Consider the following 144,179-nt stretch of genomic DNA (forward strand, 5'->3'; position numbering starts at 1 on the left):
AATCCCATAGACTTACACTGAGGCAGGGACCTGAGTTATATTTACAGACCAGAATATCATAGAGACTTGATTGTGGTCTTATTTGACTTTGGGCAACAAGCAACCACAAAGCAACCACCCAGCAACGCTCGAGCAGCCAAGAAGGACAACATAGCAACCGACTAGCAACCACACAGAACCCCCTTTAAAAAGCAACACACTGGCAAATGTCTCACAACTGACACACAAATCTTTAAACCTAGTTGTTAGGAGGGTCAGACATTAAAGAGGGCTTTGGGCAAAAATGCAACTAAAGTTCCAGTTGTATTAAAAAAAAGGCCAATTTAATCGTAACATCTGATTAAGTTCTATTATAGTCCTAGTTATACATATTATCGCACAGTGTACATTAAATTAATATATTCTCAATCTTAAGAATCTGTATTAATTAACTGATTTTTATTTTATTTATTTTTTTTTATAATATATTTATTGACTTCTCCGAGACCAACAAAAACATTAATTCGTAATAATAATAATAATAATAATAACAATAACAAAAAAATTTTTTTTTAATTAAATATTAAATTACATTTTAAAAAAGATCAATGTTCTATGGAGGAGTTAATTATTTTCAGTGGTGTTTGTTAAACAATAGACTAACATTACTATTGCATTTGTGATTTTCACCTGGCGGGCTATGAAACAAGTGAAAAATTCCCATAGACTTACATCGAAAAACAGACCTGAGACATATTAAGGCACTTCTGTGCAATCCCAGAACGCATTGTTTTGAGCACAGTGAAAAATTGGGTATGAAACAAGAGAAATGATAAATATGAATATACGTACAGTGCATCCGGAAAGTATTCACAGCGCTTCACTTTCTCCACATTTTGTTATGTTACAACCTTATTCCAAAATTTATTAAATTCATTATTTTCCTCAAAATTCTACAAACAATACCCCATAATGACAACGTGAAAGAAGTTTGTTTGAAATCTTTGCAAATTTATTAAAAATAAAAAACGAATAAAATCACATGTACATAAGTATTCACAGCCTTTGCCATGACACTCAAAATTGAGCTCAGGTGCATCCTGTTTCCACTGATCATCCTTGAGATGTTTCTACAACTTGATTGGAGTCCACCTGTGGTAAATTCAGTTGATTGGACATGATTTGGGAAGGCACACACCTGTCTATATAAGGTCCCACAGTTATCAGTGCATGTCAGAGCACAAACCAAGCCATGAAGTCCAAGGAATTGTCTGTAGACCTCCAAGACAGGATTGTATCGAGGCACAGATCTGGGGAAGGGTACAGAAACATTTCTGCAGCATTGAAGGTCCCAATGAGCACAGTGGCCTCCATCATCCGTAAATGGAAGAAGTTTGGAACCACCAGGACTCTTCCTAGAGCTGGCCGCCCGGCCAAACTGAGCGATCGGGGGAGAAGGGCCTTCGTCAGGGAGGTGACCAAGAACCCGATGGTCACTCTGACAGAGCTCCAGCATTTCTCTGTGGAGAGAGGAGAACCTTCCAGAAGAACAACCATCTCTGCAGCACTCCACCAATCAGGCCTGTATGGTAGAGTGGCCAGACGGAAGCCACTCCTCAGTAAAAGGCACATGACAGCCCACCTGGAGTTTGCCAAAAGGCACCTGAAGGACTCTCAGACCATGAGAAACACAGATTGAACTCTTTGGCCTGAATGGCAAGCATCATGTCTGGAGGAAACCAGGCACCGCTCATCACCTGGCCAATACCATCCCTACAGTGAAGCATGGTGGTGGCAGCATCATGCTGTGGGGATGTTTTGCAGTGGCAGGAACTGGGAGACTAGTCAGGATCGAGGGAAAGATGAATGCAGCAATGTACAGAGACATCCTTGATGATAACCTGCTCCAGAGCGCTCTGGACCTCAGACTGGGCCGAAGGTTCATCTTCCAACAGGACAACGACCCTAAGCACACAGCCAAGATAACAAAGGAGTGGCTCCGGGACAACTCTGTGAATGTCCTTGAGTGGCCCAGCCAGAGCCCAGACTTGAACCCGATTGAACATCTCTGGAGAGATCTGAAAATGGCTGTGCACCGACGCTCCCCATCCAACTTGATGGAGCTTGAGATGTCCTGCAAAGAAGAATGGGAGAAACTGCCCAAAAATAGGTGTGCCAAACTTGTAGCATCATACTCAAAAAGACTTGAGGCTGTAATTGGTGCCAAAGGTGCTTCAATAAAGTATTGAGCAAAGGCTGTGAATACTTATGTACATTTTTTTTTTTTTAATAAATTAGCAAATTTCAAACAAACTTCTTTCACGTTGTCATTATGGGGTATTGTTTGTAGAATTTTGAGGAAAATAATGAATTTAATAAATTTTGGAATAAGGCTGTAACATAACAAAATGTGGAAAAAGTGAAGCGCTGTGAATACTTTCTGGATGCACTGTATAATTCATTTAATACCAAAAAGTATTGGTTTAAAAAAAAAAAGTTGGGGGTTCGGGGCACTGAAAGTGACAAATGCCCCCGAAATGCAAAATGTAGGGGCAAAAAAATGCCCCATTATGAATTCCCTCTTAACATCTGATATTTTTCTAATATTTTATTTTAAGCCTGACACATTATCTCAAAATATAATTGGATGCTATTTTAAATGTATGTACCTTACTGAATTAATTAACTGATTGTATTCAAGAATTTTACATAAAAGGGCGACACAGTGCTTTTTAAAAATAATGCCTGTATAAAGGTTAAAAAAAAATCCGATCCAGTGGGCAAATATTGCACCATAATAAAAGAAGTTCATTTATGACACTAACTTTGGTTGTGTGCATAATGAAATATTCAACATAATAAACTCATAAACCGCATATGTGTGAAACAACACACTTCAAAAATATTTTCGCATTTTACACATTTTAATTTAATAGCAAAATTCCATCAAAAATAACTGTGTAATTAAATTAATAAAACTTTAAATGTTTACTTTTTATTTTATTAAAGATTTTTGTATGTGAATAATTTAAAAAACAAATTTGAATATTATTATCAAATAAAAATAATGCTCCTTCAGCCTGCATGCTTCATATGAGAAACGCTATTTGTATGATGCACTTAGTTGCTGCCTATGTAGAGCACTCCACTGTGCATCAGTTACTTATGAGGTTTAATTGTAGTTGATTAACTGCCTTAGAAGGCTGCCTATGTAGGCTGTAGGCAGCAAGGAAGCTCACTAGGTTTTGGAACAGAGCCGTTGTTGTTATGCTGAAATCCATGATAAACCAAATTAACTAATCAAATCCTGATGGTAGGCCAAACTACTCATTCAGTTCTGCAGAATCAAGAAACATGTGTGTAATTCCCAGTCGTGCCTGGCTTTCCGAGGAACCCTGTTAATCTGGGATGTTTGATGGGGGAAGAGGAGGAGGAGTTCTGCTGGACTAATAGAGGTCTTGATGGAAGTCTTGTGTTCTCCTTCACGGGTCTTATGACCGAGCCAGAAACCCATGATACAGCCATGAGGTCCAAACAGCCCTGCCTATGACTGAAGACTGAAAAGCTTTTTACAGTAAATAGAAGTGTTTTTTCCTGAAATTCCCTTGGGTACCTATCTCAGAATAAAAGGCTGGAATCATTTCAGTCAAGATCTGACTAAAGCTGCCTTCAAGTCATGTCAGAAAGATTGTATTTATGATTAAGCACACATGAAAACCACTAAATTGCTGCGTTTAACAGAAGGAAATACTGTTTCGAGGGTGTGTCAATTCAAGAAAGCTTGCGAAAGCCAGTTGGTTTTAATCATTAGAAGTTTTAATAGTGAATGTTGTCATGTGTACTGCTGATGAAGAATAGTGATAAAGCTTGCCAGAAAATAAATTGAACTGATTTTCTGTTTATGAGGTAAACCGGTTTGTGCAACCAGCATGGTCTATGGCAGCACAAAATTGATGAAATACTTCTATAAAGCATTAATGACTCTAACGCACATCCTTTGCTCTTCATTTTGTTGGACTAGTGCTAAAACGCTTCTCTATTTGTAAAAAAAGAAATTCCCATACTCCATTTAATTTCCACCAGTGGTTCTCAACCTTTTTGACGCCAAGGCCCCCATTATCCAAGACAATATGCGAAGGCCCCCCAAAACACACACAACGTTGTGATTCTTTTTTTTTTTTAGCCCAGAAGTTTCAAGAACTGTGTGTTCTTCAATGAATTGTTGCTGTATTAAAATAAGAAATACAATGTCAGTTTATATATAGTTTTTTAGCATTTGTTTTTTTATATATATTTATTACAGCAAGTCAGATTGTTATTATAGCTTATAAACTTACACCGATCAGCCACAACATTAAAACCACCTGCCTAATATTGTGTAGGTCCCCCTCGTGCCGCCAACCCGCATCTCAGAATAGCATTCAGAGATTATATTCTTCTCACCACAACTGTACAGAGTGGTTATCTGAGTTACCGTAGACTTTGTCAGTTCGAACCAGTCTGGCCATTCTCTGTTGACCTCTCTCATCAACAAGGCGTTTCCAGGGGGGCCTGGGTATCTCAGCGAGTAAAGACGCTGACTACCACACCTGGAGTCGCAAGTTCGAATCCAGGGCGTGCTGAGTGACTCCAGCCAGGTCTCCTAAGCAACCAAATTGGCCCGGTTGCTAGGGAGGGTAGAGTCACATGGGGTAACCTCCTCGTGGTCACTATAATGTGGTTCTCGCTCTCGGTGGGGCGCGTGGTGAGTTGTGTGTGGATGCCGTGGAGAATAGCGTGAAGCCACCACACGCGCTATGTCTCCATGGTAACGTGCTCAACAAGCCACGTGATAAGATGCACGGATTGACGGTCTCAGACGTGGAGGCAACTGAGATTCGTCCTCCGCCACCCGGATTGAGGCGAGTCACTACACCACCATGAGGACTTAGAGCGCATTGGGAATTGGGCATTCCAAATTGGGGAGAAAAATGGAGAAAATCCTATTCTGCTATTCTGAGATGCAGGTTGGCGCTGTTTTGGTGGCACGCGGGGGACCTACACAATATTAGGCAAGTGGTTTAAATGTTGTGGCTGATCGGTGTATTTTAAATAATTGAAGTCATCTTAAAGCCCCCTTGAAATTTCGCTGAGGCCCCTTGGGCCCCGGACCACTGAATTAGCACAAAATCACATCGGAACTTTCCAGAAGGACTTAAAGGCAGCAAAAATTAGCCTACTTTAGTAAGCATATCACATTTTTTACGAAAAAGAAAGTGAGGAAAACAGAAATAGAGATCTGTATTAGTAATCTAAATGATGATGTTTTGAAATCATGATGCTGAAATTCTAGGTTTCATGAAGCATTAACAGTTATTCAGGTTTTTTTGAGTTAAGACAGTGGCTATGGGAACATATGTGGGAGTGTGCGTTTGTGTTGTAAGAACTGTTGCTGTAATCATGAGTAATAAGATCATGTTCCCTTCTTTGCCAACGCTGTCTGACTCATGTTCACATGTCTCCAATAATCCTGTGAGTAGCACAGAGGGAGATATAGAGATGAAATGTGAGTGATATCCTGTGTGTAGACTTTCCGTTACAAAGCTAGAAACCAAAACTTTGATTCTGTGACTATGTGCACCATTTTAATCCTGTATTGCTACATGGAATCTCTTCCTGAAATGATTACTGTACAATATATCTGGCAATATAAGCATTTTTAAACTATTAGTAAGTCTGAGCAGCTCAACATTGGAAGATAAAACAGTAAACTGATAAAACCTGTTCAAACAGTAAACACTTTTTATGTCAGATAAGGGTAAATAACAGTTGCCCTTTTACTATATATTATATATTTTTACAGTATATTAAATTATTTGCTTCTTCTTTTTTTATACTCTATACACTGTAAAAAAAAGTCCGTAATTTTAACGGTAAAAGAATGCAAAAATGCTACAGTAGAAGTTATTTCTAAATACTGCGAAACATTATAATATATTTAACAAGACAATATTCATAATTTTACGTTTTATTTTTATTTTATTTTGGATGTAAAATAAATGGTAGAATGGTAAATATGAATATGATGTTTACCAAGAGAATACATGTACTTTTTATGGTAAACTACTGTTAAGTGAAAAACAATAATCGGGCGTTCCCAGAAGTCCCTGCATGACCCATTTTCTTACATTTTATGGGAATAGTTACACTATATTGCCAAAAGTACTCGCTCATATGCCTTTAGACGCATATGAACTTAAGTGACATCCCATTCTTAATCCATAGGGTTTAATATGACGTCGGCCCACCCTTTGCAGCTATAACAGCTTCAACTCTTCTGGGAAGGCTTTCCACAAGGTTTAGGAGTGTGTTTATGGGAATTTTTGACCATTCTTCCAGAAGCGCATTTGTGAGGTCAGACACTGATGTTGGACTAGAAGGCCTGGCTCGCAGTCTTCGCTCTAATTCATCCCAAAGGTGCTCTATCAGGTTGAGGTCAGGACTCTGTGCAGGCCAGTCAAGTTCTTCCACACCAAACTCGCTCATCCATGTCTTTATGGACCTTGCTTTGTGCACTGGTGTGCAGTCATGTTGGAACAGGAAGGGGCCATCCCCAAACTGTTCCCACAAAGTTGGGAGCATGGAATTGTCCAAAATCTCTTGGTATGCTGAAGCATTCAGAGTTCCTTTCACTGGAACTAAGGAGCCAAGCCCAGCTCCTGAAAAACAACCCCACACCATAATCCCCCCTCCACCAAACTTCACAGTTGGCACAATGCAGTCAGACAAGTACCGTTCTCCTGGCAACCGCCAAACCCAGACTCGTCCATCAGATTGCCAGATGGAGAAGCGTGATTCGTCACTCCAGAGAACGCGTCTCCACTGCTCTAGATTCTAGTGGTGGCGTGCTTTACACCACTGCATCCGATGCTTTGCATTGCACTTGGTGATGTATGGCTTGGATGCAGCTGCTCGGCCATGGAAACCCATTCCATGAAGCTCTCTACGCACTGTTCTTGAGCTAATCTGAAGGCCACATGAACTTTGGAGGTCTGTAGCGATTGACTCTGCAGAAAGTTGGCGACCTCTGCGCACTATACGCCTCAGCATCCGCTGACCCCGCTCTGTCATTTTACGTGGCCTACCACTTCGTGGCTGAGTTGCTGTCATTCCCAATCGCTTCCACTTTGTTATAATACCACTGACAGTTGACTGTGGAATATTTAGTAGCGAGGAAATTTCACGACTGGATTTGTTGCACAGGTGGCATCCTATCACAGTACCACGCTGGAATTCACTGAGCTCCTGAGAGCGGCCCATTCTTTCACAAATGTTTGTAGAAGCAGTCTGCATGCCTAGGTGCTTCATTTTATACACCTGTGGCCATGAAAGTGATTGGAACACCTGAATTCAATTATTTGGATGGGTGAGCGAATACTTTTGGCAATATAGTGTATGTTTCTTCTTATTTTTTATATCAGTTATGTACATTGTGGTGTTCTGCGTTGTTTTATAGTTAAGTGCATGTTTGTTGCGTTATTTTTGTGTCACATTTTTTACCTGATGGTGTTTTGACGCTGACTACCATCCCTGGAGTCGCGAGTTCGAATCCAGTGCGTGCTGAGTGACTCCAGTCAGGCTTCCTAGCAACCAAATTGGCCTGGTTGCTAGGGAGGGTAGAGTCACATGGGGTAACCTCCTCATGGTCACTATAATGTGGTTCTCGCTCTCGGTGGGGTGAGTGGTGAGTTGTGCGTGGATGCCGCGGAGAATAGCGTGAAGCCTCCACACGCGCTACGTCTCCACGGTAACGCACTCAACAAGTCACGTGATAAGATGCATGGATTGACGGTCTTAGATGCGGAGGCAACTGAGATTCATCCTCCGCCACCCGGATTGAGTCACTACGCCACCACAAGGACTTAGAGCGCACTGGGAATTGGGCATGCCAAATTGGGAAAAATAAATAAATAAATAAATAAATAAATAAATAAATAAATAAATAAATAATAATATAAACAGGCATCAAAATTACATCCTGTAAAGCCTGAAACATGGTCACCATAAGTTTTACAGTACATTTCTGGCAACCACATCTGCCAGTATTTTACCATAAATTTAACAGCATCGTTTTTACAGTGTGTGTTATAATGTTTTGATGCCTTATTTCATTTTAAGCATGAGAAATACTAAAATGAAGCATAAAAAAGAACATTCTTATCAGATATCGGCTATTGTTATCAGCCATAATATCAGTTCATCCCTACTTTTATTGTATCCTTTAGTTTCTTAGAATAAATGTATCAGCTGAATGACTAATTGCTACATTCAATCAGACTGCTAAACTAGACTGTTTGACATATATGTATATATATATATATCTGTACTTGTCATGTTGAATGTGTATTATGGCCATACGCACACACAGAGTGTTTTCAGGAACATTCTGTGGTGTGGTGCTAATGCATTGTTTGTGATATGCAAGTGTAACCTTAATGGCAAAACCAAAATGTGATATTGTGGTCTATAGTATAACATCACAGATAGCGTTCTCTCTGTACTGTTAGCAGAGCTAAATGGAGTTAAGTGACCTGAATATCTCGCTCACAGTCACAGGGGAATGAAGCATAGATAATGGGCACAACTGCCATGAATGAAGAATAACACCTCCTAACACAAATCACAACGATTGACTGAAGAGAATTGCCAGTCATTTGTAAAAAAGAATGGTCTTTAGATACAGTATGTCTTGGGTCCCTTCTTCAATAGAAATATATAGGAATTTTACATCTGTTTTATCATCACCCAGGTGAAAATTGTAAGTCTGATTGCTTAGAAAAGCAATAGCACACTTCTTCTCAACAGGACGTTCAAGTCTGTAGCACAAACAGTGTGGGATGAGTTACTTAGCATTAGGGGTTTAAAACAAACTCAAGTTTGAGCAAAAGTAATAGGGTTAGGTTAGGGTTAGGTTATACTTATCTTTAGAGTTAGTAGTGATGCTCACCATTGCATACATCACTGATTAGAAAAAAGTACTTTTGCCCCACATTTGAATACAATGGGCGAATTTGTGATGTTGACTCAGTAGTACAAACTCCCCTCCAAAACATCAGTGGTCAACAGGAAGAGCAAGTGGGTCACACTTTTGTGTTGATTCAGCACCTATCTGAATCCACAAAGATTTTCCCACTTATGTAATGTTAGCTTTTTTCCCCCCCAATCTGTGTGACAAAATGGTCAATTTGACAAATATAAACATGTTTTCATATTAGTAGTTTATTGGAAATTCACCATCATAACAAGGAAAACAGAAATCTAACCTAAAAATGGCAAAACCCCGTTCTAATGAGAGTTAATGACTGCTCTGGTGTTCTTTACAGGGGTCATGACATGAGGAGTCAAATTTTCCTTGATCTTTTGACATATAAGAGGTATTTGTACTATAAAAAATACTACAAGTTTAAGAACTCAAAATGCCTTCGTCACTGTGAAAGAGCATTTGTTGAAACCAAGCTGTCAAAACGAGTCGTTCTCTACTTCCTCCACATTGTGATGTCACACTGTGGTAAACATTTGCATTTGACCGCCTCCACATCATCACACCAATGCCTGCTTTACCGTATTACTTCTGTAGCGCCACCCCGTAGCTGTGAGCAGTGAGATGGTCAGTCAAGAGCAGAGAGCCAATCAGAACAGTGTGCATTTACTGTCAAGTCTTAAAGGAGAAGCAGCACCAAAACAGAGCGTTTATGACAGATGGTGGAAAATTATCACGTTTTACAAATGTATGACTTTTGTGTGTGTGTGTGTGTGTGTGTGCATGTAAAAAAAAAACTACTAATATTATAAGTGAACCTCAAGGAACATAAAACCAAAATTAAAAAAAAAAAGGGGGGCATGTGATGACCCCTTTCAGAGGTCTTAAAACAATACAGAGAAGTGTCAAATCAAAACTACACTATTTCTTTATTAGTGTTGGTTGCTATGGCAAGTATCATTATTGTTGTTGCTTATTTTTAGGGTTAGTGATACTGGAAACATTTTTAAAAACATTACAATGCACTAGCAATCTGCTAGAACAACCTTGCAGTCTCATGGCAACACAGTAACAACCACTGAAACCACTTGAGCAACCACAAAGCAACATGGTATCAACATCTCATGGCATCCTGGCAACAGCAAAGCCATGACAACCACAAACACCCAAGCATACTGGCAGCAGGTTTTGCAAGTACTTACATTTTTTTTCCCATTACAAATCGGTAATAATAATAATAATAATTTTTATTATAATTTGGCTGGGAATAGGTTAAATTCACAAAATGTCCAATATTGGAAATTGTTAAACAGGCAGAAATGCTTTAATACAAAAAATGTGAGTGTCATTACAATAATTACTTACAGCTACTATATTTAGCACTTTAACAATGATAAATAATTAATTCCTACATCAATTATTGACAAGTTACCTCACCCAAATGCTCTAAAATTGAAGTGCTTCTCAACTCTACCAATCTGTCTGTCTGTCCTTAAAGAGGGCGGAGCGAAGGTTTCCAAATAAGGAAAATGTGGCTTTGGTGACGTCACCCGCTGGCCAGCGCCCCTTGAGCTGGAGGTAAGCACGAAAGGGAGAAGATGACGTTTCTATAAACGCGTGTTGCTGTGGGGGAAAAAGAAGGACGAATGTATTTAATTTAAAACGCTTTTTCATCGAGCAGTTCGCAGTGTGGTTGTGTACAATCGCTCGCGACAGCTTATGTCGATTTAGAAGGCGTTTGTTGGACGTTATTGGAGTGCGAGGGGGCGGGTGTCTCGCGCTCGTCTTGCGCAGCCTCACATGCTCTCATGAAACGAACACACGGACAATTTACTTCCACATTTATCGCTTATTTTCGGGATTCTCGGGATAAACCCCACCGGAATCGATGCGAGGCCCTCTAACGGATATTCACCGCTTATAATACGTCTTTCAGTTGTAGTCGTTTCTTTGCTCCCCGGCTCAGTCCAGCGTTCGTTCGTTGGATTCGATATGAATTCCAGTCCGCTTCCGAACGGCAGACTGCTGCCGGACAGCCAGAGCTGGAACTCCTCCGGTTCCGACGAGGACCTGGACGCCGAACCGGGACTCGGACCACACGGAGGGGTGGCGGAATTCAGCGGTGTGCTCAGTAAGGTGGGTTAAGGACAAGAAAATACCTTCTGAACCGGGAAAGCTTGTGTTTATGTGTTTGTTTACACCTGATCCTATGTAAACAAACGTAATTCGAGTGAATCTCACGAAACATGTCAAGGACATGGCCAAAATGTCAACGCGAAATAATACTTCTGTAATGTATACTTTTGCGACCATTTATTTTTGCATTGCGACATTATTTACATGACAGTTATGGCAAGCCAATTTAGCTTCTAATGCATCTAGCGTTATCGTTGTAATTTTATTTGTACTAGTAATATTTCAATTAAAGACCTTTACAATTGATTTTTATTTGGTAAAATTGCAATTACAGAGTTCTGCAATTAAACATATCTTTAATGTGATTTTTTACTAGTTAAAATTCAATTAGAGAGCTCTACAATGGATTTTTACTAGTAAGAATTGCAATTACAGAGCTCTACAAATAAACATCGTTAATGTGATTTTTTTACTAGTAAAAAATACAGTTCGAAAGCTTTCTAATTTGATTTCTTACTAGTAAAAATTGAATTACAGAGCTCTGTAATTAAAAATGAATGGGAGTCAATAGAAACGTCAAGTAAACATTCAGATAGAGAGCTCTCTAACTGGTATTCTTACGAGTAAAAATTCAATTAGAGAGCTCTACAATAGAGTTTTACTAGTAAGAATTGCAATTACAGAGCTCTACAAATAAACATATCGTTAATGTGATTTTTTTACTAGTAAAAAATACAGTTCGAAAGCTTTCTAATTTGATTTCTTACTAGTAAAAATTGAATTACAGAGCTCTGTAATTAAAAATGAATGGGAGTCAATAGAAACGTCAAGTAAACATTCAGATAGAGAGTTCTCTAATTGGTATTCTTACTAGTAAAAATTCAATTAGAGAGCTCTACAATAGAGTTTTACTAGTAAGAATTGCAGTTAGAGAGCTCTGCAATTAAACATATTTTAATGTGATTTTTTACTAGTAAAAATTCAATTAGAGAGCTCTACAATGGATTTTTACTAGTAAGAATTGCAGTTACAGAGCTCTGCAATTAAACATATTTTTAATGTGATTTTTTACTAGTAAAAATTCAATTAGAGAGCTCTACAATGGATTTTTACTAGTAAGAATTGCAATTACAGAGCTCTACAAATAAACATCATTAATGTGATTTTTTTTTACTAGTAAAAAATACAGTTCGAAAGCTTTCTAATTTGATTTCTTACTAGTAAAAATGGAATTACAGAGCTCTCTAATTGGTGGTATTACTAGTAAAAATTCAATTAGAGAGCTCTACAATTGATTTTTACTAGATAGAATTGCAATTACAGAGCTCTGCAATTAAACATATCTTTAATGTGATTTGTTTTACTAGTAAAAATTCAATTAGAGAGCTCTGAAATTATTTAAAATTTAAAATTTAATTGGAGAGCTCTGTAATTGAAAATCTTACTAGTAAAAATTCAATTCGGAGCTCTTTAATAGGAATTCTTGCTAGTAAATTGCAATTGAGACGAGTAACGCTGGGAACATTAAAAGATAATTTGGCTTTCCATACATGTCCCCCCATTTGTCATTACCATAATGCACCCAATGTTTTAACTGTGAGTTTTTCTTCATAATTCTCAGTGGTGACACTCATTATATGCCCATTACTGTCTGTACACAATTATTTTGAAATTATGACCATATGCTGCTTTTTAGACAAGCCCCATTTTCGATTAATACTCAATGTATTTCTGCATACATGTTATTCTTTATGCATGCATAATTGTTTAGAAAGCATACGTGAGGGGCTGACGGGGTTAGTGGCGGTTACTAGAGTTCATCTCCTCGTCTTCCTGATGGGATTACAAGAGAAACCTCTCTTCATGACTCAGACAGCTGATCATCTGTGTTTGTGATGAGAGGAGCATATTCCATTAGAGCTTACTGATTAAATACATCTGCGATGACCCCTGACCCATATGGAAATCAGTGTGTAAGAGAGAGTTTATTGGCAATTAGTCATTATATTTCTATGTATGCATCAGGTTTACATAAGATGCCTTTAATTACAGGTACTGTGGATTGTAGTCATAAATAAACAATATGGCTTTGTTTCTGTTTGTTCATTGTGGGTTACGGCCTCTGTTTCCTTGTAACAGTCGTGTTTAATCATTCATGTTCCCTCTACAGTGGACAAACTACATTCACGGCTGGCAGGACCGCTGGGTCGTCCTGAAGAACAACACTTTGAGTTACTACAAATCCCAGCACGAGCGGGAATATGGCTGCCGTGGTTCCCTTTGCCTCAGCAAGGCTGTCATCACAGTGAGTATCCTGGGGAAAGATCCCTTCAGACAGCCGTGGGAATTTCAGAGCCGGGCCAAAATTAGAGTGATGGTGTGCTATCTTAACAACAGACTATATCACTGACGTTTAAATGGAAATTTTGTAGTTTAAATGTCAAAAAACGTGTATGTTTGATCCATTTGAATTGCTTAATCCATTGTTCCAACAACCAAATCTGATACTAAATCGTGCTTGAAAATAGTGCTTGCCTTGCATTATTATCATTGTACATTAAACATAAAAGGCACTCACTGAATCAATGTTAGGCATATTTAATTAAAGCAATTGAATAAATAGGCAGTGCAGGACCAAGAGCAAAACTAATAGCCTGTTTTAAACAGAATTTAATAAGTAAAATCTACTGAAAATAACATATGCGCAACATTTCAGCGCATATTTTCCGTAGACCTGTGGATTATTTTCAACAATGCTCAGACCATTATAACCATTAACTAAAGAAAAAATATATAGCTTGGATTGAAAAAATAGGCTTATGAGAAAAGTAAACCTGTTTTTTTGTCCTTAAACATGACATATACTCGGAATAAAAGATAGTTTAACCATTTTAGCAGTCAGCACTTCACTGAAAACTAGAACTGGCAGGGTAAAAAAGAATGTGGAAAAAATAGGCATACCTGTCTAGCGTACAATAGTCATTTACTGTTTACTTAGACAATACGTATTTTTGAGTGAATTTAACATGTTAACATAGTCCGGTGAAAGACCGGACCCGAGGCGATCCATCCTTGCACTTGAAAAAAAGCCTGCTCCGCTGGAACAAAAGTTGTAAGCACACAAATACCGACTTGCAAGCCGGTAGAGCTCGAGTAAGTGTCTGGCCTTACCGCACCATCACAGAAGTGTATGTATTCCCATATAAAGTACATACATATATACTTTGCTCGTTTTGCTGGCCAGTATTAATACTCTGTAAATTATAATAATCCAGTGAATGAAATACTTTACAAATGATAGGTACTTCATCTCATTTGATTATTTGATTTCTTAAACCCCAGCCCTATTGTGAATTGGATTTGTTTAAAAACGAAAGATTGAAAAGATTTATATCGGCCATCATATCGGTTATTGGCTATCAATATTAGCCAAAATGTCTATACTGGTGCATCCCTAGAAATTAGATGTGGTGTGATGCTTGTGCTTCAGCTAAAATGATTGTCAATGAGGTAGTAGACATGCTCAGAGGGATGAGAGGAGTAAAGAGATTGAAAGAGGACAGACACGATCCTTTGCCAAAGGCGACTGGCCAGACATAGACAGACTGTGGCCTGTTTTCCCCAATTCATGCTAAAATCACAATTGCACTCATGCACCTGCAAAACCAGAGAGCTGCTGTGTCCTTTGTTTTTATGTTTGCATCCTTAGTCTTCTTAACAATACTGGAAACATTGCTGAATATATTTGGTAGCTATTTAGGGCATATAAAGTAGGGATGGGCACGAGTACTCGGGTACTTGGACGTGGCAGCAATGATCGATCATGAAAATTGTGATCGATGGTGATCATGCATGGTGACATTTCGCAAATTCGAAATTCAGTGGCGATTACCTGACAACTAAAAACAAACGTGTCAAAGAGGGAGCTTATTTTTAGACTTGAGTTTTGAGATTGATTACGTTGTGATTTTGAGGGGTACATTGATTGTCAGAGACGTCTCATAGCAACCAAACTGATATACGACGCTGCAGTACTATCGTTATGATTATCAAAAGAGACTGTAATTAACCGTATTTTGAACAGCTGTCTCTGCAAAACGTTTGCTAAATCATTTCATGGAAGAACTTTGACTTGTTAATGGATATTATCTAATAAAAGTGAATGTTTGTCACCGACTGTAAACCTCCCTGCCCTGGGAGCCGACATGTTTGCGTGACGTAACACACACCTGCATCTCGACGAAATGGGAGTTGAAGATTTCCGCACGAGTTTCCAAGTTAGAAGTCTGACATAAAGTGTCGTTCCGTTGCACTTTCCCCAGTTGAAAGGTGGAAATTCCGACTCTCTGAGTTGAAGGGAACACTGCATGAATCATCACAGCAACAACAATACGGAGCATCACGGTTTCCCCACAGGAGCGAACACTTGGGGAGACACACACACCAGGTGTGTGGCAGTGGACTCAACGTACTGAAGCAGCGCATATACAGCAGGCGAGTGTTTCAAACAGCTAGACAGAGCGCAGCTAAATGGAAGAGATTGCAGCGTCTTCAAAACTGAACTTCAACTTAACCCGCATATTAAAAACACGATGGTTATGGCATCTCCTGTCAAGCCAACTGCAATTTGAAAATAGACGGTTCAGACAGTCACCAAAAAACTTGTGCGCGCTTACTAAGATTACTACGGTAACCTGAAGGAAGAACAGACAGACGCACTTTGTGCACATTCTGTCATTGAGTTTGGCAGCGAATCTTCACAATGACAAAGTATGATGCATTATATTTTGATTATACAATCTTTTGTACATTTTGTAACAGATTATTTCATAACAGCCTATAATAATGAATAGACGATACACTGGAACAACAAGACGCAATGCAGCATAATTATATTATTTATATATACAATTATGTACATGTCATTGCCCCTCGAGTACTTGAGTAGACAAAATGACCAAAATACCCATCTCTAATATAAAGTTGAGTTGTATGCTTAGTTTCAGAATTTGTTTCAGTTGCTTGATTAATGATATGATTTATGCCCAATTGTCAGACATACAGAATGCAACGTGAATCCCCTGCATTGCATTGAATTTTAACTCATGACCACACACAGATTTTGACATGTGCTACAGCAATCCATGCACACACTCTGCCTGTATTATCTTGCGTCACTGCTCAAAATGAGGAAACAGGGCGAAGGTTGTGTCGTTATGGAGACAGATTGAGAGGGAGAAGTCCTCGTGGTGACCCTGTTACCTCCAGCCCTTCAATGATTAAAACAAAACTCACACTGAATATATATTAGAAAGAACACACATGTCTGGTCTGAGGAAATCAAAATGCTTTTGTCATGAAATAGTTGTTAAGATGCAGTAAACACCCTGAATAGAAAAAGTGAAGTCTGAAAAGGTCATAAATGGGGATTGAATGCTTTTATTTGCACTGTAGGTAGTGTATGTTTAAAGCTGCAGGTAGCTGCTGTGTGTTCGACATTCTAATTTGATGTTTTGCATTTTGGTTTTGAGAGAGTGAAAAATGGCTCCTTTGTTTGAAGTCCCAGTGTGACTCGAGTGACCTTTTTTTTTTTTAGCCGTGCATATGTTGAACTTTAACCATTCTGGTTAGTTGTAAATATCAATGCTGGCATTAAACAAATGCATGCACAGTTATAGATGAAAATATGACAGAAAGGGTCCAAAATGCACTTTTTGCCACACCTGCCAATGGCAAGAGAATCGAGAAAATTTACGGACCACAAATATTGCTGTCTTTTGCATTAGCTTTAATTAATAATATTTGTTTTTGTCTTTTGTTAGTTGGATTATTTCGCTTTTTTCCTTGGATATTAGTGACAAACTAGTGCATCATATTTGAGCCTGTCTCTTGGTAAAACTGCATCACAAAAACATGAGCATACATCATGATTATACTCCTAATATTTGACATTTTGTTGGCTTAATGCGAGGAATAGTCCACGTATCCTGTGTTGTCACATGGAGTTCTTCCTAGATAAACTTATGATGGTAAATTTTCCACTGTCGAAAGACATTGGCGTTGATCAAATGATCATTTTAACCATTCAGCATAACCCATACATTATGTTGCAGAGCTAGGCCTAATTTTTACTCATATTTGGCGCTTTTATTAGCCTAATTTTGGAGCCTGGACTCTGGATAAGGATTGGCTTCTGTGTAATCTTAAAAGCAAAGAGGACATTAACAAAAATACATTTTACAGTTCATTTAGCCAATTTTCATTCCTTCTCTGCTGCTGTAGATCTGTTTCTTTCGGAATATTGTTCTAGAATATGAAGCAGCTTTATCCTGATGTCTGTGCACACACATGGCAGCAAAGCTATTCTCGTAAATCCCCACCAAAAACAGGTTGTTGTGTCATACCTCTTTTCTAGCCTCTGATTACCCTGTCCTCGCATGGCTCATGCATGTACACACCTATTGTGCTGTTGTGTGTGTTGCAAGTGCATTTGGCACATTTTCGTGCTTCAAGAGAACCACCCCAAAAAACAGACAGGATTAACCCATGCAGACACAACAGGATTACATTGCCCACATGAAGATCTCACTCAAATCCAAAATGCCTCATTGTGTGTCCCTATAAAAATGTGTGTTGCTGCATCAGTGTTCAGATCAGCACAGGGGCTGGAAACGGTGTTAATTGTTCTCTGAGACGCTCGGGCTGTTGAATTGGACTTGATTAGATTTATGAATGTCAGACCTCAGGAGATGGAGATGGATCATGAAAGATCAATCTTTGTGATGACAAAAACAATTTCACAGCCACTCAGGCTGATTTTATCGGTCTGACATCACTTAACGAATCCAACATGCTCTTTAAAGGCAAGCATCGCTTTAACTATTGCTCATGCTTAGGGTTAGAGGACAAATCCCTATTTACGGTTGGGGACCAATAACGTAACTTTTGGTTCTGTTAACGATGTGCATTCTTACACCCATGCAGATGCTACATTGCAACATTACTACCTGCTAGCACGAAATGTACAGCACGACCAGTGTAGCATGATTCCTGAGCAAATGACTCCTATGAGCCGATTCTTTTGAATCTACTGTGCGAAACATACATCGTGACCAGTGTAGCGATTCCCGAACTTATGTTGTAACGGTTCAAATTTCTCACAGTTCGGTTTGTATCACGGTTTTAGGGTCACAGTTTCGGTATGGTTCGGTATTTGCAATATACAGAAAAAAATGTATGTTACTGCCAAATCCAAAGTAAAAATATTCTGTTTGGTAACAAACACTTCAACAGGTTTGCCCTTAATAAAAATCACTGTTTTACAGTAACCATAGTTTAACTATGGTATTTGTAGTAAAAACATAGTAACCACAAAATCAACATGGTTACTGTCATGTTTACAATATATAGTATAATCATGGTTACTATATGGAAACTATATGGAACATGGTTAATTGTAAAAAACCATGATTTCTGCAAAGAAAACCATGGTGACAGCAGTCATGGTTACTACAATATTACTATAGTAAATCCATGGTTAATTTTCGCTGGGTCTTTAACTAAAAAAAGCAATTTTCTCTAATAAATCAACATTTTAACACAATACCTGCACTATTATGCTACATGCATCGACATAAAATGCATTTCAAACTCTACTGCACATATATTCAATATTCAGAAGCTGTGCATCACTATAGAAGGAACTTTGCTATTAAAATGGATATGAGGGATGTTGTGACGCGGCTCGAGTGTTTTAATCATACGCGGAAATCTCACACATCTTCGTCAGTGGAGTAGGGGAACATATCGTTGGCACTGAACACCCCAATCGCTTAAGTAATTGTTTTATGCCTGTCCGAATCAGCACTGAGTGCCTGCTTAAAAACAGAAAGGAGTTTGTGCAGTTTCGGCTTCATCTTTCCCCGGTGATTTTGCCGTAAATGATCATATGCAGATGTATTACCATAATACTGCACTCGTGTCGAGCGATGTCTGCAAACAGTGCTTGTTTTATAAACGTTTTTTGAACATCGCTGTTGTAATTGACTGCAAAAAGAAAATGCTTCTAGACAGGAGACCTGAATAACGCAGGGAGCTTCTCTATCAGCGGCTCATTTTCTCCACTTGCCATTTTCAACTACACACAACATTTGCAGAACAGTGATGTCATCAAGATGACCCACGTGAAACACAGGTGGAGCGTATACATCTACAGATCCATTCAGGTGCATTAGCGGAGGTTGTAACTGTGCGTGTCTGTTTGATGCTTTATTTTCTTCACAAGACCTTGTGCTCCAGATGAGCTTGAGGTGAACCGCGGTGTCAATGCTTCCCGAATCGTGGGTGGCGAACCGTACGGTATTTACCAAGAACCGTTACACCCCTAGTAAACACACCATTCAAGTCTTTTCTGTTAAAATAGGAAATTAACCAGAATTTTTAAATTACTTAAGATATCCATCCCTACTGATTATAGAATGACTAAGCTACACAAGGTGGATTTTGGTAGTTGTTTCCTGCAGATTTGTCTTGTAGGTTTGGGCTTTGAGCTGATATCAAGTACAGCATTCAGCACAAGGAAAAACAACATCAATAAACCATCCACACCACATGGCTTTCAGCGCTCACAGTGCATTAAACCTAAACTATGCTTTGCTGCCTGCCAAGTTTTAACCTCACGTGAGCTGGATGTTGTCAACACCACCCGCCCCCCCCCCAAGGTCTCCTAAAGCACTGCTTGTAAATGTGATTTTTCTTTGAGTTAGGCTGGACCTAGACTATACCATGATCTGATGGAAGCAGAGGGCCTCTCTTTCTCTGTGAGGAAAGCAGGTAGTCGGGTGGATCAGTGAAATAGGGAGAGACAGTTACACACAGGTTTTGCTGGTGCAGGCAGGTCATTGCAAATGCTGCTGTAGGTTCTAAAGTGCAGCGTATGGCATGTGTCGGGACAGGCAAAGTTCTCAATGGAGCTGAGTTTACTTTAACCCTAGTGTGACCTTAGGGACATTTTTGTCTTTTTTCGATCATTTTGGCTGTGTTAATGCCAACTGCATAAATTTTGCCAAAGGTGTGTATTTTTGGGGGAATTTTGATATTTCAACCTCAGTTCCTATAATGCATCTATAATACACTATGTACACAAAAGAGTTACACTCAGGACCTTCAGGACAAAAATGTCCCCATTGAAATACTTGATCCCAGTGCCATTAAAGCATAAAATCATATGATATTATGCTTTCATTCCGGAGCCCTGGCTTCAGAATTTAAATGTTTAATATTTTCCAACAGATGGCGCCATTTTTCTCATGTTTAGCCTATGGAGCAAATACATGCTTTTTTCCTATTTTCTGTTTGCTGTATTATAGAGCACTGCAGGCCGATTGGGGTGGAATTATAGGGTTCAAAACAGTGTTACTATTAATGCAAACTTTAATAGAGTGAAAAAGACACTCTTAGCATAACATATATAAATAAATAAAGATTTCCAACATTATTTTGAATGTCCATGTACTAAAATAAAATATTTCATGCCATGAGAGTACCTTCCTTTACTATTACTATTATTTTGAATGGCCATGGAAAATAAAGCAATGTGATAATTTTACCTGGTCGCAAAACGTAGTCCGTTACCTGATGAACTTTCACCTTTTGCTGACCCTTTATGCTTCGCAGAGCTAACGTGTGCTTCTAAATCACTTGCACCTTTATTAGCAGTTGACACATAAGTGCCAGCTTTACATGTCATACATTCTGCTTCCCACGGATCTCGACCTGGACGAAAGCATGGGAATTTTTTGTGCAAATCTTCTGTTAATTTGCACTTTCGTTTGGGCATTATTTCCACTCAGCTGTCATTTGCTGCTACTGTCAAGCAACTGTTTGATGCCGAACACAACAGCGCTTTGCGCGTTCGCGGAGAGATTGACAGGCAGCAATTTGGCCAATAGTTTTTTTTCAAGCCTCTTATAATCTACCAATTGTTGTGCGAGAAGGCGGGACTTACAAAGAGGGGTTAAAGCAATGCAAATATGCGCGCACACACAGTGAAGTATTAGACCAGATGCACATCATAATGCAACTAAAGCCGAATCTCGGACATTTTCGCAAATTTAGAAATCCCGGCCGGACGCTTTTTTTAAGGTCCGAAAAAGAGGACATTTCTGGGAAAAAGAGGATATATGGTCACCCTAATTTTATTGTAGTGTGTGTAAAGAGCTCAAGGGGCTGCATCTGTAACTGATGGCAGGCTGCTGGGGTTGGAGAGGGGCGTGACCGAACCGCGACACGGGATCGTGGATGCTTGTATCGCGATTTCGGTTGCGGTTCGCGTATCGTTACAGCCCTACATAAAATTAATATATAATATTATTATGGCAGACATTTTTGTCCTCTAAGGACCTCTGAGTAACTTATTTAAATTGACGCACAAGGGTTAACCAGAGCAAAGAAGGGGGAAGGGTGAACAGATAAGTGTAGAGAAAGAAGGAGAGGTAGGATGAGAAGTAAAAGAGTGAACCAATTGTAAATGTTGAAATAAAGAAGGAAAGGCATACACTGCAAAAGCAATTGAAACTTGGAAACAATGTGTATCAAGTTACTCTTTACAAACATAACCCTGTTTTGACCTGCTGGTTCCTCTTTCTTTTTTCTGGTTTGATTGAATGTAAAAGTGATCAAACTTTGGGCTTCCTGTACACCCGTGTGTATTCTTTGGTGTCCAAACGCTGGAAGCCCTCAATGTATTCTCTGGCTTTTTGCAGATCATTCGTGTGGGTTTGAGTTTCAAATACCCAAGTCTGTTAACCAAGCGAACCTGATCAAAACTGTTACCAGATGGGTAACTGCACCTCCATTCTTCTGTAAACACAACACTCTTGATCCGAATGTATCCATACACACCTAAATGGCTCTGTTGCAACCAAATGAGAAAATGATTATATGATCGCCGCAACATTTTCGTGGCACCTTTTTATTGTAAATCAATCAGAAATGGAACGACTCGTAGAACATAGAACGTAGAAGAATTGATAAGTGATTTATCATGCAGCGTGACGAATTTACATGTTTCCATTGATCATGGTATAAATATTGTGGGGGTTGTACTTGCTCCTGGTGACATACCTTTTTAAGTAAATACATTTTAATGAACTGATACATTTGTGTTTATCTAACAAAGGTTTTGTAGTTATGCTAACCTAAAATGGGCATAAGTTGAATTTAATTGAAAAAGCATGATGCAAAAAACCAACACATCATTTTTTTCAGTGATAGGTACGTAGTGCCCCAAGTCAAAAAAGCCCACCCTCATGTCACTGATATTTTAGAACCCAGATAGGGTTCTGGTCATTCCTCAGTGTAAGTGTAGGAATACAAATTGTGTCTGATTGCTTAGAAAAGGACCTCTCCTCGCCTCTCTAATACAGTTAGCTGCTCAATTTAACATTCATGTCTGTAGCACAAACATTTAGAACAAACCCTTAATCCTAAGTATGAGCAATAGATGCCTTAGCAAATACCATAAGATGTACGTGAATTAATTTGTCTGAAATTCTAGTGTCCACAGAGGCAACCAATGCGTTCAGTTATAACTGCGAGTTTTAGTTTGGCTGTTCAGGATTTAACGTGCATTTCACCGTATTAATGGCCAGCAAAGCAACACTTTGTGAAATTCGAGTAGTATTTATACTTTTCGAATAATTATTGCAGAACAAATACTCGAGTATTCGACTACTCGTGCACATCCCTAATTGTTACCGTTTTCACCAAGCAGGTCAGAACCTTTAACGCATACAGAAATCACCAAGGAACCACATTGTATAGTGTTTAAATTAGGGATGTTCGGAACGACTAATTTCACTGACGTTTAATTGGAAATTTTGGAGTCGACTAGTTTAAAAAGAAACCTACCTTCGGAAAACAGTAAAAAAAAAAATCGTTTATGCAACCCATTTAAAATACTTAATGTATTCCCAATCCAAAGCTAAATTCCGCTGATGCTCGTCTTGCATTATCATCATTGTACATTAAATATTGGACATGACACGCATTCACCTTTAGCGAATATTGAAAACAATTGAATGAACAGTGCAGGACCGATAGCGCAACCCTAACAGCCTGTTCTAAATGGAATTCACCAAGGAAAAGTTACTTAAAATATTAAAACAATCAGAACATTGTTGAAAATAATTAACAGGTAGGCTAAGCCAAATCTAAGAGAGAGAAAAAAAATGCGCTGAAAAGTTGCGCGTATTTCACGACGTACAGTCGTGCATTAACCATTGATCTAATATGACTGTTCAGTACAGAACATTACCCAATAGCTACGATGTAAAAAAAAAAAAAAAAAAATTAATAAATTAAAAATAGCTATAGGATAGCAAAAATAGGCCTGTGATGTAGCCTACAATAAACCTAAAGTATTCTAAACATAACGTGTACACAGAATAAAAGATACTTTAACCAGTTAAGCAGTCAGCACCTCGTTGAAAATAGCCTTCTGAATCAGCAGATTAAAAAATAGCATTCCTTGCCTAAAACTGTAATTTTCTAGGCTTCTTACTCAAAAGCATACATTTTTTGATGAGCAAAATTAACACGTCGACATGGTCCATTGAAAGACAGGACTTGACTGACCTGAGGCGGCTATCCTGCTTTGAAAAAACCCCTCGTTGGGACAATAACTTAGAAGCACGCACAGATTTGCAGAAGACTCAAATGTGAAAACATCCGTCTTTCAAGCCAACGTTTCGGAAATCTGCTTCCCGCACAACCACTAAAGTGAGTTCTATAGCTACTTTGCTGAGCTTTCTTGTCTAGCTAGAGGACATTTCCTCCTCACATGGGGTAACCTCCTCGTGGTCACGATTAGTGGTTCTCGCTCTCAATGGGGCGCGTGGTAAGTTGTGTGTGGATCGTGGAGAGTAGCACGAGCCTCCACGTGCTGCGAGTCTCCGCGGTGTCATGCACAACGAGCCATGTGATAAGATGCACGGATTGATGGTCTCGGAAGCGGAGGCAACTGAGACTTGTCTCACTTTACTAAAGTGATATTTGGTGTTGTCTAACACACATCTGCCTCTTATTATGAATGATTTTTTAAACAAAGCTTATAAATATCAGTATCACTGCGCACACGCCATGCCCAACTGTTTTACCATCTTTGCACAAACGCACACAAACACACACTTGTAATGGCCTGCTGAATATTTGATAAAGGCAAGGCCGTTTGTAGTTACAGCTGCTGAACAGAGAGTGAGGGAGTCAAGTGCTTTTTAAAATGTCAATGACTTTGTGTGTGTGTTTGCATTTGTATTTTCGATTAGTGTGCTCTTCTAAACCCCAGAGGAGTGATATCAACCGACTCGTTCTCGTTGACAGAGGCATTGTGTGCATGTCCTCACTATCTTTTACATGGTAAACTCTGGGCTTGAGTCACCATCCGAAGCTGTGGTTGTGACTGGTCTTTAGACACAGAGCAATGTATTTACACAAAGTGTGTTTGCTTGCATTAGCACCGACAACACAAGCTGCTTTCTATGTCTGGAATAGACGGCTGGACCTGTCTTCCTTGTCTCGCTCTGTTCTGGCCAAAAATTAATAATCATTTCAGACACAGAAGCCTCAAGCAAGTATCAAATCTTCCACATACTTAGGAAAGGGTGAAGCGAATCATTAGGACTATTGCATGTCTTATTGATTAAGATTGGTGCCCTTGTGATGATTGGTGCGTTGATGCATCAGGAATTTGTTTTCATAATTGCATCATGACTGCCTGAGACAAATTAAATTGAATCGTTAGGTGCCTAAAATTCCCACCTCCACAAATTGTTATAAACACCTTGACCACATCAGTGGGTCTGGTCATGTCATTCAGTATGTTTGCATGCACAGTTAAAAATCAAGCTACAATGAGTTTTTGCATAGTCGAGTTACAGTGTTCATCTGTCTGTCAAAGTATGCATGACTCAATGTGTTATATTTTAAGGGATAGTTAACCCAAACATGAAAAACTCTCTCATCATTTACTCATCCTCCTGCCATCCCAGATGTGTATACATTTCTTCTGCAGAACACAAATTAAGATTTTTAGAAGAACATTTCTGCTCTGTAGGCCATCACAATGCAAGTGAATGGTGGCCAGGCCTTTGAAGCACCACAAATGATGTAAAGGCAGCATAAAGGTAATCCATAAGACACCAGTGGTTTAATCAATGTCTTCGGAATCGATCCAGATGGTTTTGGGTGAGAACAGACCAAAATATAACTCCTTTTTCACTGAATCTGCCCGAGACACTGTGGCTTTAAGGCCTCTCCAGGTCTCCGTCTAATCATTAGACGACCAGGTGGAGGATCGGTGATGATCTGGGGGTGCTTCAGCAAGACTGGAATCAGCAGATTCGTCTTTGTGAAGGATGCATGAATTAAGCCACATACAAGATTATCCTGGAAGAAAACTTGCTTCCTTCTGCTCTGACAATGTTCCCCAACTCTGAGGATTGTTTTTTTTCCAGCAGGACAATGCTCCATGCCACACAGCCAGGTCGATCAAGGTGTAGATGGAGGACCACCGGATCAAGACCCTGCTGTCATGGCCAGCCCAATCTCCAGACCTGAACCCCATTGAAAACCTCTGTGATCAAGAGGAAGATGGTTGGCCACACGCCATCAAACAAAGCCGAGATGCTTGAATTTTTGCGCCAGGAGTGGCATAAAGTCACCCAACAGCAATGTGAAAGACTGGTAGAGAGCATGCCAAGACACATGAAAGCTGTGATTGATAATCAGGGTTATTCCACCAAATATTGATTCCTGAACTCTGTTAAAACATTAGTATTGTGTTGTTTATAAATGAATATGAACTTGTTTTCTTTGCATTAGTCGAGGTCTGAAAACACTGCATCTTTTTTTGTTATTCTGACCAGTTGTCATTTTCTGCAAATAAATGCTCTAAATGACAATACTTTTATTTGGAATTTGGGTGAATTTTTGTCAGTATTTTATAGAATAAAACAAAAATGTTCATTTTACTCAAACACATACCTATAAATAGTAAATCCAGAGAAACTGATCATTTTGCAGTGGTCTCTTTAATTTTTTCCAGAGCTGTATATATTTTTATTTTTTGTTGATGTCTGTTGTCATTCAAATTATCTTTCACATTAGGGCTGAAACAACTAATCAATAAAATAAATTATTATTGATTATGGAAATTATCGACAATGACTTTCATAATTGATTAGTTGGAGACATGCCGCGAGCACGGAGAAGCTCCGTCAGTGTTGTCACTTTACAGCCCGGTGAAAAATGTGTTGCATGACGAAACTCATTTAGAAAAACGAAGGAAAAAACACGACCCAAGTTGTCCAGTGCACGAGAGCACTTCATAAACACTTGATAGAAGATCATAATAATCGTATAGTTTCATGTGAAGCGATTGCTGCATCAGATGTGTTGACTGAGTGATTGTGCTGCTTGATGAAGAGTTGTTTCTCTCCAGCACATGATTTACATTTTACTGCTGTTTTCTGTTTTATAATATATACATTATGAATTCAAAATCAGGCGTGTATTTCATAAAACTGTTTGTTTTTACCACATGCGAGTCTCCGTTAATCTTCACTGAGCAAGCGAGCACGTGCATCCTTGTCAATCAAAACGATTGCAATGGAGAAAGTGAGCGCAATCATTTTGATTAAATTTGTGCAACATCTCAGTTTCAATGTAAACAATTGTGCAGTTTTCTTGGATATCATACTGATGTCTTGGAGGTCAAAGTGTGCCGGTTTAAAGTGTTTTAGATCATCATGTAAGCGAGACTTTTCAGCGTGAGAGTGAATCTGCACTGCGTTTACAGATGATTGTACTATATTAAACTGTATATAATGCTGAATATAATGTATAATAATGCAGAGTCATGATATTTGATCATACTGATAATGCCAAATGTAATGTCTGATTCCACCAGTGAATTTATACTATGGCAAACATTATTTTACTGGATAAACACACATATTTTAGAAATCAATGACAATACTATTTTAAAACCTACAATACTCATTTAAAATACTTAATGTATGTAATCAGTGACAGCACAAACATTTGTATCTAACATAATTATGTATTTTTCAGCCGAGCAGAATTGTCAATATTTCTGTTCTGGTGTCACCATTGCCCTCTGCTGGGCTGATTTGCCTATGTCCTGAAAGTAATAATAATAATAAATTCAAACTTAACTTTTCATGATTCAGGCTTTTTTCAAAGTTTTGTGAGAGTATCATGAATTCAGAACTGCAAATCGAACCAAATCCTTACGCCTTTAATCATTTCTGTTTTTGTTTTTATTATATTTTAATAAAATACAGAAGTACAATTTTATTTTTTATCCGATTAATCGAAGAAATAATCGAAGATTAATTGATTATCAAAATCGTTTGTTGCAGCCTTATTCCACATTAATCCTTGGAACATGTAAGTCATATATGATTTCTTTTTAGGCTTTTTAAGATAATGCTCAGGGCAACGTGACATAAAAAATATATTAAAAATGCAAAGCAGGTTTGATGCTGGTATCTCAGCCATATTGAAAGTAGGGCTGCAACTAACGATCATTTTGATAATCGATTAATCTAACGATTATGAGAACGATAATTTGACTATTCGGCGATTATTGCAACGATTAATCATTAGCTCTTGACCGATTATTCGGCTTGTGCCCCGACTTAAAAGGTTGTATTAAACATGCTTACAATAAAATCATCTTTTAAAAATACCTCTAAATGACATTCGCTGAATTAAAGTGAAAAAAAATAAAAATAGTTTAATTCAGTAAAGAAATTTACTGCAAACAATCCTATTGTTATCAAGTGTTTTTGTCTTGTTTTCCATTTAAAATTGTCTAAAAATCCTTAAAATAAGATACATTTACTTGAAGCAACATATAAGGTATTTAGACTTTAAGAGAATGTATCTTAAATATAAGTGTATTTTGTATAAGTGTAAGATACTTCTGCGAGTGCAGTAAAGACAAAATATACTTATATTCAAGATCTATTTTCTAAAAGCAAGTCTGAATATCTTATATGCTGCTTCTCAGGTCAATGCATCTTTTTTTAAATGAGTTTTAGATATTTATATTGGAAAACAAACCAATATATACCTCTGTCACCTTTCTGTTCACTTCAATCCATCTTTAACTCACAAACAAACTCTTATTAATAAAGCTGCGTATTGACAATTTTCTTCAGGATAAGAAATGCACAGTGACACACATTATGATTCAATAAGTCACGAGTCATCACGTTATAATCTAGCTGCATTAAGCGTGCGCGCTCGAGGGATGAGCGTCCCGTGACAGAGTGTGCATCAGCCGGTGCAGTTTCAATCTCTCCCCCTTAGATCGGGACATTCACACGACTCATAGAAGAGGCGCTGACCGCACAGAGAAATGACCGTTTCAGAGTTTGTAGTTTTTTCATCAACAATTTTTTATTGTTGACGTTGTCGATAATGTCGTTTAATCGTTTCAGCCTTAATGGAAAGACCACATTGCTTTGGCTATAAACTTTCTACAACTGTGTGCTATTTGGCATGGTCATATTTATAATTATGCATTTAGTTGATGGGAAGGGCTGTGATTGTGTAGTTCACCAAGAGCAGCATATTTGATGGGGTTTTATTTTTTGGTTTTTGTGATATTAGTACCTTTCACTACCATTTTCATCATGCAAAAGTCATTCTGATAATCATTTTGATTGGGTGGTTATGTAAATGGCTATAATAGACAACAGACTGTAGATGAACCTGCCTTTTTATTCTTTTGTAAATAATAATTTATTTGCTGTTTTTTTATAACCTTTGATGTAGAGCTTGTAGTTTGGCTCCCGCTGTGTACAGTAGATCATATCTATAGCATATTGCATAGAGCATGTTGTCTGGAGCTATACAAAAGACATACAACTGTTGTATATTTGTGTGTTGTGTGGTGATTTACTCTCTGGACATGGTATATAATGAATCATTTGTTGGCTGTCCCACAAGACATGTGGATTATTGTCCTATTACTGGGCTTCTGTAAATGCGACATTTAATTTAGTTGTTGACACAGTGTTGTAAATTTCACATGCTCTCTCACTCTCGCTTGTTCTCTCTCCTTACAGCGTTGTGACTTTACACATGTAGGCCTGTGTGTGGGCTGGGAAGTTGATCTTTAAGGAGAATGAATGTGTCCACCCAGAGTGTTTGAAGATCACTTTACATGTAGAAGGAAGAAACATTTCCAATAATACACTAAGAAAGAAAGTTCTTCACATTTCCACTTAGCTCGCTCACACTTTCTTTCATCCATAATAAAATGTTTTAGTTTGTGTGCTTCATTACTGACATTAAGTTTTATTGCACCTTATATAATGATTTTACTCATTTTTGTGAGGACAGGACATGATTGCAAAGATTTATCACATTATGGTTTACAACGTTACCTTAGCACTGCACGTGTGTATGTACAATGCAGTGCTACCCGAGATGGAAAAAATGACCAACAACCAACAACCGTCAGGTGAAAAACAAGTCTGATTGTTTAGAAAAGTAATTGCACATCTTTCCTAAACACACCACACAATTTGAGGTATAATTCATGTCCATAGCACAAACAATGTTGACAAGTTGCATCCCAATGCTTTATTCTTAGTGTTTGGGGTTTGTTCGGATCCCTAACCCTAAATGTGAGCAAATGGAATAGTGATGCTTGCCTTTGCCAACACCACTAACAATCAACAGATACCTGTTTAACATCTGTGGGATGCATACTATCTGTGTGACATGTTGTGATATGTGTGTTTGAAGTTGTGTACATTGTTGGTGGATTGATGGTGTCACTGGTGTTTTTGAGATTAAGCCAGTGCAATAGAGACGACCCATGTGTTTATTTTAGTGTCTTTTCTCAGTACCCACGGTGACCCCCTGAGGTCCCTTGGATTGCCCACTGCAACCCTGTGTCTTGATTTTCCATTCCCAGAACCCCCTCAATGCTTTTCCCATGCAAGGACCAGAGTGTTCCAGCACCAAATGGTAGCTTCAGGGTTCCACACTTAAATTGAAATGCTCTTAAATCTCAGCTGTTGACGCTACACTGTCATTCTAAATGCACAACAGTTTCAACTGCTGAGAACATCTCAGATCTGCGTCTTCCAGGGTTTGAGGGATTCTCATGTCAAAAAATCTCAACCCTGTCTCTCTCTTTGGTTTATTTTCAAACCCTAACCTTTGCCTTGCTGTCTTAATACCAACATACAAAGTGCACAAGACTCCAGTTACAGTTGATTCCAATGGAAATTGACATTAGAATCTTTCTAAACTAACAAAGCAATACTTCAGTAAGCATAAAAATACTTATAGTAGCACACAGAAATACTGGGTAAAATAGTATGCTTTTTATTATATAGTGTTTGTCTATTCTTTGCCATTTTGGATTATTTTATATAGCTCATCACAACGGATTCTTGGATTGTTTCCATTAAAGAATAGATGAAGTTACAGTTTACAAACAAACATTTCGCGGCAGCACTTGCTGAAGAGCTGCTTTCAGTGGACGCTTCACACAAATTAAGCTAATTGTAAGGGGGTTCAGTGGAAAGGAGATGGCAAGAACTGGCTTAAGAATGTAAATAATAATTTAATAAACAACTTAAACAAAAACACACAGTACAGCTGCCTGTCATTCTCTCCCTCGCGAACTGTCGTCCCCGGCCGCCTTGATCCCTCGCGCGCCCCATCAGGCTGATTGGGGACCGGGTGTGCGTCATTCCAGCCCGGCCCCCGCCCTCCTCGGCTCTACACTCCTCCCGGCGTTGCCTCAGGCCGGGGAGACATACATCCCCCCCCTTCCTCTCCGGGGGGGGCGTGCCTTGTGCCCCGACTGCTGGCGGGTCATCCCCGCCTTCCTCGACCTGGGAGGAGACAGGAGGGGAAAAACAACAAAACAAAATGGCGAGGGAAAGGCCAACACGGAGCGACAGAGAGAGAGAGAGGAGAGAGAGAAAAAGAAACTCACCGGTTCTCTGATGTGCCGTCGCGTGGTCCTCGATCACTACTCCACCCTCTCAGGCGGACGGCAGCCGCTCCTCCCCGGGCGTGCTGGAGTCAGACCTCTGACCCCCAGCGGACAGAACGCCCCTCCGCGTTCCCGGCGTCCCGTGGGGACACTCTTCCACCCCTGGCAGCGGCCCTACCACTCCAGGCGGTCGGGGAGTCGCTTCCCTCCTCCCCCCGCGGACGGCGGTCTTCTCTCGATCCCTCCGTGTTCCCGGGGGACGGCAGGGCATTCCTCCGCCCCCGGCAGCGGCTCCCTCGCTCCAGGCGGTCGGGGAGTCCCGTCCCCACTCGCCTCGCGGACGGCGGCTGTTCCCCGCGTCCGGATGGTCGGGCTACTCTGTCCCCCATCGGATGGCAGCGGCGCTCCCCTGGGTGGACGGCAGTGTCGAGGACCCTGCGACAGGAATCCCTCCTCCTTCCCGGGTTTCGGCACCAGTGTAAGGGGGTTCAGTGGAAAGGAGGCGTCGAGAACCGGCTTAAGAATATAAATAATAATTTAATAAACAACTTAAACAAAAACACACAGTACAGCTGCCTGTCATTCTCTCTCTCACGAACTGATCAGGCGTGCGTCATTCCAGCCCGGCCCCGCCCTCCTCGGCTCTACACTAATAATGCCCCAAAAGTGCTATGTGTGGGGTTAAAACACCCCGCTTCCAAAACATTTTGAGATTTGGGTTTATTTATATTAGGGAGCTGCACGAGTAATCAAGTACTCATTCTGCACCAACTACTCGAGCATTAAAAACACTACTCGAATATTGCAAATTCATTTTCGTTTCCGCATTTGCCTTCCGTGAGCCGTGCTGAATTGCACAGTTTTTTTCCTTCTGAATCTCTCACCAAATCTCACAGTTACAATTGAGGCCACTGGGGGGTGCTGTGGATGTGTGTGTTCGAGGTGTTGGATGAGAGAAGATGATATCATGGCATCTGGGCTTTTGAAAGCCAAATCTGTAAAGTGTGGCAATAATTGTAATTTTGTGATTCTTATTGAATTCTACTTTATTTGTATTCGGTTCACATTGGAGTCATGCTCAATGGATGATGATCTGCTTTTATGGTGGAAAGATGACTTGGCTTACTAGGCTTATCAGACCAGCATATGTGTGTGTACGCTAAATCTAATCACCGCCAGAGCACATTTTATAAAAGGCCAATATTAACTATTTCCTATTCTGAATAATAAAACACAAAATGCTAAAAATGTGGTAGCCTTTATGTAGACTCAGAATTTGTATCTGTCCATTACTCTAATGCCGTCACAGGGTTCGTACGGTCATGGAAATCCTGGAAAAGTCATGGACTTTAGAAATTGTGTTTTCCAGGCCTGGGAATGTCATGGAAAAACAAGTTAACACTGAATGTTTTGGAAAAGTCATGGAATTTACTAACAAAAATATTTTCAGCAGTATAAGTGCGCTAAGAATTCTTCAAGTTTGGCGCGTTCGCGGAGCAACGCGAATAAGCGCTTCTCAGAGCCCACACAGAGCAGTACACAAAATGCATTGTTGCGTAAACTGAGTAGTGTGTGAATAGACGTAGCGCCATGCGCTGGCGCATTTGACACTTCATTAACCGCTAGAGAAGTTGAGAAGTTCGCTCATGATTGCTCAAGTTCATATGGATAGTGTAATAAATAAAGGAATGAGAACTTTCCATATTTACATTATTGTTTGAATATATTAAGGCTTTCAATGTTTGTATGTAATAACTCATCATATTAATTAAGCTTATGGTGATGTATGAGTCATGAGCGGTGTTAATTGTCCACAGCTTGATGAGCGATCATTAAAAGTCTCAGTATCGCCATTCTCCTGTTTTTAACGGAAAACATGAGAGAAGACATGCGCTGATTGTCATTGATGTCCCTTGATTTTTTTTTTTTGGACTGTTATATACACGATGCTGAATTAAATTTTTCACAAATGGGTAGAAACTAGGGCAGTCAATAGATTATTATTATATGGATTTAGAATTAATTACCTTGTGCGAACCCTGTAAACAGTGTAGAAATCGCAGTAGGGGTAAAATCAAGCGATAGACATGGTCCACATATTAATAATGACATTTTATGGCAATGGTGTTTATCTTAGTAACGCTGATCGTGTTAGTCACTATGAATTAGGCGCCTCCCACTGTTGTTTTGAATGAGTAAGACTAGTAAGAAATGTTCAAGGAGCAAAGTCGCCACTTCCTTAAACCGACGAATAGTAAGGTTTGACTCCTCATCTGGATTTCATAGAGCAGTGAGGTCTGCAGTCACCAACATCTGGCAATAATACCAAATACATACACACACATGCTGTTGATGTTTTGTTTTTTCAAAGGGGAAATATTTCCCAGATGGCTCTGTGGGTCAAGGCTATCTCTCTCTTCTTTTTTCTCTCCTCTCCCCTCTCTCTCTCTCTCTCTCTCTCTCCTCTTCTCTCTCTCTCTCTCTCTCTCCTCTCCTCTCCTCTCTCTCTCCTCTCTCTCTTTCCTCTCTCTCTCCTCTACCCTCCTCTCTCTCTCTCTCTCTCTCTCTCTCTCTCTCTCTGGTCTTGACTGTGTTTATTTCATGAGTTCTATTCATCAACAACAGACTGAAATTCTCGGACTCGTTCCTCACTCAAAAGCCCGTGTTTACAAATAAACATCACAACTATTTGTCATATTTATAAAACATAATGGTTTTTAATGATTAGGTCAAAACGATTTAAAAAGTATTCTCTCCCTCTCCCTCTCTCTCTCTTTCTAGCCTCATGAGTTTGACGAGTGTCGGTTGGACATCAGTGTCAATGACAGTGTGTGGTATCTCCGGGCTCAGGACCCAGAACATCGGAACCAGTGGATCGATTCCATCGAGCTGCACAGGGTGAGCTCTCCTAAAACACCTGCCTTTACCCAGCATGCAGCTGTCTCTGCTCAGCTAGTCTCGCCAAGCCAAACTCACGTCTATCTCTGTATATCCCCCGTTTCCAGCTTGTTCTGCACTAGGCTCAGAGTGGGTAAGATGCACATCCTTAGGCCTCTTGCTGAGTCACAGATGTGAATAATAATGTGTGAGAGCAGTGAGAAATCTAAGAGAAAAGACTTTACTGTGATATTATGAATGTGATTCAGTGTGTTTGCATCATTTGAGTGACAGAGCCCTGAAGTGACACACACACACACAAAGGCATTATGAAGAATTCAGCTTAGCTCACATAAACTACTGGAGTAACGCAAGGTTAATCATGCACACTACAACAAATACACTGTACATTTAACATGGGCATGTGCAAACACACACACAGCACCGTAGTGCTAACAGACATGAGTGTACATAGCAATCACATAGCAATAATAAAAATACCTTCGAAAGTGAGGATGTGGCCAGGTATAGACAGCACAGAGGGTGGGGTTGCTGACAGAAACCGCTGTAGTGGAAATGGAACTCAAGAACGGAGAGAATAAAATCAAAGGTAGACGAGAGGAACAGACAAAAACTGATGGAGACCAGTGTGGTTTGTATAAGGGCTGGGTGACTTGTGTTTCTGTGAGCGATTTCACTGTTCTATATCATTTGTCTGTAACTAATAAAAATGATGCGTGGAAAACGGTGCAGCCCATCAATAACATTAAAGCGACAGCAGTAGGAACGCCAACCAGCGACAACAATCGCAGAGTCTAGCGACCCGTGGGAACAGGGCTTCAGAGATTTAAATCAAATATTTTTATAGCCTTCTCTCTGATTCAAACTTCAGTTGCGAAAGCTGAGTTTGAGAGGTGGTTGGTTCTATTCATTCTGTGATTCAGTTCAAGCTGTTCATTCCAATGAATTGATTCTGATTCTAAAGTTTTGGTTCAGTGAATTGATTTTGTCATCATTCAAAAATGTGTGAATGTGTGCATTTGTATACACATTAAACTGTTTTAGTAAAAGCGTATTTTAGGTATGGGACAATATATCGAATTTCGCTAATTTGATGATCGCAAACCAAAAAAATGAACTACAGTACTGTGCAAAAGTTTTAGGCACTTGTGAAAAATATTGCATAGCAAAAATAATGACATAAATAGTTTTCATTTATCACTTAATGTCATACATAGTCCAGTAAACATATTAAAAAGCTAAATCAGTATTTGGGGTGACCACCTTTGCCTTTAAAACAGCACCAATTCTCCTAGTTACACCTGGACACAGTTTTTCCTGGTTGTTGGCAGATAGGATGTTTCAAGCTTCTTGGAGAATTCTCCACAGTTCTTCTATCTGTTTCGGCTGTCTCAATTGCTTCTGTCTCTTCATGTAATCTCAGACTGACACGATGTTCAGTGGGGTACTTTGTAGGGACCATGCCATCTGTTGCAGGGCTCCCTGTTCTTCTATCTATTTCGACTGTCTCAATTGCTTCTGTCTATTCATGTAATCTCAGACTGACACGATGTTCAGTGGGGTACTTTGTAGGGATCATGCCATCTGTTGCAGGGCTCCCTGTTCTTCTATCTATTTCGGCTGTCTCAATTGCTTCTGTCTATTCATGTAATCTCAGACTGACACGATGTTCAGTGGGGTACTTTGTAGGGACCATGCCATCTGTTGCAGGGCTCCCTGTTCTTCTATCTATTTCGGCTGTCTCAATTGCTTCTGTCTATTCATGTAATCTCAGACTGACACGATGTTCAGTGGGGTACTTTGTAGGGATCATGCCATCTGTTGCAGGGCTCCCTGTTCTTCTATCTATTTCGGCTGTCTCAATTGCTTCTGTCTCTTCATGTAATCTCAGACTGACACGATGTTCAGTGGGGTACTTTGTAGGGATCATGCCATCTGTTGCAGGGCTCCCTGTTCTTCTATCTATTTCGGCTGTCTCAATTGCTTCTGTCTCTTCATGTAATCTCAGACTGACACGATGTTCAGTGGGGTACTTTGTGGGGGCCATGACATCTGTTGCAGGGCTCCCTGTTCTTCTATTCTAATCTTCTCTATTTGCAAAAGTAATATTTGGGAGTCTAACATTTATATTTCCTACTGACACACTAAAGCTGAAGATATAAATAACCATCTTAAGACAAATGCTTTTGTGAAACATCTTATGTGCCTAAGACTTTTGCACAGTACTGTATATCGAGGCAAAGCTCAATATTTCGAAATGTGAAACATTGTTTTCTGTCCATGTGATCATAAATTAAATGACCCGTCAAACATCATAATCTCTCTATCGCTTGATTTTACCCCTACTGCACTTTTTTTTCTACAACATTTACAGGGTTCACACAAGGTCCTTAAAGTGCCTGAATTTAGCTTTTAGAAATGTAAGAACTAGATCACCTGGAAAATTGCCTTGTTTTGTTGAAAAGTGCTTTAGAGTCAAACGGACCATTTCTTCTGTGAACGGTAATATGTATGAGTTCCCACAGTCCACTTTGATTGAATAACGTGTCTCTTAATATCCTCTCTGCTCTTTACAGTCAGATAAAAAAGTAAAAAGAACTATTAATTTGAACAACAAATAGAACGTATGCACTAAAAAAAACCAAGGGCGAATTCCAGTCGAAAGTGATCATCCTTATGCCCTACTCACTACGAAGGACAGAGCTCCATTTTCACATATTTTTCAGTTTTTTGTTCAGTTCTGTTAGTTGTTCTGCACCTGATCAGCCTGAATGTAGCTCACTATTTTTGAAGGCTTATTTGTTTGTGATCTTTTCTTGTAGTGAAAGGTAGATGAGAAACTCTATTTAAACTTTTGAGCATTTAATTGTGTATTAAAGAACTGTTATTTTGATGAGAAAAAATAAACACAACTTTCTGCCATACTTTGTCATTTAATTGTTATCATATTGAATCAAGATAATATCTAATCGTGAACCTCATATTACAATATACTGTATATCGAACCGAATCGTGAGATAATCATATCGCCCCCTCCCTAGTATATGTATATACATTATATAAGGGTGTTTTTTTCAACTTCTGGTCATTTCATGTCCCATGGGTTGTTTCTTTATCAAACCGAACAGATTTTGAGGACAGATTTGATATATGAAGGTCATATTAAAACTGACTTAAACTTTTTACCAGACCTTTATCATTTATTTTTGGTACTTTTCAAATGCCTTGAATGTATAGATTTTACTGTTTGCCTGCTCCCAGACTTTCAATATTAAACTATGAAAATCCATTATAAAAAGAAAGATTATTACATATTTAAAACTACGATTTTCTAAAGAAAAAATGAAATAAACCATTTCAGTACTTTTCCCACAGTTGTGGCATCTTTTCCACCACACTAAACAATTTTGCCCCTATTAAAGTTTTTTCAAATGTTAGTGTACTTGGTAACCAAGTGGAGAAAAGTGTCATTGTAGAGCATGCTTGAGATGAAATAAGAAAAATCAAGGGAAATATCACTTAAGAGCAGAATATTTTTATTGGGCGTCATTTCCAGTCAAGCTGTAATTTTGCAAAATTATGCAAATAGTGTGCAAACATTATTTAAATGTGTGTATTTATGATACATAAAATGTTAGCGATTAAATTAGCCTTAGCAAGACAAAGGAGTTTGCCGTTTTATTTCAAAAACTTAAAAATGCAATTTCAATCTGTGTCATTTCCAGCACAGAATTCAGTTTTCACACAATACAGAATTTGAGATGTGCTAGAAATGACACCGTAGTGGGAAATTACAGAAATAAATGACAGAAATGACATAAATCTCAGATGATGCATGTACATATACAGTTGGACATTGTTAAAGACAATTGAAATAAACTAGTGAGATTGTGAAAAAAAAAAAAAAAAATTTAAAGGTCATTTTCTTTCTAGAGATTCACAGGGCTAAAAGTGCCTAAAGTTGAAGAAACACCAATAAACGAAAATGATTAAATATCTTCACTTCTAACTATTTTTGTAATTACTTTTTTTTAATCTAATTGTAATATTGCAATATTGGCAGTGTGATTTGAAATGAGGGTTCCTTTTGGGGAAAAAAAGCCAGAGCATCAATACAGGGCTCCAGACTGCGACTAAAATGGTCGCAAATGTGACCAAAAATAGTTGATTGCGACAATTTAAAATATAGTCGCCATTGGCGACAGTCGGGATGTGTGCCTTCGTATGCGGTTTCATGCGTCTTGTGAGTTATTGAATACATTTTTAGAGTGCCAGTGTGTCTCGTGCCACTTTTCACCCGTTCTGTTTCTGAAGAGCTCGCTGTACCGCACACAACGAAAACCCAGCGCGAGAGAGTCGAACAAATGACTCTTTTGAACCGGGTCTTTTTCATGAAAAAGAACTGAGGGTTTGAACTCTGGAGCTCAGATTAGCAGTTTGAATCAGATTCACTTTCTCGGCGAATCTGCCGTCAGTGAACTCAACTGGGAGCGCAGACATTTCAAAATAAGAGTCCCATGTGTATTTTGGGCTTCTTTATAATTAAGTCAAGTATCGTATACCAGTTTTTTTTCTTCTTCTGGTAATTATTGATTGGGATTGGAGTAGCACAATAAACTGCATTTGGGATTTCATTCAATTTGCACTCATGGTAGTCTCTGTGTCTAGGCCATCTAGTCACAGTAAAGAAAGACTAAGGCAATACTGTAAAACAGTTTATAAATATATGCTCAAGAAGACAACACACTACTATATGCATACTATACTTTCTGTAAATATCTGTAATGTAGATTCTGAAGAGCAGTACTAAATAAAACAAATCTTATCTCTTATAGTTGTATAAACTATGAAAGGGGTTTGAACATTTGAGACAAAAGGGAATGCAAACTTATCTTCTCAACTATATATACTGTTTATTAAACCTCCAATTAATGGGTTATCAGCTGTCTTCCTTTTCTTCGGCTTTCTATCTTTTTTTTTTTAATTACTGTTTAATTGGAATGCCCAATTCCCAATGCGCTCTTAAATCCTCGTGGTGGCGTAGTGACTCGCCTCAATCCGGGTGGCGGAGGACGAATCTCAGTTGCCTCCGCGTCTGAGACCGTCAGTCCGCGCATCTTATCACGTGGCTTGTTGAGCGCGTTACCGCGGAGAACTAGCATGTGTGGAGGCTTCACACTATTCTCCGTGGAATCCACGCACAACTCACCACACGCCCCACCGAGAGTGAGAACCACATTATAGCGACCACGAGGAGGTTACCCCATGTGACTGTACCTACCCTAGCAACCGAGCCAATTGGTTGCTTAGGAAGCCTGACTGGAGTCACTCAGCACACCCTGGATTTGTGGTAGTCAGCATCTTTACTTAATGAGCTACCCAGGCCCCATTTCTATCTAGTTTCTGAACAGCTATCTAAAAGCCAATGGCTCCTAAGTCATTTTTTTTTTCTGGAGCCCTGCAATATAAAGATATATGTTGAATATTGTGAAAATACTGAAAAGTCAAGAATTTTTTTTTTTTTTTTGCTAATTCACTCTAGTGTGTATGCGTGTGTATTTATTGCCTCTTTTTGTGACTGCTGATTTTCACCAGTACTTGTTGTGAAGCCACATTCTGACCCACACACGTGCTGCTGATTTCTGCTGTCTGGGAAGAGGAATCTCTCTCTCTCTCTCTCACACACACACACACACACACACACACACACACACACACACACACACACACACACACCCCTCCACTCATCACTCTCTTGCCTGTAGAATTACCCCTCTACGATGACTCAAACACACATGTGGCTTTTCTTAGAAAATAGGCCTCATGGTCTGAATCACTTCTTCCTATCACTGTCACTCACTCTCTGGTCAGGGTTCAAAGAGAATAGTCTAGAACCACAGAGACACTTAAGGCTAATTTATAGTGGGAGAACAGGCTTCACTTAATTCGCCTACAAATGATTACAAAATGCAGTGATGTTTTTGTTCTACTAATGTGTTCGTTTGGTGGTAATTCTCCTGTTTGTGCTTGTCTCTGAAATTCTTGACTTAGGATAACTCGGCTGGTCGAAGAGCGTTGATGATTGGTTAAAACTAATTGTGGATAGGGTTTGGATGTAACATCAGCTCAGGAGTTGTTACCTAGGTCACTGTCATTAGAATGGATAACTTTGAAGCCCGTCTCAGAGATTGTGCAGAGGTATACTTTTTTCTTCAAACTCCACAAAGACAGCGTGGCCACGACAAATGAGTGGAGAGAGGTTGGAGTTTTTAAAAGTGGAAGGGACTCTGTGACAAGTTTAATTAAAAAAAAAAGCGATGCAGCGCTAAAAGCGGCGATCCATGGAGAGAGAAAAAAATAAAATGCATAATTGGCATTACTTCCATGTCTGGAACATTACGTTAAACACGTGACATCAGCCTAGACAAAATCATTTTAAAACGACGTGGTGCATAGTATAAACGCCAGCTTCGTTCACCTAGGGTGCTTTAGTTCGTCTAGTAGAAAAAAGTTAGGCTTCTTCCATAGTATATATCAGGCTTTAAACTGCAGTAAGATGTCAGAGGTGCACGCAGTCATTTTTTCCGCTTAATTAAACTTTTGCCCCTCAAACCCATACATAAATGAATGGAAATTGTAACAAATCTGTTTAAAATGATGTACACTCACATTTGATGAAGACTGATGGGGCAGCTGAGAGTCTGTTGCTGTTGCATCGGTTGTAAAGCTAAGCAAAGACGAGTGAAATACGTTAGGGATGATGTACAATCAGCCGGTTGTTATCGCACAGTAAACCCCGACAGGGTGATCAGGACCCTGACGTGAAGCAGACGACTCTTGTATCACCCTGAAGGGGTTTATTTTGCGATAACAACCGGCTGATTGTACATTATTTTTATTTAATTTATTTATCACACATTATACATTTGCACATATACAGTGAAAATATTTTTTTTCACATATCCCAGCTAAGCTGGGGTCAGAGTGCAGGGTCAGCAAAGATACAATCAACTTCCGGTTTGCGTCGGGTGTTCTGTTGGTGTGAAAATGACCGTATGACTCCTCATTATCCAGTTTATTACAGGACTGCTTGCCAAATAAACAAATAAATGGACATGAAACATTGATTTGGGGGGGGTTTCTCCCCAATTTGGAATGCCCAATTCCTCCGTGTCTGAGACCGTCAATCCGTGCATCTTATCACGTGGCTTGTTGAGCGTTACCGCGGAGACATAGCACGTGTGGAGGCTTCACGCTATTCTCCACGGCATTCACGCACAACTCGCCACGTGCCCCACTGAGAGCGAGAACCACATTATAGCGATCACGAGGAGGTTACCCTATGTGACTCTACCCTCCCTAGCAACCGGGCCAATTTGGTTGCTTAGGAGACCTGGCTGGAGTCACTCAGCACGCCCTGGATTCGAACTCGCGACTCCAGGGATGGTAGTCCACGCCTTTACTCGCTGAGCTACCCAGGCCCCCTAAACATTGATTTTAGTTGAAATTATTTTGTTAGCTTAATTGAGGAGATCGCACAGTGATCGGAGAACAGGCGAGATGGCTCGCAGAACTCAGATTTGCGGTTTGATACGTGGATGTGCGGTTGTTACTGAGCAGTACTGACCAATCAGAATAAAGTATTCCAGAGAGCCGTGTAATAAAAGCATATAACTATCTTGTTCATCTTTAATAACAAATCTATGGCTTGAGTTAAATTGAATATATGAAACAGGCCTGTATGTGTAGTGCTGTCTGGATCTGCCTGTTGTTGCAGTTGCTAATCTCTAAACTCAGTTTGTAAATCTAATCAGTGCTGCATTGTGTTAACCCATTCACTGTGTCAAATCTAATAGACGACGCCGCACACTCTCAGGAAAGCTACTGGAAATGAGATGTGCGGTTTTGTATGTACAAGTCATGTTTTATTTAATCTTGTATAATCTCTTCTATATGGAGAGTTTGATAACACACTCATACTCACTCTCCACAACATAAGCACACATTCAGTTCAAATGAATGCTAATAGTTAACGTGTCTGCCTTCTGTTTCTGCAGTAATTAAACATTACACTGATCGTAATTCACCCCTTTCTCTCTCTCTCTCCCTTATGTAACCTGTACATTGGGTTTATTGATTTTCTGTGTTTGTGCTCTGTGATATGGCATCATTGGATGTTATCGTTCTGAAGTTTATCATCTGCGCACCTGCCACTGGGCCCATTGATTTTATATATCTGACACACTCAGGTATTCCTGACCTCTGATTGGTTGTTGTTGGCGTTGTAGTTGTCATAGTCACAGTAACAGTGTTTGATTGGCTGGAATGCAGTGCTGACCCATCCTTGGCAGAGACACTGAATGGTTATTCTCTGCTTTTACCCGATAGTAACCTCAGATTCTGCCTGCTCAACCGTGCACAGAGCTCACTGTTGCCATCTAGTGGTGGGGAATGCTTATTTCTCACTAAAAACTAAAATAAGTGTATTATACAGAGATAACTGGACAGCACTTGCTGATAGTGAAATCATGTGACAATGTAGCATACTTCTGTTTGAAATCGCAGCATACTGTTTTTAACAAAAAATAGTAGGCATGATTCTACATAACCCATGGAAGTATCTAGATAAGACAGATGAGCTGAAACATTGATTTATTCCGGCCAGGACAGCAGCTTTCATGGGAGGTTGCGTTTTGACTCTTATCTACAAAGACAGTTGTAACTTAATGTAAAAATAGGCTGATGTGACTGAAAGGAGGTAGGCGATGTTTACAGGCAGGTCTTATCTACAGGATAAGCGTATTTGTGTGCGAGTTCTTATTTCTGTCTGGGCTTTGTGTTCATTGTGTGTTGATGCACACCTTTTCTAGACAGCTTGGACTGAGATTAGCTCATTCTTATTTTTATAAATTTATTTCAGTATGTGGAGCATGAGAAGGAAAGTAGGTGAGTTTAAATATTACTTCCAGAGTAAGTTTCATTCCACCTTTCAGATTGACTGGATTTGAGCAGAAGTTAATGAAATTATGCAGAGCTCTGATACCAGGGCGTATTAAACCTCTCAATATCTGTGTGTGTGTGACGACTAAGGGTGCAACTACCGATTATCTTGATAATCGATTAATCTAATGATTATTCGGCGATTATTGTAACGATTAATCATTAGCTCTTAACCGATTATTCAGCTTGTGCCTGACTTAAGCGGACAAAATCATCTTTTAAAAATACCTCTAAATGACATTCATTGAATTAAAGGGTTTTAATAAGTTTAATTCAGTAAAGAAATTCACTGCAAAAAATCCTATTGTTATCAAGTGTTTTTGTCTTGTTTTCAATTCAAAATTGTCTAAAAATCCTTAAAACAATCCTTACTTGAAGCAACATATTTAGACTTGATTTAAGAGAATGTATCTTTTTGGGGGGGGGGGGGGATTTTTCACCTTTTTCACCCAATTTGGAATGCCCAATTCCCAATGCGCTCTAAGTCCTCATGGTCGCGTAGTGATTCGCTTCAATCCGGGAGGTGGAGGACGAATCTCAGTTGCCTCCGCGTCTGAGACCGTCAATCCGCGCATCTTATCATGTGGCTTGTTGAGCATGTTGCCACGGAGACAGCGCGTGTGGAGGCAACCACACTCAACTCGCCACGTGCCCCACTGAGAACAAACCACATTATAGCAACCACGAGGAGGTTACCCCATGTGACTCTAACCTCCCTAGCAACTGGGCCAATTTGGTTGCTTAGGAGACCTGGCTGGAGTCACTCAGCACGCCCTGGATTCGAACTCGCGAATTAGCGAACTTCAGGGTTGGTAGCCAACATCTTTACCACTGAGCTACCCAGGCCCCCTTTTGTCTTTACTGCACTTCTGCGAGTGCAGTAAAGACAAAATATACTTATATTCAAGATCTATTTTCTAAAAGCAAGTCTGAATATCTTATATGCTGCTTCTCAGGTGAATGCATCTTTTTTTAAATGATTTTTAGGTATTTTAAAATATTTGTATTTTTATTATTATATTCAACATTCTCTGATAACAGTTTTTTCTTCTGCAGTATAGCTGCTAAAATAAATGCATGTTCTTTTAAAGGAGTTTTAGATATTAATATTGGAAAACAAGCCAATATATACCTCTCATCACGTTATTATCTAGCTGCATTAAGCGTGTGCGCTCGAGGGATAAGCGTCCCGTGACAGAGCGTGCATCAGCCGGTGCAGTTTCAATCTCTCCCCCTTGGATCGGGACATTCACACGACTCATAGAAGAGGCGCTGACCGCACAGCGAAATGACCGTTTCAGAGTTTGTAGTTATTTACATGATCTGCTTCTGTATTATTTGAACTTTAATAAAGCTATAACACATTAAATATAACTGCATTAAAGATGTAACGCCGGGGTGTTTCCTTTAAAGAGCTCCGGCTCCGCTTGTTCCACAATGAGAGTGTTTCTGTATTTACTTATTTGGTATTTTTGTATAATTCCCTCATACTTTGCGATCTACATCAGCTGAAGCTGTGTAAGTTGTGAGCTGTGTTTTCTTCCTCAATCATGTACTTGAGCTGCAGTGCTGCTCTCACGCTTCATCATTAGAGTTTGTGATCTCGTATTACGTTAAATTAGATCAAACGACTATTCGACTACGAACATTTTTGTCGACAGTTTTTTTATTTTTATTTTTATTTTATTTTTTTTTATTGTCGACGTTGTCGATAACGTCGACTAATCATTTCAGCCCTAGTGATGACCAAGAAAAGATACAGTAACTGGACTTGTGTTGTCATGTCGAGAGTTGTCATTGGGGTACACTTTGTTACTGTGTGTGTGTGTGTGTGTGTGTGTGTGTTTATGCTTCTGAATAAACTCCGACCCTGTTTTCTCTGGCTGTTACTCATGAAATGAGCCACAGGAGAATCACGGATTTATGGAAAGTGACTCTTGACTTTCTGTGTGTGCGCGCTGGTGTGAGGGTGTGTGTGTACCCTGAATATTTAGAGTGGAAATTTTACAGGTCAACCTGATGTTATGGTTCAAGTGCTACTATATTTAAGCTGGGGTGTGTAAATCACTGGTTGTGACCTTTTTTGTTGCATTTGTGCATCATTGGACCATGCACGGAGGACTGTACTAGAGCTGTCACAGAAACTGACTGGTAACATATCTCATGACAGCTATTTCATTAATATCTTTAAGGGAGTAGGACAATTTTTTGCATACTTTTCCATTCAAAAATTGCTTACCGCACATTTAAATATTACCAAAATTCAAATTGTATTCAAATTTTAAAGATGTTATTTCAGTTAGGTGTAGTGGTCGACCGATATGGGTTTTTTAATGGCCAATGCCGAAAACTTTAACTTGGTAAAAAAGAATCTAAAAAATAATATTGTATTTTAAATGGTAGATAGCATTTTCTTCTTTCTGTTTAGTCATCAAATTTTAGTAATTTATTTGCACATGAAGAAATTGTTAATATATTAGGAAGAAGGTAGTGTTTTCACGGTACCAAAATGTCAGTAGTCGGTACCGATACCAGTGAAATTTCACAGTTCTCGATACCAGTTTCGGTACCACAGCATAAATATGCTAATATGACCATGTGCTATTATTGAACACACCCGTTTAGCCTGTTTAAAAAGTTACATTTCAATGTAAATAATAGATTAAAAGAAATGCATGTTTCCTTCAAGTGTTTCTCAATCAACGATGCATTGCTTAAGTGTTTTTAAGTAGTGCCCTTCTGAAATCTGTTTTATTTTTACCAAACCTTGTTTTCCTTTATTATTTTTCAGAACTCATAAGTTCAAATCAATGGCATAATGTTGATTAGCACATATAATATTTTTGACTCGTCCCTCGTTTATTAAAAAAAGTAAATAATGTGGTTACAGTGAGGCGCTAACAGTGGAAGTGAATGGGGCACAGTCCATGAACGTTACAGTACACACCATTTCAAAAGCAGAGCCATAAGACGTAAACAATATGTGTGTTAACATCATTTTAATCGCTAATAAAATTACTTCATGACCTTCTCTGTGTAAAGATACATTATATCTAATATTAGAACTTTGTTGCCTTGACGACGTGACAAACGCAACAGAGGCCACGTTCACACAGCAGCAGAATACGGTTGTCAGACCCGTTTTGAGTGCTTAATACGGTTACGTTCACACACAGTACGGTTATTTACGAGAGTGATAACCGCATTCTATAACCGAACTGACACTCGCAAATTTTCAGTTCTTGCAACCGCATTCTCGGCAAACCTGCGCTGTGTGAACCGAAACGGACTGGACAACTAGTTGTTAGTTACGTCACAGTGAGAGCCACGCTGCACTGTACACAAGTGTGTCTCATGCGTTTACGGAGATGTAGAAATGTAGAGCTGCGTGTCACCCGAATATCCATCCGCTGTTTTCCACCGGCTGACGGGCATGAGCCGCGCAACACAAATGCTGTCCTCTGCACGCAGTTAAAAAGCAGTCAGTGCCGCTGTCAGTTAATTATGATCTGATGGATGAACTCACGCCTCGATTGGACTTAACGCGGCTTCAGTTGTGATAAGACATATCATTATAGATGTCGCCATCTTTTAGTCACTGTCACTATGGTTACAGCTGTTAGAATACGGTTGTAACTTTGGTTGTTCTTTCATGTAGACAGTATTCGAACTGCTACTGTGAGCTGTTGTATGAACGGGACATTTCAAAACTCACACCTGTAAGTAAATACAGTTGTCAATCCCAAACACTGACTGTGTGAATGTAGCCAGACTGGAACAGAACACGTGCTGGAATCTCGAGACGCGCTTTTCCAAATTGAACTCCTTTCCTGACACAGCGTCTTATTCTGCAAGACGCAATGGCTAAAGACCACCTGAGTTATCTTAAATTTAAATGTGAAATTCAAATGCAAAAACTGCATTCAAATGTGCATTTTTATCTTAAACTTGACGACCCACTGCATCTGTTTATAATGCTGATGAACCGCCGTAGAACTTTAACACAACTTTGACATACATTATGCACTTATGTTCTATGCAAGAATATGAACGCCGGTGGTTGTAGGTACACAAGCTCAAGTTTATGCACATGGACTGCTTTGCCCAATGTGTCAGAACGTAATATAGTGAACATTGGTGTTGGCCAAAACTTTGCATCTGTACTGTACTTTGCTGCATGAAATATGTTTCTGTCTTTAGAATGACAATATTCTTCAATCTTGTTTCTCTCTCTAGGCTGAATCTGGTTATGGTTCTGAGTCCAGTTTGAGGAGACATGGCTCCATGCTCTCCCTCACATCTGCCACCAGCGGATACTCTGCCACCTCTACTTCCTCCTTTAAGGTGAGAAAATGTACACACACACACACACACACACACACACACACAAACACACGTTTGCACCTTCAGGTATAAATTTGTGATACTCAAATAAGTGCATGTGCGTGGTCCACAGAAGGGTCACAGTCTGCGGGAGAAGCTGGCAGAGATGGAGACGTTTCGTGACATCCTGTGCAGGCAGGTGGACACACTGCAGAAATACTTTGATGGCTGCGCTGATGCAGTGACTAAAGATGAGCTCCAGAGAGACAAGAGTGAGTACAAACGCACACTCGCACTCAGATAATTGAGATCAGGAAACTGAATATGAGTCAGAACAGAGCGATTCTGCTGACAAATATGTTTGAACACTAAACCGTATTCAGACTGCAGCAACATCCACATTCCTCTGAATGCTGGCCATTACTCATGTGGTCTGTCTGTCTGTCTAACTTTTCATTTTCAACCTTTTCTGTCTCGCTCACTCTCTTTGGATGCATCTCTTGTTGCAGCACAAGGGCCTGTTGATTCACACAAATGATCAACTGCTTCTTTTGTTCGTCTTAGTCCTTCCCCTCCATCTCTCTTTCTGTCTCTCTTGGCCTGTGGAACAGTTCAGTGCCTACAGTATGTTTCTACAGTTGACTCTCAGTATGCGAGTGGGCCGACTTCAGCACCAGCTACCGCAAGGCCCTGAGTTCAAACTGACGTGTGTGCGTGTGTGTGTGTGTGTGTGTGTTCTCTGCTCAGTTGTGGAAGATGATGAAGATGACTTCCCTACCACTCGCTCCGATGGAGAATTCCTGCATAACAACAACGGCAGCAAAGAGAAATGTGAGTGTGAGCACCTTATCACAGATCTGAACGTGTGTAGTGTCTTGTCAAAGTTTGTGTGTGCAAACTTCAACAAGTTCATGCTCAATGAATTCTCTGATTCAACTTTAGGAGACTGGTGCTGGTGAGGCTCTGAGAATTTGAATAGTTTTTCCTCTAATTTACTTCAGTGCTCAAGTAATTTGAGTCTGTTGTAATGAATTGTGTGGAAAAAAAAATATTACAGGAATTCAGCATTTTTCCGGTGGAGTTGTGTTTGAGGTGCTTTTACAGAGTTATGGGTTTCTGCACTTATTTAGTGGAAATACTGTAAATCTGTATTTGGTCATCAAATCTATGTAAATTATACTCATTATAGGTTGCACTTCATTCACAAAAATTACCTGGCGCAAATTAGATCATATTGCCGCGAAATGAAAGTAGGCGGTAAAATGAATTTTATTTAAAAGAGATGTTTGTGTACAATTTTATCTAGCTAATCAGCAGTAATTCATTATTTAATGTTATAACCTGGCATAGGTCCATATGTGTGGTTTGGACAAGCGCTCTTTCGGCATGTTTCAGGTGTCTGGATTAAAGTGATGCATTACAGTCAGGGTGTGTCAAATAACGGTGGTCTGCTGCATCCTCCGCTTTATAGTGCTGAGAATCGGCCCGCAAGCTCAGAATTGTGCATGCAAATTGTATTAAGCAGTGATTTTTGTGGGTGTGCTTGTACTGTTGCCTGATCTGCATAATTGCTTTAGTGAATTGGTCGCTAAACCAGTGCAGACAGCGCATGCAAAAAAACTTTTACCGGCCGCAATTCATTCTTTGGGAATTCTCCCCCAAATGTTTTAGTGTGCAAAGCATGAAAACACGTTCATCATAACTGAATGTACAACCCCAATTCCAAAGAAGTTGGGACAGTATGAAAAATGCTAATAAAACAAAAAGGAGTGATTTGTAAATTATATTCGACCCTTTGCTATATTGAAAGCACTACAACTAAACATTATATGATGTTTTACCTTGTGAATTTCATTGTTTTATTGAAAATGTACCGTAATTTCAAATCAGATGATTGCAACATGCTCCAAAAAAATTGAGACAGGGGCAATTTAAGACTAATAACAATTTGATGAGTTGAAATAACAAGGTGATGTGAAACAGGAGATGTTAAACAGGTGAGGCAATTGTGTCATATTACTGTATACTGTATAAGGAGCCTCCAAAAACAGCCTAGTTTTTCAAGAGCAAGGATCATTCAAGACTTGTCAATTTGCCAACAGATGCTTAAGCAAATATTCCAGCTGTTTGAGAACAATATTCCCCAAAGACAAATTGGAAGGATTTTGGGCATTTCACCCTCTACAGTGCACAATATAGTTAAAAGATGGTCAAATCTCAGTGCGTAAAGGGCAAGACGAAAACCACTTCAGAATGCGCTTTATCTCTGATCCCCTGTCTTAAAAAACATCATTCATCTGTAATGGATATCATAAACATGGGCTTGGGATTATTTCAGTAACCCTTTGTTAGTCAACACCATTTGCCGCTGCATCCACAGATGCAAGTTAAGACTTTACTCTGCAAAGGAGAAGCCATACATCATCACTGTTCAGAAGCGCTGCCGACTTCTCTGTACTAGGTCTCATCTTAGATGGAAAGTAGAACAGTGGAACTGTGTTTTTTGGTCTGAAGAGTCCACATTTCAAAAAGTGTTTGAAAAACACAGCCGTTGTGTTATCCAGGCCTAAGAGGAAAAGAGCCATCCAAGCTGTTATTAGTGTCAAGTGCAAAAGCCAGTGTCTGTATGGGCCAGGGGTGTGTCAGTGCCCATGGCATGAGTAACTCGGACATCTGTGAGAACACCATGAATGCAGACAGATATGTACAAATTTTGGAACAACATATACTGCCATCCAGCACCGTCTTTTCCTGGGACATCCCTGCATTTTCCAGTAGGACAACTTCAAACCACATACTGCCCGGATTTCAAGTGCATGACTGTGTAAGCAGAGAGTGCGTGTGCTAGATTGGCGTGCTTGCAGTCCTGACCATCTCCAATTGAGAATGTGTGGCGCATTATGAAATGCATCATACGGCAATGAAGACCCCGTACAACTGTGCATCTAAACACCTACATAATGGATGAATGGGGGAAAATTATTTTTAAACTTAACAAACTTGTGTCTTCAGCGCCCAAATGCTTAAGTGTTATTAGAAGAAATGATGTTTCACAGTGGTAAACACTGGACTGTCCCAACTTTTTAGGAGCATGTTGCAATCATCTGATTTGAAATTACATTTTTTTAAAATCAGTAAATAAAAATGAAATTCACGGTGTAAAACATCATATAACGTGTAGTTGTAGTGCTTTCAATATAGCAAAGGGTGAATATAATTAACAAATCACTCCTTGTTTTATTAGCATTTTTCATACTGTCCAAACTTTTTCGGAATTGGGGTTGTATGATGCAGTGACAGCAGAGCACTGGCCCATTTGGGCAAATGACAGTTCCATCAACTGCCAGCGGGCCATCCTTATTGTTAAACCCTGCTATAGATGGCAACACAACACAACATAAGACGTCTTGTGTACGAAACTCAAATTAACATGGAAGATATGTTGCTAAAATATTACACGGTGTAATACTAACTGTCAAAACAACAACCTTATCGTTTACGTCTCTTTAATGAGTTTGGATCTGCTCTCTGTCTCTTTCAGTGTTCCAGTGTCTGAGTCATAAAGGTATTAATGGGATCGACTTTAAAGGAGAGGCCATCACATTCAAGGCGACCACTGCAGGGATCTTGGCCACTCTCTCTCACTGCATCGACCTGATGGTGAAGAGAGAGGACAGCTGGCAGAAGAGACTGGATAAGGTATGACAGACGGGCCTCTAGAGCTCATGTTAAAGCTGTTGAATTCAGAGAGGGATGGTGTGCTGTTAACCCAGAGGCACATTGCTGTTGTGATGTGTTGTGATTGTGTCTCTGACAGAGCGAAACAATTTGCTCAGTGCTGACTGAGAAAATAACATGCATTTCTCATAGTGCCCAGCAAAACAACACCCACAGACTTCAATAGAAATATCGTTCTCTTTAAAATTATGGAAGATTAAACAATAAAGGTTAGAACTAGCAACCACTAGTACAAGGTAAGCATGCTCTGACCACTTATTTCAGTAGTAACTTCATTTTAGTTTTGATGTATGAAGAGTTGCAATATGTATGAAACATACAAATCCATTGCTAGTGTGAAAAAAGGTGTGGTACCTTAAACTCTGTTGACCTGCCGGCGGGTCCACAGGGGGGCGCTATATCGCGAAAACTATTTTCACTTAAAACGTCCCTGTATACATAAAATAGGTCAGGCATATGAGGTATCGTTTGAAAGCTTAGAATCTAACCTTTTCAGAGAATATGATCACTTTTGCATTTGTTACACAAATGAACAAAATAAGGCCGGAAAATATTTGCGTCGCAAATTAGAGGTAATGGGGTAAAAATATTAATTTGAATATAAAAGTCTTTCACATGGCTCTTAAATGGACAAGCCATATATCCAATGAAAGCTCTCAGGAATGTGACTGTACAGTTTATTTTGTTGCCCTAATACCACAGTTTGAAAGATTTTCAAAAGAATCACAAAATTAAATATGATTTCTGTAAGTCATCAAATACATATGTGTCATTTATGCACTGATCATTGCTGCTGTAAGCCCCTAATGGCTAAAGATTTTATATCTGCTTTTACCTTAGGCAGTTGTTCTTTTTTTATTATTATTATTATTGTCTGTGAGCTTGTTTGGCTGAATAATCCAATGTTACATCTTAGATGTCCAGAACAAAATATGCCATCCAGCAGGAAAAGCATACTAAACAAATCATCATAAAAATATGTTTTTGACTATTGATGATGAAATGTTATATATCATCATAAAGATGAGCTTTCTAATGACACCTAGATTGAGCTTCTAGTCCACTCAGAGGCCGAGATATTCAATGAAACGAAGAGGGTGGTGCATAAACTGAAAATTAGACTGAATGTCTATGGACGAGCAAATCTGTGAGGGCTAAAATGCGTTAGAGCGCCACCTACATTTCAGATCTGTATATTGTGATGGAATGTGATACAGAACAAATAATTTTTTCTAGTACTTGCTGCCATCTAGTGGAACAAAATAAGACTTTTCAAAGTGAGATTGAGTGAACAGAACCAGAATTACATGCTTACAAATTTGGGACAGTCAAAAAAAAAAAAAGATTTAAAAAAATTCTGTTTATCATAAGAATATAAATATAATATACACACAGATTTGGTGCATTTAGTCCATCGTGTGTGTGAATGGTGAGCTTTTAAATGTGAGTGAAAAATTGCAGGCGGCAGCCCAAAAATGCATCCGAGTTTAACAAGTTAACCAGAAGGTTAATCGAATGATTTAATAGGTTTTGTGTTTGAAAGTAAATAGTGTATGTTACACACAGGTGGTTTGAGGTGGAGATGACTATCTGCTGATGTGTCGCATTCAGCACAATTCTGACAGATACAATCAAAATGAGAATTAGAACACAGCTGCTCCACTTCTGTCCGAACAATAGAGCACTTCAGGACAATTCTGCACTGACTCTCTCTCTCAATCTGCCCACACCACACTGAGACGAGATCTGCTCATGCGAAGACATTCAAATTTAAAACAGCATAGTGTTGAGTCAGCTCAATTCTCTCTGTCTCTCTCTCTCTCTCTCTCTCACTCTTGGTGTCTACAGGAGATGGAGAAGAGGAGGAGGGTGGAGGAAGCATATAAATCAGCCCTGTCTGAACTCAAGAAGAAGTCACATTTCGGAGGACCAGATTATGAGGTGGGTTCTGCTAACAACGCCTGCAGAAGTTTAGTAACTAGTAATTGTACTTCACTTTTTGCCCTGTTCTCTCTCTTGTTGTTTCCATCAGGAGGGTCCAAACAGTCTGATCAATGAGGATGAGTTCTTTGATGCAGTGGAGGCCGCTCTGGACAGACAAGACAAAATAGAAGAACAGGTGTGTTACTGCATCAAAAATCCGGGTTCCAGTGAGGCACTTACAATGGAAGTCAATGGGGCCAATCTTGAAACATTAAAATACTCACTGTTTCAACAGTATAGCCACAAGATGTAAACAATATGTGTTTTAACATGATTTTAGGGTGATAAACTTTGTCTGTGTAGTTATTTCCAATTTTACAACTTTGTTGCCATGACGACGTGATGCTGTAAACCTTAAAACTCTTAAATAAATCAGGGCTGAAGACTGCAAATAAATGGTCGCATTTTGTGGCCATTTTTCCTCCCGGTGCCGCTAAGTTTTGTTGGAGGTCGCATCGGTGCAACTAAACAGTATGCCAACTCTCGTCTATGGAGCGCAACAGTCTGTTTCCGGAAGTAAAAATTCCAATAATTTCTTCCATAGACGAATTGATTTTCAGTGCTAACTTATAAACCTTTAAAGATAGACCTGCTGTCAACTGAGCTTGCATTGAACCCAGAGTGTTCCTTTAAAACAATCAAATATCTATTTTTAATTTTTTTTGTTTTTTTATTAAAAACTGTAAAAAACTAAACATAACAGTAGGTGACACTCTGAACTGCATCACAACAACAGTTTTGGAGATTATTTGTTTATTTACCCATTGACTGACATTGTTTGGTAAAATCACACAAAATTCATCCCAAAACAAATATGCTTTAAAATCTAGATTTGTATAATTAGCGGCTTCCGAAAAGCACTTTCAATGAGTAAAAAAAAAAAAGACAAGCATCATATATGTCAATGCTGGACTCTATGAGGGTTAAATCTTGCCCTAATTTATTTCTAAATATTCTGTTTCCCTTGGCACAAGTTCAATGTGTTGTGAATGCCGTGTCATATTATCTTTACATAAACATTTATATCCTGAATGCTGATTGTCAATAAAGTGTTCAAGCCATGTTATAAGACACAATATGATGTGATACACAACACCTTCACCAGCTGCTGTGTAAATCACTGCATTTAAAATGTACTGCAACCTCTCGTACCTTATTGCGTAATAAGCAAATTTGGTATTGAAAGAATGATAAATCTTGTGTGTGTGTGTATGTGTGTTCTCAGTGTGATAAGAGCAGGCTACAGAGAAGCAACTCATTGCCTTCAGGAGATGCCTACTCCACGGTGGGCTCTCACCGATTCGCCGAAAAAGTGAGTACATTCCTCAGTGATCTTTTAAGTAACTCATCAACTGATCTTTTCCTGTGTCCCCATCATGCTCTCTGTCCTTCTGTGTCTTCTTCTTTCACTTGTGACATTTCTCAAAATCTAAACCCCTGATGAAGCTGCATTTTCTCTCCTCCTCACCTCTGTAGCCCCCCTCTCCTCCCTCCTCTCCCTCATCTTCTGCTGTTATCTTCACTCCCTCCCTCCATGAGCACAGATTCAGTGCTGAGGTAACAGCACCCCCAGCACACTCATCCGTTACAAGCTTATTTTGGCATGGTCATAATTATTACTCATATATATATATATGCAAAATAGAAGTATCAACAGGGTTTTTCCTGGGACAAAAATGGTCTTCGGTGGTGGCTGCTGTACACGTTCATCGCGATGCTTTTTTTTTTTTTTACTCCAGGGGTGGTAGTCAGCGTCAATACTCGCTGAGCTACCCAGGCGCCCTGCACGAGAGATTCTTGGTGGGTTGCGCAACACGCAAGTGATACCAGTCTTGAATCACCCCGCGCACATCCGCGTACCACATGAGCAGCATATTTAGCACTTATTCATCTTGCGTTATGCGCTTTATGTCATCAAATTTAGCTTCGGCGGCCACCGAAAAATTCTCAATACAGGAAAAACTCTGATCAATGTTATTTTCAATATCAGGCTAAAGGGATAGTTCACCCAAAAATGAAAGTCTGTCAACATTTACCCAAACCCATATGATGTCATTTTTTCTCTCTGTGGAACATAAAAGTAGGTTTTTTAAATGAACTTAAAAGATTTCTCTTCCATAGAACAACAGCTTATAGTCTGTCAAGGCCAAAAAAACACCAAAATGCACCATTAAAAAGTATTCTTATGACTTGTGCGCTATATTCCAAGTCTTCTGAAGCCCTGCTATATTGCTTTGTGTGAGGAACACACTCAGCATTAAGCCATCTTCTTGGAGCTTGATCAGCTGGTCACTATGAGTTGCCGTACAATCTTTTAAATAGCAATTTAAAGTTTTACTTTGGTCTTCTATTGGGAATAAAATTAATAACCACATACAGGTTTGGTGAGTGAGTGAGTAAATGATCATATTTCATTTTGGGGTGAAATACCATTAATTCTGTGTAAATAAGTGGCTGTGTTTTAAAGCCTAGTGAAAGGCATACCTAGACAGCATGTTTAGGCATCTTTTGAACTATGATAAGCATATGATTTTGAAGCATACGCATAACATTTTGGTCAAATTATTGGCAAGTCAGGATGATGCTTTATACCAGACTAAAATAGACTGCATTAACAGCATGTCAGTATCTCACTGTCTGCCTTTAGCTGTTGTTTGAAGAGATATAATGAATGTTATCAGTACAGTTTTCTCTGATGTCTATATGATAATCAGAGCAGCATTATACTTGAGGATTGCATCATTTTAAATGAGAGGAAATTGACTTGTTTTGATGTGGACAGGTGGAGGAGATGGTTCAGAGTCACATGACCTACTCCCTGCAGGATGTGGGTGGAGATGCTAACTGGCAGCTTGTGGTGGAGGAGGGAGAGATGAAGGTGAGTTTACTGCCAGAATTATAGAATTCAACAATCAAAGCTGACCAGTCTGCTACTGAGTTCTAAACTTCTGGACTGATCATTTTAGTGTTGAGAAGTCCTAAATCAGTTCATCTGAATCATTTGTGTTTCGATGAATCGAATCGTTGGGGTCATCGCTCAAGAGCTCCCAAAAGTCCCCGTGCGGTTTGTTACGTTGTCTTTTTGTAGTGAAATAAACTTAAACAGCAGCTGTTAATTACTCTAATTTTTTTAATACTTGATTAAGATGTTCTGTTTTCAGTCTTACTTTCAAAGAAAGCTCTTAAAGGAATATTCTGGAGTTAATATAAGTTAAGCTCAATTGACAGCATTTGTGGCATAATGTTGATTAAAACAAAAATGTATTGACTCATCCCTCCTTTTTTAAAAAACAAAAAGCAAAAATCAAGGTTACAGTGAGGCACTTACAATGGAAGTGAATGGGGGCCAATTTTTGGAGGGTTTAAAAGCAGAAATGTGAAGCTTATAATTTTATAAAAGCACTTACATTAAATCTTCTGTATTATTTGAGCTGTAAAGTTTTTTAAATTGTAATTTTTACAGTCAGTTTAGGGTTTATGGCGTTACGTCGTCATGGCAACGAAGTTGTAAAATTGGCTATAACTTTACACAGATGTGGTTAGTAAGTGATTTAATCACAGTAAAATCATGTTAACACTCATATTGTTTATGTCTTGTGTCTATACTTTTGAAACAGTGAGTTTTTTAACGTTTACAGTTTGGCCCCATTGACTTCCATTGTAAGTGTCTCACTGGAACCTTGTTTTTTGTTTTTTAAAGAAAAGGAGGGACCAGTCAAAAACCAATTTTTGTGGTAATCAACATTATGCCTCAAATGTTGTCGATTGAGCTTACAGTAAGTTGTACTGAACCCAGAATATTCCTTTAAAGGTGATGTATTAGTGTGAACGTGTATCGATTTGACCGAATCCTTTGAAAAGGAGTGTTTCATTAGAATGATTCATTTTTTAATCGGATCTCAAGTCTGCCAGTAGCCTGCAGCCCAAAAAACATCCTCAAACAGAGCGTCACTCACCATAGATGCATCTCAAATGATGTATTATAAACTTTGTACTTACACAATGTACATGGACATCTAGTGCCATCAACCATCCATGTGAAATGAAGTTTCAAATGCAAGATTCAAACTGATTTTAGCTTCAGCGCTTCAGGTAACCTGAGTCCGAGTTTAATGTGAGTGCCTAAAAATGGCTTTTACACATTTCAAGGACTCACACAACGTGGGGAGATGGTTAAAAAATGCCATCTTGACAATTTTTAGCTTTTCTATGTATGGAAAACCCTGACTGTTTAGTGCATAAAGTGCCCACTGTTCTGTACGTTCTGTACGTGTGTCTTGTTGCATTTTTCAGTGTGAATGCAATACTCGCACTACTCATAATGCTGCATTAATCTAAACCATTTTGTAGTACATGAAATGCGACAGACCTTGTGTGTTTGTTGCTCTGGGTGTCTCAGGTGTACAGGAGAGAGGTGGAGGAGAACGGAATCGTGCTGGACCCTCTGAAGGCCACGCACTCTGTCAAAGGGGTCACGGGTCATGAAGTCTGCCACTACTTCTGGGACACGGACGTCCGTAACGACTGGGAGAGTGAGTTCCCTGTGTTGTAGACATCACCCTCAAGTGAGGCACTGGGCTGATCAGATGACAGCACACACCTACATATAATCCAATTAGGCCGTGCCGCTGTATATTATCTTTAATGTAATAGTGGTGCAGTTAGATGACTGCTCACAGTTCGGGCTGTGTAAGAGCCATAAACTCTTACCACACTCTTACATACTTTCATACACTCATCAGGAAGTACTCTGACCGGTAATATCCTTTAATTCTGACATTCACCGGCCAAATAATGTACTTAAATATCTCTTAATGTCTGATCAAAAGTTCAGCTGTACCTCTAATGGTCACCGTCTCAGTCAGTAGTGATGTTACAGAGCGTAATTGTGTAATTGCTTTTTTAACTTGTCTGTCTCTCACTCTGTCTCCAGCTACCGTTGAAAACTTCAACACTGTGGAAACGTTGTCTGATAACGCTATTGTCATCTACCAGACTCACAAGGTGAGGACCGTGTGAGAATTATACAGTGACATTTAGTAGGGCATACCTTTTATTTAAAGGAATTTCTATTGTTAATTTTTTGGTGGAATCTGTTGAGGTTTGTCTCACAGCACACTAATCGTATTTTGGCGCCCTTAGCATAGGTTGCCAAATGTCTCAAAGACTAGCTAAACTATCTAAAAGACTTTAAAACACTAGTTGTTTTTGATGTACTTACGATGTGTATATCTATAACAAAGAGTCTATATTAAAGATTCTGTAAATAATAATAAAAGTGTTTTGTCATTTTACCGTATGCTCTATATGTTTAACAAAAGTAACTATTCCTATGTTTACTAATGCTACTTTTTGTTCCAATTACTTGGTGGTAACATTTAACCCTTGTGCTGTGTTCATTTTGTGTTCCCGGTCAAAAATGACCAGCCCACTAAGATTGTTTATAAATCTTTAATATTGCATATATTATCATAAGATATTGCATTCGCGAAGGCTAGCCCGTCTGGTTCGATCCCACAGAAAAGCTATTGTAGCACAAATTGCTGAAAAACGTAATGCTGGCCATGATAGAAAGGTGTCAGAACACACAGAGTATCGCAGCTTGCTGCGTATGAGGCTGCGGAGCCGCAGACCGGTCAGAGTGCCCGTGCTGACCCCTGTCCACTGCCAAAAGCGCCTACTGTGGGCACGTGAGCGTCAGAACTGGACCATGGAGCAATGGAAGAATCACGTTTTCTTTTAGATCATGTGGATGGCTGGGTGCGTGTGCATCATTTATCTGGGGAAGAGATGGCAGCAGGATGCACTATGGGAAGAAGGCTGTACAGTGTGATCCTCTGGGCAATGTTCTGATGGGAAACCTTGGGTCCTGGCATTCATGTGGATGTTACTTTGACACGTACCACTTACCTAAAGATTGTTGCAGACCACGTACATCCCTTCATGGCAATGGTATTCCCTGATGACAGTGGCCTCTCTCAGCAGGATAATGCGCCTTGCCACACTGCAAAAATTGTTCAGGAATGGTTTGAGGAACATGACAAAGAGTTCAAGGTGTTGACTTGGCCTCCAAATTCCCCAGATCTCAATCCGATTGAGCATCTATGGGATGTGCTGGACCACCAAGTCTGATCCATGGAGGCCCCACCTCACAACTTACAGGACTTAAAGGATCTGCTGCTAACATCTTGGTCCCAGATACCACAGGTCACCTTCAGAGGTCTTGTCGAGTCCATGCCTCGATGGGTTAGAGCTGTTTTGGCGGCATGAGGGGGACCTACACCATATTAGGCAGATGGTTTTAATGTTGCGGCTGATCGGTGTATATGCTCATCTAAGGATTGGGCTGCTCTTGAACGCTTAATATTTCTGTATTTTGTATTCTAATCCATTCATTTTCCAGTGGCCGGTCATTTTTGACCGGGAACACAACAAGTTTAACAAAGTGAAATAAAACCAATAAAATGTAAAGAAAATGGTCTAATTTTTTGTTTTGTTTTCAGATACCATATGTGAACAAAGTCAAGGAATTTTATTCAAATTGGATTAAAATGACCAGAACACAACATAAGGGTTAAAAAATGCTAAAACATTTGTCCATGGTTCGCACCCTGAGGGAGAGCATCTTGGCAGATGCACTTTTGTATTGAACAGTGTGGTTTTGTTTTTTGTTTACTGAACTCTTAACTTATACGTTTTTATGTGAAAGATTTTGTTGTGTTTTTTGTCTTGCAGAGGGTGTGGCCAGCGTCTCAGAGAGATGTCTTGTATTTGTCTGCCATTCGTAAGATAATTGCCAATAACGAAAACGATCCCGATACATGGATCGTCTGCAACTTCTCTGTTGACCATGAAAATGCCCAGGTGAGCCTGGTCTCCATAGCAACCCCAGAGTCACTTTGTTTATTGTTTCCGCTGTTTAATAAAGCAGAATTTCTTTAGATCCCATGGCTCCATTCAGTGATTCATGAAAAAAGTTTGTAGCAGACATATTGTTAAAAATGAAACATGTTTGAGGTCTCAGTTTGAGTCATTACAATTCCATTGTTTCATGATTATTTTTGTCCTCATGTAGCCAAACAACAGGTGTGTTCGTGCTAAAATCAACATTGCGATGATCTGTCAGACGCTGGTCAGTCCACCAGAGGGAGACAAAGACATCAGCAGAGACAACATCCTGTGCAAAATCACATACGTTGCCAACGGTACTTAGAACCACACATTATATAAAAATATGTTTAAGATAAATAAAATAAAATATGAACATATGACTGTCTACCAAAACTGGTTATATAAATGTTGAATGAACGTTGACTGGATGTTTGTTGTGGGTTGCAGTGAATCCTGGTGGCTGGGCTCCTGCATCTGTCCTAAGAGCCGTCGCAAAGAGAGAATATCCCAAATTCCTCAAGCGCTTCACTTCCTACGTCCAGGAGAAAACTGCCGGAAAGCCCATCCTCTTCTGAGCAGCAGGTACCCCAGGCTACATCTGATGAATGTCAGTACTGTTGAACAAAGCCTAATTTATAATATGGAAGAAGCCTAGACGAACTAAAGCACCGCAGGCGAACGAAGCCAACCTTTATACTACGCACGTCGTCGTTTTAGAATTATTTTGTTGAGGGTGACATCCAACCACGGAAGTAATGCCACTAATGCGAATTAAAATAACCTTGTTTGAATAAATTAGTATACGTATAAATTTAAAGGTACAAATTGGCCTTTATGGTTTTCACACAGCAGATGATCAAAAATCTTAAAAATCCCATAAACGTTTCGAAGGCTGCATGCTAGGTAGGACGCGTCTTTTGAAGGCTGCAGTATACCGAGCGTCCTCCTTAAACAAGTCTCGTTTAAACAAGACGGCCTTCGTAGGACAAACGGAAACAGAACGTAACATGGTTGCTATGACAACACGCCACTCTTTAACAAGTGCGAGCGATTTGAGTGAGAAGGGAACAAAGTCCCTTTGGAAGGGAATGCATGAGGTACATTTTAGGAGAGTTATAATGATATAGAGAGAAAGAAAATAGATTTTACAGGTGTACTTTTAGTCTGTAATACTTTATTTTAATTATATATTAATATAATTAAACATATTATATACTCTGCACCCGTCTACTGAGGTACTTCAACTTGGGAATTAACATTACTTTCATTTGAACGTCATATTTCTTGCAAATTGGCATCATTTTCTTTAGACGAATGATGTTCATTTCCGTTGAAGCAAAGAATTGTGGTATAACCTGCCTCAGCTACTTTGAACTAAGGTGTTACAAAAGAGATAAGGGGGGACTCATTATTGCTATTATCCAGAGGTTATGTAGTGTATGATTGTAAGCAACTAGAGCAACAGTGTCATTCTTTCCATACATGTATTCAAAATGATAAAGTATAATTATAACACAAGGATTCCATAAAGTAAATCAACCACACCATTTCTTGGAATAAAACATTCAAAGAGAGAAAAAATAATATGGCAAAAACAATACCAAATATGAACATATTTGAACAATGATGAAAGAGATTCAAATCTGAAACAGTCCTATTTGATGATCAGATGGTCACAAAGATGGTCTAGATGACTAGTTAGTTGTAGTTATTCCTGAACAGTCTCTTAGCAGTTGCAAAGATGCACCGAGGATCACAGTGTTGAACAAAGGTAACAGCTTTCTAAGTTTCTCAGTCTAGCTGTGGAACCATCATACACCATGTGGAATACAAACTGATCTTCCTCTTCTACTTCCTCTTTATATACAATACTCACCCAGGGTACTAACAGTGACTCCTGGTGGCAGGGATGAATACAACACCGAGAGATAAATATGAACATACCCTGTTACAGTGGGTTGTGAGTGACCGGAGGATACACCTCATGCATCCTCCGAATTCCCGTGAAAGAAGGTCGCATTGAAGGCTGCATTCGGAGTGTCCTATTTACTCGCTTTTCTGAAATGAGACAGCCTCGATGACGTATGCGGCTGACAAATGCGACCTCCGGAGGATGCAGCCTTCCAAACAAGAGACAGCCATTGACAGAATGTTTAAACTGGCCAATGGAATGCTTGTTAATTCAAACTCCAACTTTCAAAAATTCAAATGTAAACAAACCCCAAAAATGCCTTTTGATCTGCTTTAAGTTGCTCTGTCTGTCTGTCTCTCTCTCTGTCTGTCTCTCTGTCTCTCTGTCTGTCTGACTATCTAGTAAGCTAGCTGTTTGTCATACTGTAATGCGTGTAACCATCAAACTTTACATTCAACATCAAAGTTATTCTCGACAAACATTCCATATCTAGTTAATATTATTATTGTTATTGAATGCAGTGTTATTTATTTGTTTTGGTTTTTTTGTTCTTTGCAGTTCCCCAGTTCTGCCATCAGTGTGCCTACAGTTCCCGCACACTCCTCTAACTACAGCACCCTCTAGTGACACAGACGTCTCGTTGCGTCCCCTTTTCCAGACTGTTCTGAACGCAGCTGCCACCGAAAACATTCGTAGCGGCTCACATCTTTAGACGCTTGATGCAGTTCTGTAGCGCCACATTAGCTCACACCAGCAGAGGACTAGAGATGCCTAACGTCAATGTCTGTTCCATATTTTCTGGTAGATATATACATATATATGTGTGTGTGTGTGTGTATATGTAAGTATGTATGTAAGTGAGAGAGGAAGTTTATATAATGGAGAATATTGAAGCTCATAAAATGAGACTGGAACTATTCAACTCCTGATTAGCGTTTCATTTTCTTTTTGAACGAACATTTCAGCTCTGCTTTGTTTCTTTTCATATGATTATAAAAATAAGTTCAGCGTCACCCTATTCTAAGATCGATATGGTCGCTTTTTTTTTGTTCTGAAATCGAAGGCATTTTTGTTCATGAACTTAAGGGCTTCCGTTGGCCTGTGACGTATAAACTTGCCTTTCGTCTCAGTTTGTCTCTTTTATGAAGCCCAACGTCTGGCGCTGACAAAGAGATGATATGAAAGTACATTTTTTGCTTAGAATTTCTCAATTCGTCAAATCTAATTCGTTGTATCCGTGTCTCATCAACTGACATAATGTAGCACAATTCAAGATTGATTGTAACGGGAATTTTAAAATGCGTCAGGCTAACGTGATTATTTGTACATAATTTCAGTGCTGTTGCTTCACATATGTCATGTACGTCAGTCGATGCTTTTACCTGACTAATCCAGCTCCATATGCCTTAGAGAGGGTGAGATTGGCGTGAGTGTGTGTTTGTGTCAGACAAAAAAAGAGGTGTGTATTCTACTTAAAAAAAACAATTTCGAGAAAAGTGCCTCATTGATCTGGTACATCCAAAAACTTGCTGATCCGTGTTCATTTTTCCAAACTACAGACTGAAACACATCCGCAGTCCTTTAATGTTTATACAATGATCAGATTGATTTCTTACCTCTTATTATTATTTAAATGTCATTTTGCAATCAGCAAAGGAGAGATTGTGTCATCAGTAAATAGTTTTCTCATTGGAGAAGCCGGATACCAATCAAAATTTTTGTCCAATAGAGAGACAAGGTTCAAAGTCGGGGCGAGATCATAGGTGGTTGTAGATGGGGTAGAAATAGTTGCGTTTATTTATTTTTCTTGATCGAATTTATTCTTCCAAAGTAAAAGAAATCGTTGATGTTCACAAACACTCTTACAAGGCACAAACTAAACTGTACACTATTGTATCGTACAAAACGACAAGAGCTTTTAACAGTGCTGAATTTAATTTTATTTTTTTTGCTGAACTTTACAAATTGAAAAAGCCCAAGAGATTTTGTCCCTGGCTTTTTCCTCATTATAGACTGTTAAAAACCATATAGTGGATGACAGCGACCCTCACGGTAGCCAAGCGTAGCAGAGGTGCACAACTGCAAGATCTGATTATTTACGGTTGAGATTTTTCCGTCAAAACTTTAAACATTCCAAACACTCTGACTGAACAGAATGTATGAATTCACCGACGTGAAACCGTCAAACTAATCCAAATGTCTTAAGTAAAAACGAAAAAGATTTCCCCCCACCAGTGTAGTCGTTTGCTCATTGGAGGGTTTCTCTGTGAAAACGGGCAATCAGGAAAGGAGTTTTGCACCTCTGAACTGCTAGAGTGAGTGAGTGAGCTTGTGTGTGTGTTGCTCTTATACAGTCGTGTGTGTTATTAGTTGCGTTTGCACTGAATGTAATGTCATTAAGGTTCAAATGTTTTATGTACATTAAGTGTCACACTATAAAGGTGTCTGGATGAAAGTGTACTGTAAATAGAGGGCACAGCTACAGCCCTGTTTAGAGAGTAATAAAATGATTGACATCTTTCTGCATCTCTGACTGTTTCTTTTACAAAACTTCAATTTAGTCAATTTGTTTATGCAGTTATAGATTGTCTTCATATTTGATGTATCCAGTTACTCTCACAATTTCTGCATTATAAATTTTGTATTTTTGTGCATACAGTATTATGTATGCATGGAACACCCAGTAGAGGTCAACCAGTTTGTTTTTGCCGATTAATCGGCGCCGATAGTTTCTTTTTGGAACTGTTCGTTATCATCAAACATCAATTAATAGTTTGCCCATATTTTTCCAGTGTGCGGTGAGGGAGGGTTCTGGAGTACGATTGCAACCTCTGGAAATTACATATAAACAATTACAGACACCTCATTGGTATTTGCTGTATACATTAGGAATAGACCGATATATCGGCCGGGCCGATTAGTCGGCTCATATTTGGCCGTTTTGTGTTCGCATGGCCAATTAACAGAAGTGTTAACTTTCCCTAGTGTCTGTTCCAATAGATTTGTCAGTGGATCGTCAACACTTTCTATTTTCAAGTTTATAAAAATTTCAGTAAATATTGCATAAAATAAGTGTTTTTTGCGGTTGTTAAATTGTATTGTTTGTCGGCATTTGTATCAGCCATCCTGCTCTCTAGATATCGGTATTGGCTATTGAAGAACCCATATCGGTCAAGCACTAGTATATACAGTTTTTTTATCTATCGTAATTGACAATATTTATATACAGCACATATATACACATCCATGTATATATTTTTTTTCCAATATTTTGTTTAGTATTTATATTGTAATGCAAGTACAGTACCAGGTGTACTTTGGGCTTGTTTTTGGTTATCGGTTCTTCCAACACCTTAGTTGTAGTTTGGCCAAATCCAGTATCGGTAGACCTCTAAACCCAGATGATCGAATCGGACACATTAACCATGATTTCTAACGTCTCATTATTTGATTGGACCAAAAGTTGACGTTTCTAGGCAAAATCAGGTGAACAACGTGGCATACTGTTTTTTTTTTTTTTCTTTATTTTATTTTTTTAATGGCAACAGCTTATATATAAAACCGTCAATTAAATAGTTTATTTTTTTATTGTGTATTTTGTAGAAAAGTGCATTTTAAAACACGTCATTTCTATTGCTCACAAAATAGACACTTTGTAATTATTATTATTATTTTTTTTAGGTTTGGAGCATTTATTAATGCATTCATTCATTCTCTAACAAACATACTGTGGACATTTTAAAAATGTGCTCAGCTGAACATTAATTTATGGGCCTGTTTAGCAGTAAGCACAAATGAGAAACATTAAAAGACATTTTGTCATAGATATGGCTTTATCAGCACTTTCAGTCAAAAAGTGACAAAGATTTGCTTTTATTGAGAAAAGCCAAAGCACTTTACCATCATGAACTCATTAAGCGTTGTGAGGGTACAGTGTGGCAAAACAAAGACACAAACATCATCAGACATCATTCATTAATAACATAAGCACACAAAATACACTGTTCAGACATTCACACACATCCATAAATTTAAATAACATTTTGTAAATTAAAGCAGCATCTTGTTAACAAGATTTATTTTCTTTAAACATGTCAGCTTGTCACAGTGAATTTGGCATGAGTGATTGTATTAAATACATTCATTCCTAATCTGTGATGTTCTTGTAAGTCCAAACTGCAAATTCAAACTCTGATCTGATTCATTAGTCTAAAACTATTTGCCAAAGTGCAAAAATACTTTAAGATCCCAAACTCTCTCTTTATTCTTTGTCTGGTTGTACAAAATATGTTCAGATCTGATTTTTGTGTTGGTTCTTTATATCAAATTTGCTCAAACTGTACCAAGTTATGCTCGTTGCGATACACGTTTTCAAACCGTGAACAAGTAACAGTTTGTGTATACTTCACCATGGCCTTTAGTGCAAAACTACAGCTATATGTAGTTCCAGTAAAATGAGCAATGAGTGCTCTTTCACAAATGCCGCAGCCAATCACTGCATTTGATTTACTTGCGTAAGTGGGCACAAAGCAAATGTAAAGCATTAATATTTCCCTCAATTCATTAGTGTCCTCACAGAGAAAACTGTTAGTTTATTTGCCATCTCTAGATGTTTCCATTATGTCTAAAGGCAGTTTGTCTTCAGACGCCCAGAGAATAAACATGAGCTGTGGTTGCTCGAGACTCCAGTTCCCAGAGTGCAGTGGGGTCCTCTCTCTTGCTCTCTCTCTGGGAGTTGTAGTTATCATGAAGTTTCCTTCGGCTGTAATTCAGTCTCTGTGATATTGACTTTTGACCTGTTAAGGGAGAACAGAAGACCTGTCAGATTGCATTTGGCAATTATTTCCTAAAAAAAAAAAAAAAAACTGGTTCTTAGCGGCAATAAAATGAAATCAAAACAAACTAAAATTGAGTGTAGAATATATAAATGTTTTAAAACACATCTTTCGTTTGTAATTATAGAGAGATGATGCTCAGAATGAAATACTAGCTTTCTACTTACCGACTGCTTAATTGCTATACTTTAGTATGTGAAACGGAACAATTTTGCTTTGAAAAACATTTCAAAAACAGTAGTATGCTATAATGTCCCACAGTGTTAAACGAGATTACTGTAACACCATATCCTAAACGTGAGGAATTCACAACAAGAGTCAACAAAATCAGATAATACTTCAGTATATTTATTATATGCTATTATTTCAGGAGCAGTTTTCTCATGTTGTTAAATCTTACATTTAAAATAACTGCAAGTAGTTTAACCAAATATTCAATAAATGTATAAAGTTTGGTCCGTAAGAATTTGATACATTGTCCTTTTGCATATTATTGACAACTAAAATATGCTATTTTTGTCGACTGAAATAATACGCTATTTCAGTCAGAGTAAAATGGACTAAACAAATATGATGAAGTCAGTCACATTATAATGCATGTTGTTTTGTTTTTTTATCTCCTTTTCTCCCCAATTTGGAATGCCCAATTCCCACTACTTAGTAGGTCCTCGTGATGGTGCTGTTGCTCACCTCAATCCGGGTGGCGGTGGACGAGTCTCAGTTGCCTCCGCTTCTGAGACCGTCAATCTGCGCATCTTATCACGTGACTCGTTGTGCATGACGCCGCGGAGACTCACAGCATGTGGAGGCTCATGCTACTCTCCGCGATCCACGCACAACTTACCACACGCCCCACTGAGAGCGAGAACCTTAATCACGACCACAAGGAGGTTACCCCATGTGACTCTACCCTCCCTAGCAACCGGGCCAATTTGGTTGCTTAGAAGACCTGGCTGGAGTCACTCAGCACGCCCTGGATTCAAACTCGCGACTCCAGGGGTGGTAGTCAGCGTCAATACTCACAAAAATATATAATGCACGTTTTATCCCACAAATGGCATCTAGTTATCTCGGGCACACTTTACAATAAGGTTCCACTTGTAGAAAATTAGTAAATGCATTAAGAATCATAACCTAACAATGGACAATATATTTTTTACACTATTTACAGCCCTCTACATAGAGTAAATCCTCGCATATGTGACCAAAATATGTATTTTATTAGCCACTGATAGTTGATCAAAAAGATAATCAGAAACATTATTTCTAATCATACATTGCACGGATGAGGGAAAAACCACCGTGCAACTTCTCTCTCATTAATGTGTTTTGCGCTCATTCAACCGTAAACACTTCTCTTAAAGAGACAGTACAAATTTAGCACTTGTTATATCAATGTAAATCGCACAAGTGCATGTAAATGTAGTAATGTAGTAAGTGAAATAAATGTGCAAATACATCAATATTTAAAAGGCACAATCATACATTGTGAAATATTTTAACTTCAGAAAACACTGTAGATATTGAAGATTTTAACAAATACAAATCTATGCAGTTTTTTTTTTTTTTTGCATAGTAGTTTTGATATAGTAGCACTTAAATTATAATTTTTATATTAATTATATTTTCATTAGGTTCCAACCTTGTGAATATTTTGTAAAAAAAATGGAAAATTATGTAAATATTGTAAAAAAATAAAAAAAGGGCAATTTCAAACAGTGACAGCAGCTTGTATTATTATTAAAAATGCAATTTCATGACATATAAATTGACAGAATGTGAATCTGTACATTTGTACACAAGCTAAAATGTGATTAAAATGATCAAAAGCATAATGTACAATCTCGCATCCTATATTGCGTGAAATCATATACAGTTGTGCTCAAACGTTTGCATACCCTGGCAGAAATTGTGAAATTTTGGCATTGATTTTGAAAATATGACTGATAATGTAAAAAAACTGTCTTTTATTTAAGGATAGTGATCATATGAAGCCATTTATTATCACATAGTTGTTTGGCTCCTTTTTAAATCATAATGATAACAGAAATCACCCAAATGGCCCTGATCAAAAGTTTACACACCCTTGAATGTTTGGCCTTGTTACAGACACACAAGGTGACACACACAGGTTTAAATGGCAATTAAAGGTTAATTTCCCACACCTGTGGCTTTTTAAATTGCAATTAGTGTGTGTGTATAAATAGTCAATGAGTTTGTTAGCTCTCACGTGGATGCACTGAGCAGGCTAGATACTGAGCCATGGGAAGCAGAAAAGAACTGTCAAAAGACCTGCGTAACAAGGTAATGGAACTTTATAAAGATGGAAAAGGATATAAAAAGATGTCCAAAGCCTTGAAAATGCCAGTCAGTACTGTTCAATCACTTATTAAGAAGGGGAAAATTCAGGGATCTCTTGATACCAAGCCAAGGTCAGGTAGACCAAGAAAGATTTCAGCCACAACTGCCAGAAGAATTGTTCGGGATACAAAGAAAAACCCACAGGTAACCTCAGGAGAGAATACAGACTGCTCTGGAAAAAGACGGTGTGGTTGTTTCAAGGAGCACAATACGACGATACTTGAACAAAAATGAGCTGCATGGTCGAGTTGCCAGAAAGAAGCCTTTACTGCACCAATGCCACAAAAAAGCCCGGTTACAATATGCCCAACAACACCTTGACACGCCTCACAGCTTCTGGCACACTGTAATTTGGAGTGACGAGACCAAAATAGAGCTTTATGATCACAACCATAAGCGCTATATTTGGAGAGGGGTCAACAAAGCCTATAGTGAAAAGAATACCATCCCCACTGTGAAGCATGGTGGTGGCTCAGTGATGTTTTGGGGGTGTGCGAGCTCTAAAGGCACGGGGAATCTTGTGAAAATTGATGGCAAGATGAATGCAGCATGTTATCAGAAAATACTGGCAGACAATTTGCATTCTTCTGCACGAAAGCTGCGCATGGGACACTCTTGGACTTTCCAGCACGACAGTGACCCTAAGCACAAGGCCAAGTTGACCCTCCAGTGGTTACAGCAGAAAAAGGTGAAGGTTCTGGAGTGGCCATCACAGTCTCCTGACCTTAATATCATCAAGCCACTCTGGGGAGATCTCAAACATGCGGTTCATGCAAGACGACCAAAGACTTTGCATGACCTGGAGGCATTTTGCCAAGACGAATGGGCAGCTATACCACCTGCAAGAATTTGGGGCCTCATAGACAACTATTACAAAAGACTGCACGCTGTCATTGATGCTAAAGGGGGCAATACACAGTATTAAGAACTAAAGGTATGCAGACTTTTGAACAGGGGTCATTTCATTTTTTCCTTTGTTGCCATGTTTTGTTTTATGATTGTGCCATTCTGTTATAACCTACAGTTGAATATGAATCCCATAAGAAATAAAAGAAATGTGTTTTGCCTGCTCACTCATGTTTTCTTTAAAAATGGTACATATATTACCAATTCTCCAAGGATATGCAAACTTTTGAGCACAACTGTATATGAAAACTAATATATATATTATATATGATGCCCCCTTCTCGGTTTTGTTAATATCTGCATTATGCTTGCATGTCATCAAAAGTCTGGCGAGTAAAAACAAAAATGAACTAGCCAATAGCAATTAATTCTCCAACGTGTCCGCAGAAGGATGATTTATTAGTTGGTTAATGTAAGCTGACAAAAAACACAATTGTTCCATTTTAGTTCATGGTGCATTAACAAATGTTACAACTTTTAACCCTAAAAAGGTTTTTGTAGGAAAGGGGTTGGGGAGAGGAGCAATGACCGAGTCTGTCATTTGTGTGAAAAATATTGAAAAGGGGGTCTGGCATCAACTCACGATCTTTATATAAAAGTAAAAAGCCAGCATTTTTTGAGAAGTCAGCTGAACTTGAGGTAAAAGCTCTTATCTTTACAATGTTGTTTTCAGGATTTCTACAAGCTATAAAATTGAAAATAAAAGCAATATTTTAGAGAAATCAAACAAACATGGAAATGTATTAGTGGGTCCTAACATGTTGGAAAATATCCAAACAGATCCAAAGTCTTCTCCTATGATTATGTACAATGTCTATTATTCTGCAAACCTTATGAAATATTGACTAAATACGTTTAATTTACCTGTTGTGTGTCATGTGACTCTTGACGAGGTGTCCTGCAGTGAGAGCGGCCATCAGCGAGAGTTCTCCTGCCAACACTGTAGCACACACGACCCGTGCCAGTGTCCGAGAGTTCTCGCCGGGACACTGTTCTCTCGCACCGTGTACATCCAACATCTGATGAACAGAGATGAAATCATCATTTCGGCTTTTACAAAGAGGACTCATTTATGACCACAGTATGCTGTATCAGGTGTGTGTGTGTTACCTGTAAACAGGCGTGCTGTGCGGGCAGACTGGTTCCTCCGCCCACTGTGCCCAGCTCTATTGATGGCATAGTGCAGGAGATGTACAGATCCTCTCCGTTTGTGCCAACGCACTCCATCAGTGTTATACAGTTACTGCTGCCCACCGTCTGCGCCGGATCCTACAGACAGGAAACAAAACATCACATCTGTTTTAGAGAGGATTTTGAATATCTAGAGTAACTAGAGTCTTGACTTTTGATGTGCTGTTGTTTTAAAGGTTGTAAATGACGCACCTGTCCGCAGGCGATGTAGATGGCCACTACGATGTTTGCCGCGTGAGCGTTGAATCCCCCGACACTCCCGGCCATCGCTGAGCCCACCAGATTCTTACTGATGTTCAACTCCACCAGAGCGCCTGTGCTCGTCTTTAAAACCTACAAACACAAATAGGATGTAAAGCGTTGAGTGGGAATTTCAATCATAGCAATGAATGACATTGTATACACAGGTCACACTGTGTTAACAGTCAAAGTATTTAGACAACAAATCAAGACACGGATCCAAACTGAACCAGCGCATCTCTCTCTCATTCTCTAACCTCTTTGACCACTCGTGCTGGTATAAGAGCTTCACACACTGTGGATTTTCCTCTGCCGTTGATCCAGTTGACCGCAGATGGTTTTTTATCCGTGCAGTAATTTCCGCTGACAGCTAAAACACGCATGTCAGGATACTGTTCCTGAACTCGACACAGAGCCTGTTCCGTACCCTGTTGAAAGATAGAGAGAGATATTATGAAGACCACAAAAATAAACTCTGCAAGCATAAATAGCACAAACAAATGAAACCTGCAATACAAGCTTATTATAAACAGAGAGAAAGTATCAGTAACTCAAGTCTCTCTCTCACACACACACACACACACCTTCGACAGCATGTTCATGCCCATGGCGTCTCCGGTTTGAGACTGAAAGCGGATGTACAGATTCCTCCCTGCGAGACTGACCTGCAGTCTGTCCAGACGAGCAAACCTACAACACAAACACATACCATCAGGAACAGCAGTGTGATTTAGCACCTGATCAGTGCAGGACTAAAGTTAACCTGAGCACTGGAAACTATTCCGAAGTGGTGCTATATAACTGTGCAGTTTACGCTGTGTTTGACCTTTGCCCTCTGACCTGCTGGTGTGATCAAAGGCCTGTTTGATGGTTCTGAACCCCTCTGAACTCTCCAGCCAGCCCTTGACCTCCGCCGCCCTGCACGCTGACGGCAGCTGCACCACCGGACCTCGAGTCATACCGTCTGCCAGAACACGACTGCGCACACCACCTGATAACTACAAGACAGAGAATATCACATTTGCAAAGCTACTGAGGATGCAGTGGATATTTAGATAAGGCAGACAGTTTAGAAAGAAAGAAAACTAAAAAGAAACATAACAACAAAAAGTATTAAAGATCGAAACAAAGAACAAACAAAATAAAAGAACACAAATGAAAAAGAAACTTACAAAATAAATGAGTGAAAGAACAAATCAAAAATTAAAAGAATGAAAGAAAAAACAAAAATGAAAATGACTAATAAAATAAAGAACAAAAAATTAAAGAACAAAATAAATTACGAAAAAAAGGAATGAACGAATCAACAAAAAATACAAAAGAAAGAGCAAAAGATATAAAAAGGGAAGGACAATAAACTAATTATTATTAAATAATAATAAAACAAATAAAACAAAACAAAAAAAGGAAGGAACAAAATGTAAAAAAAAATGTAAAGGAAAAACAAACAAAAAAGAATGAAAGAACAAAAGAAAAAAGAAAAAACAAATCTAAAAATACAATTAAGAACAAACAAAATAAATAACAAAAAGAAACGAACAAACTAAATGAAAGAAAAAATTATGAATAAAAGAAAAAAATTACAATGAAAGAAAAAAAGTTTTTTTCTTCTTTTTATTTAGTTATTTCTACTTTCATTGTCATTGTCAAGAAAGGATTAAAGAACAAAAAAAATAAAAATGAATAATAAAAGAACGAATGAAAGAAGCATAAAACTTATGACAGAAAGAACAAAAGACAGACAGATAGAAAAAGGAAAGGAAAACAAACAAATTAAAGAATAAATGAAGAAAACAAAAGAAAGAATGAACCAGAGAAACACAGAATGAAACAAAAAGAACAAAGAAACAAACACTGGAAAGAATGAACGAACAAATGACTCACTGTGACTGCTCGGCATCCTCGGTTGGTGCTGGCTACTAAACAGCCTTCTGTTGTTGCCATGGGGACGTGATATTCTTTCCCATCCAACAGCAATGGTCCGGCCACGCCCACTGGCACTGGTACGTAGCCAATCACATTCTCACAGTTAGAGCCAATCACCTAAGAACAAATAAACACAACATTAAAACATCCCTCCATTCATCCAAACACTTTAAATCAACTTTACTAGAGTCACACATGAAAGTATGTTCCTGCAGGTCACCAGCTGACCACCTTAGAGTAGTCGTAGTTTCTGTAAGGGAGGTTCTCCAGTGCGGACGGGTCAGGGAGTCTGGTGGAGAGCATTTCTCTACGTATGGCCACGCCTCTCTCTGGACTCCCCATTACCGCCTCCAAACGATATCCCAGAATGCCTCTGCACTCCACCAGAGCTATGACCTCAGCATTACTCAGGTAACCAGCTCCCCTCTGGACAAGAGAAAGAGAGAGAGAGGAATATTCATGTACAGCATCTCCTTTTTTTATTCCTCATAAGAAAGTCGTAGGGGTTTGGAACAACATGAATGTCAGTAAATTATTTCATTTTTGGGTGAACTACCCCTTTAATGGAGCATGTGGTTTAGGTCAGTCGATATGTGGGTGAGACAGTGTTGTGATGAATTACTTTGGGGTCTTTAAGAATGGCGAGACACTCGTCTACAGGGCGGCGCTGGTGAGTCTGGGGTTCATGGCACTCGTTCTCTCTCTTCTCTTCTTGGTGTACATCACTATCTCTTGGGATCAGAGGACAAATCTGCCCCGCTGTCGACCTGGTCTCCTCACCTGTAAAAAATATCTGAACTTCTTTAGAGCTGAATGCACAATGTTAACATTCATACAGTCGCTTGTGACGTCACATCGTTGAATCTTTATGAACAAACTCCAAATGATATGAACAAACAATTCACCTGTCTGCTCTCTGTGAGAGGGGTTTGGAGTGTTTGGATCAGTCTGGACTCCCCTCAGGGCTTTGGGAGGGGCTGACTCCCTCTGACAGCAGTCATCTCTTATCCTATTGGTCAGGGAGGCAAGGGGCGTGGCCATAGGGGCTCTGATAGACAGGGAGGATTCTGTCTCAGCCTGCTCGAAAAACACGTACTTCACAGCCAATAACAGAGTGAGAGAGAGTGTAATGACCTGCTCCAAATCCACACTGAGGAGAGAGAAAATGATTTAAAAAATGAATGAAGAATAAATAAATGAATGAATCTCTGTGTTTCTTAGCTGGTACCTGGACATGGTTCTGTTGGACTCCATGCTGGGTGGAGGCAAAACCACGTCTGAGCTGCTCATGTTGAGAGTCGGAGATTCAGCCACCAGACGACTGTGAGCATGAACCAGCGCCAAACCCAAAGACTGACGCAAACACACAAACCAGCACTGTCAAAACACTTGTTAAATAAAAAATACATCTGTTTTTATACTTTGAGTTCCTAATACTTCACATAATACATTACATTATTACACAGCTCTCTGGAATACTTGACTCTGACTGGTCAAACACTGCATTCTGTGTTGAAATAGTATTTTTTTATATAATGTCTCCTAAACATTGAAATATTTTCTCAAATAATTGTAACTTATTTCAATGTTTTCTTCATTAATTTACTTAGTACATAGCCATGTAATAAGCAGTATAATGTACAGTCAGCATGTCATTATCACTAAATAAAACGAAGGAATTAAAGAGAGGAAGAATGAACAAAAGAAACAAAGAACAAAACAGAACAAATGGAAAACAATGAATGAAAGAACAATCAAATGTAATTTAAGAGAAACAAAAAATTAAAGAACAAACGAATGACAGAAAGAGAAACAGAATGAAACAAAGAACAAATAAATTAAATCAAAGAAACAAAGACAAAGAACGAAACAGGTTAAATGAACGAACGAAACAAAAAATGAAACAGAACAAAATGAACAAATGGAAGGAAACAGAACATAGAACAAGAAAGAACAAACGAATGAAGGATTAGGACAAAAAAACAAATGGAAGAACTAAACAGAACAAACAAGAGAAACAAAAACAGAAGCAGAACATACAGAAAAAGAAAAACAATAAACGAAAGAACAATTAAATGCAATTTAAAAAGAGAAACAAAACATGTATTAAAAGAACAAACGAATGACAGAAAGAGAAACAGAATGAAACAAAGAACAAACAAATTAACAAAAGAATGAAACAATGAACAAATGAAAGATAAACAAAGAGAACCAAACAAACAAAGATCAAAACAGATTAAATGAAGGAACAAGAGAAACAAAAAACGAAACAGAACAAAAAAACAAAAAAATCGAACAAAAGAAAGAACAAATGTAACAAAACAAATTAATGAAAAAAAGAACAAAAGAACAAATTAATGAGAAACAAAAGCTAAACATAAAAAATAAAGAAAACAATGAACAAAAGAACGAACGAGAGAAACAAAAACCGAAACAGAACAAACAAACAAAAGAAACAAACAGAACAAATGAAGGAGAGAAACAAAAAACAGAAAAAAGAAGGGATGAAACAGAACAAAGGAACAAGTGAGAGAAACAAAAAACGAGGCAGAACAAACAGAAAAAGAAAAGCAATGAACGAAAGAACAAACAAATGCAATTTAAAAAGAGAAACAAAAATGAATTAAAGAACAAACGAATGACAGAAAGAGAAACAGAATGAAACAGAACAAACAAATTAACAAAAGAATGAAATGAACAAATGAAAGATAAACAAAGATCAAAACAGATTAAATGACGAACAAGAGAAACAAAAAATGAAACAGAACAAATAATCGAACAAAAGAAAGAACAAATGTAACAAAACAAATGAATGAAAAAAGAACTAATTTATGAGAAACAAAAGACAGAACAAAGAGAAAAAGAAAAACAATGAACGAAAGAACAAATGAATGACAGAAAGAGAAACAGAATGAAACAAAGAAAAAAATAAAGAAAATCAAATAAACAAATGAAGAGAACCAAACAAATGAACAAGAGAAACAAAAAAAACTAAACAGAACAAATAATCAAACAAAAGAAAGAACAAATGAAACAGAACAAATTAATGAACGAAAAAGAACAAATAAATGAAAAACAAAAACTAAACATAAAATGAATAACCAAAGAAAACAATGAGCAAAAGAACAAACAAATCCATTAAAGAGAAACAACATAAAAATGAAAGAACAAATGAATGACAGAAAGAGAAACAGAATGAAATAAAAGTGAAAAATTCAAGATAAAGAAAGAAAGAAATAGAACCAACAAGCCAACAGCGAAACAGGAAAAAAGTAAAAAAAAAAAAAGAAAGAAAATAGTGATTGGACGACTGATTTGAACTGTTTGGCATCCTCGATGTGCAGAATACAGCATTAATTTTGTCTAAATAACTGGCTGACTGTACATTTTCTCTTATTTTACATGGGTAAAACCAATATATCCAGAGCTCACCATGATCATTTTGACTCTCTGTGTGACAGGATTTGGTTTGTTCCCCTCCTCTTCCTCCAGAACACGAGCAAAATGACTGAGCTGCCAGATGGGTCGACCCTCACGACTCTCCCGAGACAACTGGAGGAGAGAGGGCACAAGGTCAGGGGTCAATATCAACTCAAATGTGTGTTTTCACTCGCTATGTGATTAAAGAGAAGTGACCTCTCACCTCTAACACCAGTGACACACAGGCAGGAAAGAAGGTCATGAAGACGAAGTAATTGGCCAGAACTGACATACAGCCGAAACAACACATCACCTCCAGCTGACGTACACCTAAAACACACAGGAAGTGATGCTCAGTTAGGACAGGATGTATTGGTACCATGAGAGCTGTGTAACAGTTTAAAAGACAATTTAAAGAGATCCCAAATCACATTTTACAGGGTTCTCACACCTTATGACCAATGACCTTCCATGAGTTCTTCAGTTAAGAGTTCATTTAAAAAGACCAATTAAATATTTTAGAACTGAGCGTAATGCATATTCACTATAGAAATTTCCATGACGTTTTACGAATTGCATGAATTTCCATGACTATTCCAGACCTCGAAATCACAATTCTAAAATTCCTTGATATTTCCAAGTTTTTCTTGTGTTAAACTAGAATAATAATGAGGAAGAGAGACATATTGATGAATTGTACCAGATATGGTGCCCACTCCAATGACCAGACACTCCACCAGCGCATCCAGGGTGAATGTGGGTCCCAAGATGGCCATTCCCTGAGCGATGTTCTCCCTCACCTCCTCCTGTGGGTCAACACACCGATCAGCACCAGCACAAGTCAAACACATCATTCTAACAATGACCTTTTTAAGACAATACCAAGTAACTGCAGTAGAATTATTATATCAGTTCATGTCGTGCTTAATAACTAAGAACGTAAAATAAAAAACCTTTCATGCATCTGTCAGGTCAAACCCTGGTTTGTATCCCCAGCAGTGAATGTGAGAGGTGAGCTACTGTACCTGTGAGTTGGAGCTGAGAGCGAACTTGGCCAGTGTGCATGCTTTAGACAGGTCAATCAACAACAGGAAGAACGGCAGAGCTTCACTGAAAGAAAAAAAGTGTTTAAAGAGGCAAACTGAAGACAGAGGAGCTACTGCATCAAGTAGAATTTAATTCATACTTCAGTCCTGTGAGCTCTTTGCCCAGGAAGTGAACGACCACAGTACTGAACACAAAACTGGAGAAAATGGTGAACAGTCCAGCGATACCTGGAATAAAAATCAAAACAAAATGTAAAAAGAGATTTTTACTTATTTAATATTTTATGTCAAAAATATGTAAAGAAACAATGTATATATGAACATGAAACCCATTGTACTTCCATAATGTGACATAGTGAAACAGGATATTATATCCATATTAGTGGTCAACCGATATGGGTTTTTTAATGGCCGATGCCGATATCCAGAGAGCAGGGTGGCCGATAGGCCGATACAATGCTGATATATCACACAATTTAATAGAGTAAATAACATAAACATAAAATTGCTAAAAAATTATAAACTCTTATTTAGCACTATATTTACTCAATTTCACACTAAACTTTAATTTTGTAAAAAATAATCTAAAAAATAATATTGTATTTTAAATGGTAGATAGCATTTTCTTTCATCAAATTTTAGTAATTTATTTGCGCATGAAGAAATTGTTAATATATTAGAAAGAAGGAAATATCAGTACACACAGTAGTCCAGTAACCATAGATAGCATGTCCACGTTAGCAATCGCATTTACTCAAAAAATACCAAATCAAACCAATTACACATACAGTGCATAGTGAATAAGACATTTACTTATAGCACACGTGAAGTGCTTTTACTTTGAAGTTGCACTCGCACGCTTGTGCGGATCCATGGCGAGCAGCAATCTCCTGACAGTTTAAACGGCCTGGATCAGCTGCTTAGATTATCACGGACTGACCATCATGATTTGTGAATCAGATGAACATTTGATCCTGATCCTGAAGTTTTTAATTCTGGCTGATGGAATATGCACTTCAGAGGAAGATATTATATGAGCGCTCGACGGGAAGAAAACGCTAGATTTTTATGAAGTTTGTGAATTACATCTGTTTAAACAAGACATCTGCATATTTGCTGACTGTATATAATAGAAGTTTTATTGATATTTGCCTTTTATCATTAGAAAAGTTACAGGGAACTGCTGAAGAGTGACCATTAGAATATGTGCTTTAAAGGTAAATAAATGAGTGTTCCACAGGATGCTGGATCTGTTGAAGTTTTGTGAGGTTGGTTTATTACATCTGTTTAAACGAGATATGTGCATATTTGCAGATGGTATATGATATTAGTTGTATTGATATTTGCCTTTTTATCATTAGACAAGACAGTTAAAAGTTACAGGGAACTGTTGAGGAGAGAGAGGGAGAATGAAACAGGCGAGCACTTTAACATTAGGAGCTCAAACGCGTCTGCCTATTCTAAATTCTCTGATATGCGGACTGTGTCGCACACCGGTCTATTATTGTAGTAACACAATGGCATGTAACAACAAAACCAGCTGTGACTGGTCATTTACATATCTCAGTGGCTTCACATGCAACCAGGCGATTTTCAGTGCCCTCAAGAAAAAAAAAATCGGCCAAACAGGAACATTTATCGGCCAATGCTGATAATTAAAAAAAGTCAGAATATCGGCCTCTGTGATATATCGGTCGACCATTAATCCATATGGAATTTTTTTTTTAGAATAGCGTGCACTGATGAATCGTCCACCATAAGACCAGGAATGTATATTAAGAACGTAAAACGGGTCAACTTTGATTTTGTCAACTTCAACCGTAATGTTTAAGAGCAAGTAACTCACCCAGTATGTACTTCGAGCCGAGCTGTCGAAGGTTTTTGAACTGAACGTAGATGTAAATGATGGCTATACATCTTGTGATAGTTAAAATGATCATGTCACCACTTAGAATTTTCTGTAAATGAGAAATAAAAAGGATATGCATGCTAACATTCATTCTAACATAATAACTTTCATAATATGCTCCTGTAATGATCATATTTCAAAACCATACAGTTTACTGCACACTGGAATGTATAAACTGAACTGGACACCAGTAGGTGATAAAACAGTTCAAACAGGAACTAAGTAGGGCTGGGCGATACGTAAAAAATATTTTAGCAATAATCGCCTTAAATAATATTGTTTCATTTTAATTTATTGAAACATGAAAAATATAAACATGTTTTATGAACATAAATTCAAATTGCACTTTAAACTAAATGAAAAAAGCAATAAAATAACAAAGTGCTCAAATAATCGTATTTAACCACCTCCACTAATCCAAACATTTACAGTCTCCGATCGGCTCCATTTGCCATCACGCAAGTATCCGACAACAGGTGGGAAATTATTAATAGCCTACAGATTAAGAACTAAAGACAACTATACATGTAAAGATAATAATAATCAAAATAAATAACCCTAATAAATTTCCAAAATAATGCTACCAAATGTGTTCTCATCGAATTTGTGTTTATGCTGCCTAAAGAAAGAAAACTCAATTTTAGATTCAAGGTGAATGTGTCTTGCATTAATTTATGATTTAATCACTTTCGTCTTTGTTTCTTTACTACAGAGATATATATTACTGAATCTGCAGAGTTGCGTTTACAATGCATGCCAACCGAGTGGAAATAAAGCGAATTAAACTCACAGCACCTCCCGAGATGATCGGAGATAATTTGCAGCATTCTCATAGACGACATTATTCTTGCAAACAGTTTTCAGACGAATGAAACAAGAGAATAAAGAGTGAAAACTCTTTACATGCGCTTGTTCCACATGACAGGCTTGTGCTGCATGCCTCTGAACAAACAGCGAATCAGACACAAGCACTGACGGCTTTTGTCTGTTCTTAAAAATATAATAAAGTGTGTTTCTTCAAGCGTGTGTCTTTGTGACTAACAGCATTTCTTGTCATGTGTCACTCAGAGACGTCTTACAGGTGGCCCGCCTGTTACGGGTAGATGAGCAAAATTACCCGCGCGTGAAATACATTTTGATGAGGAGCTCATCACGTTTTGCAGGTGGCGGGTGCTAGTTTCACACCCTGGGCTACTGTTTAATATATTTGGCGACTTCCCAGATCCATGGTTTTGCCATTTCCCGATATTGTCGACCATCGTCTGTTCGCAATCAGCATCAGGATCTTTGTAAGACATCGTTGATATCCGATTACATCGTCCTATCGCCCAGCCCTAGAACAAAGCTATAAACTCTGAGTGTAAATACACAGAAAGTGCTTCAGATCATTTCGGAACTGAATGAATTTCCACAGGAATAGAGGAGCAACTCTGCATTATGCAAGTTCAAATGTGTACTCTGATGTAGTGAAACGCTTCTGAAGACATCTGTACCTCCTGCACCTTAGGACACTGATGGTTCCAGCCACACATCTGGTCATTGGTAGCAAAAGCATTCATAGACATCAGACACATCGTCACGGCAACCGTTCCCACGATCACCTCCCAGGGATGGGAGGCCACGATCAGGCCGTGCAGCCTGAAGAGACGAGACAGCATCATCACGGGCTTCAGTGGGTCACCTGCCAACACAACACACAAACAGATCAAACTATCTTTAGTTGCTGAAAACATCAAAGATGTCATTTCAAACTTACTGTTAATATCCAGATGTTGAATAATAAATGTTCAGTTGCAAAACTACATCAATTATTTACAGCAATCTAATAATACCTAATTGTCACTACATAGGAGTAAAAAAATCTTTATTCTTACAGATTTAATATAGATTAAAATAACTAATGTCAGCTCTTAATAAGACAGGTGCGAAGAATTAAAATAGAGGAATTATCTCTGGCATTACAAGAGGTCAGCTGCTTTGATTCATACACAAAGCATATTAATGAGAAATGAGTTCAAATTAAAACAGTATGTTTTTAATAATAAACATGTCTGTTTAAGGTGACACACAGACACACACACACAGACAGACAGACAGACACACAGACAGACACAAACACACACACACACACTCACACACACACATAAACACAGACACACAGACGCGCACACTCTCTCTCTCTCTCACACACACACACACACACACACACACACACACACACACTCACACACACACATAAACACAGACACACAGACGCGCACACTCTCTCTCTCTCTCACACACACACACACACACACACACACACACTCTCTCACACACACACACACACACGCACACTCTCTCTCACACACAAACACTCACACACACATAAACAAACAGACAAACAGACAGACACACACTCTCTCTCTCTCTCACACACACACCCTCTCTCTCTCTCACATACACACACATACACACTCGCACACTCTCTCTCTCACACACAAACACACACAGACAGACAGACACATACACACTCACATAACACAGATGCACACTCTCTCTCACACACACACACACACACACACACACACACACACACAGACAGACACACACACGCACACTCTCTCTCACACACAAACACTCACACACACATAAACAAACAGACAGACAGACAGACACATTCACTCTCTCTCTCTCTCTCTCTCTCTCTCTCACACACACACACACACACACACACACACCCTCTCTCTCTCTCACATACACACACACACACACACTCTCTCTCTCTCTCTCTCTCTCTCACACACACACACACACACACACACACACACACACACACACACACACACACACACACACACACACACACACACGCATCAATTCACATTTACAGCACATTAAAAGAAAACGTATTAACGTCTTGTGTCATGAATAAGATTGTGAAAATAAAGATGAGACGAGAGAGTGCTAAGCTAATTTAGCATGAGCTACAGGAGTCACAGCTGTCATTATTTATCTTCATATTCTGTGTTCATATTTCGCTGAAGTCACAAAAAACCAAACCAAACCAAATAACACTACAACTCTCATTATTCTCCCTGAACTAAGAGATTTAATTGATATTCTCGTTCATTTCCTCTACATACCCTCATCTGTTTTCCTCAGAGTCCGTGTTTCAGGGCGACTGAAGTAATACACGTAATCCACCCTCAACGGGCGCGAGCACGTACCGCCCACTGCCGTGACGTCACTAGTGACGAGACTTCAAGTGTTTCGCGAAAATAATAATGATGCATTAAATAATTCACTGCGGTGTTTTGGATTGACTTTTCAAATTTTATAAAAAGGAATATATACCCAATCTCCCGTATTAGCCAAAATAAATACATACATAAATAAATAAATAAATATATATATATATATATATATATATATATATATATATATATATATATATATATATATATATATATACATCACAGAGTGCTGTATCCAAGCATGTTAACAGAGAGTTGAGTGGAAGGAAAAAATGTGGAAGAAAAAGATGCACAACCAACCAAGAGAACCTCAACCTTATGATTGTCAAGCAAAATCGATTCAAGAATTTGGGTGAACTTCACAAGGAATGGACTGAGGCTGGGGTCAAGGTATCAAGAGCCACCACACACAGACACTACAGTTGTTGTATTCCTCTTGTTAAGCCACTCCTGAACCACAGACAACGTCAGAGGCGTCTTACCTGGGCTAAGGAGAAGAACTGGACTGTTGCCCAGTGGTCCAAAGTCCTCTTTTCAGATGAGAGCGAGTTTTGTATTTCATTTGGAAACCAAGGTCCTAGAGTCTGGAGGAAGGGTGGAGAAGCTCATAACCCAAGTTACTTGAAGTCCAGTGTTAAGTTTCCACAGTCTGTGATGATTTGGGGTGCAATGTCATCTGCTGGTGTTGGTCCATTGTGTTGTTTGAAAACCAAAGTCACTGCACCCGTTTACCAAGAAATTTTGGAGCACTTCATGCTTCCTTCTGCTGACCAGCTTTTTAAAGATGCTGATTTCATTTTCCAGCAGGATTTGGCACCTGCCCACACTGCCAAAAGCACCAAAAGTTGGTTAAATGACCATGGTGTTGGTGTGCTTGACTGGCCAGCAAACTCACCAGACCTGAACCCCATAGAGAATCTATGGGGTATTGTCAAGAAGGAAAATGAGAAACAAGAGACCAAAAAATGCAGATGAGCTGAAGGCCACTGTCAAAGAAACCTGGGCTTCCATACCACCTCAGCAGTGCCACAAACTGATCACCTCCATGCCACGCCGAATTGAGGCAGTAATTAAAGCAAAAGGAGCCCCTACCAAGTATTGAGTACATATACAGTAAATGAACATACTTTCCAGAAGGCCAACAATTCACTAAAAATGTTTTTTTTTATTGGTCTTATGATGTATTCTAATTTTTTGAGATAGTGAATTGGTGGGTTTTTGTTAAACACACACACACACACACACACACACACTGGCAGCCAAACGTTTGGAATAATGTACAGATTTTGCTGTTTCGGAAGGAAATTGGTACTTTAATTCACCAAAGTGGCATTCAACTGATCACAAAGTATAGTCAGGACATTACTGATGTAAAAAACAGCACCATCACTATTTGAAAAAAAAAACATTTTTGATCAAATCTAGACAGCAATCATCACTCCAACACCTTATCCTTGAGTAATCATGCTAAATTGATCATTTGGTGCTAGAAAAATCACTTGCCATTATATCAGCTAGACTGTAAGGTGCATTAGAAGTGCCCGATTTTTTTTTAAATTAATTTTGGATGAATTAGACCCTCTTTACATTCATTTTACAATTAATTTATAATTGTCAGTTCTCAAAGAAAATGTCTGCTTTTTATTTTCAGGAAAGAAGTTGAAAAATATTTAAATTCTTTAAAGAACTACTCTTTTCTTTTATGGCGTTCCTCTCATAAGATACAGTAATATAAGGTGCTTTTTCTTTTTTGTAGCTCTCCTGGAATATTTTGCATATTGCTATTTGTTTGTAAATGTTATGTTTGGTATTGCATAATAATTAAAAATAAATAAATTATGTATTAAACAATTAAAGTGATTTTCTATAAAAGATAGACCACAAGGTACTGTATACTAAATAAACTTTACATTTGACTTGTAATTTCATGGGGGAAAAAAGCTTTTATCTGCATTTGATCTAAATGTTTATGGACATTACTTAAAATAAATAAATAAATAAATAAATAAATAAATAAATAAAAGGCTATTTGAACACATTACAATTTCAGATACAGCCCTCCTGGACTTTAACTTGTGTAATTATGCGGAAGTTTGTTTTGGGATCAAAGTGCATTTAGTTTTCCGTTGCTGTTAAAGCTTATTTTATGTATGCAGAATGGCAAGATACAGAGGTCAGTAACTACTGCAGTATTATTATTTATTTCCTCTCACGTTTTAACTTTGTTTAAAAAGTGTCCATCATGTGGATTACATGTGAAAACAATGTTGCCGTTGAAAACCCATGAGTGAGAACAGTTTTAAATAAAGATCGTATTTGTTTATTTTACAGGACACGACGAGGAAAAAAGTAAGTTAAATCTGAAACCTTATTTAAATCTATATATTCTTCACAGATCCAACACTTCCTATTACATGATCGGTCACATGACTCTCAGATTAATAAAATGACTGTTTACTGTTATTTGAATGTTCACTTGTCTGACTCGCTGTCTCATGTGCTTCTCTTACAGATCCGCTACTGAACGATAGTAAGTCTTTGTCTCTAAACCTGAATTTCCAGATTTGAATCTTTAATAATACACTGTATTTGAGAAGAGACCTATTATGTATTTGAAACGGGCCACTTCTATTCAAATGAATAGGAGAAATTGGAACGCCCAACGGTCAACGGATGTAGAAAAGAAGTCCCGCCTTATAGTTAAAAGAGCCAATCACCTTTTAGATACAAACAACGCCTGTCAATCAACTCTAGAACACGCATGCGCATTAGCTATACAAGCCGGGAAAATTACGTTTTTTAGCGTAATATGAGGTAAAGAAGCAAAATTTATGATACCAGTTTTGTCAGATTTTACTGCTGATTTAAAATATGCTCTTTGATCATAATCTTGACCAAACGTTTTTGAGATTTCGGTGTTCCCCCATTCAAGTAGATAGGAGATGCACTTTCATGACTGGAAATAGCCTCCCGAGAGCGTTCCAAAGATGGCGGACAGTGGACTGACATGCTAGAAAGACTTATATTTGGGTCATTTTCAAAATATGGTGACAAACATGTCCCTCAACTTTTTATTCAAGACAAGAATTTCAAATAGTTAAAAAAAAAATTTTTTTTTTTTTAAAGTAATCATTCTATAACCTACCCTTTAAACAAATTAAACGAAATGGTTTGACTGCATTTGTATATAGATATATAAATACATAAATACATCATATCAGTGAAGCCACTGCGCCCTTATTGATTTAATAGGAAATCATCTCATTTTAGTGAGTAAACATCAGTCATTCAATCACCAATTTTATATCTGAAATCTGCATGTACATCCTACAACGCCAACATCCTACACATGTAATTATTTATTTATTTAAAGTCGGGAATTTTCCTGTTTCTTGAAAGCCAGAGCGAGTTATGTGTATCTATATCTACAGTATCCACCTCTAACAAACTTCATCAGCAAACAGATCAGCTGAATGTAGACAAGTTCACTGAAACTGAGTTAAGATACATTTTCAGACTTATTTATCATGATAATCGAAGTGTTTGTTTAGAGTTACTTGTTTTATGTTTTCATCAAAAAGTGTCTTGTTCTCACAGTCACTTGAATAAGAGCGCGCGCTCTCGCTTCCTCTATCACACACGTTAATGTTGTGTCTGCGATCCAGTTCTATATATATATATCAGTGACCATTCCCTTTATGTGGTACAGCACTTCTATGACATTTTCAGTTATTTATGTGTTTATTTTTTTTTACTCATTTTGTTTTCTCAGGTCAAGCATTCGTGCAAGACCAAACAAGTGTGCAAAATAGCAAAACGAAATAAGATATTAATAAATTTGAATAATAGTAAAAAATAATGTTTGTCCCTTGATTCCATGTCATGTTAAAAACTTGTATTTTGTACCAGTTACAAAAACTGTAATTTTATCACTTGGTTCATTTAACCCTTGTGTGATATTCGGGACATTTTTGTCTATTTCATTTTTGTTTTTTGATCATTTTGGCTGTGTTAATGCCAACGGCATAAATTCTGCCAAAGGTGTGTTTTTTTGGGGAATTTTGATATTTAAAGCTCAGTTCCTATAATACATCTATAATACACTGTGTACACAAAATAGTTACACTCAGGACCTTCAGGACAAAAATGTCCCCACTGAAACCCATTAAAACTGAAATATTTGATCCCAGTGTCATTAAAGCATAAAATCACGAATTCTATGATGTTATGCTTTCATTCCGGAGCCCTGGCATTTTTAATATTTTCCACCAGATGGCGCCATTTTTCTCATGTTTAGCCTATGGAGCAAATACATGCTTTTCCCCTATTTTCTGTTTGCTGTATTATAGAGCACTGCAGGACAATTGAATAAATGATGCAGCTAAAATTGTGTGTGTGTGTTGGTATGGATGTCAGAGTGTGTTTTTAATGTGTGTATTGAGAAATGTGTGTGTGTGTGTGTGTGTGTGTGTGTGTGTGTGTGTGTGTGTGTGTGTGTGTGTGTGTGTGTAAAAAAACAACAGTGGCATTATGTGAACAAACTGGCATTTAAAGGGTTAAAATCCTGAAAATGAATGAATATTTGGTAGTTATGATCAGGACTGATGTTGGATAAAAAAATTAACTCACTAAAAGTGGAAAAAATAATATTAATATTTTGACACAGACATTTTTGTCCTCTAAGGACCTCTGAGTAACTTTTTTAAATTGATGCACAAGAGTTAAATATGTCATTGTTGTTACATTGTTTAATGTTCATGTGAAATATTTTTATCGATATTTAATTGATTTAATGGTATGATTTATTGATTTTGGACTGATAACTGGTGTATTATGAGATGCTTTTGACACCAGCTTAGAAAATTAATCTTTTAAGATAATTTGTTATTGTTGTTATGGTTACTGGTGTTACAACCCTTGCTTCATTTGTGAAACAAAATTAAATAATAAAATAAAGAACAAAGGACAGTCAAGTTGTCCTTTATGATTACAAATAATGTCAAGATGTTAAAAACGTTTACCCTCAGCTTTTATTGGTGAAAACTGAACTGAACTGAATTGAAAATTTCAATATTTGAAAGTCAGAATGTCAAATTTATTTTTGAAATTGACCCCAAAACAACTACCAGACAATAAGAAATTAATGTTTTTCCCATTCTGCCCAGAAACCATCTGTGATTCTAAGATACATTGTGCTATAGAAGTATTAAAATGTGTATAACAACTCGTTTGTTTGTGCTCAACTCTCCTGAAGTTGAGTTGAAATGTGAATGAATGGTGAGATAAGGGGATATTAGTGTACACTTTAAAAAAAAAACACTCCTGATCTGATTATTATTTTATGTCAGTGTCTGGAAGCTGATTTTGGTCACTACATAACTATGAGTTTATGGAGTTTAGACAGTTTCCAAAAAATAAATAAATAACTAAATAAAATTCAGATTATATGCCTACTACTAATGCAAATTTTACTAGTAGGTTTAGTTACTTTGGACCAAAATGCATTGCATGACTTCATATAGTCCTGGAGCATATTAAGGTAAATGGATTTGTATGGAGCCAGATGTGTGCCAAAACTAAACAAACAAAGAGTTTCTCAAACAAACACAATCCGCTTCGCAATTTTCTCCCCAATTTGGAATGCCCAATTCCCAATGCGCTCTAACTCCTCGTGGTGGCGTAGTGACTCGTCTCAATCCGGGTGGTGGAGGACGAATCTCAGTTGCCTCCACGTCTGAGACCGTCAATCCGCGCATCTTACCACGTGGCTTGTTGAGCATGTTACCGCGGAGACGTAGCGCGTGTGGAGGCTTCACGCTATTCTCCGCAGTATCCACGCACAACTCACCACGCGCCCCACCGAGAGCGAGAACCACATTATAGCGACCACGAGGAGGTTACCCCATGTAACTCTACCCTCCCTAGCAACCGGGCCAGTTGGTTGCTTAGGAAGCCTGACTGGAGTCACTCAGCATGCCCTGGATTCGCTTTGTCATTAAAACTTGATGAATTTGACGTGACAATTAATTGACAGCTTATTTACAGTATGTGCTTCATTCACTTATGTCCATAGTACACTTGCTGCTCAGTATGGAATAACCATACATTTAATCAACCTACACAAGAAGCGTTTGTAGTCATCATCAATGAGCCTGTAGAATTTTTGGATTCTAGATAATAGAATTAGATTCTATTTATGTAGTATGATGTAGACTCAAATGAAACACATTTTTATATTTGTAAAACAGCACATTTGTTTGTTATGCCAGTGGTACATGATAACTACCCTTCATTTTCTCTCAAATGACTCCAAATCATTTTTGTTTGAGAAGCGGATTGTGTTTGCTTGGAAAAACTATTCTGTATTTGTCTTATTTGGGAAGGAGCCACTTATTCTTGGGGTCTGGGTAGCTCAGTGAGTATTGACGCTGACTACCACCCCTGGAGTCGTGAGTTCAAATCCAGGTCATGCTGAGTGACTCCAGCCAGGTCTCCTAAGCAACCAAATTGGCCCAGTTGCTAGGGAGGGTAGAGTCACATGGGGTAACCTCCTCGTGGTCGTGATTAGTGGTTCTCGCTCTCAATGGGGCGTGTGGTAAGTTGTGTGTGGATCGTGGAGAGTAGCATGAGCCTCCACATGCTGTGAGTCCGTGGTGTCATGCACAACGAGTCACGTGATAAGATACGCGGATTGACGGTCTCAGAAGCGGAGGCAACTGAGACTCATCCTCCGCCACCCGGATTGAGGTGAGTAACGGCGACACCACGAGGACCTACTAAGTAGTGGGAATTGGGCATGCCAAATTGGGAGAAAAGGGGATAAAAAAATAATTACAAAAAAGGAGCCGCTTATTCTTGGGATATGATCGGCAGGCGTTTGGAACATCAATTTTATTTAATGAGAAGAAGTTCTAGCATATGTAATATACTGTAGTGAAATTTGTTATCTGATTTGGTTTATGCTCTTTTTAACAGGTGGAACATTCCAACATGAAGCCAGGCAATCCAAAGAATCCATTAAAAAGTTTAGATTTATGGTGCTGGGAAGTGATAATACTTTAATGAATGAAGCTTGTGGGATCATCCTTGGTTTAACCCAAAGAGGGGTAACCAGTAATATTGGAGCATGCATACTTAAGGATGGTCAGGTTAGTGGACGGCAAGTCTCTGTGTTGAAAACTCCATCCTATTGGCTGGAACACTTGAAATCACATTTGTTTTTTCGCAGTGGAGTCAAATCTATGAAAAATGACATGCAGTTCTGTGACTCGATGGTCTTTCCTGGGCCACATGCCTTTCTGCTTGTGCTTAGAGATCCCCAAAACTCAAGGAAAGAGCATTACCTTTTACGAGCCCTCAGTCAGGTGTTTGGAAAGGAGGCTATTGACTACTGTATGGTCTTATTTATGCGTGAACACAGGGAGAGAGATATAGAGAGGAACCAATGTGTCAAAAACTGCAGGCAAAGATACCACGTTTTAAAAAACACGGAGGAGAGTATTCTGAATCTGCTGGGAGACATTGAGACAATGATACAACAGAGAAAAAACGCCTATTTCACGAATGATTTTGAGTTACTGGAAAAAGCTAAAACACATTTTCAGATGGAATTTGATGCAGAGTACGCGGACAGGGAAAGCATGTTGAGAAGAGAATTGGAAAACACTGTGGAAGATCTCAAAAAAGAAATAACAGAATTAGAAAAATGCAATAGATTGAAAGTTCGAGAACTGAAAGATGAACTAAATAAAGAGTTGGATGCTTCCAGAGACAGAGAGAATCGGCTGAGACACGAGTTGGATGCTTCCAGAGACAGAGAGAATCGGCTGAGACACGAGTTGGATGCTTCCAGAGACAGAGAGAATCAGCTAAAGCTCGATTTTAAGAAACTTCAGAGAGAAATACAGCAGCTCAAAGCCACTGAGAAAGAGCTAGAAAATAATCTGAGAGAAGCAAAAGATAAAGAAGCATTGCTGCTCACGAAACTACAGTTAGAATGCAGCATAATACAACAAGAAGAAGAACTGCAAGCCAAAGAAAAGGAACTGCATGCGAGACAGAGAGATCTGGAGAAAAGAAAGATGGAACTGGAGGCCCACAAGAGAGACACTCGGTCTAGTGGATCACAACAACATGAGCATCAGAGCAGCACAGCAGTCACACCTGCTGGTGAGTATTTTCACATATGTTATAAGCTTGTACAGTCATTACTCTCAATTAAACAAATTAAGAGCAGGTATTACCAGTAGATATTTATATACAATATCAGAAAAATAATGTACTATCTAAGGTACAACGGTCATCACGAGGGGGCAACCTTGTTTTGGGTACACATTTCTACCTTTAAGGAGAATAAAAGGTATGTTTTTTGTTCTGTGTTCACACACGGGGCTCATGATACGCTGTTTACAGTTCAAGTGCATTGTGAAGGCAAAGCGCTGCAGTTTCACCCATTCACTCAATTCCAAACAATTGAAGCCGCTTAGTGTTCCTCAAAATAAATGCTCCAGGTAAATATGTAAAGTAAATATGAATCCTCAAATATAATAATGAAGAGTCAATTTCATATTGTAATAATAAACTTGACTGGACAATAATAAATCATATTAAACTTGTTTTCGTGAAGTATTTTTGCACATCCTGGTCCTGCTTATTCACAATTGTGTGTGTGTGTGTGTGTGTGTGTGTAAAAGTATTTTTTAGTTGTTTTTTTTCCTGTATTGTTGTATTGGTCCACATAAATTATATGTATTATATATATATATTTTTATCCCTTTTTATCCCCAATTTGGAATGCCCAATTCCCACTACTTAGTAGGTCCTTGTGGTGGTGCAGTTACTCACCTCAATCCAGGTGGCAGAGGACAAGTCTCAGTTGCCTCAGCTTCTGAGACCGTCAGTCCACGCATCTTATCACGTGACTCGTTGTGCATGACACCTCAGAGATTCACAGCATGTGGAGGCTCATGCTACTCTCCACGATCCACACACAACTTACCACACGCCCCATTGAGAGTGAGAACCACTAATCGTGACCACAAGGAGGTTACCCCATGTGACTCTTCCCTCCCTAGCAACCGGGCCAATTCGGTTGCTTAGGGGACCTGGCTGGAGTCACTCAGCACGCCCTAATTATATTTAATATATTTGAAATATTTCTGTATTGTTGTATTGGTCCACATAAATTATATTTATTATATTTGAAACTAAATACCATTCTTCTTTGTTTCCATTTAGTGAAAAAGATGCCTTTGCTATATTTAACTAGATTTTAATTTGTATTTACCATTTTTAATCTACTTGTCTACAATTGACATTAAGATGAATTATAAAAATGATGATTTAAAATTAATTTTATGTTATTTCTGAGCAAATAAACAATTATTGAGATATATATTGAATATCGTCAACAGGCTTAAAGAGATAGTTAATCCAAAAATGAAAATTCTCTCATCATTTACTCACCCTCATGCCATCCCAGATGTGTATGACTTTCTTTCTTCTGCAGAACACAAATGAAAACTTTTTAGAAGAATATTTCAGCTCTGTAGGTCCATACAATGCAAGTGAATGGTGACCAGAAATTTGGAGGTCCAAAAAGCATATAAAGCCAGCATAAAAGTAATCCAAACAGCTCCAGTGGTTTAATCCATGTCTTCAGAAGCTAAATGATAGATGTGGGTGAGAAAGAGATAAATATTTAAGTCCTTTTTTTACTATGAATGTCCACGTTTGACCAGCCCTGATCAGTAGGTGGCTGAATGGGAAAGTGAAAGTGTACATTTACAGTAAAAAAGGACATAAACATTGAGCTGTTTCTTACCCACACTTATATCGCTTCAGAAGATATAGATTTAAACACTGGAGTCATATGGATTACGTTTATGCTGCCTTGATGTGCTTTTTGGAGCTTCAAAATTCTGATCACCATTCAGTTGCATTGTATGGACCTACAGAGCTGAAATATTGTTCTAAAAATCTTAATTTGTATTCAGTAGAAGAAAGAAAGTCATACACGTCTGAGATGGCATGAGGGTGAGTAAATGATTTTTGGGTGAACTATCCCTTTAAAAATATTGCGATATAATTGATGGAGCCATATAGCCCCGCCCTAGTCAGATGGTAAAGCACTCAAGGGGGGCGCCCCTGTTCGGATGGTTACTTGGGACCTTGGAAATTATAACCCCGCCCCTGAGTATGTACCCAGAACTAGAGGTACAGAAAAGGTCCTCTTTAGGTACAACCCCAGTGATGTCCCTTGTACCTCAAACAGTACCATTTTTTTTTTCTAGGAGTGTACCAGAAAGTGTCCTGTAAAACTGTAACCCAGTAGTTTTCAAAAAGTAATAAATTACAAATTCCTTTCTCTAAAATGTAATCAGATTACTTTACTGATTACTTAATAAAAAATGACTCAAAATACTAATTAGTTTACTTTTAAAACAACTTTTACAAAAGTTTTTGTTTTGCCACTCAACCAATTCATAACAATGTCGATATTTTCTCCTTGCTCATTGTCGCATTCAAGTCACACACTTGTTTCTCCCATACAGTGAATCGTTAGTGACTCTTCAATTGTCACAGATGCAAACAGATGTACATGTGAACATAATGATTGAAATATTCTCCATAAATCATATTTTAGAAATATGTTACCCAAGTAAATGTACTTAAAGTAATTAACTTAACTGAAAGTCAGTAACTATAATCTGATTACAAGAATTTAAAACGTTACACATTTACACTACTTTTTTACTTTAGATGTAATTACATTACAGTAACCAGTTACTTTAATCAGATTACACACAACAATGTCTGTTATTTGCTAGAAGCTAGACAAATTAGACATGGACAGGTTGCTTAAAAACCTTGAACAAAACTACACAGTGTAAAAGAAAATACAACTCAGACTACATTAAATACAGATTCTCTTGAAATGAGGGTAAACATGGTTTGTGTCGACCACAATGTGTTTTGTGCTGTGAATTTCTGGATTTGAAATTGAGAGACATTTAAAAAACAAAACCTCAAACTAATGTTAATACATTTCAGTGATGGATTTTAAGGACTTTTTGTTTTCTTTTGTACAATAAACAGTTGAGTCTGAGTCACCACTTCATGTCCAAAGTAAAACCAGTAGAGAACCACTGCTTTAACACTTTGAAATATAGAAGTTCATATTACATACAGTAGATGCCCAGTGACCTAAATTTTGTTTTTTGCCTCTAGATGAAGGAGAGGCAGATAGAGAAGATTCACAAGCCAGTGGATCAGATGAGTTTGAAGGATTGAAAGCTGTGAGACGGAACAGCAAGCAATTAGAGCCACCAAAAAGTAAAAAAGCATGTATATTTGAAATATAATATACTATTACAACTATACTGAATGAATCTTTCACTGAACATTATAGTGATTTAACCTTAATGAGATATTACAGAAGTGGGGATAAAATCTTGTACAATCAGGCCAGGAACACACTGAATAAGGAAATCAGAGTGGTTAAAAGAAGCTACTCAGATAAGCTGAAAAACAAGTTTTCCGCTAACGACCCTGCATCAGTGTGGAGAGGCCTAAAAGTCTTTACTAACTTTAAGACACCATCCCCCGACACTGGAGGGAACCAATAACTGGCTGACAACTTATATGTGTTCTATTGTAGATTTGAAAGGCCCAGTCTCACACCCCACACCCGCTCTGACCTTCAGAGCACACAAACACCAACACCTCCTGCAACCCCCCTCCTCCCCCCTCCTGCTACTCAACCTGCACTTAAGATCTGTGAAGAGGAGGTGTCAAATCAAATCAAATCACTTTTATCAAATCACTTTTATTGTCACACAACCATATACACAAATGCAATAGTGTGTGAAATTCTTGGGTGCAGTTCCGAGCAACACAGTAGTCATGACAGTGATAAAGACATATACCAATTTACAATAAACATCAGATTTACAACACAATTTAAAATCTAATATACACATAATTACACACAACACAATATACAAATAATAACATACAATGTACAGTATACAATACACACAATATAGAATACACATTATACAATAAAAAAGTATATATAGTATATATAGAATGTACAGTAGTTTGTATTGTACTGTATTGACATTCAGGCTGTCGGTTGATAGTCAGTTGCCAGTGTGTTGTTAAGAGAGAATATAATATAATAATAATATAATTTATGACAGTCCGGTGTGAGATATAAGAGTAATAAAGTGCAGTGCTGATGTATTTGATTGTGGGAGATCAAGAGTTCAAAAGTCTGATTGCTTGGGGGAAGAAGCTGTCATGAAGTCGGCTGGTGTGGGTCCTGATGCTGCGATACCGCCTGCCTGATGGTAGCAGTGAGAACAGCCCATGGCTCGGGTGGCTGGAGTCTCTGATGATCCTCCAGCTTTTTTCACACACCGCCTGGTATATATGTCCTGGAGGGAGGGAAGCTCACCTCTGATGATGTGTCTGACAGTTCGCACCACCCTTTGCAGGGCTTTGCGGTTGTGGTCTGTGCTATTGCCATACCAGGCGGAGATGCAGCCAGTCAGGATGCTCTGTACTGTGCAGGTGTAGAACCGTGTGAGGATGTGGCAGTTCATTCCAAACTTCCTCAGCCATCTCAGGAAGAAGAGGCGCTGATGAGCCTTCTTCACAACGGCTTCAGTGTGGATGGACCATGTTAGTTCCTCAGTGATGTGGACACCCAGGAACTTGAAGCTGCTGACTCTCTCCACTGGTTCTCCATTGATGGTGATGGGACTGTGTTCTCTGTCTCTTCTCCTGAAGTCCACCACAAGCTCCTTTGTCTTACTGACGTTGAGGGAGAGGTTGTGCTCCTGACACCAGTGTGTCAGAGTGTGCACCTCCTCTCTGTAGGCTGTTTCATCATTGTCAGTGATCAGACCTACCACCATCGTATCATCAGCAAACTTAATGATGGCATTGGAGCTGTGTGTTGCCAGTCATGTGTGTACAGGGAATACAGGAGTGGGCTGAGAACACAGCCCTGCGGGGCTCCAGTGTTGAGGGTCAGTGATGAGGAGATGTTGCTGCCTATTCTAACCACCTGGCGTCTGCTTGACAGGAAGTCCAGGATCCAGCTGCACAGCGAGCTGTTTAAGCCCAGATCCCAGAGTTTCTCATCAAGCTTGGAGGGCACTATGGTGTTGAATGCTGAGCTGTAGTCTACAAACAGCAATTCTCACATAAGTGTTCTTTTTTCCAGGTGGGAGAGAGCAGTGTGTATTGTAGATGCAATGGCATCATCAGTGGAGCGGTTGTTGCGGTAAGCAAACTGCAATGGGTCAAGTGAGGAAGGCAGCACAGAGCAGATGTAATCTCTGATTAGTCTCTCAAAGCATTTGCTGATGATGGGGGTCAGAGCAACAGGACGCCAGTCATTTAAGCAAGTTATTTTGGATTGCTTTGGAACAGGCACAATGGTGGACGTTTTAAAGCATGTGGGGACTACAGACAAAGAGAGAGAAAGGTTGAAAATGTCCGTAAAAACACCAGCCAGTTGTTTCGCGCACGCTCTGATGACACAGCCCGGAATGCCGTCTGGACCCGTGGCTTTGTGGATATTCACCCGTTGGAAGGATCGGGTTACATCCGCTACAGAGACGGAGAGTGAACTAACCTCTGTAGCTTCGGCCGCGAGAGCTCTCTCTGCGAGGGCGGTGTTATTTCCCTCAAAATGAGCATAAAAAGTATTTAGCTCATCCGGGAGAGAGGCAGCGGTGTTCGCGGCAGAGTTTTTATTCCCTTTAAAGTCCGTGATGTTGTTAATTCCCTGCCACATGCCTTCACTTTTGTTCCTGTACTGATGTTTTGCTGATCTGATCTTTTTGGAGGGCATAACTGGCTTGTTTATGCTCCTCTGCATTCCCGGAATTCTGGTCGGAACGACGTCCTCTACGCACTTTCTGATGAAACACGTTACACTATCAGCGTAAAGCTCGATGTCGTCATCAGAGGCAGACCGGAACATCTCCCAGTCCGCGTGATCAAAACAGTCTTGTAGCATAGAGTCTGATTGGTCCGATTGGTTCAGTTTCTACCTGTGAGCGGGCAGAAGCAGAATGGAAGAGTGGTCCGATTTGCCAAATGGTGGGCGGGGGAGGGATTTGTAGCCGTCCCGGAAGGGAGAGTAGCAATGGTCCAAAACCCGGTCCCCTCGTGTGTTAAAACTAATATGTTGGTGGTATTTTGGTGCGACTGATTTGAAACTGGCTTTATTAAAGTCCCCGTTCACAATGAACGTGGCCTCAGGGTGCGCGGTTTCATGCTTGCTTATAATCCCGTACAGTTCCTTGAATGCCCGGTCTGTGTCGGCTTGTGGCGGTATGTACACAGCTGTGATAATGACCGCTGTGAATTCCCTCGGTAGCCAGAATGGTCGACACAGAAGCATGAGAAATTCCAGATCAGGAGAGCAGAAAGACTTGATAGGATGTATGTTCCTCTGATCACACCAGGATTTGTTGATCATAAAACATACACCACCCCCTCTGCTTTTACATGAGAGGTCTTTCGCTCTGTCCGCTCGGTGCACGGAGAATCCCGCGGGTTCAATGGCTGAATCTGGAATCTCAGCAGACATCCAAGTTTCTGTTAGGCAGATAATGCAGCAGTCCCTCATCTCTCGTTGGAAAGAGATCCGCGCTTTCAGCTCACAGAGCTTGTTATCCAGAGACTGAACATTTGCCAGTAGAATACTGGGTAGCGGGGGTCGATTTGCGCGGCATCTTACTCTGATGAGAACGCCGGCTCTGTTTCCCCTTTTCCTCCTGTGTTTCCGCAGCCGGGCAGCCCATACAAAGGGCTCCGCTGGTGTGTTTGTAAACAGCGGGTCAGCATTGAGGAATTTGAAGTCCGGTTTGCGGTGTGTAATTGCTGAACCAATGTCCAAATGTGTTTGTCTGTCATAGACAATAAGGCAGACAACATCCAGTACAAAAAACATAAGAATTGTAAACAAAACAAACAAAACACTACAGTGTTGTGTCGGAGCTCGCAACATAGCAGCCATACTCGGCGCCATCTTGAGTCTAGGTGTGCCGTGTCTTCCGGAAACAAAAGTCAAGGAAAGCACAGGGCCCAGATGGTGTTTCACCCACTTGTCTAAAATCCTGTGCTGACCAGCTGGCCCCCATCTTCACACTGATCTTCAATAGTTCACTGGAGCAGTGTGAAGTTCCCTGCTGCTTCAAATGTACCACCATCATTCCCGTCCCAAAGAAACCCAAAATCAGAGGACTTAATGACTGCAGACCTGTCACTCTGACGTCTGTGGTCATGAAGTCATTTTAGAGACTGGTGTTGGCCTACCTGAAGGACATCACTGGACCCTTTCTAGATCCCCTTCAATTTGCTTATCGAGCAAACAGGTCTGTGGAGGATGCAGTGAACATGGGATTGCATCATATTCTGCAACATCTGGACAGACTAAGGACATATGCAAGGATCCTTTTTGTGGACTTCAGTTCGGCTTTCAACTAGGGCTGGGCAAAAAAAAAATATTTTTCGATTAATTGCTTTTTTTATTTTGCCGAATCGATATCGATTCTGAAAAACAGTCTTTGTGTACTCGGTCTGATTAACGTGAATCCTGCAGCTCAGGGGTCCACAACTCCCAGGCATTTGCGAGTGGAGCTTTTGCAGGTGAAGCGCATCTAAAATGTACAATGGGAGAAGCGGATGTAAACACGGAGATAGTGTGCAACAGCTAAATCCGTCCATGTAGCACACGTTGACAGAGTACAATTATTCCTCGGCTCTATAGCCAGCAGTTATGTGTGTGTGTGTGTGTGTGTGTGTGTTCCAAGAGTGCTCACGATGTGGATTCACACAAGAATGCTCAAAAAGCTTAAAGTCTGTCAAAATACCCATCTGGTGACTTGTGAATCGAAATTGAATCGAATCAGGTCATCTTTGCCGATACCCAGCCCTACTCTGAACACCATCATCCCAGCTCTTCTCCGGACTAAATTATACCAACTGTCCATTCTCACGTCTTTCTGTCAGTGGATCACCAGCTTTCTGATGGACAAGCAGCAGTTAGTGAGACTGGGGAAATTCACTTCTAGCACATGTACGATCAGCACTGGTGCCCCCCCAGGGATGTGTGCTCTCCCCACTACTCTTTTCCCTGTATACCAATGACTGTACTGCCAAGGACCCCTCTGTCAAGCTCCTGAAGTTCGCAGACGACACTACAGTTATCGGCCTCATTCAGGATGACGATGAGTCTGCATACAGAAGGGAATTTGAACAGCTGGCTCACTGGTGCAGTCAAAACAACTTGGAGCTGAACACACTCAAAACAGTAGAGATGATAGTGGACTTTAGGAGGAACACCCCAACATTAACCCCCCTCACCATTCTGAACAGCACTGTGGCAGCAGTGGAGTCATTCAGGTTCCTGGGCACTACCATCTCACAGGACCTGAAGTGGGAGACACACATTGACTCCATTGTGGAAAAAGGCCCAGCAGAGGTTGTAATTCACCAGTTGAGGAAGTTCAACCTGCCACAGGCGCTGCTGATTCAGTTCTACTCAGCAGTCATTGAGTCTGTCCTCTGCACTTCAGTAACTGTCTGGTTTGGTTCAGCTATGAAATCAGATATCAGAAGACTACAAAGGACTGCTGAGAGGATTATTGGTTGCCCCCTGCCCTCCCTTCAAGAGCTATACACTTCCAGAGTGAGGAAAAAGTCTGGAAAAATCACTCTGAACCTCACTCACCTTGCCCACTACCTTTTTGAACTGTTGCCTTCTGGCCAACGCTTCAGAGCTCTGAGCACCAGAACCGTCAGGCACAGGAACAGTTTTTCCATCTCATGAACAGTTCAAACCACCCCATTGAGCAATAATTATGTGCAAAACACAGCTTAGTCTATTAATATTCATCCAACATATCCTTCCTCTTCTGCCATTACGTTCCCTTGCTTCTGTATATAACAGATTTGTATTTGTACATATGTGTATATATATATATATATATATATATATATATATATATATATATATATATATATGTGTATGTCTTATTGTGTATTTCTATATATACTTATATTTTCTATTAGCTTTTTATTTGATTATTATCTCTGTCTTGTTGCTGTATTGTTTGTGCACTGGAAGCTTCTGTCACCAAGACAAATTCCTTGTATGTGTAAGCATAATTAGCAGTAACGCTCATTCTGATTCTGATTTCTGATTCTGATTTCTGATTCTGATATTGGCCCTTAAATAATAACAAATAATTTGTTTATTTCTTTGTCTTAGTGTCTGAAAGTGAACACAGACCACTACATACTCTGTGAATAGACTGTGATTCATTGAACTGAGGTGAGTTCCAGTTAAAGGAATAATTCACCCAGAAATGAACCTTCTGTCATCATTTACTCACCTTCATGTCATTCTAAAACTGTATGAGTTTCTTTCCTCTGTGGAAGACAAAAGGAGAAATTTAAAAAAATGTTCATGCTGCAGTGACAGTTCAAAGTGACTATAGCTGTCAAGTATTCCAAGTCTTTAAAAACCATAAAAAGTTTTATATGAGGAACATAACAAAATTTACAGCATTTCAGCTGACACAAAGTTCAAAAGTCACAAAGTAAGACACTCCTGACTCTAATGAGACTCAAACAGGTTCTTTGAAGGGAAGAAATAATGCCACTGAGACACTGAAGTACAATGAAGTTTAAGAAGATTAACTGAGGAAACACTTTATTATTCTGCAGATCAGGTTTAGCATCAGCCCCCTTTGACCTATTCACTGTCTGTGCAGCTTTCTGATTGGTCAACAGGATGTGGGAGCATCCCTCAAACACAGTCCACATTGTATTTCATTACTGACTGAGAAATAAACTATAGTTCAAAGCCATAACAACAACAACAATGATAATACATTTTATTTTATGCTGTGATTGTTTTTTCTTCTTCTTTTTCAGTTTCCTGGACTGAAATGAAAATCCCAAGTACTCAAAAACGGAGTTCTGTAAGACTTGCGCTTTAGTAACATCACACCACATCACAAAGTATTTGTCTCTAAATGTCAGCCAAAGCTGATGTTTGTACTGTAGCTGATTTGTTTTCTGTGCTAATATTTGGTTGTTATAGCTTTATATAGTGTTTGTATGTAATCTGTCAAGAATGTTCTTTGTTTTATTTATTTTTTATTTCTACAAAGAAGTCATATTTCTGTGAAATATAATGTCAACAGTTATGATGATCACAACAATGTGCTTTACATTAAAGCTTTTTAGAAATCTTCCTTCTGCCATAAAGGAATAATTAAGTGGTTTCCAGCAGATTCAACACAATAACTGAGATTCAGTGCATGTTTTAGAGTGGCTCCATGCTGACTTACAGAGCAAAATAATCAAACCTGTAAACCTGAGCTCATGTCTGTCTGTGTTTGTAACAGTGTCAGTGAACTGTATGGTAAGAACAACTCAACATGTGTGCTGATTATGAGGCAAATATACATATATTTAAATGATGGTTAAAACATCAAAAATATTTTCGATGAAAATATGGGCAATATAGATATTACATTAAAGTAGTCTTGAAAGTTGCTATATTGGATATTTACAGTATAATCACTTATTAACTCATAGTACCAAAATCTGCCTAGGAAGCCAGATATACCAGACAATAAAGATATTGACATGGAGCCATGGAACATGGTGACATCTTGGTAACACTTAAAGATACAGTTGTGCTCAAAAGTTTGCATCCCCTTGGAGAATTGGTAATATATGTACCATTTTTAAAGAAAATGTGTGAGCAGGCAAAACACATTTCTTTTATTTCTTATGGGATTCATATTCAACTGTAGGTTATAACAGAATGGCACAATCATAAAACAAAACATGGCAACAAAGAAAAAAATGAAATGACCCCTGTTCAAAAGTCTGCATACTTTAGTTCTTAATACTGTGTATTGCCCCCTTTAGCATCAATGACAGTGTGCAGTCTTTTGTAATAGTTGTCTATGAGGCCCCAAATTCTTGCAGGTGGTATAGCTGCCCATTCGTCTTGGCAAAATGCCTCCAGGTCATGCAAATTCTTTGGTCGTCTTGCATGAACCGCACGTTTGAGATCTCCCCAGAGTGGCTCGATGATATTAAGGTCAGGAGACTGTGATGGCCACTCCAGAACCTTCACCTTTTTTCTGCTGTAACCACTGGAGGGTCGACTTGGCCTTGTGCTTAGGGTCATTGTCGTGCTGGAAAGTCCAAGAGCATCCCATGCGCAGCTTTCAGTGCAGAAGAATGCAAATTGTCTGCCAGTATTTTCTGATAACATGCTGCATTCATCTTGCCATCAATTTTCACAAGATTCCCCGTGCCTTTAGAGCTCACACACCCCCAAAACATCAGTGAGCCACCACCATGCTTCACAGTGGGGATGGTATTCTTTTCACTATAGGCCTTGTTGACCCCTCTCCAAACATAGCGCTTATGGTTGTGACCATAAAGCTCTATTTTAGTCTTATCACTCCAAATTACAGTGTGTCAGAAGCTGTGAGGTGTGTCAAGGTGTTGTCGGGTATATTGTAACCGGGCTTTTTTGTGGCATTGGTGCAGTAAAGGCTTCTTTCTGGCAACTCGACCATGCAGCTCATTTTTGTTCAAGTATCGTCGTATTGTGCTCCTTGAAACAACCACACCATCTTTTTCCAGAGCAGCCTGTATTTCTCCTGAGGTTACCTGTGGGTTTTTCTTTGTATCCCGAACAATTCTTCTGGCAGTTGTGGCTGAAATCTTTCTTGGTCATATTTATATTTAAATTTACAGAAATTATTGAATTTCTACCAAACAGTGATTTAGTTAGAACAATGTTTCTCAAACTCCAATGCCTACCCTTTGACCAAGACAATATGTACAGGCCTCCTCCCTCCTTGAGAAGGCTGCAGTGATTAAAATTGTGCATTTTTAACAAAGTGAGAATGATATTGTCAGTTTATATGCAGTAATCTTGATTTTATTTATTTATTTATAAAAGCATTTTCTAAAGATTTTTTATACAGTATATAGTTTTCAGATACTGTAAGTTTTTGTCTTTTGTTGCAGCTACAGTATATCCTCGTTCACACGCATGTATCTTTAAAATACCTTCCCTATAACATAATTAGATTGTTTATTGATACAAACTGAGGTTTACTATACTTTACTAAAACAATATATTTTATATTTAATTTCAATACTGTCTGACATTTGTTGATGAATGCAAGCCACCAATGATATTCTATGTATCATTGAGATTGTACTTTGATTTTATATTATGTTTAAATGAAATAAGAACTTATGTTCATAATGTTCCATTTAAACGTTACTAATCTGACATATAATAACTGTTTATAAAAAATTATATCCATGTTTATGTATAATCCTCTTAGAGCTCAACTTACACACAGTGGACTAACTGCAAAGCATTGGTCTCGTTTTACATAAAACCCACAAAATAAAATAAATAAGTACATTAAAATTATTCCAAAATAATGTATATATATTGTTACGACCCTGTCGAGGGTGAGGTGGCAACATAAAACACAAAATGTCTTTTTACAATATTATTTTTATAAAGCAACAACTTCAGGGTTGAACCAAAACAACAAATTCCCAAACAAACTCCTGACAAATAACTAAATAAACTAACAAAGAAAAGAGAAATAAAATACAGTAAACACCCTTACTCCCTGACTAACACTAAACAAGAGAAAAAGGATGTATACAAAAGAAAACAGCACATTTATAAGTGTGTCATTCTGGTTCTGTTTGCTCTGTCTTCCTGCATAAAGTCTTATTTCATTACACTACATGGCAGTAAGTACTATAGGGAAAATCATTTTTCCTCTTGTCACCTTCCATCACAAACAATAACAGATCTGAAATGTAGGTGGTGCTCTAACACAGCTGAGCACTCACACAGAAAGTGATTTGCACATGCAAAGGGCCATCTGAGAGAAAATGAAGGGTAGTTGTCATGTACCATTGGCTTAACAAACAAATGCACGGTTTTACAAATATAAAAATGTCCTTCATAGGAATTAACCAAAATCATATTCCACAAATAAATACAATTTATTCCACAAATTCTACAAAATAATTGAACAAAAACACAATCCAATGTGATTTTCAAAATGACTCAACCACATTGATTTGCTCACATATGCATCAATTCAGATTTTACCACACATGGGCTGAACAACCTCCTCTTTCAAAACAGATTGTGTAGTGGTAGCCAAGGGTGGGCCGGGGTGGACCTGGACCCTCCCAAATTAGACCCAGACTTCAAATATACACTGGCGGCCAAAAGTTTGGAATAATGTACAGATTTTGTTCTTATGGAAAGGAATTGGTACTTTTATTCACCAAAGTGGCATTCAGCTGATCACAATGTATAGCCAGGACATTAATAATGTAAAAAATTACTATTACAATTTCACTTAAACTACTTCAAAGAGTTCTCATCAAAAAATCCTCCACGTGCAGCAATGACAGCTTTGCAGATCCTTGTTATTCTAGCTGTCAGTTTGTCCAGATACTCAGGTGACATTTCACCCCACACTTCCTGTAGCACTTGCCATAGATGTGTCTGTCTTGTCGGGCACTTCTCACGCACCTTACAGTCTAGCTGATCCAACAAAAGCTCAATGGGGTTAAGATCCATAACACTCTTTTCCAATTATCTGTTGTCCAATGTCTGTGTTTCTTTGCCCACTCGAACCTTTTCAAAAGTGGCTTTTTCTTTGCAATTCTTCCCATAAGGCCTGCACCCCTGAGTCTTCTCTTTACTGTTGTACATGAAACTGGTGTTGAGCGGGTAGAATTCAATGAAGCTGTCAGCTGAGGACATGTGAGGTGTCTATTTCTCGAACTAGAGACTCTGATGTACTTATCCTCTTGTTTAGTTGTACATCTGGTCTTCCACATCTCTTTCTGTCCTTGTTAGAGTCAGTTGTCCTTTGTCTTTGAAGACTGTAGTGTACACCTTTGTATGAAATCTCAAGCATTGTATAGCCTTCATTCCTCAACAATGATTGACTGATGAGTTTCTAGAGAAAGCTGTTTCTTTTTTGCCATTTTTGTCCTAATATTGACTTTAAGACATGCCAGTCTATTGCATACTGTGACAACTCAAAAACAAACACAAAGACAATGTTAAGCTTCATTTAATGAAACAAATATCTTTCAGCTGTGTTTGATATAATGGCAAGTGATTTTCTAGTACCAGATGATCAATTTAGCATGATTACTCAAGGATAAGGTGTTGGAGTGATGGCTGCTGTCTAGATTTGATCAAAAATGACTTTTTTCAAATAGTGATGGTGCTGTTTTTTACATCAGTAATGTCCTGACTATACTTTGTGATCAGTTGAATGCCACTTTGGTGAATTAAAGTACCAATTTCCTTCCGAAACAGCAAAATCTGTACATTATTCCAAACTTTTGGCCGCCAGTGTATATTTATAAAATAGCTGCATAACTTGCATGAAGTCTGATTTCTGAAAGTGTGAAAGAGCTTTTGAATGTGGCGCCTCTCTGTAATTAAGGAAAATTTGAAAAAAAAACAAAAAAAAAAAAACAAATGTGGGCGAAAACTTGGCCCATGCATTTTTATTGCGGCCTACCCAAAAGTAATTTCCTGGCTACGGCCTTGGCTGCAACACACTTCATATTTTTTTAACTCAGTTATTTTGTTATTATTACATTGTAAGGGGGTTCGGTGGAAAGGAGGAGATGAGAACCGGCTTAATAATATAAATAATAATTTAATGAACAACTTAAACACAACACACAACAAAAAAAAACACACAGTACAGCTGTCTGTAATTCTCTGTCGTCCCCGGTCGCCTTTATCCCTCGCTCGCCCCATCAGGCTGATTGGGAACCGGGTGTGTCTCATTCCAGCCCGGCCCCGCCCTCCTCGGCTCTACACTCCTCCCGGCGTTGCCTCAGGCCGGGGAGCCCCCGGCATGACGTACATCCCCCCCACCTTCCCCCCACCCTTCCTCACCGGTTCTTTGATGTGCCGTCGCGTGGTCCTCGATCACTACTCCACCCTCTCAGGCGGACTGCAGCCGCTCCTCCCCGGGCGGACCGGAGTCAGACCTCCGACCCCCAGCGGACAGAACGCCCCTCCACGTTCCCGGCGTCCCGTGGGGACTCTCCTCCGCCCCTGGCAGCGGCCCTACCACTCCAGGTGGTCGGGGATTCGCTTCCCTCCTCCCCCCGCGGACGGCGGTCTTCTCTCAACCCCTCCGCGTTCCCGGGGGACGGCAGGGCACTCCTCCGCCCCCGGCAGCGGCTCCCTCGCTCCAGGCGGTCGGGGAGTCCCATCCCCACTCGCCTCGCGGACGGCGGCCGTTCCCCGCGTCCAGGTGGTCGGGCTACTCCGTCCCCCGTCGGACGGCAGCGGCGCGCCCCTGGGTGGACGGCAGTGTTGAGGACCCTGCGACGGGAATCCCTCCTCCTTCCCGGGTTTCGGCACCAGTGTAAGGGGGTTCAGTGGAAAGGAGGAGGCGAGAACCGGCTTAATAATATAAATAATAATTTAATGAACAACTTAAACACAACACACAACCAAAAACACACAGTGCAGCTGTCTGTAATTCTCTCTCTCTCTCGAGCTGTCGTCCCCGGTCGCCTTTATCCCTCGTGCGCCCCATCAGGCTGATTGGGGACCGGGTGTGTCTCATTCCAGCCCGGCCCCGCCCTCCTCGGCTCTACATACATATTATGTGGTAAAAATGACTTATTTTCTAATCAAAAAATTAGATTCTCTCTGGTAATATGTCATGAACAATTACATTTTCTAGTAAAAAAAAAAAAAAAGATAGTTTGTTATAAAAATGACATCTGCTCTTGTAAAAAAACGAGAAATTTTACAGTAATAACGAGATAAAAACAAAATAATTGTGTTGTAAAAATAACAAATTTTCATTTTAACGTGATGATTTTGACATGACAATTAATTTACAACTTATTAATGTGCTTCATTCACTTATGTCCATAGTACACTTGCTGTTTGTAGTCATCATCCATGATTCTGTATAATTTGTGGAATAGATTGTATTTATTTGTGGAATTTAACGTGAAACACATTTTTATATTTGTAAAACGCAACACATATGTTTAAGCCTGTGGTACATGATAACTACCCTTCATTATCTCCTAAATGACCCTTTGTATTTGCAAATCACTTTCTGTTTCTTTGAGAATCGAGTTTCAATTTTGGCACAGATATGGCTCCATAGACGTGTTCTTGCATTTCAAAGCAGCTGGATAGTTTGCATAAGAATGCAGAGTTCTCAAAATATGTCTTTAAAATGCACTGCTCTATCCTCTTGGTGTAAGAAAACCAAGGAGATCTTAAAGACCTGGAGAAAGCTATCTGTTAGCATCCCCATTCATTTCCAACCTGGTATCATAGTGAAAACTTGACTCTATATACATTTTTGCAAAACTTGTTATATTTGTCTCCAGGTACAATTCCTTGCACTTTTCATGTGAAATGAACACTAGAGGCGCTACAGCAACTGTGTGTTTAAAGTCATGACTTTAATGGCTGATTATGACTTTCTAAATACTCATTTTTCTCTCTATTACTCAGACCCTGCTATTTTATGATACTGACACACTTTTACTTAGAGTTGAAGGACCGCGGTTCAACTCCAGCCTTGAACTCGTGCTGGCACGTGACATTTCAGAGTCATAAAAGCTGCATGAAATGAGGTGGTTGCTTCAGAAAATTTGTTTTTTCATATAGCTTTTGCATTTTAAAATACTGATGGTTAGGTTTGGGCATTAATAAGGTAAGGATGTCTTTTTTAACATCTCATATACACTCACCGGCCACTTTAATATCTACATATTCATGCGATTATCTAATCAGCCAATCGTCTGGCAGCAGTGCAATGCATAAATTCATGCAGATATGGTTCAGGAGCTTTGGTTAATGTTCACATCAACCATCAGAATGGGGAAAAATGTGTTCTCAGTTATACGATTTATTTATTTTATTTTTTTTACGTCTTTACTTTTTTTTCTTCCCTTAAATAGTTTTGATATAGAACAGATATAAAAGGAAGAATTACAAACAGCAAACAAAAATAAATCAATCCCCTTACGGGCTAGCAAAGCACACAAAACAACATATCAAACCTATACATGCAAACACAATACATAAAAAGAATACAAAGAGACAAACAACCACAACAATAAAAAATAAAATATAAAAAATAAAAAAAACAATACTTACATCAGTTATGTATAAACTAATTGACAGTGTTCTTTAAAAAATCCAAATTGGTTAATTAAGGTTCCCACATCTCATTAAAGACGTCTACTCGGCCCTGTCTGTAGGCAATTCTTTGTTCTAATGATATAGTTCCTCAGATCTGAATTATCCAAGATTGCATGGTTAATTTTATTTCATATTTCCAGAATTGGAGAATGGTTCTTTTCACTATGACAAAACAGAACAGCAGCGGAACAACATACTTCAAGGAGATGTTCAATAATGAAATGTCACCTAAAATATATAATTATGTTAAAGGAATAGAACTTTTTAAACATGAACTTAGTTCGTCCGTAACTGACTTTCAGAGAGATTGAACAGGAGTACAGTTCTGGATAGCATGAAAATAATCATCTGGGACATCAGAATCACAGTGTTGAGTAAAATCGAATCTATGAATAACCTTACATTGAATATACCTAATTCGAGGACTAAATTAACTTTTTTGAATATGATTGAAAATAGATATCCAGAAAGAATGATTCATTTCAATCTTAACTGTGGGACAGAAGGACATTTATCGCCACCAGTAAGCAGTTTATAAATCTTACTAAACAGAGATGTTCTAGATTGTAATTATTGTAATTCATCAATCACAGGCGATGTTGCTCAAACACATTCTGCACTCTTCAACACATGTCTAAGTTGAAGATATTGATAATATGAAGTGTCCTTTAAATTATGTTTATTTTTAAGTTCTGAAAAGTCAATAAAGGTGTCATTGTATAGATGATAAACATGAGTTATTTCTTTTGCTTTCCACAAATTAAACAAAATAATTTTTTTATTAATCAAAAAGTCAGGGTTAAACCAAATAGGTGAATATTTATTTGGCACAAGAGGGCAATTTAAATATTTATGTATCCTCCACCATGCTTGCAATGTGATAGAAGTCAAATAACACTGGTGTTTTTTTTAAGGATTCAGTCATATATGGTAAATCAGCCAAGGAAAGTCCTTGGCAGAACATACTCTCAATGTTTAACCAGGTGCATTGATTAGATTTCGACTGGAGCCAATTATTAATTACCTGCAGTTGAGCTGCTAATAAATAATTAAAAAAATGGGGGGCATTAAGTCCTCCAAGATGAGTTGGCTTTTGAAGAGTTTCTAATTTAATCTTAGGGGTTTTGGCTTTCCAATAAAATGTTATTATTAGTGAATCTAATGATGAAAACCAATCAGTGGTTGGATAAGCAGGAGCCATTGTAAATAAATAAATCACCTTTGGCAGTATACACATTTTAATAGATGAGATTCTATCAGGTAGAGATATTGGTAAATTCATCCATCTCTTCAAATCTTCTTCAACTTTCTTTAAAAGAGGTATATAATTTAATGCAAATAAATCTTTAAGATTTGCTGATACATCAGTACCCACATACACTATATTGCCAAAAGTATTCGCTCACCCATCCAAATAATTGAATTCAGGTGTTCCAATCACTTCCATGGCCACAGGTGTATAAAATGAAGCACCTAGGCATGCAGACTGCTTCCACAAACATTTGTGAAAGAATGGGCCGCTCTCAGGAGCTCAGTGAATTCCAGCGTGGTACTGTGATAGGATGCCACCTGTGCAACAAGTCCAGTCGTGAAATTTCCTCGCTACTAAATATTCCACAGTCAACTGTCAGTGGTATTATAACAAAGTGGAAGCGATTGGGAATGACAGCAACTCAGCCACGAAGTTGTAGACCACGTAAAATGACAGAGCGGGGTCAGTGGATGCTGAGGCACATAGTGCGCAGAGGTCGCCAACTTTCTGCAGAGTCAATCGTTACAGACTTCCAAAGTTCATGTGGCCTTCAGATTAGCTCAAGAACAGTGCGTAGAGAGCTTCATGGAATGGGTTTCCATGGCCGAGCAGCTGCATCCAAGCCATACATCACCAAGTGCAATGCAAAGCGTCGGATGCAGTGGTGTAAAGCACGCCGCCACTGGACTCTAGAGCAGTGGAGACGCGTTCTCTGGAGTGACGAATCATGCTTCTCCATCTGGCAATCTGATGGACGAGTCTGGGTTTGGCGGTTGCCAGGAGAACGGTACTTGTCTGACTGCATTGTGCCAACTGTGAAGTTTGGTGGAGGGGGATTATGGTGTGGGGTTGTTTTTCAGGAGCTGGGCTTGGCCCCTTAGTTCCAGTGAAAGGAACTCTGAATGCTTCAGCATACCAAGAGATTTTGGACAATTCCATGCTCCCAACTTTGTGGGAACAGTTTGGGGATGGCCCCTTCCTGTTCCAACATGACTGCACACCAGTGCACAAAGCAAGGTCCATAAAGACATGGATGAGCGAGTTTGGTGTGGAAGAACTTGACTGGCCTGCACAGAGTCCTGACCTCAACCCGATAGAGCACCTTTGGGATGAATTAGAGTGAAGACTGCGAGCCAGGCCTTCTTGTCCAACATCAGTGTCTGACCTCACAAATGCGCTTCTGGAAGAATGGTCAAAAATTCCCATAAACACACTCCTAAACCTTGTGGAAAGCCTTCCCAGAAGAGTTGAAGCTGTTATAGCTGCAAAGGGTGGGCCGACATCATATTAAACCCTATGGATTAAGAATGGGATGTCACTTAAGTTCATATGCGTCTAAAGGCAGATGAGCGAATACTTTTGGCAATATAGTGTATCTAACTTTATTAGTCCATTTGATGGGAATAATTGCTGGCAAAGAAATTTTATTGAAATGGTTCAAAGGAAGAATTTCAGATTTGGACCAATTTACAGTATAATCAGATATTCTCAGTGATTCGACCGTGGCATGATTGTTGGTGCCAGACGGGCTGGTTCGAGTATTTCTGTTACTGCTGATCTCCTGGGATTTTCACGCACCACAGTCTCTACTCAGAAAAGTGTATGTGTCTATTGCTAGTCACTGAAGGTGAACATGGACCTCTCAAGTCTCCACACTTTCTGATGGACAGACCTCAGTTTCAGGATTTTGCAGGGTTCCAGAGACATTTTATTGCAGTTCATGAATATTCAACAGATGCCCAAATTTTATATAAAGTGGCAGAGGTAAAAAACAAAACAAAAAAACACCTGCATGTGTGAAGCACCCTATAGAGTGCATACTGCTGCAAAAGCATGGACAACAATATGACCATTTAAATCTTCTGTGCTTTCTGTACAGATGAACATAAAGGATGTGTTGACCAACCCTGACTAAAGTGAGTGTCACACAACAGTGTGCAAGTTTGAACCTGTCTACAATGGAATTTAGATAAGGCTTTTGACTGAATCCAACAACATTCGTTTTATCCGTTTCAGTCATAGATTGCTCATACTGAATTAAGTGGGATTCTAGAAGTCTTTGTGTTTCTGTTGTTTTGTTTTTGCCTGAAACATGGCACGGAGACATCGGAGAAGAGGTAACAACATTCTCTCTCTTTAAACACAATCTGCTTGTTCCTTTTCATTATTGTGGAGGAAACATTTCCATAAATATAGCTAAAGAGATTTTGATCATAGCACTAGGGTTTTCATTGCTTTCTTTTTATATGCAAGTAGCATATAAAAGCTGTTCACTCAAGCCTTTTAGACATTTAAGACACTACAGTAATCTATAAAGCAGCTTTAAACAGATGTGTGTTGTGGAAAGCATTATACAAACAAAAATGACTTGACTGTAGACCAGATACCAAATAATAACAAGATGTTTTTTCATTTTTACCCCCAAATTTTTCAGGTTCTTTTGAAAAAGAAACTGAATTGTGTAAGTTATCTTAGATGTTTTTGACCACTGTGCAGGTCAGACATATATGTTAATCATTAAACGTAAAGTATTGTGATTCTTTTTCTCAGATGATAAACTGATTTCATTCAGAACAATGCCTAAGCAATTTCTTTAAGTCAATAATTTCTTCTTCTTCTTCTTTTCCATTTACTTTCACATGGTCTTTTCACAGGTCCACTCTTGTTTCAGAGAGGTGAGTAATTTTCTGCACATTTGTGGACTGGGTTTCAGGAACAGATCTAGCGATATATATCTATATATTTAATTCATGTTTTTCTTTTCATGAAAATTTAAAGATCTTGAAAAATGCTTTAGGGCTAAGGTTTGTGGAAGACAGGTCTCAGTTCTGAAAACAAACCATGACTGGATGAAACACTTGACAAATTACTTCCTGTTCTTTTCAAGAGTGAAACCCATCAAGAAACAGATGGAAAAGTGTATATCAGAGGTCTTCCCAGGGTCTCAAGCCTTTCTATTTGTAATTGACAGTAAACAAAAGAATGGGAAGGAAAATTATTATGTTTAAATTTAACAAAAAAGTTCAAAACAATCATTTAAGTTTTTAAAGAACGAAAAAAGTTATAAAATTTTGCCTCTTAAATTAATTGCTTAATCAAACATGAAACGTATTGATGTATTTTATACTTTTTCTCATCAGTAGTGCAAACGAACAGTCCAAATCCAAATAAAAAGTACTGCCATTTATTTTTAGTTTTATGTGTTTGGTATTACGTTGTGTATTTATGTATTTCAATGTATTGAAAGGATCAATGTCTATATATATTTTCCTTGAATGTACCCTGAAAAGTTTATTGTATTTTACCTTGCTTGTGATATTTTACCATTTACGCATTAAGTTTGATGCAGTTAGCAATTTAAAATGATTCAATATAGTACCTCTGATACACCATAAGATGGCATCAATATATTAGCTTTGGTAATTATGCTGAAAAGCTTTTGAACTGCTTTAAACTGGCTATAAATGTTAACATACAGTACTGTGTAAAACATTTTGGAACTTCTAAAAAATGCTGTAAAGTTTTCAAAAATAATGCATAAATAGTTTTTAATTTATCAACTAACTTCATACAAAGTGAAGTAAACATGAAAAAACTCAATCAATATTTGATGTGACCACACTTTACCTTTAAAACCGCATTAATTCTCCTATACTTGCACAAAGTTTTTCAACATTGTTGGCCAGTAGGCTGTTCCAAGCATCATGAAGAATTTGATAGTTCCTCAGTGGTTTTAGGTTGCTTCAGTTGCTTCTGTCTCTTCATGTAATCCCAGAATGACTCTATGATGTTGAGATCAGGGCTCTGTGAGGGCCATACCATCTGTTGTAGGGCCCCTTGTACTACTTCTAAACAATTCTATGAGCAAAAGATGTTAAAACCTAAAATTCATATTTCCTTCAGATACACTAAAGCAGACCATATAAAATAACTTCCTTAAGACAAATGTTTTTTCAGATCCTTCAAATTCCAAGGTCCATGATTTTGATGTGTGTTTTGGATCATTGTCCTGCTGGAAGATCCAACCACGGCCCATTTTAAGCTTTCTGGCAGAGGCAGTCAGGTTTTGATTTAGTATCTGTTGGTATTTGTTAGAGTCCATGATGCCATGTATTCGAACAAGATGTCCAAGACCTCTGATAAAAACAGCCCCACAATGTAAAGGTCCACCACCATATTTAACCATGGGCATGAGGTACTTTTCCATGTGTGTACCAAACCCATCTCTGGTGTTTGCTGCCAAAAAGCTCTATTTTTGTTTCATCTGACTACAGAACCCGGTCCCATTTGAAGTTCCGGTAGAGTCTGGCAAACTGAAGACATTTGAGTTTGTTGTTGGATGAGAGCAGAGGCTTTTTTTGTAACCGTCCCAAACAACTTGTTGTGATATCAGTGACATTTGATTGTAGTTTTGGAGACTTTCTGACTCCAAGACCCAACTAATATCTGCAATTCTCCAGCTGTGATCCTTGGAGATTCTTTGGCCACTCGAACCATCCTCCTCACCCTGCGTGGAGATAATATAGACACACATTCTCTTCCAGGCCGATTCGTAATATTTCCAGTTGTTTGGAACTTCTGAATTATTGGCCTGATGGTGCAAACGGGCATTTTCAATGCTTTAGCTATTTTCTTATAGCCACTTCCCATTTTGTGAAGCTCAACAACCTTTTGCCGCACATCAGAACTATATTCTTCAGTCTTACTTATTGTGATGGATGAATTTGACCTGTGTGTTATCTCATATTTATACCCCTGAGAAACAGGAAGTCATGGCTGAACAATTTAACGTTTGTAGTCAACCAGGTGTACTAAAAAAAATTTGAAATATGAATGGAAATATACTTCAGATATATTTTACTCATAAGAATTTCTAGGGGTGCCAATAATTGTGGCAAAAACAATTTGGATAATTTTTTTTACATTTAATTATGAGATTTTTCCGCCCTTTCAATTGTTTTACTTCAATTAAAGATTATTTTGAATGAAAGATCAAAAACATGAACATTAACGATTTTTTTTTTCAAAGCCTTCTTTTGCTCATATTTACAAAGGGTGGCAAAATTAGTGGAGGGCACTGAATATGAATATGTTTTGCAGGCAAAAGGCTCTGAAGAAAGAGATCCAGAAGAAGGAAAGGTCATCTGGCCAAGAAACTGCGAAAAAGGGGTCTAATGGCTGTCTTAAACCTGCAAGCAACATCATCCGGAGATTCTCTAGATTTCCTGGAAGGAGGGATAAAGAGACTGTCCACATAAAGACTGATGGATTGATAGAACATCAGATTTGGCATCAATTTGTGCTGTAGAATTATCAATCTGAGAACTTTATTTGTGTGGTACAGTAGGCAAAATTCATAATCTTCCCCCAAATCTATACTGTGGAATCCTTCTAAAGCCTTTCCCAAAATGTTTGCTTTATTTATATCTGTTATAGCTACAATATCATCTTCTACTAAAACTGGTATGTGAATCGACATTCGACCTTTCCCACTCATATTCCTTATCATATTCCATATCTTATCCACATGCCTTTCCTTATCTATAGTAGAGCAAAAATTCCTCCATCCTGTTCTCTTAGCAGACTTAATAATTCTCCTTGCTTTTTTATATATCAGCCAATTATTCATGTTTAAATTGTTCCTGAGTTGTTTAAATGCTGTGTTCCTTTCTCTAATTGCTCTGTTACACTCTTCTGTCCACCATGGCATTTTCCTCACTTTTTGACCTGTTGTTCTTTGAGGTATATATAATGTTGCTACTTCTAATATCATATTAGAAAGAGATCTACAGAAGGTTTCCACAGAGGCTTTTATCACTCTCTTTATTTATCTCACAATAATTTTTAAATGAAGACCAGTCCACTTTATCATACAGTACATCCATTTTCATTGCAGGTAATGCCCTGTTTTATAGCTATTAATATTTAGTTCACATAGTACTGGAAAATGATCACTTCCAGTGGTTGTTTCACTAACTACGTTCCATTCACATATCTCAGCAATTTCAATTGAGATTAATGTCAAATCTATACATGATGTTGTATTCCTTGTTATGTGTAAATCTAGTGTCTTGCCCTGTATTTAAACAAACTAAAGACCTATCTTCAATGAACTCTTCCAACTATTTCCCCATTGGAATCTATTTTTGTACTACCCCATAACCAATTGTGTGCACTAAAATCTCTGCACCATAACTCCTTTTTTTCCCCTGTTCTCTCCAACCTTCTCAAGCAAACATTGTGCCATTTTTGAACATGCATTATAAAAATTATATACAATAAGTGATCCACCATGATAATACATTTCTACCATAACACATTCTGCTTCTATAACTTCATGAATTGCTCTATATGCTATTCCTTCTCGTATAAATGTAACTACTCCTCCACCTTGTGTTCCCAATCTATCCTTTCATACAGAGTTATATCCTGGCAAAATAAATTGCAGGTTTGGCTTCAACCATGATTCTTGTATGCATACTATATTTGGTTTAAGATCTAACTCTAATACACATTTTTTTAACTCTTGACCATTCACTATCCGATTTCTTGCATTCCATTGCAATACACTAATTACCATCAAACTAGTCCGAAAACTGAGAGGTTTCATGCAAAGTTGATCGAGTAAATATATCATGAATCATGTTGGCTGAAATTCCTAAAAATTCCAATGCAGCTTCCAAAATTGTTTTAATCTTTGCTGATCTGCTTGACAGCATTGCTGTAAAATTAATAACCTTGACAATAAATGCCAAAAAGTTCTCTTTTGTCATTACCAATGAATTCTCTTTTAGTGAATATTGGTGATTACAATTTTCCTTCATTTGAATTTCTGTCTCCATGGTCAGCGATTCGAATGGTTTATTCTTATATACCATCTCCTTTTCTCTGCGTTCCCTATTCCCACAAGTCACTTTATGTTCAGCTTTATATCTTTGAACTTCTCTGGCTTTTATTTGCACCTCACACCCTCCATATGCTGCACTGTGAGGACCTCCACAATTTCAACATTTTAAAGTATCCATTTCAGGACTACTCATGCTCCTCTCCGCATTTTCACATGTCATTTTTCCCTGGCAAACTGTTGCCACATGTCCTATACACTGACATTTGAAGCATCTCACAGGTCTAGGCACATATTCTCTAACTGGGTAACTGATATATCCCATTTGCACTTTATCCGGAATTCTTCCTTCAAATGCCAACAATATACTCAAGCTCTCTTGCCGCTGTCCCACTTTTCATGATTTAAGACGCCGTCGCGATTATATGTGACGTCACGAAAAATTATGTTTTATTATAAGTGATATAAACCACACAATGTGGGCCTACTTAAGGCCTATTATTTGACAGGCATCAACCTATAAACTCAATAATTAAATAAATATTAATACAGTTAATTTTAAATGCACAAATGTAACTACAATGCAGTATGACCTTAGTCCTTTCAGTTTCAAAAGTGATTGCGGAAGTTTATTCCTCCAACCATTGCATGTTTTTATCAGTTACCCTTCTTTTTTATTTTGTCCCAACATTATCCCACCAAAATGAAGCGGAGATGCAAAGGTCAGTAAAGTAAAACTATTCATACAGAATTCTGTCACGTCTGATAAAAAATTAGGAAGGTGAATAATTCGTGCCAACAGCTAGTTATGATCACTGCTTTTATTGTTCATAAATATGAATAATATTAATGTTTATGAACAAAGCTGACTTATTTTGTATTTTACAGGACCAACTGATGAAGCTGAAATGCGTAAGTTAATATACGCTATAGTAGTCAATTCAGCTGCATACACAACAGAATAATGTTGGATCTCTTTCTGCAGGCCATTTTTTGTTTATATAGTTCTTTTCACAATACATAGCGTTTTAAAACAGCTTTACATAAGCTCATGCCTTGATGTCTTAATGTCCACAATGAACTGCTTTATAGAAAATCATACCTTAATGTCTTTAAGCCTCTGTAGAATTTGTAAATAAATATATGAGAACTATCACAGAGCTTTCTAATTTATTTTCTCAAATTCTTTATACAGTTATACTCAGGAATGATGGTAAGTAATTTGGCTCATACATACATTTCCAAATTTGCTTGAGGGCTTTATTTGATCTACATAATGTATAATCATTGTTTGGAATTGTATTATGAAATGTTGATTGATTGTGCTGAAGTTAAGGCGTTATTACAGAGCAGAGGTATAAATACAAGGGTCAGCAAGAATGTAAGGTTGTTGTTAAGGCTGAGAATAATGGTATGATGATGGTAGCTAACAGAGCATCAAGGTTATTGATAGAACCTATAACATTAAGAAAGTGTTATACAATAGATTCATGTACATGCATGCATATGTAACATTGTATTTTGAAACATTTATTGATCACTTGTTCTTATAAGAGAGGGGTAATCTGTAGATAAACTTTCCCACTTCACTGGGAATCAAAAGTAGAGTACTGCTAAACTGAATCATAAGAGGTACTTACCTTTATTTTCACCTACAGGAGAAGATGACAATACAGAAAATGGTAAGTCATCCTTACTCATCTCTGTTTAAAAAACAGATTTGCTCGATGTTGTTTCAAAAATAGAGTTGCTAAAAATAAAATGTATATACAGAAAATTCTCACTGTTATTGTATTGTTATATTTAAAACACTGTGGGACGAGGACAGTTTTATAATGATTCTTCAAACTGTGTCACTAGTGTTCCACAGACTATATTTACATATAGTGACACTTTACAATAAGGTTCCTTTTTTTAAACATGAACTAACAATGAACAATACTTTTACAGCATATATTAATCTTTGTTAATGTTAATTTCAACATATACTAACAAATTTTTAAAAGTTGTATTTTTAATATTAGTTAATATACTATGAACCAGGGATTAAAAACGGTTCAAGGAACAAAAACGAAAACCAAAAACGAACAACATTTTTAGCTGAACGTAACCAAAAAAACCAAAAAAATTGTTTCGGGGTAAAAACGTTATTTTTAAATGCTGGTAACCGGTTATAGCCAGTTAATTTTGTTCCACTAATTGTTTCATGACACTAATGGCCAAAGGTTTTATCACAGTAAATGTTTTGAACTGCACCACTTCATGTTCCCCCCAAATATGAAACGTGCTTTGATGAAGGAAAAAGCAGCATCACACATTTATTTGCCTAATTGCCCATTGTGGATGTCCCATTCTCTGTATGAATCAACTATGATACTTTTTATCAACTATATATCATTACTACATACTGTATGCATGCATGGCTGTACAAGGAAAACATTATTACAGCTGAAAAGTTAATTTCCCTATCTGTCACTCACTCGACATTGTGTAGATGTAGTGACACTAGGGGTCACTCTTGGGAGCCCGAGACACCTCTGGTCTTTGCTAAAAGGCCAATGAAAATTGGCGAGTGGTATTTGCATGCCACTCCCCCGGACATACAGGTATAAAAGGAGCTGGTATGCAACCACTCATTCAGATTTTCTCTTCGGAGCCGAACAGTCATGCTCATTGAGCTGAATACTACTGTTCATTCACCTCTGCTGGATCTGACGGCGCATTTCAGCGGCTTCTCCCTCCTCTGCACTGGTGCACTGCAGAGAACGCCCCTGGGCGCTTCAGCAGAAAAACTAGAGAGTATATTTTCTGAAAGAGCATTTTTCCCCTCTAAAAGAGTATATATTTCTCTAAAAGAGTGCACACACGGAACGTCTTTTTAAAGACGCGTCTTTTCAAAGATGCCTTTCCGATTGTGTGTTATTCCTGGTTGCGGTCGTTATCTCTCAACTTCGGATGGTCATGGTCGCTGTATTTCATGTCTGGGCGCGATCCACATGGAAGCAGCATTTGTGAATGGTTCATGTTCTCACTGCGAGAATGACCATGGCAACGTTGTGGTCGCGGCTTGCTTTTGTAAGGTCCTTCTACCTACAAGTATGAGGCCAGCGCAGCTAGCACTGGGGGCGATTTGGGGACCCCAATGGGATCGTCTCCGCTGGGTATCCCCCGCGGACCTCCCATTCCCCAGCATGCTCGTCTGCCCCAATCGGGATTCCAGATGAGTTCACTGGCTCGTCTCACGAGTCTGGCTTCTTGTTTGGAGGTCGCGAAGATGATGAGCTCTCGAGCGCAGCATCGGAGAGCGGGCTTGTCCAGTCAGATGCAGAAGTCACAGGACAATGCCAAAATGATGGACATGCTTTCCTGGGCGGCTGCGTGCGTCGGGTTAGACTGGAACCCTCCGCTCTCCCCTGAACCCTTGCGGCTTGATGATTGGTTTCTGGGCTCGTAGTGCCGCTCAAAGCAGCCACGCCCTGCTCCAGTGCCATTCTTCACGGAAGTACATGAGGAGCTGACGAAGTCGTGGGAGGCACCTTTCACTTCCCGGCCCCGACTCCGCAGTTCCCCCGCTCTCACTACCCTCGATGGCAGGGCGGCCAAGGGCTATATACGGCGATTCCCCCGGTGGATAAGGCGCTCACGGTGCACCTATGCCCGCAGAGCACCGCCACCTGGCGTGGATGCCCTAAGCTCCCGTCCAAGCCCTGTAGGCTCACATCGTCCCTGACGGCTAAAGCCTACAGTGCTGCTGGACAAGCCGCCTCTGCCCTGCACGCCATGGCTCTCCTGCAGGTCCACCAAGCCAAGGCGCTGAAAGAACTGCACGAGGGTAGTTCTGCCCCAGATTTGATGCAGGAACTGCGCTCGGCGAAAGTCACAGCACGGTCTCTCGGGCAGACGACGGCCGCACTAGTGGTCCAGGAGCACCACCTTTGGCTCAACCTGGTCGAGATGGGCGAGGCAGACAAGACACGGTTCCTTGCTGCCCCCATTTCCCAGGCGGGCCTATTCGGCGACACCGTCGAGGACTTTGCCCAGCAGTTCTTGACGGTGAAGCAGCAGATGGAGGCAATCCAGCACATCCTGCCCCGGCGTGGCTCAAGATCCCACACCCCGCCTGCTCATCACCAAGGGTGTCCCCCTGTGGTGACTGCACTGGCTCCGCCGCAGCCCGGCCCTTCGGCCCGGCCCCAGCGTGGAGCCCACCGCAGGAAGCCGACGCCACCCGTCTCACAGCCGGCGCCGAAGAACCGATGGAGGTCCTTGAAGTGCCCCTGAGACGGGCAACCCAGGGGCCAGGGAACCCACTCACGTAGAGCTGGTAGGAAGACCACTCCATCCCCCGGTGGAGGGCCGTGTGGAAAATCTTTTGTTGCCTTTTTGTTTGATTTCGCCGCATGCCCAAGTGGCTGTGGTACCCAACAGTTCAGCAAAAGAGTGGCTTCCTTCCTCCCTTGGTCACATATCCGGTGCATACGGTCGTCACCACGACTAACTTCCACTGACTTTTTCTTGCAGGATTGGCGCTCCAGCGGTGCCCTTTCCGCCCCTGAGCACCCAGCTGTGGCACACAGCTGCCCCCGATGTGGCAGCCTCCACGGGTTACGAGGACAGGCCTCTTCCTCCCCCATCCCAGGCTGTTCCGGGGGTGGTCACAAGGAGCCAGGTAAGTGCTTCAATGTCCCTAGACTCAGCACGGCCACAACGTGCCTGTCTCTGCCTCCTCGCATCTTTACGAAAATCGCAGAGGCTGCCCTTGCCCCGCTAAGGGAGGTGGGCATTCGCATTCTCAACTATCTCGACGACTGGCTAATCCTAGCTCACTCTCGAGACATGTTGTGTGCACACAGGGACCTGGTGCTCTCACACCTCAGCCGACTAGGGCTTCGGGTCAACTGGGAAAAGAGCAAGCTCCTCCCGGTTCAGAGCATCTCTTTTCTCGGTTTGGAGTTGGACTCAGTCATCTTTGACGGCGCGCCTTAAGAACAAGCGCGCCCAGTCGGTGCTGGCCTGTTTGAAGGCGTTCAAACAGGGAACAGCGGTTCCACTGAAACTTTTTCAGAGGCTCCTGGGGCATATGGTGTCCTCGGTGGTGGCCACCCCACTCGGGTTGATGCATATGAGGCCGCTTCAGCACTGGCTCTAGACTCGAGTCCCGAGACGGGCATGGCGCCACGGGACACACCGCGTGGCCATTACATCGGTCTGTCACTGTCTTTTCAGCCCTTGGACCGACCTCTCGTTTCTACGAGCAGGTGTTCCTCTAGAACTGGTCTCCAGGCGCGTCGTGGTCACAACAGATGCCTCCAAAACGGGCTGGGGCGCTGTTTGCAATGGGCACGCAGCTGTCGGCCTCTGGACGGGCCCGCGACTGCATTGGCACATCAACTGCCTCGAGTTATTGGCAATTCTGCTCGCCCTGCGGTGGTTCCGGCCATTGATCCAGGGCAAGCACGTGTTAGTTTGGACGGACAGCACGGCAGCGGTAGCATATGTCAACCACCAAGACGGTCTGCGCTCTCATTGTATGTCACAACTCGCCCGCCGTCTCCTCCTCCGGAATCAGCAGCACTTCAAGTCGCTGTGAGCCACTCACATCCCGGGCAACCTCAACACTACAGTGGACATGCTGTCACGGCAGGTTTCCCTCAGGGGAGAGTGGAGACTCAACCCTCAGGTGATCCAGCTGATTTGGAGTCGATTCGGATGGGCACAGGTGGACCTGTTCGCCTCCCAAGAATCCTCACACTGCCAACACTGGTACACCCTCACCGAGGCTCCCCTCGGCATAGATGCGCTGGCACACAGCTGGCCCCCTGGCCTAAGCAAATATGCATTTCCCCCAGTGAGCCTGCTTGCACAGACCCTGTGCAAGGTCAGGGAGGACGAGGAGCAGGTCGTCCTGGTAGCACCCTACTGGCCCACCCAGATGTGGTTCTCGGACCTCATGCTCCTCGTGACAGCTCCCCCCTGGTGAATTCCCCTGAGGAAGGACCTTCTTTCTCAGGGACAGGGCACCCCCTGGCACCCGCGCCCAGACCTCTGGAATCTCCATGTCTGGTCCCTGGATGGGACGCGGAAGACCTAAGCGGTCTACCACCCGTGGTGGTAGACACGATCACTCAGGCTAGGGCCCCCTCTATGAGGCGCCTCTATACCTTTAAGTGGCATCTATTCGCTAAGTGGTGTTCTTCCCGACGCGAAGACCCCCGGAGATGTGCAGTCAGATCAGTGCTTTCCTTCCTGCAGGAGAGGTTGGAAGGGAGGCTGTACCCTTCCATCTTGAAGGTGTATGTTGCCGCCATAGCAGCACACCACGACGTAGTCGACGGTAAGTCCTTAGGGAAGCACGACCTGATCATCAGGTTCCTAAGAGGCACCAGGAGGCTGAATCCCTCCAGACCGCGCCTCATTACCTCATGGGATCTCTCCGTAGTTCTTCAGGGTCAACAGAGAGCCCCCTTTGAGCCTTTGCTGTCAGCCGAGCTTAAGGCACTCTCCTTGAAGACTGCCCTTCTGACTGCGCTCACTTCCATCAAGAGGGTAGGTGACCTGCAAGCGTTCTCTGTCAGTGAAACATGCCTGGAGTTCGGTCTGGGTTACTCTCACATGATCCTGAGACCCTGACCGGGCTATGTGCCCAAGGTTCCCACCACCCCTTTTAGGGACCAGGTGGTGAACCTGCAAATGCTGCCCCAGGAGGAGGCAGACCCAGCCCTGTTGTTGCTGTGTCCGGTGCGTGCTTTACGCATCTATTTGGATCACATGCAGAGATTTAGAATCTCTGAGCAGCTTTTTGTCTGCTTTGGTGCACAGCGGAAAGGAAGCACTGTCTCCAAGCAGAGGATCACCCACTGGCTCGTTGACACCATAACTATGGCATATCTCACCCAGAACATGCCGCCCCGGGTAGGGATACGAGCCCATTCTACCTGAGGTGTAGTGGCTTCCTGGGCCCTGGCCAGGGCTGCCTCTCTAACAGACATTTGCAGAGCAGCGGGCTGGGCAACACCCAACACCTTTGCAAGGTTCTACATCCTCTGGGTGGAACCGGTTTCATCCCAGGTAGTGGCACGCAACACAAGCGGATAAGCCCGGGATAGCCGGCCAGGTGTATCGCTTGCACATAGCGCCTTCCACCTCCCTTGGAGCTGAAGACGTGCACCGTTAATTCCCAGTAATGTTCACAAATTTTGTTCCCTGGTTGACTTCCTCCGAGCCCTGTGACAGTCGAGTTTTCGGAAAGACTTGCTGCCGGCCCAGTACACGCACTAACTAAGGACACTGTTCTGGGGTAGGTGCTCCGCATGTGGCGGTTCCCTGTAAGGCTAACCCCATGTGATATATATCCTCTGCTAGTTCGTTTCCCTGCTGGCAAACTGCATCTTCCTTGGCAGAGCCCCTCTGCCCCAGTCTCCATGCTTGTAGTAACTCCTCTCCCATTGGGCAGGATCTACCTTGAAGGCTCTCCACATGGTTGGAAAGACTATGTGACGTATTCTTCCACTTAAATACCCCCCCCCCCCCTTTGGGCGAGGTGTGGTCTCCGTGGTGTCTTCCCCTTGGGAGGGACACCCCCTGACTAGACCTGATGGCCCAGTCGAATAATTCCCCTTCTTTTTTAGGGAGTGGAAAAAGAGAAGGGGAAAAGAGGCCACGACTGGGTTAAGCCTGTCTCTATCTTTGGGTAGTCGACTTGTCCCCAAAAAGGGCCGTTCGACACTCATAACTATGTTGGGGGAGGTTACTGGTGCGCTGGCTATGAGGCACACAGCAGTCTGCCCACCACACAATGCCAGTTCACATAACACAGTTCAGCCAGTTGTGGCATTTCGTATAAGGACCCCTAGTGTCACTACATCGACACAACGTCGAGTGAGTGACAGACAGGGAATGTCATGCTTACTGGTGTAACCTCCATTCCCTGATGGAGGAAACCAGACGTTGTGTCCCTCCTGCCACAATGCTGAACTACCTGCTGAAATGGCCGGACCTTATATCAGCTCCTCAGCATAAAACCGAATGAGTGGTTGCATATCAGCTCCTTTTATACCCGTATGTCCGGGGGAGTGGCATGCAAATACCACTCGCCAATTTTCATTGGCCTTTTATCAAAGACCAGAGGTGTCTCGGGCTCCCAAGAGTGACCCCTAGTGTCACTACATCGACACAACATCTCGTTTCCTCCATCAGGGAATGGAGGTTACACCAGTAACCATGACGTTCTCAGTTGTTTCTAAGTCTTCACTGATTTATTGTTAGATATGTTGCAGTAATACAGATTTGATGCTGCTGGGTTTTGACTAAGAAGCAGATCTGGAAATAAAATGATACTTAACTGTTAATTAACTGCTTGTTATGATTTCTATGCTGATAAATCCATCACACAGGGGAAAAAATGATTGCTTATTTTCTCTTATTTTGGTGAGGCAAGTGGCTGATTTTGGTGAGGCAAGTGGCTTATTTTGGTGAGGCAAGTGACTTATTTATTTTGGTGAGGCAAGTGACTTATTTATTTTGGTGAGGCAAGTGGCTTATTTATTTTGGTGAGGCAAGTGGCTTATTTTGGGCTGGTTTTTCCAGACCAGGTTGTTTGTTTCTCTTGCGAGATCTGACAACACTACAATTGGTATTTCACCCACCCCTTAGCACAGAGTACTGTAATTTTTATAAAAACGTTATTAACCGTTCTCTTATTTTGTTCGAACCAGTAACCATTTGGAAAGGAGACTGTGGAACTTCTGAACGGAAAGAAAAAATAAAGTTTTTGCTCAGAGCAAACCAAAATGAAAAACATATGGTTTTTAGTCCCTGCTATGAACTAACATGAACTAACAATGAACAATTGTATTTTTATTGACTAATATTAACAAAGATTAACAAATACTGTTAAAAATATTTTGTTAATTGTTTGTTCATGATACCTAATGCATTAACTTATGTTAACGAATGGAACCATATTGTAAAGTGTTAAGGTAACAACTATATTTAAGCAGTAAGGTACACTGTGTTATATATGAATATGGTCACATCTAATGGGCCATTCAGCATGTCGATGCATTTTTAAAAGTTAAAGTTCTTTGTAGATTGACATACCATCTAAAAATCGTGGCGCTGCTGTGCAAGATGCTGAAAGAAATTAGCAAGACACGGTGCATCAGTCAAAAACATCTGTCTAGTGCTTGTTTAAATAGAAAAACTATTTAAGCTGAAGTATGTAATTTCTGTACCACCAAATGGAATTGCAAAAATAAACATTAGCTGGGTTTCCATCAAAATGTTTAGCATTTTTAAGTGCATTTCTAAACATTAGACTAAAGAAAATAGGAATTATTGCGCGTTTCATCCACTACATCATGAGGGAACTGCTTTGTCATAATGGAGCAGCTGAATGACCTCCTTGCTTCGGGGAGAGCTTTATTAGCAGGTTTGGAGCAATTGTACCTCGTTTTATTAAATGCTGCCAGATGACAGAGCAAGTGTAATATCTGATATAATGAGGGCTGAAATGCATGCGATGCATAGCCGCCATGCTCTGCATACCTGGGAGCGCCTGTGCTCAAAACTGTTCTGGTGGATTGTGAGGACCCACTTTAAAGACCATGTGATGAGGAGGAGGGCGTGGCCGGGCCGTGAGGGTGCACGGGTGGTGCTGAGTCAGCTGATCAGTGGGAGAGCGAGATAAAGGGGAGCCGGAGATGCCAGTTCGAGAGAGCGGGAGACGCACGCGGGCACTGTTTGTGTGTGTGTGTCTTATGTTTTATGTTGTTTTAAGTTCAAATCAAATAAAATTATATCACTTTTATTGTCACACAACCATATACACAAGTGCAATAGTGTGTGAATTTCTTGGGTGCAGTTCCGAGCAACATAGTAGTCGTGACAGTGATGAGACATATAACAATTTACAATAAAAATCAGATTTACACAACACAATTTACATATCTAATATACACATAATTACACATAATACAATATACAAATAATAACATACAATGTACAGTATACAATACACACAATGAATACACATTATACAATTAAAAAAGTATTTATAGTATATATAAAATGTACAGTAGGTTGTATTGTACTGTATTGACATTCAGGCTGTCGGTTCATAGTAAGTTGCCAGTGTGTTGTTAAGAGAGAATATAATATAATAATAATATAATTTATGACAGTCCGGTGTGAGAAATAAGACTAATAAAGTGCAGTGCTGATGTATTTTGATCGTGAGAGATCAAGAGTTCAGAAGTCTGATTGCTTGGGGGAAGAAGCTGTCATGAAGTCGGCTGGTGCGGGTCCTGATGCTGCGATACCGCCTGCCTGATGGTAGCAGTGAGAACAGCCCATGGCTCGGGTGGCTGGAGTCTCTGATGATCCTCCGAGCTTTTTTCACACACCGCTTGGTATATATGTCCTGGAGGGAGGGAAGCTCACCTCCGATGATGTGTCTAGCAGTTCGCACCACCCTTTGCAGGGCTTTGCGGTTGTGGGCTGTGCTATTGCCGTACCAGGCGGAGATGCAGCCAGTCAGGATGCTCTCCACAGTGCAGGTGTAGAACCGTGTGAGGATGTGGCGGTTCATTCCAAACTTCCTCAGCCGTCTCAGGAAGAAGAGGCACTGATGAGCCTTCTTCACAACGGCTTCAGTGTGGATGGACCAAGTGAGTTCCTCAGTGATGTGGACACCCAGGAACTTGAAGCTGCTGACTCTCTCCACTGGTGCTCCATTGGTGGTGATGGGACTGTGTTCTCTGTCTCTTCTCCTGAAGTCCACCACAAGCTCCTTTGTCTAACTAACGTTGAGGGAGTGGTTGTGCTCCTGACACCAATGTGTCAGAGTGTGGACCTCCTCTCTGTAGGCTGTTTCATCATTGTCAGTGATCAGACCTACCACCGTCGTATCATCAGCAAACTTAATGATGGCATTGGAGCTGTGTGTTGCCACACAGTCATGTGTGTACAGGGAATACAGGAGTGGGCTTAGAACACAGCCCTGCGAGGCTCAAGTGTTGAGAGTCAGTGATGAGGAGATGTTGCTGCCCATTCTAACCACCTGGCATCTGCTTGACAGGAAGTCCAGGATCCAGCAGCACAGCAAGCTGTTTAAGCCCAGAGCCCAGAGTTTCTTATCTAGCTTGGAGGGCATTATGATGTTGAATGCTGAGCTGTAGTCTACAAACAACATTCTCACATAAGTGTTCTTTTTTTCCAGGTGGGAGAGAGCAGTGTGTATTGTAGATGCAATGGCATCATCAGTGGAGCGGTTGTTGCGGTAAGCAAACTGCAATGGGTCTAGTGATGGAGGCAGCACAGAGCAGATGTAATCTCTGATTAGTCTCTCAGAGCATTTGCTGATGATGGGGGTCAGAGCAACAGGACGCCAGTCATTTAAGCAAGTGATTCTGGATTGCTTTGGAATAGGCACAATGGTGGACGTTTTAAAGCATGTGGGGACTACAGACAAAGAGAGAGAAAGGTTGAAAATATCCATAAAAACACCAGCCAGTTGGTTAGCGCACGCTCTGATGACGCGGCCCGGAATGCTGTCTGGACCTGCGGCTTTGTGGATATTCACTCATCGGAAGGATCGGGTTACATCCGCTACAGAGACGGAGAGTGAACTAACCTCTGTTGCTTCGGCCGCGAGAGCGCTCTCTGCGAGGGCGGTGTTATTTCCCTCGAAACAAGCATAAAAAGTATTTAGCTCATCCGGGAGAGAGGCAGCAGCGTTCACGGCGGAGTTTTTATTCCCTTTAAAGTCCGTGATGATATTAATTCCCTGCCACATGCTTCTAGAGTTGGGGGTGTTAAACTGTCCTTCAATCTTGTTCCTGTACTGACGTTTTGCTGTTCTGACCAGTTATGTTGGGCATAACTGGCTTGTTTATGCTCCTCCACGTTCCCGGAATTAAAAGCGGAGGTCCGCGCATCAACGTCCTCTACGCACTTTATGATGAAACATGTTACGCTATCAGCGTAAAGCTCGATGTCGTCATCAGAGGCAGACCGGAACATCTCCCAGTCCGCGTGATCAAAACAGTCTTGTAGCATAGAATCTGATTGGTCTGACCAGCACTGGATCGTTCTGTGGGTGGGTGCTTCCTGTTTCAATTTCTGCCTGTAAGTGGGCAGAAGCAGAATGGAAGAGTGGTCCGATTTGCCAAATGGTGGGCGGGGGAGGGATTTGTAGCCGTCCCAGAAGGGAGAGTAGCAATGGTCCAAAACCCGGTCCCCTCATGTGTTAAAATGAATGTGTTGGTGGTATTTTGTTGCGACTGATTTGAAACTGGCTTTATTAAAGTCCCGTTCACAATGAACGTGGCCTCAGGGTGCGCAGTTTCCTGCTTGCTTATAATCCCTTACAGTTCCTTGAGTGCCCGGTCTGTGTCGGCTTGTGGCGGGATGTACACAGCTGTGATAATGACCGCTGTGAATTCCCTCGGTAGCTAGAATGGTTGACACAGAAGCATGAGAATTTCCAGATCAGGAGAGCAGAAACACTTGATAGAATGTACGTTCCTCTGATCACACCAGGATTTGTTGATCATAAAACATACACCACCACCTCTGCTTTTACCTGAGAGGTCTTTCGCTCGGCGCACTGAGAACCCCGTGGGTTCAATGGCTAAGTCTGGAATCTCAGCAGACATCCAAGTTTCCGTAAGGCAGATAATGCAGCACTCCCTCGTCTCTTGTTGGAAAGAGATCCACGCTTTCAGCTCGCAGAGCTTGTTGTCCAGAGACTGAACATTTGCCAGTAGAAGGTGATAGTTTATTCACAAAATTATGACGTATTTTGACCATTCATGCACATGTTATGAGTGTGCGACAGCTTGATGTGACTGGCCCAATGAAAGGTAAGACCTTGACACACAATTCTTCGAACATAGCCCTTGAAATTTATAAATGTTTAACCCACAGCTGGTTATTAAAGTGGGTCCTCACAATCCTCCAAAACAGTTTTGAGTGTGGGCACTCCCAGGTATGTGCAGGCTGTCAGCATGTGGGCGTTGCACAGCCATTTCAGCCCTCATTATATCAGATATTACACCTATTCTGCGATGTCACCAGGCAGCATTTCATAAAATGTGATACAATTGCTCCAAACGTGCAAGCAAAACTCGCCCTGAAGCAAGGAGGTCATTCAGCTGCTCCATCGCACAAGGTGGCTACCTCAAAATGATGCGCATGACGTAGTGGATGGAAACGTGCAACGATTCATATTTTCTTTAGTCTAATTTTTAGAAATGCGCTTAAAAAAATGATAAACATTTCGATGAAAACCCAGCTAATGTTGCTGTGTCTCAATTTTCATTGCACCACAGGGACAGTGTTTTCACAAATTAACCTACACATGGCTTACTTATAGTTGTCTATGCATATTAAGCTGTGATTGAGAAAGTATTTTAATATAGAAAAAGTTACAAACTTCAGCTTTAAAAACAGTGCAGACAGATGCATAAACATGTTCAGTGTGAAGAAACCCTAAAGGATGTTATGCACGACTCACAGTATAATGACTATTCACAATATAGCATGACATCTAACGCCTTATTGCTTTTATAAAATTATTTGCATTTTAAACCATGAAGGACACACGTTTTTTATTAAAACATTAATCAGCATGCAGCTATCTGTTTAGTAATTGTATTTAAATCATGTGCTTTATGAACCATTGTGATTTAGTGCTTTTAACCATTTGTGATCTCACTAACTTTTATCCTTTTTTAGCAGATGGAACATTCACACAAGAAGCAGGACAATCCACTGGCTCCATTAAAGCATTTCGATTTATAGTGCTTGGAGGTGATAACATTCTAATGAATAAAGTGTCTGAATTCATGGTTGGGGAAAGACAATCAGGGCAGAGGACCCGTTCTGGAATATGTGAGTTAAAAGAGGGTCATGTTCGAGAACGTTATGTGTCTGTGGTGACAACTCCAGTCAGCTGGTTGGAACGCTTACAATCCTACTGGTTTTTCAACAATGCAATCAAATCAATGAAACCTGAAATGGAGTTTAGTGAATCACTGGTCTTCCCTGGGCCGCATGCCTTTCTGTTAGTCGTTGGGCACACCAATGGTAAAGAGCATTACCTTTTAAATGCAATTAGTGAAGTGTTTGGTAAGGAGGTTCTAGACTACAGTATGGTGCTGTTCATCGGTGAATCTCATCGTCCAGAAGATAATCGCTGTGTCCGAACATGTGGTAACAGGTACCACATATTAAAGAGGATTGAGCAAAGTGTTGATGAACTTTTTGTAAAAGTGGAGAGAATGATACATAGTAAAAAAAGTAGTTTTTTTACTAATAATTTTGAGCTTTTTAAAAAGGTTTCAAATCATCTTCAGATGGAATTTAAGGAAAAGGAGAGTGAGCTAAAGGAGGAAATTAGAGATCTTAAAACAGAGTATGAAAAGGATGTTAACAACCTGAAAACTGATTTTAGACACAGGGAAAATGATCTACAAAAGAAATTGGCTGATTCAAAGCTCAATGAACAACACTTAAGGGAGGAGTTGGATGCTTCCAGATACAGGGAAAGTCAATTAAAGAGTGACCTAGAAATGCTACAAAAGGAGATGCAGAAGTGCACAATGCTAAAGCAGAAACTGACTGAAGCAGAAGTTGAACAAGCCCTGCTGATCAGCGAAGATCCAAAGACCGCACAAGGTCAGCAAGACAACCTGTTAAGAGGTATGTACAGTAATACTGGAGAATGTTAGCACAGTTATTGTACTATTAAAGAAAAATTAAAACAACAGTCTGTTCTGTTCTGTGAAATTACAACAGTATATGTACATTCTATTTGATAATATATAGTGGCGACAAGTCGAGAGAGAAAACTACTGTATGCTTCATTTTTTCTTATTCTTAAGTGTCTGAACACAAAAATGTTGGAGAGGGGGAGATGGAGAGCAGCACTGAACATTCAAAAGCTGGTGGATCACTTGAATCTGGAGGTTTGAAACCTGTGAGACGAAACAGCAAGGAAAAAGATCCACCCAATAGTAAGAATTGTATAATTAAACCAAGCTCGATTTCACTTACAGAAAATGTTGATTTGAGTGACTTTTGTTTATAAAGCTAATTAAGCAAAACTAATTAAAGGGGTCATGCCATGAGGAATCAAATTTTCCTTGATATTTTGACATACTGTAAGAGGTCATTGTGCTATAAAAACATACTGTAAGTTTTAAAATTCAAAAATTCCTTTCCAGCCCAGAAAGAGCAGTTATTGTTTCCACCCTGCAAAACAACTAGTTTTGAAATCTCCCCCCTTGTGGATAAGATAGGAGTCATTGGCATAGTCCCCGCCTCCACAACATACGTAATCATCACGGTGAATTCAGAAATACAGGGCAGATGTGGGACACCACAAATGTGGGTACATTTTGGAATGTTAAAATACTCACTGTTTCAAAAGTATAGCCACAAGACATAAACAAAATGCGTGTAAACATGATTTTAGTGTGATAAAATTGCTTACTAACCTTGTGTAAACACGATCCGGAATGCAGAACTTAAATAGATGTTAGTGGTTGTTAGTGGTGTTTAGCGAGATGTGGTGCGAAAGTGTGAGTGCGAGGGTCCTTGAATAACTTATAACGTACGAGTAAGGACAGCCGGTGGACTTTCTGGTGCCCTACGTAGACTGTGTAATATATGTATAGGAAGCAGCGTTACTGGCCTCACAAATGCTGTCGGTTGAGCTTAACTTGTATTGAACCCGGAACGTTCTTTAACTGTCTCATGTTAGCAAGAATGTCCTGTATTTTGGCAAAAATGAATGTGTCAGGACACCTCCAACGCCCCCTCGACTGGCAAATCCATTGCACAGGGGAATCCCCACCTGGCAACATCTAGTATTTGTTGACATGGGAAGTGTATTATGCGGAGGAGAGAGATGGGAAATCCGCAAGCCCATCATCTCTTATAACTCTCTTTACAGCTGAATGCACATTAATTAACCTTTCACATTCATGGTTTGTGTTAGTCTGGACTATTACTTGTTACTACTCAGGAATGAGGACCCAAACACAAGAATACAAAATAATGGTTTATTAAAAAAAGCTCAAAACCAAGAACATAAAACTCTCTCAGGGGAGGAAAAACAATAAAACAAGGAAAGCCAATAAGGCAGCCAAAGGACAAGTCCGACTGAGCAAACACAAACAGACTAGAACGTCCTGGTTACTTTCGTAACTTCCATTCCCTGATGGAGGGAATGAGACGTTGTGTCGATGTAGTGACACTAGGGGTCACTCTTGGGAGCCCCAAACACCCCCCGGACATACGGGTATAAAAGGAGCTGGCTCGCAACCACTCATTCAGGTTTTGTGCTGAGGAGCCGAGACAAGGTCCTGGCCATTTCAGCAGGTAGTTCAGTATTGTGGCAAGAGGGACACAATGTCTCGTTCCCTCCATCAGGGAACGGAGGTTATGAAAGTAAACAGGACATTCCCTATCTGTCACTCACTTGACGTTGTGTCGATGTAGTGACACTAGAGGTCCCTATACGAAATGCCACAATAAGCTGAACTGTGTTACGTGGACTGGCGGTGTGAGATGGGCAGACCACTGTGTGCCTCGTAGCCAGTGCACCAGGCCGTCACGTAACCTCCCCCAACACTCTTATGAGCGTCGAACGGTCCTTTGGGAACAAGTCAACTTGCCCAACAGGCTAGCCCAGCCATGGCCTCTTTTCCTCTTTTTTCTCCCCAAAAAGAGTGGAATTTTGTTTACCGGCTGGGGGCCATAAGTGTCTATGTCGGTGGGGGGGGGGTGTCACTCCCAAGGGGAAGACACTACGAAGACCACACCCCACCAGGAGGGGGGTGGGGGGGGCATTTCGAGTGGAAATACGTCACATGGTCTTATCGAGTCTTGTCGGAAGTATGTCATGTGGAGAAGTCCCATGGTAGGTCCTACCCAAGAGAGGAGGAACTCTACAAACACGGTGACAGCCACCCCCTCCAGCCTCACCTGCAGGAAGGAAAGCACTGATCCGACTGCGCTTCTCTGGGGGTCTTCGCGTCGGGAAGAACACCACTTAGCAAACAGACGCCACTTCAAGGCATACAGGTGCCTCATAGAGGGAGCCCTAGCCTGAGTGATCGTGTCTACCACCATGGGTGGTAGGCCACTTAGGTCTTCCATGTCCCGTCCAAGGGCCAGATGTGGAGATTCCAGAGGTCTTGTCACGGGTGCCAGATGGTGCCCCATCTGGGGGGGGGTGCTGTCACGAGGAGCGTGAGGTCCAAGAACTACGTCTGGGTGGGCCAGTAGGGTGCTACTAGGATGACCTCCTCCTCATCCTCCCTGACCCCGCTAAGGGAAGTGGGCATCCGCATCCTCAACTATCTCGATGTCTGGCTAATCCTAGCTCACTCTCGGGATGTGTTGTGTGTGCACAGGGACCTGGTGCTCATGCACCTCAGCCGGCTGGGGCTTCGGGTCAACTGGGAAAAGAGCAAGCTCTCCCCGGTTCAGAGCATCTCTTTTCTCGGCTTGGAGTTGGTCTCGATGTTGGTGCACCTCACGAACGAGCGTGCACATTCGTTGCTGATCTGCCTGAAGATGTTCAGATGGAGCACAGCGGTCCCACTGAAACTTTTTCAGAGGCTCCTGGGGCATATGGCATCCTCAGCGGTGGCCACACCGCTCGGGTTGATGCATATGAGACCGCTTCAGCACTGGCTTCAGACTTGAGTCCCGAGATGGGCATGGCACTGCAGGACACATCGTGTGGTCGTCACGCCGATCTGTGGTTACGACGGATGCCTCCAAGACAGGCTGGGGCACCGTATGCAACGGGCATGCAGCCGCCGGCTCTTGGACTGGCCCGTGGCTGCATTGGCACATCAACTGCCTTGAGTTGTTGGCAGTACTGCTCGCCCTGCGGAGGCTCCGGCTGTTGATCCAGGGCAAGCATGTGTTGGTCTGGATGGACAACATGGCGACGGTAGCGTACATCAACCGCCAAGGTGGCGTACACTCACGCTGCATGTCACAACTTGCTCGCCATCTCCTCCTCTGGAGTCAGCAGCGCCTCAAGTCGCTGCGAGCCACTCACAGCCCAGGCAACCTCAACACTGCAGTGGACATGCTGTCACGACAGGTTACGCTCAGGGGAGAGTGGAGACTCCACCCCCAGGTGGTCCAGCTGATTTGGAGTCGATTCGGTCGAGCACAGGTAGACCTGTTTGCTACCTGGGAATCCTCCCACTGCCCGCTTTGGTACGCCCTGACTGAGGCACCCCTCGGTATAGACATGCTGGCACACAGCTGGCCCCCGGGACTATGCAAATATGCATTTCCCCCAGTGAGCCTACTTGCACAGATCCTGTGCAAGGCAAGGACTGCCTTGCGACCCTTGTGAAGACACGAGGGGACAAGGACAGGCCGAAGGGGAGGAACTTGTACTGGTACACCCGGCCCTCAAAAGCAAACCGCAGGAAGGGTCTGTGTCGAGGTAATACCGAGACATGGAAGTACGCGTCCTTCAGGTCTACCGCCGCGAACCAATCTTGATGCCAGACGCTTGCTAGAATGCGTTTTTGCATCAGTATCTTGAATGGGAGCCTGTGCAAAACCCGGGTCAGTTCTCGCAGGTCCAAGATTGGCCGCAACCCACTGCCTTTCTTTGATACGATGAAGTAGGGGCTGTAAAACCCCTTCTTCATCTTGGATGGAGAGACAGGCTCTATCGCACCCTTCCGTAGAAGGGTAGTGATCTCTGCATGTAAGGTAGCGGCGTTCTCACCCTTCACCTCGGTGAAGTGGACGCCGCTAAACCTGGGCGGGCGACTGGCGAACTGAATTGCATAGCTGAGTCGGACAATCTGGGTCAGCCATCGCAACAGGTTGGGAAGTGCAAGCCATGCATCCAAGCTTCGGGCAAGGGGGACCAAGGGGACAATCTCATCGGACGTACCGGCGGGTGGGGCCTCGCGGCAGGGCGGATCCTGAGGCGTCACGTCGAGAGGGCTCAAGCCCCATGGCCATGCTGAGTCCAGGGTCATCGAAGCACTTACCCGGTGTTGTTGTGGCAGGAGGACGCCCTTGGCGACGAGCAGACGAGGTGCGAGGTCTTGAACCGCGCCGATGCAGGATGTGCTAAATAGCCTCCGTCTGCTGTTTCACCACAGAGAACTGCTGGGCAAAATCCTTGACGGTGTCACCAAACAGGCTGACCTGGGAGATGGGGGCGTCAAGGAACCGTACCTTGTCAGCTTAACACATCTCGACCAAGTTGATCCATAGGTGGTGCTCCTGGACCACCAGGGTGGACATCGCCTGCCCGAGAGTCCGCTACATGACCTTCGTCGCCTGGAGAGTGTGGTCGGTCGCTGAGCGCAGCTCCTGCATCAGTCCTGGGTCAGAACTACCCTTGTGCAGTTCTCTTAGTGCCTTGGTTTGATGCACTTGCAGGGAGAGCCATGGCATGCAGGGTGGAGGCGGCCTGTCCAGCGGCACCGCAGGCCTTAGTTGCCAGAGACGACATAACCCTACAGGTGCTGGACGGGGGTCTCAGGCGGCCCCGCCAGTTGGCGGTGTTTTACGGGCACAGGTGCACTGCAACTGCCTTATCCACCTGGGAAATCGCAGAGTACCCCCTGGCAGCCCCACCATCGAGGGTAGTGAGAGTGGAGGAGCTCAGAGACCGGGTCCAGGCAGTGAAAGGTGCCCGCCACGACCTCGTGGGCTCCTCATGCACATCCGGGAAGAAAGGGACTCGGGCAGGACGTGGCCATGAGTGACGCTCCGGGCCCAGGAACCAATTGTCAGGCTGCAAGGGTTCAGGGGGGGTGGAGGGTTCCACTCCAGCCCGACACATGCAGCCGCCCGGGCAAGCATGGCTGCCAGCTGTGCGTCAGGCTGCGACTGGGTGACCGCACCCGAAGGTGGAAGCCCAGTTGAGTCCTCAGCGTCAGACTGGACAGCCCGCTCTCCGATGCTGCAATCGAGAGCTCATCCACTTCGCGAGTGCCGAAATGAGATCGCAAACTCATCCAGCGGGGCAAACAAATGTACTGGGGAAAAGATCTGTGGGGAGTTACCTGGCGGAGTTGCTCCCATTGAGGTCCCCAAATCGCCCCCAGTGCTAACCGACGTGGCCTCAAACCCGTAGGTAGAAGGACCGAGGCGGGGAGCTACTGGGGTGGTCTTTCCCTCTAACGAAGGAAAAACCACGACTGCAACATTGCCATGGTCACGCTCTTGCAATGAGAACATGACCCGTCCACGAACGCTGTCTCCGCGTGGGCAGCGCCTGAGCACGTAAGACCGTGATCGTGGCCATTGGAAGCAGAGAGGTAACGACCGCAACCAGGAAATACACACAAATGGAGAGGCATCTTTAAAAAGACGCTCTCCGTTAATGCCACTCTTTTAGAAGGGAAAATATACTCTTTCAGTAGGAAGAATATACTCTTTTAGCTGCTGAAGTGCCCAGGGGTGTTCTCTGCACTTCACCAGTGCAAGAGGGGGAGAAGCCGCTGTAATGCGCCGTAAATCCAACAGCTTTTCGAGGTGAATGGATTGGCAGAGTAATTCAGCTCACTGAACACAACCGCTCGGCTCCGAAGAGAAAATCTGAATGAGTGGTTGCGAGCCAGCTCCTTTTATACCCATATGTCCGGGGGAGTAGCATGCAAATTCCACTCGCCAATTCCCATTGGCCTTTTTTCAAAATCAGAGGTGTTTGGGGCTCCCAAGAGTGACCCCTAGTGTCACTACATCGACACAACGTCAAGTGAGTGACAGATAGGGAACCACTGATTCACAAAATTATCTGACAAAGACAACAGGGAAAAGGGCACAATACATAAATAGAGGGAAAGCACAGGAGGAACTGGTGGTGACAATTAACCCAATGAGATTAGATGAGGAGGTGTGGCAAGGGGAAACAAGGAGATGGAGTAAGGGATGCACATGGCTGACACAAACAAACACGAAGCTAAGTGTGCTAAAACACAAACCAACCACAACAGTCAGTCAGAGGGCAGTCTGTGGGATCATGACAGTTTCGCTGTTCTCAACTATATAGCATTATTTTATCACCAAATCTTGTATGCCTGATAAAATAAGTATTGGGAAGCAACAGTATGCCGACTTTGTTTGGTTTTCAGTTGTTCAGTCGAATAACTGTTTTAATTTGATTGTGTGCTTCACATATATTGGGACATATAGCTATCAATGATTGTCTGGAGTGAGTGCTTTTAGTGGATTTTGTAAATTGCTTGCATGTTTTAATTTTTTTTATTTTTGGAAAATACAGTTCCACAAGTGTAATGGTGGGTGGGCGTTTGCTCTGTAAAGATGTTAGCCAATCAGAACAGTGGGTGTGTCTTAAAGCTGTAGGATGGGTTAAAAGGTTTCAGAGTTCAGACAGAGGGCAAAACACAGGGTAGAAAACAGCATGCAATACTACTTTATGACGTTTTTTTTTTATTTTTATAAATAATAAAATCCATGACATGACCCCTTTAAGAAGAAAACACTCTAAAATGTAATATACAGTACCTCTGTTTTTGGGTAATTTAAAGAAAACCTAAATTTGTATCTTTAATAAGATATGGCACCTAAAACAGTCTTTCTATGTGTCCCTAATAATCAGTGTCTGAAAGTGAACACAGACCTCTGTATACTCTCTGAATATACTGAGGTAAGTTTGAGGATTTTCAATCAAATGAATTCTCAGTTAACATGAGTTCACAGGAGGAATGTGGCTGATGACAACAACATTAAATTTAATTAGAATGTATGTCTGAAAATGTCCAGACTTTAAAATCTGGTGAAGACAAAGGAACTGAAGCTGGTTGTCAACCATGGCCTTTCAGATAATGCTGGTTCAGTTAGTTTAAAAGCCTGGTGAACCACAATGCTGGTCTTTTCAGCAGGGCACACACTCATGTTAAGTGTTATTTTGGAAACTAAACAACTACTGAGATTGTAAACACAATATCAAGCAGCATTATTTGAAACTGGAACTATACAGCCAAGTGCAAGTCCAAAAAAAAAAAAAAAAAAAAAAAAAAAAAGATTTGAATTGGAGAGATAGCGCTCGAGAACAGCTGGGAGTCGCTGTGGCTTTGAGTTGACTTTATCTGACAACAAAGTCGGCCCATATACTGTAAAGTAATCGTGGAATGTCAAAAGTGTGGTTTGAAATATATAATTTCTTTACATCTTAAACTTTAATTGTGTACACTGATGTAATGCTATGTCATTACTTCATTCCATTTTCAGAAATTCAGTGACTGTGGAGCAGGTGTAATCTACAGTGGAGGAGCCCAAACTTGACATGTTGGTAAACACAGGGGTTCAAGTTCATCTCCTCCCTCAGAAATACATGATGGATGTTTTTTATGAACTATAAGACTCTAAACTGACTTGTGGTTCTGTAACGGAAACAAAAGTGAACTGTGTCCTGAGGCACTGAAACCAGGGTTGGCCACTTTTAGCCTACTCAAACAAACTTAGTCTGCAGATATTAAAGAGGTGATTTTTTTATTATATAGTTTTTTTTTTTTTTATTATTATTTCTAATGGTAATCAAGTTTAATTGAATTTTATTTGTATTCCCTGACCCTTAAGGCATGAGTATACTTTGGTTATCTGTGTTTGCTGATCGCTCCACACACAGTATATGCCAGATTTCCTGGACCCGCTGACATGGTCCTCATCTGTGCTGTAAGGCAGGGTGCCAGTGTGTTTGCATTCAAAGGACAAAACTCCCCAGGGAGGCAAAGAGCAAATGTATGATCTCTGAGAAAATCAGCATAGACACTTTCTCGCAAAGAAACCATCTCACACCCATCTGAGCGAGAATTGGCTTATTGTTGTCTTATCTGTTTTCTCTCCTCCTCCCACCTCATGGCCCTCTCAACTCAAAATTACCTTAAAGCACACTCAAATGTTGTAGGTAACAAATGTCTAATTACTGTATATGCCTGGCTATTCATATTTCATATAACTGAAAAGGACTCAGTGTGAGTGGTATGAAGGTCTCGTTACCTTAAATGTAAAATACATAATAACACAGTTTTGAGAATATAGAAGAATTCAGACCAATTCTGGGGGACGTGCCTACACCCTATATGCAGATAAGTTGTGGTCTGGGTATTTGATTGTGGTCGAGGTATTTCAGGAAACTTAGCACATGGTTCATTGGAATTTTCTGTAGCCAGAAATCCCAGTGGTGCTTACACTACGTACGTTGCCGAAGTCAAATATGCATCTGTTATTCTTAAGATTCATCTTTGAGCATTAGATGTTTTGTATTGATTATTTCTGAATTGATTTATTATGTAATTAGCTTGAAATATATTTACTTGACTAATAAATTATTATGCTGCGGAGAATAGTGTGGGCCTCCACACGCTATGTCTCCATGGTCTCCGTAAGTATACAAGTCTGTATACTTGCTCTGCAGAAGTATTGCAGATTTAGTCCGCCAAGACCAATATCCTATCATTTTGTCATACCCACATTCACATGCTAAATCTTTCAGAGAGTCGGTATGACTGAAATGTCATTAGCTGAACATGGAGGCTGTAAACTAATTTGAAATTTACTGTATATTTTGCAGTGTACAGATACAAGTAGTAATTTATAAACATACTCTAGTGACTGATTGAATCCAGGTACTGTACTTAATCAATTTATTTTAGTTAACCTGTCATTTAATATTGAGTAATACAGCCGCTTTATTTTATGATTAAGTATTACAAATGTTTTCACATAAGTTCTAAATAAGTTCTTTAATGTTGTCTTTTGTTTTTAAAGTCACAAAAGATTAGCAGAATTTGGTTTAAAATGTGTATATTTTCACTCCCATTTCGTTAATAATAATCAATAGTGCGAAGTGACATTTTCCAGAATTTCACATTGTGAAAAAAAAGGGCAATTTATGAGCACATGAATGTACATTGTGGGCTGGAATTTGCTTAACTGTCATTGAAAATATATCAAAAAGAAAAGAAAAGAAAAAATCCTAATAGCTCTAAAAATGTAGGACAAAATGAATTGTGTGTTTTGCCAGAGGTTGATGGTGCTTTAGCCAAGTTGCTGAATCAAAGTAAACTACTTGGGACAAAATACATTCTTCACAATATATCCTAAACAGTAAAGACTGTAGCCTGCAGATGAATGAAATTCATCTGAATCACATGTACAGGTATGTGCTGCTGCTACCTGTGCAGTATTTGACGTTAAAGGGTGCCCTCTGATCTATAGAAGTGTCAATGTAATTATATCACTGTAAGAGTCAGACTTATGTGTTTACAATAGTCTTTCCTCTACCCAAAGCAGTACAGCAGTTTGTTTATTCCCAGTAAAAAATCCTGTATTACATTTAAGTTAATATTAAAATCTTCTCTATGGTACTAGGCCTGCAGTTTACATACAATTAGGTTATGCAGAACAGAATGAGAGACAGAGAGATGTGGACAGAAGAGAGAAGTTACTGAGAGAAAGAGAATGGTCTTCTGTAGAGGTTCCTGTTCCATAACAGATTGTGATTGGGTTTTGAGGACTCAAATGTAATGGTCCTTTTTGGTCCTTAAAATAATAAAGGTGCTGAATGCAAAAACTTTTGGATTGAAGGCTCATAATGTGGTTAAGGCCAAATCTACATTTTAAAATCTACACTGTTCTTTTGAAGTCCACACAGTATTGACTAACATATAATTACTGTGTATATATAGCAGGCGATGCTCACACCTCACATCTTCTTTGCCAAAAACTAGATCTGTGCAGTGCCCAAAAAAGAAATCACCTAATAGTCTGAAATATACAATATGGAACTGAGAAATGTACAATATGTATTGTAATCGAGAAATGAATCAGTTAATTATTGAGATATTATTTATATTTTATAGCCCTGATTAGCAGTTGCCAAACTCTGTAACCCTTTTTAGATTTACTCACTCTCTCTACCCCAAGGAGGATTTTGTTTTATTGTGTACAGATTCAGTTAATAAAATATGACATCATATATTTTGGAATAACATAAGGGTGAGAAAATGACAGATTTTTCCATTTAAGTGAACTACTCCTTTAACTGATCACTCCCTTTTTTATATGGAAGCCGTGGAGTTTTAAATAAAAACAAATGAAGAAATAAATTATCAGTCTATTAATTTGATAATAAAAATGTGAATAAATAAATACATTTATAAATGGACAAATAAATAGACACATTTAAATTAGTTTATTTCATTTATGTTTAAAAATGTAATTATATTTCAAAAAATATATATATTTAAAATATTTATGCATTTGGCAAATGCTTTAATCCAAAGCGACTTACAGTGCCCTTATTACAGATATGACAATCCCCCTGGAGCAACCTGGAGTTAAGTGCCTTGCTCAAGGACACAATGGTGGTGGCTGTGGGGATCAAACCAACAACTTTCTGCTTACCAGTTCAGTGCTTTAGTCCATTACACCACCACTCCATATTTATTTTTAAAATGCAGTTAAATGGAACAAACAATTGCACATTAATAAGTCATTTTAAATGCACCTTTTAAATTGCATTGCAAAAAAGCAATTGGCAATTACATATCTTCATTCATTTGCCAGTGGCTTTTCTTTATCGTTTTACATTGGCTTTTATTTTTCCATTTGACAATCGAGTTTAAATATGCTATTGGACAGTTGACGCGTTGGAGCAACCAGTGAACTTTCAACTAAATTTTAAAACATGCCACTTGAAGTAGATGTAAGATGGGCTGTTATTTGATGGCTATTGATAGACAATAGAACGAGCCACCATTTGCCTCCCTCTTCACCAGCGCATGAGGTACTGTGTTGCTGGAAAAAGCCGCTGTACCTCTGTGCTGTAGCGGCTGCCGGATCCTACCTGAAGCAAACGCTTCATTGTGCTGCCTGACCTTCCCTCAGCCACTCCTATCAAGTGGTGACACCACATCCACTTTCAGCTATATAGTATTACATTCCTCTTAAGACACTTGATGTCCACCTTTAACCGTCCTGTTATGTTCGGCTCATTGTTGACCCGTTTAAGAGCTAAAAACAGTGAAAAACTAAACTTGTTAAATTTAGTCAAAATGCTTTTGGGTTATCCTCAAAACTGACTAAATGAATATGTTAAAAAAAAAAAAAAAAAAAAGTTATTATAGGTTTTTGTGGTATTTGTTTCTATTTATGGAATTTCAAACTTTTCACCTAAGCATATGTTCGGGTCAGATCTGACCCAGTGGTAAATAATGCTTGTTTTCAGTGCAGCTGTGTAGCTTATTGTAACAGGGGGGTTAAAATGGTAAAGGAGGAGGCGGGAACCGGCTGAACAGTCAAAGTAATATTTAATGTAAAATTAAAACATAAAGACAAAAACATAAACACACACACACAGCAGCTGCGTGTGGCTCTCTCTCTCTCGAACTGCAGCATCTAGCTGCCTTTATCCCTCTCCTCGGCTGATTAGTCTGATTGGGGGCCGGGCGTGCATAGTCACGGCCCGGCCCCGCCCTCCTCCTCATCACACTCCTCCCTCCTTTGCCGTACATCTCTGCCCCCCCCCCCCCTTCTGGGGGGGCGTTGTCCTTCTGGCTGCACCTGCTGGCAGGCTTTCCCCGCCTCTCTCGACACCTGAGAGGGAGACAAGGGGAGGGAAAAGGGGAGAAGGAAAGAGTGAGGCGGCACGACAGTGAGAGAAAGAGGAGAGAGAGAAAAAAAATTGCTTGCCTGGTTCTCGACCACTCCTCCACCTTCTGGTGGACGACAGCCACTCCTCCTTGGGTGGACAGCAGCGAGTCCTCCGACCCCTGGCAGATAGAATGCCCTTCCATGTTCTGGCAGCCGGTAGCATGACCCTCCATCCCTGACAGCGTCTCAACCGCTCCAGGCGGCTGGCAGTGATCCTCTAATCCCCTCACGGATGGTGGCCATTCCTCCACATCCAGGCGGCTGGCAGCGACTCCTCCGTCCCCCGGTGGACAGCCACGACTGCTCCTTTGGGTGGATGGCAGTGGCGAGGACTCCACGACTTTTCGGCACCAATGTAGCAGAGTTTAAAATGGGCAAGGAGGAGGCGGGAACCAGTTGAACGGTCAAAGTAATATTTAATGTAAAATTAAAACATAAAGACACAAAACACAAACGCACACACGGCAGCTGTGTGTGGCTCTCTCTCTCTCGAACTGCCCACACTTATCTTGAGTGAAGAGGCTCACTCTCTCACACACACACACACACACACACACACACACACACACACACACACACACACACACACACAATGCCTGTTGTACCATATTTGATACACTCATTTCAACATGATTTTTCAATCAAATAATTTATGAGTTTTTAATCAATCACAAGCTGCTTCAATTCAGCAAATACTCATTTTGAAATATCAGTAATAATATAAATGTTATTGTTATTTTTACTTTATCAAAATCAGCAAAGATTTCACAGCAAAAAGACATGCATCACAATATGAAACTTTCACCAGGAGACAGTAGACATGTTATACATTGCATACAACTACAAAAGTATTCATCCTGTTGATGATGTGTATAGGCTTTAGTAAATCATGTATCAAATATGATATACACAGATACAGATATTACACACACACCTACACCTACAGCCAAAACTGTGTTTAGTGCAATGACAGGTATTAACTTAAAATACAGGTTTTGAAAAGTGTCATTTTTATCCTGAGGTATTTAGACAGCGTATTTGAAAAATGAATACTCTGATTAATATATATTTA

General features: G+C 40.0%; 3 protein-coding genes and 1 long non-coding RNA gene across 5 annotated transcripts; 3 read left to right on the forward strand and 1 right to left on the reverse strand.

Annotated features, from left to right (window-relative positions):
• The first annotated feature begins 10,541 nt into the window (after window positions 1–10,541).
• LOC127430835 (ceramide transfer protein-like) lies at window positions 10,542–64,449 on the forward strand. Of its 2 annotated transcripts, XM_051680947.1 has the most exons (18): window positions 10,542–11,134; window positions 13,305–13,439; window positions 33,966–34,082; window positions 47,319–47,426; window positions 47,539–47,677; window positions 48,153–48,236; window positions 50,947–51,104; window positions 52,992–53,084; window positions 53,176–53,262; window positions 54,352–54,438; window positions 54,603–54,683; window positions 55,909–56,004; window positions 57,526–57,658; window positions 58,060–58,130; window positions 59,862–59,990; window positions 60,202–60,331; window positions 60,465–60,599; window positions 62,488–64,449. In XM_051680947.1, the coding sequence occupies exons 1-17, from the start codon at window positions 10,991–10,993 to the stop codon at window positions 60,590–60,592; spliced, it is 1,920 nt and encodes a 639-aa protein (XP_051536907.1). In that variant the 5' UTR covers window positions 10,542–10,990; the 3' UTR covers window positions 60,593–60,599; window positions 62,488–64,449. The 2 variants fall into 2 exon arrangements, with proteins under 2 accessions (XP_051536907.1, XP_051536908.1); XM_051680948.1 differs by lacking the exon at window positions 54,603–54,683 and having other exon boundaries at window positions 10,543–11,134.
• Window positions 64,450–65,564: 1,115 nt separating this feature from the next.
• On the reverse strand, window positions 65,565–82,962 carry LOC127430821 (3-hydroxy-3-methylglutaryl-coenzyme A reductase-like). Its single transcript, XM_051680920.1, has 20 exons — window positions 82,889–82,962; window positions 81,257–81,444; window positions 79,701–79,812; window positions 77,995–78,082; window positions 77,834–77,918; window positions 77,509–77,614; window positions 77,032–77,138; window positions 76,821–76,940; window positions 74,617–74,741; window positions 74,294–74,538; window positions 74,011–74,168; window positions 73,620–73,814; window positions 73,347–73,505; window positions 72,303–72,460; window positions 72,047–72,152; window positions 71,720–71,890; window positions 71,415–71,555; window positions 71,142–71,300; window positions 70,896–71,050; window positions 65,565–66,725 (listed from the first exon to the last, which is right to left on the reverse strand). The coding sequence occupies exons 2-20, from the start codon at window positions 81,422–81,424 to the stop codon at window positions 66,674–66,676; spliced, it is 2,610 nt and encodes an 869-aa protein (XP_051536880.1). The 5' UTR covers window positions 81,425–81,444; window positions 82,889–82,962; the 3' UTR covers window positions 65,565–66,673.
• A 2,096-nt stretch (window positions 82,963–85,058) lies between these two features.
• LOC127430848 (GTPase IMAP family member 7-like) lies at window positions 85,059–101,600 on the forward strand. Its single transcript, XM_051680964.1, has 7 exons — window positions 85,059–85,172; window positions 85,331–85,348; window positions 85,512–85,529; window positions 89,975–91,168; window positions 94,229–94,333; window positions 100,296–100,358; window positions 100,964–101,600. The coding sequence occupies exons 1-6, from the start codon at window positions 85,157–85,159 to the stop codon at window positions 100,331–100,333; spliced, it is 1,389 nt and encodes a 462-aa protein (XP_051536924.1). The 5' UTR covers window positions 85,059–85,156; the 3' UTR covers window positions 100,334–100,358; window positions 100,964–101,600.
• Window positions 101,601–111,549: 9,949 nt separating this feature from the next.
• Window positions 111,550–116,331, forward strand: LOC127430881 (uncharacterized). Its single transcript, XR_007895504.1, has 4 exons — window positions 111,550–111,695; window positions 112,013–112,039; window positions 112,233–112,253; window positions 114,679–116,331. It is a non-coding gene; the product is annotated as an uncharacterized LOC127430881 (long non-coding RNA).
• The last annotated feature ends 27,848 nt before the right edge of the window (window positions 116,332–144,179 follow it).

Source organism: Myxocyprinus asiaticus, chromosome 40, assembly GCF_019703515.2.
Source record: "Myxocyprinus asiaticus isolate MX2 ecotype Aquarium Trade chromosome 40, UBuf_Myxa_2, whole genome shotgun sequence".
NCBI lineage: Eukaryota > Metazoa > Chordata > Actinopteri > Cypriniformes > Catostomidae > Myxocyprinus > Myxocyprinus asiaticus.

Bases quoted from the DNA above. Each gene is read 5' to 3' on its own strand.
- LOC127430835 (XM_051680947.1), top strand. From the start codon at position 10,991: ATGAATTCCAGTCCGCTTCCGAACGGCAGACTGCTGCCGGACAGCCAG. The intron at 13,440-33,965 runs GTGAGTATCCTG...CTCTCTTTCTAG, and splicing joins TCAGCAAGGCTGTCATCACA to CCTCATGAGTTTGACGAGTG. The intron at 47,427-47,538 runs GTGAGAAAATGT...CGTGGTCCACAG, and splicing joins CCTCTACTTCCTCCTTTAAG to AAGGGTCACAGTCTGCGGGA.
- LOC127430821 (XM_051680920.1), bottom strand. From the start codon at position 81,424: ATGATGCTGTCTCGTCTCTTCAGGCTGCACGGCCTGATCGTGGCCTCC. The intron at 74,742-76,820 runs GTGAGCTCTGGA...TGTTTGCGTCAG, and splicing joins AGAGAGTCAAAATGATCATG to TCTTTGGGTTTGGCGCTGGT. The intron at 66,726-70,895 runs GTAAATTAAACG...CTCCCTTAACAG, and splicing joins AGTCACATGACACACAACAG to GTCAAAAGTCAATATCACAG.
- LOC127430848 (XM_051680964.1), top strand. The intron at 91,169-94,228 runs GTGAGTATTTTC...TTTTGCCTCTAG, and splicing joins CACAGCAGTCACACCTGCTG to ATGAAGGAGAGGCAGATAGA. The intron at 94,334-100,295 runs GTAAAAAAGCAT...TCTTTGTCTTAG, and splicing joins GCAATTAGAGCCACCAAAAA to TGTCTGAAAGTGAACACAGA.